Here is a 144,179-nt window from a genome sequence, read left to right on the forward strand (position 1 = left end):
CCATAGTTGGTGCCGTGGCAGCAGCACTGGGACATGTCCCATAAGATGAGCCATCGTCGAGATCTGTCAGCCAGTGTTGTAGCTGATAAAAGCCCAACACTGTCATATACATATTAGAGAGTAAGTGACCAGAAGACCATGGCTTGCTTTTCTGTAGATCTAGAAACTTCACTCACTGTACATTTACTCAGCAATTAAACCATCTTGGGCTTCCCTTGTGGCTCAGCTGGTAAAGAATCTACCTGCAATGCGGGAGATCTGGGTTTAATCTCTGGGTTGGGAAGATTCCCTGGAGAAGGGAAAGGCTACCTACTCCAGTATTCTGGCCTGGAGAATTCCACGGACTGTAGTCCATGGAGTTGCAAAGAGTTGGACATGACTGAGCAACTTTCACTTTAAAACATCTTAGGCACTGTGGAAAGTGCTTTGAGAGATATGAATATTTTTTGAAGGACACATTAAACACCTTTGTCCTGCATACATTCTTTTATGGAGAAAGATGAGCAATACCTGTGTTAAGTATAATCGACCATTTGTTAAAATATAGTTATTGATTTTACAAACAAGTCAAACACTAGGCATTTATAGAAAATCTGTTACAGGCTAAGCCTTGGAGATGCAAAGAAGTTTTACAATCCTCAAGAAGCATACATGGAAGGGAAACTAACAAAATACCCAGGCCAGCAGAATTGTGAAGGGCTCAGTGCTATTGATAATGGAAGTTCAGAAGAGAGAGAGATCATTTCCAACTGGATGGTCAAGAGGGACTTCCTGAAGAGAAAGGGGACTTTAAATAGCATCATTAGAATGGGTATGACTTAGAGAAATGGGGAAAGGAGGTGTATCTCTGGGCTAGATGCTAGAGAGGGAAACTTCCAGAGGGAGTTGACATTTTTGAGGTCTCCTCCATGGCAGGCACTTTCACAAACATTGCCTTCATTTAATCACCTCAAAAAATGTGGCGGACAGTGATGGCAATGAGGTCTCTGCTCTCAAGGGTACACGTTTTATGCTTAAAACAATTAAAAAACAATAGAAGCTAGTAGAGAAGAAAATACTAGACTGAATATAATCAAGTGTAGTTCAGCTCTTGTTAATGGATTTCTGGGATAGATTGAGGCTTCTCTGATGGCTCAGATGGTGAAGAATCTGCCTGCAATGCAGGAGACTCGGGTTCAATCCCTGGATCAGGAAGATTCCTGGAGAAGGGAATGGCTACCCACTCTGGTATTCTTGCCTGAAGAATTCCATGGACAGAGGAGCCTGCTGGACTACAGTCCATGGGGTCCCAAAGAGTTGGACATGAGTAACTAACACTAACACTTTTCTGGTTTTAGTAACTGAGTCCAGAAGCCGGCCTGATTGAGATCAGGTCAGTTACCTGAGAACTGGGGAAGGTCAGGCTGTTGGAGGTATGCTCTATTGGAGGTCCAGGTTGACCAGCTGAGAGCCCTTTGTCATCCTGCACCTTGTGTATCTGGTATTATTCTGAGAACTATTTAGGGAACTTTCAGTCTGATTTTATTCAACACACCTCTGGCTTGTCCTACTGATTGCTGAACACTGTGGTGGCCTTGGCAGCACAGAAATATTGCAAATTGGAGACAAATTCACAGGGGGTAGAAGTCAAGGAACTAGGCATTCAGAGAGAGTTCTTTTGAGAGGGTCAAAGGCCTGGAGTTTGATATCCATGGCAGCCATAGTACACTGTAGCCAGTCTCTTCCTTTGCCCTTTCTTCCTGCTGACCATGCCTGGGTAGATAAGAGTTTCTTATCTGTTATGCTTCAGGGATTGTACCTCTTCCTGGGAAGATGGACTGAACTTTATTTTCTGCTGAAGAAAAAAGCAAAAAAGATTTAAGTAATCCTAGATGATTCTAAGGGCTTCCCTGATGGCTCCGTGGTAAAGAATCTGCCTGCCAAGCAGGAAACATGGGTTCTATCCCTGGCTCAGGAAGATCCCTTAGAAAAGGAAATAGTAACCTGCTCCAGCATTCTTGTCTGGGAAGTTCCATGGACAGAGGAGCCTGGCGGGCTATGGTTCACGGGGTTGCAAAGAGTCAAACACGACTGAGCAACTAAACAGCCGCAGCAGCACTTACTAATAAGGCAATGCTTTCCTGAGGACCCAATCAATGAATATGTTGGATATCTAATAGGTATAAAGTACTCTGCTATGTGCTGGTGGGAAGGGATACAGAGTTTGACAAGGTGCGGTCCCTCGTCTCATGGAGCTCATAGTCTAGCCGGGAAAACAAAACATATACATTATATTATATAATTATACAAAATATTATAACTAATGAAGTGTATTGCTGTGCAATAGAACTTTCCATGTGGATGGAAAGGTTCTACAATGTGCATTGTCTAATAAAGTAGACAGTCACATGCAGCTGTTGAGCATCTGAAATGTAGATAGGGCAACTAAACTGAATTTTTAACTTACTTAATCTTTTAAAATTAAATTAAATTAAATTAAGTTATTTTATTTTTAGTTGCACTGGGTCTTCATTGCTGTGTGCAGGCTTTCTCTAGCTGCAGTGAGAAGGTTCTCTTGCCAAGCACGGACTCCAGGCGAGAGGACTCAGTAGTTGCTGCTCATGGGCTCTACAGCATGGGCTCAGTAGTTGTGATGCACAGGCTTAGTTGCTCTGTGGCATGAGGAATCTTCCTGGATCAGGGATTGAACCCTCCCTGTATTGGCAGGCAAATTCTCATCTACTGTGCCACCTGGGTGGTTCAGCTGGAAAAGAATCTGCCTTCCAGGCAGGAGACCCTGGTTTGATTCCTAGGCTGGGAAGTTTCCCTGGAGAAGGGATAGGCTACCCACTCCAGTACTCTTGGGCTTCCCTGTATAGCTAAGATGGCAAAGAATCCTCCTGCAATGTGGGAGATCTGGGTTTGATCCCTGGGTTGAGAAGATCCCCTGGAGAAGGGCTTGTCAACCCACTCCAATATTCTTGCCTGGAAAATCCCCATGGACAGAGGGGCCTGGCAGGCTACAGCCCATGTGGTTGGGCACAACCAAGCAACTAAGCACAACACAGCACAGCGCCACCAGGGAAGTCCTAGCTTACCTTTTTTTTGAAGTATATTTATTTATTTATTTGGCTGCGCTGGGTCTTAGCGGCATAATCCTTGATCTTTGTTGGTGTGTACAGCATCTGTAGTTGTGGCATGTGGGATTTAGTTCCCCGAGCAGAGATTGAACCTGGGTCCTCCTGCGTTGGGAGCACAGAGTCTTAGATACTCGATCAACAAGGAAGTTCCAACGTACTTTTAATTATTTTAAATAACCATACCTGGATCATGTCTTCTGAATTGTACAGCTTTGTAAGAGGCATCATGAAAGCACTAAAAAAAGGAGCTGAGGTAAACAAGAGGGCAAAGGTTAACCCCCTTTAGGTTGATGTGGACAGGAAAGGCTGCCAGGAGGGGTGCGGTTATAGTTGGGTCCTAGGAATATATAGAATTCCAATACGAGAATAAGAAGTTATTAGGTTGGTGCAAAAGTAATTGTGATTTTTGCATTGTTGAAATTAGCTATTTGATATTGTGTTACATTCTTAAATAAATGTGGTTACATCATTTTAATATGCATTTTTTACTTTATCTTTTTTGCTAATGATGTATTACTTTCTGTTTATTGTATATATATATTTTTCACTGTGGAAATGCTAGACAAAAAACAAATACGAGTGATTTTTTTTTATTTGAGTTGAAAATGGGTTGTAAAGCAGTGGCAATAACTCGCAACATCAACAACACATTTGGCCCAGGAACTGCTAATGAATAGTCAGTGCAAAGGAGACAAGAGTCTTGAAGATGAGAGGCAAAGTAGCCGGCCATCGGAAGGTGACAACCAATTGAGAGTAATCACTGAAGCTGACCCTCTTACAGCAACAGAAGGGAGAAGTTGCTGAAGAACTCAAGTTCGACCATTCTGCGGCCATTTGGCATTTGAAGCAAATTGGAAAGGTGAAAAAACTCATTAAGTAGATACCTCATAAGCTGATCGCAAATTAAGAAAAAAAATCATCATTTTGAAGTGTCATCTTCTTTTATTCTACACAATAACAATGAACCATTTCTTGATTGGATTGTGACATGCAATGAAAAGTGGATTTTCCACAATAGCCAGTGATGACCAGCTAAGTGGTTGGACTGAAAAAAAGCTCCAGAGCACTTTCCAAAGCCAAACTTACACCAAAAAGGTCATGGTCACTGTTTGGTGGTCTGCTGCCCATCAGACAAGGACACTGGAGTGGGCAGCCAGTCCCTTCTCCAGGGAATCTTCCTGATCCAGGGCTTGAACCTGTGTCTCCTGCATTGCCAGCAGATTCTTTACTATCTGCTGTGTGTGTGTGTGCTTTTCAAAAGGGGGACAACTCCTGGCAGTACTAGTACTTCCACACCAGGGCAGCTTTAACTCTGACCTCAAATCATACAGCACTGCCTGTCTTCCTCCTTCTCTACACTACTCCAAGCCCCTCTTCCCCTGTTCTGTGACTTGGCTGGGACCTTGTTCCCAAGCTGTCAGTTAAACTGGATATCTCTGGACCACTTTAAGCCCCTCATGTCCCTTCACACCTTCAGATTCTATCTTCTCCTCTCTGAAATTGCCCCTCCCTTCCGTCTTATAGAACATACCATCTCTCTCTTTTAAAAATTTATTTAATTGAAATATAGTTGATTTACAATGCTGTGTTAATTTCTGCTGTATAGCAAAATTCAGATATACAATGATTCAGATATATACATATATATCTTTTACATTCTTTCCCATGGCGGTTTGTTATAGGATAGTGAATATAAGTTCCCTGTGCTATATGGTAGGACTATTCTATATATGATAGTTTGCATCTGCTAATCCCAAGTCCCCAAATCCATCCTCCCCTACACCCCACCCTTGTTGGCAACCACAAGTCTGTATGTCTGAGTCTGTTTCTGTTGTAAAGAACACAACATCTCTTGCCTAAATGAATCTACCTTTTAACTAATCTCCCTACTTCCAGTCTCCATGGAACTCCAGAGTGCTCCCTTTAGAATACTGAGGTAGTCTCCTTACCTTCCTTCTTGGAAACTTTCTCGGTTCTCCACTGTCTAGCGTAGAAGGTTGAAACTCTTTAGCAGTTATTTGGAGCACCCCACCTAAATATTAATCTAAATATTGCCCACCTCATCTCCCATGGAACCTGTGACTACCACTCCCTAAACACATGGGTGTCTTCACATTTCTAGGCTTATGCTCACTTTCTTTTGTCATTCTGGTATAAATGGCTCCCTCACCCCGTCTCTGCCTGATTAAAATTTTATTCTTTTTTCAAGACTTAATTCAAATATCACCTCCTTCATGAAAGCATCCCCAATAGTTTGAGTTGAAATTATTTCCCTCCTCTGTACTTCCATCCCATATCATTTTTGAAGGTCAGGTTCGTAGTCCAGGTATAATTTATACACTATCAAATTCACCCCTTTTAGGTGTATAGTTCTACGAGTTTTGATAAGGCATATATAGTTGAGTAACTAACCATTACCACAATGAAGCAATAGAGTCTTTCCATCAAACCCCAAAGTTCCCTTGTGTCTCCTTGTGAACAATTCCCTTATCCCATTCCCAGTTTCTGGCAGTCACTGATCTGATTTCTGTCCCTATACACATTGTATCATTTAAATTTATTTTTGCATTTTCCCCTCTAAGCCTTGTTCTATACACATCTTTCTCTCAATAGGTTATCTCACAGACAGAGAACTGTAATCATTCACTTTTGTATTCCTTATAGTTCCGAGCATATTTATTACAAGGCAGGTCATAAATATTTAATAAAAGGAAAAGAAAGGAAGGAAGGAAAAAGGAAGAAAGAAAAGAACGAGCCAAATAGCAAATGGACATACAGCCCTAGGAGAGTTAACAATAGGGCAACCAAAAGGGCTCATGCTAGTTTAATGAATTATTGAGTTATTAATCTGAACTATAAAAGTAGCTACTCTTAAGCACCTCATATAAAATATATTGGGACTCCCCTGGTGGTCCAGTGGCTAAGAATCAGCCTTGCAATGCAGGGGACGTGGGTTCAATACCCAGTTGGGGAACTAAGATCCCATGTGCCACAGGGTAACTAAGACCAGTGCTGCAACTACTGAGCGCACATGCTCTGGAGCCTACGTGTCACAGCTAGAGAAGCCTGCATGCCGCGGATAAGATCCAATGCAGCCAAAAATAAACCAATCAGCTATTAAAATATATTAAGGTTTGAATCAGGAAAACTGACACTTTTGGGGGAAGGAAGTCAATGTAAATGAGATACAAGGTGTGGTATGGGTTTCTCTTGTAGCTCAGTTGGTAAAGAACCTGCCTACAATGAAGGAGATCCAGGTTTGATTCCTGGTTCTTTCTCCTGGAAGATCCTCTGGAGGAGGAAATGGCAACCCGCTTCAGTATTCTTGCCTGGAGAATCCCATGGACAGAGAAGCCTGGCAGGCTATCGTCCATGGGGTTGCAAGAGTTGGACTCGACTTAGCAAGTAAACCACCACCATGGGGTGGGAAACATCTACGCACAACTGCCTCTAAGCTCCTTGCATTCTATTAATACATCACAACTAGGATATAAAGCATTCTGTCTTTGGTATACAGCAGGTATATTTAAAACATTCAGGGAGAAAGGTAGTTACTATTTACCAAGTATCCTCAAAGTCACTGTACTATATGCTTTATAATGTTTTAATTCTCACAACTACTCTCTCACTTAGGTTAAAAGTGATTGGTTATTTGTTGGGAAAGGAAATAAATAATTAAAGGAAGTATAGCCAGGTGGCTCAGGGGTAAAGAATCAGGAGATGTGGGTTTGACCCCTGGGTCTGGAGGATCGCCTGGTATAGAAATAGGCAACCCACTCCAGTATTCTTGCCTGTGAAATCCCATGAACAGAGGAGCTTGGTGGGTTCCACAGGGTCACAAAGAGCCAGACATGACTTAGAGACTAAATAACAACAGTATTATGGGGATAACTTCAAGGACAGGAACAGGTTAAATTTTTTATCTTTGGCTCAAGATGAATTCTTCAGAGATTTTCTGAGTTTTTCTTCTGTGCAATGACAATAAGCAGGAAGAGATGAGAGTCTAGGACAAAATACACTCTGTGGTGACTATCATTTATCAGGGTATTTTCCTGATGTGTTGATCACATTCATTTCAGAAGCCAAGATGATAAAGAGGAATTCTAGCGTACAGTTCGATGATGTGGTCAACTAAAGCACATGTGTTGTATTTGTGTGCTAAAGGGGTACAGTGGGTAAACAAGTAGAAACAAAAACTGCTTTCCTTCCTTCCATATTTTGATGTTATGGGAATTTAAAGTGATCTTGCAATGTCTTTGGAGATAATTTTCTTGGTTCTAAGAACAAGTTGGAAGATAAACTTTGACCAGTGTATTATACCATGCCCTTTGTAATTAAGTAACTCAAGATAAAATGTTAAAGTTCAGTGGAGATTTAAATTCCTGAGCTGATTAAAAAGAGCTGTTAATACGGTTTTTTAAAAAATGTGTTCATGTTACTTCTGGAGTTTCCAGGCATTATACAGTAATGATCTGCACTACCGCTTATACTTTCCAATCTTGTAGAATGGCTCAGAATTAAACAGCAACTAAAAATAAGTACATTTCAACCCGAAGGCTGGAACCAGGGCAGGAAGACTACTAATTTTTGTTTGGCTCAGGGTTGTGTCCTGTCCACGCAATGCGGAGGCACTGAAAGGTGTGGGGTTAGAGATGGAAATGTTTCAGGAAGATAAATCTGGATGTGAGTGCAAATGGCTTGGGGCAGAGTAGAGGCAGAGGCAGACAGTCCACTCGGAGACTGCTGCAATATCCAGGCTGAGGTGCTCAGAGCAGGGCTGGAAAGGGAACAGTAAGAAATCAAAAAATAAAATGGTCGTGCCAACACTGGTGGATAACCAGCCCAGTGGCGTTGGTTGAGTGAGGCGGAGAATGGAAAAGAAAGGCTTCGTGTTTTCCAGAGACCCAAAGTTTTCCGCAGAGGCCCCTCGAGTCTTCTTCCATCTTTAGAGCGGACATCCTGGGACCAGCGGGGAAGCTCAAGCCTGAAGCAGGTCAGACCAGCAAAAGGCACACAGGAGCCGAGACCCCCTAGTTCCCTTTTCCTCCACCTAGGCTCTCAGGCGGTCCCTCGGCTTCCGACCCCTCTCTCCCCAGCCCGCAGGGTCCCGGGATCCCCACCCCCTTCTTCCGCCAGCTGCCGGCACCGCCCTCTGTCCCTCCCCTCCCCTTCCCCTCCCCCTCCGCCGTGGGGCGCTGACTCGCCCGGCTGCCACGTCTCACTGATGACATCACCAGGGCCGCTCGGCCTTAGCCAATCCGCTAGGGGGAGTCCGAGCGAAGTCCTAGCCAGCGAGTCAGCGGGGAGGGGAGCAGGGAGGGGCGGAGCGAGGGGGGGTTGAGAGAAGGGGGAATGGGGCGAGCGACAGCCCCTCAAGTACGCGTGCGCCATAAGCGCGGAGCTTGGCGGGAAGCTGAGTCCAGGTCTTGGCCCTGCACGTGGTTCCCTAGCGTCCGCAGCCGCGCTCGCAACTCTCTTTCCCGGCATGCCACGCGGTGCGGCCGCCCTTTGGGCTGTGTAAAGGCCCCTCGGTCTAAGGCTTTCCTATTTCCTGGTTCGCCGGCGGCCATTTTGGGTGGAAGCGATAGCTGAGTGGTGGCGGCTGCTGATTGTGTTCTAAGGGGACGGAGTGGGGTAAAGACGTTTGCTCTCCTGGAACAGCCTATCTCATTCCTCTCCTTCGACTACCCGTGGCGCGGAGAGTCAGGGCGGCGGCTGCAGCAGCAAGGGCGGCGGTGGCGGCGGCGGCAGCTGCAGTGACATGTCCAGCATGAATCCCGAATAGTGAGTGCAGGAGAGCACCGGTCGGCTGGGTCCGTGGGCCACCTTGGGAAGGCTTAGAGGGGGCGAGGAGGGCGGAGAAAGGGGCCTCGGCCTCGGTGAGGTAAGGGTGATGGGTCAGGAGAGGTTGGCGGCTGGGAGTCGGGCCCCATTGTCTGACGGAGGAGGGGCGGCCGAGGGGAGGGGAGGGGTCGGGCCGGAGGGGTGAGCCGCCTGGGCCTGGACCCGGTTTGGTTGTAGTACTGGCCTGAGTGCCGGGCCGGTGTGTAGGGACAGTCCGCGAAGAGGGTTGGGGCGTCTGGGAGTCGGTGGTGGAGCCGTGGGAAGGGGTAGCTTTTTTTGGAGGCAGTGACTTTTCAAGGAGGGCCAGTTTTTTAAGGGGTGGGGATGAGGTGAGACAACTCTCTTAGAGGGCATTGTCAGACCCTACGCCCGCGCTCTGCGGAGCTGTCAGAACCTTCGGGGTGGAAACCAGCTTTACTTGTAAATCTTGAGCTTGTTGGCTGTTTCTTCCACCCTCCTCTCCAGGTTGCAGGTAATATGGATGCTTTTCAGGGCAGCGTGGGATTACGGGGAATGAATAGATGGTGAGAATCGATTTAAAAATTTTATTTCTGTTTTTTTAGTTATTTCCTGGAGTTCTTTACGAACTCAGCGAGCCCATTGCCTTCCTGAAAAACCTGGGCGTTCGTGAGAATTTTTTTTTTTTTAAGAGGACACCGAAGTCCTTTTGCCTTGTGTAGGTCAAGGGAAAAACAAAACAAAACACTAGCACTAAACCTAGGGACATCTTTGTGGTATTACCAAATACAAGCAAGACTTTGCTGTAAAGTTGCGAGAAAAACGAATGGGCCCTTTGATAGATCTGTAGGTTTTGAATTACCTACTTGAAGGCTTGCAGATAGGGAATGAGGTTTCGTGACGTGTCATGAAAAGTTAATGCATTTCTTTTTCTTGCTTCCTCAAGAAGTCACCACAGCAGATGTGACACACCTGTCACCTTCCTGGGACCCGGTGTTTCTTTCCTTAGGAAGACTTCGTTGGGTTCTCCTTAATGGCCCTTAAAACAGTTTGCATTTTGAAATTAGTGAATAATTGAAGGAGATTTAATTGGTATTCCTGGGTGTCAGAAGGATTTGGGGGGAGATGGGGAATTTTTTAAAGCAGAGATCAATCTTTGACCTAAATGTTGAGTTTATTTGCTGTTTTGGTCAATTACTGCTAAATATTTCCCCTAAAAGGTACACCCATGGGTTTAGCTGACTGTCATGTGTGTGTCACATGGCTCTTGCAAAATGCATTCTGACTTCAACTTTTTTAATACTGTGGTTTGACGCAGAAATGTCCCTTTCTGTTCTGAACAGAAGCTGTAGTACTTTATTAAAATTTTATATACTTTAAGAAGTTGAAGATAGTGTTCTAATAGTGTCCTGTTGGTTATGCTGGCAGTTTTTTATCAAGAGCTCCAAGGACAAAGTTGGTTTTGCATAGTTGGACAGAGTTGAACTTGAGGCCTCTAATTTAGAAGTTGTCCTGGCAACAGTAAAGTACATGGATTTTCCATTTTATGGAGATTTGTCTTCTGTTCAGGGAGTTTCTTAAATTTGCTACATGTATAGACTCTGAATTTATTTCTCCTTTTGTAAAATTAGGACAACAGTGTTTATTCCTATTGGGGATATGTATATGTAAAAGAATTTGGTAAACTTGTAAGAGCAGGGTACATCATTGTATAAGGCTTTCCAGTCATAGTAAAATTTAGGAATATAACCCTTATCCTCAAGGAATTGATAATGGAATATAAAAAAATAGATATTATATATGTTAAATACCAGTAGATACGGCAAGTTCCAGATGTGTGACATGGATTGGAGCCACAAGATTTTAAAAGAAGTTGTGGGGTTGTGGTTGGCTGGTACCGTTCAGGAAGACCTTGTAGAGAATAAACCAGTAAGGGCATTATTAGCATTTGATTTGGAGAAGCAGAGGGAGTGAGAACGATTGTTCAGGAGGGAAGAAGAAAGAAGAATGGTTAATAAATGACAGGGATAGTAATTCTTAAGTAGAGTGTCAAACCATCCTTTGTTTTGACGGTTCTAGATTAATGACCTCAACAGAATCAATCCCAGAAATCATTTTTATATTTTTATGGCATGGAGTGTGCCAGTACCTGGGCTACTGTATTTATATTCTAGGCTGTCTCATAAGTAAAATAACCTAGTAGCTTGGAAAAACCTTTGGAAAAGCACTAATGAAAAGTACTTAAGGTGAGAAGAGGTGGTATTTTATTATGAAAGGTCACAAGGGCAACCAGTAAGCAGATTTTTAGAATCTGACTTGAGCAATTTCTTGTCTTTAATCAAGTTTATTAGCATCATTAAAGTAATTAGAGAAAAATTGGGAACTAGAGAAAAGAAGGAAATTCTTGGAATTTAATCATGCAGACACAAGCCCATTTGCTTTAAAACCGTGTTCTAAACTTTAAAATCCAAGGTTTTTTTTTTTTAAGTTAAAACTTTTAATGGATGAGTACCTTTTATGATTCTACAGTGTTACCCTAATAGCTAACATTTATGGCCACTTATTATATGCCAGGTACAATATAGTGCATTATATAATACACATGTATTATAGTGTACACTTTATATGCTAATTTGAAACAATAGTATACAAGGGAATATTTACAGGTGCACCCCAGATGTTCCTTGTTTTGGTTTGTCATGTTCTTAGAGAAACTTTAAAAATCTGCTGTATGGGTGCTGCTGAATTTGGTAATAAAATGTGTTCTTGACAAAAGTTTGGTTCTCTCAGAATGAACAAGATTTTAGATTTGTGTAGGTTGATACGATTACCTGTTGGTAGCTTTATTACTGAATGCTTTTATTTTATAATCTTTAAGTTGTAAGTTTTTGGTTTGGGAGTGAGAATAAGAAATATGTCCATTAATGATTAAATTTGAAGCTTTTTCTTTGACTACTTTCCATGTTATTTGGCTGATTTGGGAGAAATGGTCCTGGGTTATCTTTATTAGCAGAAATTAAGGGTAATGACTGACTCATTTGAACTTTGAATACTACAAACAAAAACAAAATGCAACCAGAGTGGAGTCTGAGCAGTGGAAAAAGTAGATGGAAAGCGTCAAAGCTCTTTTCTTTTTCTTCCGGAGATTTGAAGAAAGATTTTAATTTTCCTAAGCTAGGAGGTGAAGCAGGCAGTGATTATTTCAGCACACTGGTTAAGAAATGCTTAACATTATTCTCATACCAGAAGCATTTTTCCTAATCCACTAGCTTCTGTTGGATTTTTTTTTTTTAGTGTCAAAATCATTTTGGCTGCTTCATCTATAAGGAGTATGTTAAGAATGAAATACGTGTACCTATCTCAACCAGTTAACTCCAGTCAGAAGACCTATATGTAGTAGTGTCTTTGGATTGGCTAGTTTTTTTTTTTTTAAAGATCACATTTTTTTGGACATGTATATACTTCTTTATTTATATATTTTGGCTGCTCTTAGTCTTTGTTGCTGCACGAGAGCTTTCTCTAGTTGCAGCGAGTGGTGGCTGCTCTAGTTTGGGTGCCCTTGCTTCTCATTGTGGTGGCTTCTCTTGTTGTAGAGTTGTGGCACAGGGACTCATTCGTTGTGGCTCATGGGCCCTAGAGCGTGCAGGCTTCAGTCCAGAGGGCTCAGTTGCTCCACCATATGTGGAATCTTCCTGGAGCAGGGATGGAACCCATGTGTCCTGCATTGGCAGGTGGATTCTTACCCACTGCGCCACCAGGGTAGTCCCTGGATCAACTAGTTCATTGCAGAAAAATTTGTAAAAGAAAAAAATTTTTTAAACCTTGTTTTTTTATGTTTTAACATAAGTATGGCATATATTTTAATCAGTCTCCTAAACTTTGTTTTGTGTCATGGTAGATTCAAGGAACATTTGACTTTTTTTTTTTTTTTTGGACCAGTGCTCTGCTTTGAATAAGTCTATCTTTTAATTTAAGGATTTGAAAGTAAAAACAAGTTAATCAGTTCTATTATCTGGCTAACAGTGTAATTTCATTGATAAATACATCATTACTGCCTTTTACATAATTTTTAGTTAATTTTTTTTTATTAGAAAAGAAGCAGAAAACAACTAAAAATAGGTTTTATTTTTGTTGGTTGCTTTGATGACTTTTTGATGGTGTTAGTAGTGATTTGGGAAATTCAAAAAAGTTTAAAGAAGTATTCTCACTGTCCAAAATATGACTAATGTCTGTAGAGAATCAGTGTATGTAATTTCTCTGCATAGTGTAAGTTCCCAGTAGCTATGTAGACTTTACACAAAATGCATCTTACGAGTTTGGCGTGAGTGGATGATCTTGTAGGATCATTTAAAGAAACTGAAATTTTACATTTAAAATTTCTTCTCCTTTTCATCATGAATAGGTTAAAGTATAGGATGTTGACAGTGTCTTACATATTGAAAGTTTTTTTTTTTTTAAAGGTAGAAGAGCTTTAGAATCAGGTGTTCTCTTGCCAACTGTTGACTTTTAAAGAGAATTTTGCTTTGTGAGTAATTTTATTTCTTTAGTATTTCAATTTTTGTTCTAGAAGCAATAAGTGATTTTTCTAAGTGATGTAACAAGTGCTTAACGTCTTGTTATGTTCATATCCTGTCAGCAGTCCTTTGGCTGTGTATGTGTTTTTTGCTCTCCTTGGCAACTTCTGACTACAAATATGATGGTTTTACCACTTGTAGTTGTAATAGTTAAGTTTCCTTTTTGATAGTTAAGAGCTTACTTTTGCTGTTACCTATTGTCTCTTTCCTAATGTATGAAAATGGGGTTAAATAAAATGCTTTTTAAGATTCTGAGATTTTTTTTTTTTATTTGCAAAATAAAAAGATGAAGAGAAACTAAAAATGGGTGTAGGATGCCAGTGCCTGGGATATCTTAGATGTGTTGACTTTCCTGCTTTTTACCACTGTTCATCTGAACTGCATTTTGAAGTTTTAGTAAGAGTTAGACAAAATGACCACCTCCCTGCCCTGCTCTGGGAGAGGAGAACAGTCAGGCTTTTCCACTGTTTTCTTGTAGAAGGTGGGGCTGAGGAGAGATTGCTTCTTTGATATCAGGAATAGAATTCAGGGAAGAAAACCGAGGACTTGGCTTTTCTTTGGACCCACCCTGTGATGTTTCAAATTATAAAAGGGTAGTATAAAGGGAAAGTAATCCTGAGGCTTTAGAGAGCCAGAGAATAAATGTTTGTTGGTTTGTTTATTTACTTAAATATGTGAAGAAATAGGGTACAAAGGAGAAGTAGGAAATGAAATTTTCCTTGGTACTTTTTTGACTGATGGGTCAGTTTATTAAATCCAAGGTTGCTGATATAGGTTCCAGTTAAGTTCGCTCTGTTCCATGTTTATAGATTTTGACAGGTAGTATTACTTTTGCTCATAAGAACCACTCTTTGGGAACATTAATTTTGATAATAATAGCTACTAATTGACAAGTACTTACTCTCTGTGCCAGCTACTTGGCTAGGGTCTTCACATAGGGCATTTCATGCACTCTGTACCTCAGACTAGTGAGCTTTACAAATGAGATTGACTGAATTATATAATTGAAGTTTTCCAGGACAGTGATGAATTTAACGTGTCTGACTGTATTTTCTTTGAATAACAATAGTACTTAAATGGAATTACTACTTGTACTTGCTGCTCTGCCCGTTTAGGGCAGTTATTTTTAACCGATTTATGGTCATGTACCCTTGGGAATATTTGATAAACACTATGGATCTATTGCCTATGTATATACATACTCATAGCATTCTGCATAAAGTTGCAAGCTGTTCACATTCCCTGAGCGTATTCGTGAACCTCAAGTTATAAATGCCTGATGTAGAAGATTGAAAACAGAAAAGAGAATTTTCACTGCCATTCTTTTGAAATGTAGAAACCCAAGGGGGACAGATTTTAGCTTTAAATCTGGGATCTTGAACTAATTTCAAAATGGGAGATTTGTTTGGGTATGGCTTATTTTGATGACCTAGTCTGTGCTTTTCTTTTCTAAATCTCCTTTTATTAAAATGTTTACCTGTTTGTTTCTCATTAAGTTACTGATAGATGAAGTGTTTCCAACATTCTTGAAACAAAGACACACTAAGTTCAAACAGCATTAGTGTTCACATGAACAACAATGTCATCTCTGCAGTTATCTTTATTGCTATAAAATTCATATGGATGTAATTAGAGTAAATGCCTAGATCAGAGTAATATGTAATATAGTCTTAATTGAATTATATGGGATTTATAAAAATAGTTAAATTTATAGAAGGATAGTTTAAGCAACTTTGTCAAATTATTTAGTGCTTAATTTATAGGTTGGTGGGTGGCATTTGTCCTCATAAAGAGCAATTGGGTTCATCACTTACTAAAGCTAATGAAGTCAGAACTCTAAAATTTACCATGCTGTTTTGAGCTGAGCTTACTCTCTACTAAAACAAATGTTCTAAGTTAATTTAAGCAGTAAGTTACACTTTATATGTGTTCAGGTTCTGTGTGCTAGTTCATAGATGTCTTGATTCATTCTGATAGGTTTTATATATAAAGTAGGACTTATATACTGACTTTATTATCATCTGAGAGTGTAAAATATATCAAGGGAATTGGTGAGAAATGGGCGAAAAAAAAAACTAACCCAGCATTTTGAGTTGAAAACCATAGGTTTAAGTTCAGAATACCACTTACTTCATACAGTCCATTTATGCCTTTTGAGCTTGTTAAATTTTTCTAACACATTTAATCATCAAACATGGATTACTGACCTATTTGAAAAAATTTTTCAATACAGATATTTAAAATCTTTCAGTGAGCATACACATGCACACGCATGTAGGTAGACACACGCAAAAATCTAATTTCCTTGGAGAAAAAGCTTGATAAAACAGCCAGCCTTTTGTCATTACACTATGCTAGGAGTTGAGGGGTTTTAATTTTTGATTATACAACTCCCAGATGCTTACCAGTTAGTTAAGATGACTCAAACTTAAGCAAGTATAATCAATTTAACAGTATTAGCGCAAATTAAAGCTTATGATTTTTTTTTTTTTTTTGTAGAGACTAGGATGGCATAATAGTGCAAAAAAATTGGAGAAGGGGCCTAGGATTTCAATTGTTGACAGAAAGTTTCAGTTATGTTGATTTAGCTGAAGAAGAACACAGCACTGAGGAGGACGCTCCAGAAGCCCTGGTGCTAGTCTTGAGTTAAGATCAATAGGAAACAACCTGAGTTCCCGCCTCTAGTCAGAAATTTTACATACGTCCATTATTTCCCCTAATCCAATGAAGAAATAGGGTCCTAATTTTACAGGAGTTGGAGGCAGAGAAGAGTTAAATGCAGTAGAGTTGGAATTTTAACTCAAGGGCCTGTGATTTTACAGTCCAGGTATGCTGGTTCCAGTTTACTGTGTGTGGTTAACTTCTAGGAATTTGAAATTAAGCCAGTTAATTAGGCAACTAGCATTTTTGTGGCCAATTATGTCTAAAATTCTTGATTGGAGAGGTCTGTTAAAAATGTTAAGAAAGTATACATACATCCTCTCCTTTCTATGGCTGATTCATGTTGAGTTTTGACAGAAAACAACAAAATTCTGTAAACCAGTTATCCTTCAATTAAAAAAAAAAGGGTTTGTGAGGTATGTATTGTTAATAGGCCTTTGACTTTCTTCACATCTTGTGTTTGGTTGATCTTTAGAGCTTCTCTGGACTTGAAGTTAATTATTGTATCCATTTTCAGTTTTTCTACCCTCATGACTATTTTTTTTTTTCCTCATGACTATTCTTGACTACTTGGTGCCTGAAAGTCATGCAGGCCTTTTCTATGAGAAAAGCAGGTAAAGCAAAATGCCTTTCTTTTACTGGAGAGGCAGGCTTATTTGCTGCAGACCAATTTACGGTTGTATGTGTTGCTAGTTTTGATCATTGTACTTATAACTGTTACCTGGTAATTTTTGCACTTTTACTTTATATAAATTAAACTGGTAATTTGTCACACGTCATCTGTACAGAAACTTCGGATAAACAAACAGCTTCAACGTTTTTGTCTGTAGCTCTTGAATTTTTTCATCAGGTTACATCCTGGATTGGAGGGAGGAAGGGACAATGATAATTGCCACTTACTGTGCTCCTGTAATGTACCAGACACTGTGCTAGCTATTTTAGAGGCAGTATTTGTACTCTTGACCAGAGCCTCATCAGGTGGTTCAGGTGTGTGCCTGTGTGCTCAGTGGGGTCCGACTCTTTGCGACCCCATATACTGTAGCCCTCCAGGCTCCTCTGTCCATGGGATTTTCCAGGCAAGAATACTGGAGTAGGTTGCCATTTCCTTGCTCCAGGGGATCCTCCCAACCCAGGGATCGAACCCTCATCTTTAGTGCCTCCTGCATTGGCAGGTGGATTCTTTATCACTGAGCCACCTGCGAAGCCCTCTAATTGGGTGGTAGTGTGCTAATGGAATCTTTTTACAGGTGAAGAAATAGAGCAACATAGTGATAGGTGAGTACCTTGCTTTAAGATTTTGTAGCTAGTATTTGATGGAGCCTGAATTCAAATACAGGTCTTTCCAGCTCTAAAACCCGTGCAGGCTTTGAAAGGTAAGGAGATAGTGGACACTTGGTGTGCTTTTCAGCAAATATTTGCCATTAAATGCATTTTAAGACCATTTACTCTCTTGTCCTCTTGTATGGCTTACTACTTCCAATCAACCAAAGTTTCTCTCATTTTCCGAATTCCAGCTTTGGGTTTTTGGAACACCTTTAAACAGAGCCTAAAATGGAACCTCGAAAATTAATCTGTTGTCTCTAAATATGTTTTATTTAATTGTGGTTTTAGTGGTCAGTTGTAGGGAGAGTTTTTTTTTAATTGCTTGGCAATTTTTTTAAATATGAAGGAAAGACTGTTGCTCTCTCAGATCTTAATTGTTTATTTCGACTAACAGGTTGCTTTCGGCTATTACTGAAGGTTTGTTTAGTTTTTATTAATTTAATCAGAAAAGTAATATGTGCTCTATAAAATTCAAACAATACAATTGAAGCATATGAAAAAGTTCTTACCTATTCTCTAGCCTAATGATCAATTTTGAATTGTGTTCTGTGGAGCATAAAGTGAGTAAAGAAGAGTTGATGTCATGCACAATTATTGCAGCTCCAAAGTTTTCTTAATCTTTTTAAACTCCAGACGCTAATAGGCTTGTGTGTAGTTTAAAGACGAATTAAAATTTGTTGGGCCCACTATATCATAATCTCATATCATGACTTTTGTTTTAAATTTGTTATATGAGCTTAGTTTTAGGCTGTTTTCAAGTATGATTTTATAAAAAGGTAAAACTACACGTTTCGTGTCATGCAAGTGAACTTGTTCTAGGTGAAAGAGAAGAAATTACAGGTTCCGTTTAACTTTGTAAAATAGCTGGTCTTTTCTAAGGTATACTTAGAGCTGACATTTTAAAATTTGTGTTTTGGGGTGTACTGTTTGGATAAAAACAATTATATAATTCTCCACTGTTTACTTTGTCTTGTCTTCCTTGGTGTATTTCCAAAGTGTATGTTGAAAGTTGTGTTAATGTCAGTCAACTTTCTTTTGTAACATTTTCATTGACAGGTGAACTGTATGTGATAATCCAAATTTTATTTCATAAAAGAAGATAAAAAATGTTTATTTTTATTTAATCCAAAAAGTTGATTCATATCTTTGTTGCTTATATTGGGAGTGTGCCAATGCTACCTGCTTCCAGCCTTGACCTACTCTGCCTACTTAGGTGTCACTTGTGTTAGGGCAGGTGTGCCAAAAGAACTCATTAGGTTGTTTAGTCACTGAATAAGCCATTGATTAAAATTTTTTCCTCTTCTCAAATAGCATTTTTTTTTTTCTGGTTAGAAAAGTAATAACAGTGTGATTGCAGACATTTTAAAAAATAGAAAGAGAAGACAAGTATAATCATACAGTTTAGAAGTGTCCCCTTCTTTCCCCAAATCTTTTATGTGTGTACAAATTGTTTTTTAACGATAATGGGTTATTCTGGACAAAGATGTTCTATAATCTTTTTACGTAATAGTATATCATGTAATAGTCTCTTGATATAATGGAATTCTGAGTAGTATTTTAGATTGAGCAACAAGCAGATTCATCTCCTTCCTCTTTTATGTATGCAGTTTGGTAACCTCATAAAAAGGAAAACATTTTATCTAAATAGAATTTTTAATAGACGTGGGTTTTAAGTAACTTTTTAAAAATACTGTTTTCATGCTCTCACAATAGTGATTTTTTTTTTTTTAAGGTACGGAAAGTGTTAATGCTTACATGCAAAAATGGCACGGGTATTGAGATTTATGTTCAGATCATAAATAATGGAAATAAAGGGTCTGCAGTATTGAAAAAGTAGACCATGAGTTGACCTAAGGAGAAACTGATAACAAAAATAATTTTTCACTTGCTGTTGCCTTTGGCATCCCACCATCCAATTGTTAAAAGGCTGAATCTGCCCCACTTCCATGCAGTCTTAATCTTTGTCAGTCTTAACTGTCTTACTTTCTCACTGAATTATCTCCACTTTGCAGTAACTTTCTGAAAAAATACTTGTGCCTCAAAAGCAAAGTTTTTATTTTACAGATTCTACCATGATTTATGATTATTGATTTAACTCAAGAAAACACAAAATATATCTCTCACATTTAAAAAATATCAGGAGCTAGCTTTTTTCAATGAGATTATACCTATTTCATTAATGTTCTCATAGTTTGTTTTTCTAAAATCTTTTTATTTTGAAGTAAATTTAGATTCACAGAAGAATTGTAAAAGCAGTACAGAGAATTCCTGTATGCCCTTTGTCCAACTTCCCCTAATGTTAGCATCTTATATACCATGGTACATTTATCAGAATTAAGAAATTAACATGGGTAAACTGAACTAAACTATAGACTTTTAGTTGTTTCTCCAGTTTTTGCAGTAATGTCGTTTTCTGTTCCAGAACCTAATCCAAGAGACCATGTTGTATTTAATTATTATATCATATTAGCCTCCTTCATCTGAGTTTCCTCAATGTAGATTTTCATTATCTTGGCAGTTTTGAAGAGCTTAGGTATTTTGTAAATTTCCCTCAATTTGCATTTGTCTGATGTTTTCTTTTGATTAGATGGGGTTATAGATTTGGGAAGAGGTGCCATAGAGGTGAGACTTCCCTGTAGCTCAAACAGTAAAGAATCTGCCTGCCATGCAGAAGACCAGGGCTCTATTCGTGAGGCTTGGGAAGGGGACTGGCAACCCACTCCAGTATTCTTGCCTGGCAAATTCCATGGATAGAGAAGCCTGGTGGGCTATAGTCCGTGGAGTCGCAAAGAGTCGGACATCACACACAGACACGCACACAGAGACACACACACACACACACAGACACACATAGTCTGTGGGGTTGCAAAGAGTCGGACATCACACACAGACACACATACAGAGACACACACACAGACACACATAGTCCATGGGGTCGCAAAGAGTCAGACATCACACACACACCCCCCCCCCCAGTCATTAAGAACCAATGCACCCTCAGGGGAAGGGAGCTAAAGAGGCCCCATCTCCTGGAGGGAGGAGTATGCATCGGATTTGTGGGCCTGTGTTAAAACCACTGCAGTAATAAACATTTGAAGTGGGGGGCGTGTTTTGAGGTCATGCAGATACCTTAACTCTCCTTGAAGTTTCACCCACTAATTTTAGCATTCAGCAGTGGATCTTGTCTGCAGCAGTGAATCTACTAGTGATTTTCTACTTCTCTTGTTCCTTCTACATGTATTATTTGGAATCCTCATGTAAGGAAGAGTTGTCCCTTCTCTCCTCTTTAGTTAATACTTATGGACTCATGGATATTTGTTTTATTTTGGGGGTTATAATCCAGTACATGATTGTTTACTCTGTGGCTCAAATTGTTGCCTTGGCCTTTGAGGTTTGCTATCTGTCCTTTTAACATGCCATGTTCCTGTAGACTTTTTTCTCTGGCATTTTGCCCAAAATGTTACTCAAGAATGACTATTCCTTAGCTGTTACTCACAATGAGAGAGACCTGATTAAAAACACAAAATTAAAATGTTCTCTGAACTCTTGATACAGTGCTTTGTTAAAGGCACAATATTATATTTTGGATGAGTAAGTCAGTTTACCATCACACAGACAGATACCTTAAACATCAGAGTGAGGAAAAACAAAACTCCAGATTACTATGGGGAGAAGGTATAAAGTATCATTGTCATTGTAAATTAGACATGAAGAAGACTAGAGGAAGTTTTGATTGAAAACAATCTAGTTTAGGAGAGTGTCGATTATAGTTGTACTGTAATCTGTAAAGATTACTTTTACAAAAATTTCTCAACTGATAGAATTCAGTTTTTCACATAAGTCAAAATGGTATTGCAGACTGAAAATTCAAATTCTTGAGAATAAAAGAAAGATATATTTTGCTAAATTATCCTTGGCTCTGTACCAGAACTGATCTTGAGCTTTCTAACTTTAGATGCGCATATTTCCTATCAACATTATTACTTGTTCTGTTTTGTAAATTATAGTTACAGAAATATCTTTAAGTGATCTCAAGTCTGAGTTATCATACTTCGTGTATATTAATAGTTTAGAAATAAGCTACTACAGGAGTAGGTAATTTAAAACGTTCCAATGCAGGTAACGTGCTGTTGATCATAGTCTCTTGGTGTGTAAATTGGATAAGGCAAGAAATTTGTTGGTTGATTTTGTTTGCCATTCTTTTCCATGTGTCTTGTCACGTTAGTGAAACTGATGGTTTGGGAGAGAAAAAAATAGGCTTCTTTAGCAAGACTCATTGCGGAGCACAGTGCTCAATTCTTTATATTATTTATAATGGCTCTGGCCTTTAAATTATCAGAAACACATAAATGATGTTTCAGAATAATGCTGTTTGTGAAATTTAAAAAAGAATGTGATAATTGAAAAAGGTAGTTTTAAAAAATTGACTGCTACTTTCTTTGAAACCATAATGTAACTTGTAACATAGTTAGGAAGCATTTATGTTTTTCTCCAGCCTCATGGTTATTCTGGCAGAGAAAAATTGATCTTTATGGTAATTAGTGACATCAGAGGTGACATCTGTAGCCCATTGCTGTCCTTTACCAGTACCACTGATTCAGGGCATGTTTATTGAGTGTTTACTGGATACCTGGCACTGTGCTCAGGAAAGTTGGTAAATTCAGGGCATTTGCTGTGTCATAATTTCTGTTAAAAACAAAGTAACTGTAGTTGTGTTGGTGCTGTGATTTTTCTTGCTAACTGAAATGTAAACTTGTAAGATACTCATTGCTAGTGTTCAGTGTTCATCATTCTTAAGAATTCATTTGGTCTAATTAAAGAGAAGGGTATCAATAGTACTGAAGCCAGTCAGCAAATGTACTGACTAATAGAAGTTGTTTGGTATTAGGTATTAATAATTTATTAAGGGTAAATTTTTATAATACCTATCCCTACTATCCCCTTTTATTCTTTAGGCTCTCAAATGGGAAAGGGTGTTACTAAGTTCATCCTGTGCTTCAATCAGCCCTTCTTAATCACTTATTTTAAAAGCTTATTACCTTTTGTGACCTTTATTTTGCCATTTACTAGGGCAGGATTTAAAAATTTTTTTTTCCTTTTTTGGTATAATTAGGGACAATAAGTGTACTACAGTAACTTGGTAAACTAGAAAGGTATGTGTTTTTTGTTTGTTTTTAAATATTTTTTAAATTTAGTTGGCTGCATTGGGTCTTAGGTGGCGGCCTGCGGGACCGTTCCTTGTGGCTCACAGTCTCTAGTTACGGTATGTGCACTTTGGTAGTTGCGGCACTCTGGCTTCGTTGCTCTGCAGCATGTGGGATCTGAGTTCCCCAACCAGGAATCGAACCCATGTCCCCCCATTGCAAGGTGGATTCTTAAATACTGGATCACCTGAGAAGTCCCAGAAATCTGAAAGTTTTAATACTTATCACTGTATAAACCTCGATGAAAGTGGAAGTGTTAGTCTCTCAGTCATGTCCCACTGTTTCGATCCCACGGACTGTAGCCTACCAGGTCCCTCTGTCAGTGGAATTCTCCAGGCAAGAAGACTGGAGTGGGTTGCTATTCCCATCTCCAGGGGATCTAAACCCAGGGATTGAACTGAGGTCTCCTGCATTGCAGGCAGATTCTTTACTAGGAAAGCCCCCCTGGTGTTATAAATCTCGGTAAACAGTTGATTAATAATCCCAGAGATAATCGTGCCCAAACATATTGCTTACATGTAAATACACTTGTAATCTACATTTCATTTGCAAGTGATATTTGGGTTTCACTTTAAGTGGATAGCATTTTATAAAAAGTAAGTCACAGGGGAGAAATTTAAGAATCCTGTATGTCTTCTGAAAAAAATCTGTAAATTCTGGATTTTCTGTCGTTTTGAAATTGCTTTAAAAGAACTTACAGAACTGGGCAGAGTTGGGAAGAGTAGAATCTCTGAGTGGTTCCTTTGACCATGGGATGACTGTTGTCTTGAGATTTATGAAAGGCTCTCTGGAGATAATTCTTGAGATAGTCTCAGTGATGGTAAATGTGCATAAACATAGCCTAGCTTTCAGTGTTTTGTTTGTTTTTTTTTTTTCCAGTGTTTTCTGAAGTATGCTTTAATACAAGCTTAGAATGTTGGCAAAGTTGTGCATTTACACGAACAGCCTCCTTGTTTTTATTATATCTCTAGTTTAAAATAAAAGAGAACTCCAGGTGGATGCTAGGGAAGGATCATTCATAAAAGCCCTTTGTTGGAGGATTGCTATGAAATAAGGATTTGAGATTTGAAGTTGAAGGAGAGATTTGTTTGTTTCACTGGCAAAAACAAATGAAACTTAACTCCCTGTATTCTAATATTGCAGAAGAGTGGGATTTTTCTAGAGAAAGTCTGTTGGACTCTTCCAAGAATGCATATCACTTATGTTTCCTTTCATTCGTTGCTTGGACGTGGAAGTTCAGTGATGTTAGAGATAAGGGTGACATTGTCTATCTTATTTATACATAATCCTGTTATGTTCAGTGATTCATCAAAAGGGCCCCAAACTGCTGTTTCTTGGAGTTTGGGCTTCTATAGGGCGTCCATGGGCTTTTCACAAGCTGTAGTCTTCCTCAGTGAGCTATTAGTCTTGGCTATATTTTTGTTGTTGTAGAACTTATAATACAGTATGCTTTTTATTAATGTGATTTTCTTTTTCTCTTTGCAGTGATTATTTATTCAAGTTACTTCTGATTGGCGACTCTGGGGTTGGAAAGTCTTGCCTTCTTCTTAGGTTTGCAGTAAGTTGAAATCAAAAATGATTTTAAAGGAATTAATGCTGTGTATATTTTCTGGGTAGACAAAAGATAAAACTGTTTTATTCAGGATATTCTTCCAGAATTTTATATGTGACGCCTCCAAATACACATTCCCAGTGATATCTAGACTCTTTAAATAGAGGAAATACTGTTGTTCCTAAAAGAAATTCAGGAAAACTGTGGATATAAAGTCAAAGTGTCTGATACTCTCCTTGGAGGTCAAACAATGTTTCATTCCAACATAAATAATGAGTAAGGGAAAAAATGGTAGGTTTGTGTTGAAAATGACTTGATGGAAGACAAATCTTCAAGTAAAACTTTAGTAGAATAAAAAGAAAAAGCAGGGCCTGGTACAGACTATTTATTTTTTTGACAGTGGCGTCGTCGTCATTTAAATTTAGACTGATAAATAACTTAATAATAACTTTCAACTTAATAAAATGCACGGACTTGTTCATAGTGTTTATGAACTGCCTTCAAATTTAACATGTTTTCCTTCTCACTATCTTGATCATTGCTTCTTAAGATGTGAACCATTGGGGATTATCAAGACCCTCCTGGAGTCCATGAGATCAAAAACTACTTCCTAATAACATGAAATCATTAGTATTTACTGAATAAATAATTACCTAGTAATTGTACTAAGACAAAAGACATTTGCCTTTTTTCACTCTGTTGATCTTTGCCCTGATGGTGCAAAAGCAAGTGCCTTATTAGTCCTATGTTGATCGCAAAGAGTTGGACACGACTGAGCGACTGAACTGGACTGAAGTAATGCTAAGCCCCAGATTATGCTCATAGTCATGGTGTTTACCTCTATTTGCTCATAGGGGAGGAAAAAAACACCATTATCACTTAAGTGTGTCTTTGATGAAACAGGAAAAAATGATTAATTTTTTTCATACTTTTAACAATTGAGGTGTAGTTGATGTTCTGTGTTGATGTTCTGTGTTCTATAGCTGTTAGATGTACAATATAGTGATTCACAATTTTTAAAGGTTATATTCCACTTATTATTATAGGATGTTGGCTATATTCCCTGTGTTGTACAACATGCCCTGGTAACTTTCTGTATTATACATAATAGTTTGTACCTCTTAATCCCTTACCCCTATTTTGCTCCTCCTTCCCCTCTCCCTGCCAAAAACCACTAATTTGCTCTCAAATCTGTGAGTCTGTTTCTTTTTTTGTTATAGTCATTAGCTTGTGTGTGTTTTTCTAGAATCCACGTGTAAGTGACACCATACAGTATCTGTCTTTCTCACTCTGACTCAGGTAGCATAATGCCCTCTCAAGTCCATCCATGTTGTCGCAAATGGCGAATTTTTATTTTTCGTGCCTGACTAGTATTCCATGGTATGTATATATGTATGTATACATCTCCTTTATCCATTCATCTGTTGATGGACACTTACTAATTTTTAAAGATTTTGATCCTTGTTGAGTGTTTTTAAATATTCTGTGTGAAAAAATGAGTACACATAAAACAGTTTTACTGAAGACTGGAATGTGTTGGTTGTCTTAAGGGAGAGAAAAGCGTTTGTATAGTTGTTTCCATTATGAGCTGAACTAGCTGCTTTTTTCATTGAACTTTTTTTTTTTAACTTGAAAGAACAACTAACAGGCTACATTTATCTAGAACTGAGTATTGGGTATACATTTTATCAGATGAACAGACTTGTCACTTCAAGGAAAATACCTGATACCATTTGTTGCCTATAATAACTTCAAGCTTTTCAAGGGAAAATTAGAATTTAAAAAAATTTAAAATCCACCACTGCAAGCTTGACAGCATCTCAATACTTAATATTACTTTTCTGATGAGATATTAATAAGTCTCATGTATATTCATTATATATAAAATAATTTGAAAATAAGACCATGTAAGTACCAGAATAAAACCTAGGTGGCTCTTTAATCATATGTAAAAGTATTTTCTAACAGGAAAAAAATCAGGAAAGAACAGACTGTTAAATTTGATTTCATTAAAATTAATGTTGACACATAATGTTAGAAAACAAAAGTCCTAGCAAAAAGTATTTGGAGGAAGAGGTGATAGGCTCAGTATATAAAGCACATTTGTACACCAATGAGGAAAGGGTATTTGTCCGAATGGAAATAAGAATGAATGCATGAGTCAGCAGTTTACAAAAGGAGAAATACAAATTGCCAGTAAATATGAAAAAATGTTCAGTTTTATTTGTAATTAAAGGGCTTAAAATTTTTTTTTTGTTTAGCTGCTCAGCTGTGTCCAACTCTTTGTGACCCCATGGACTGTAGCCCACCTGGCTCCTCTGTCCATGGAATTCTCCAGTCCAGAATACTGGAGCGGGTTGCCATTCCCTTCTCCAGAGAATCTGACCAGGGATCGAGCCCAGGTCTCCTGCATTACAGGCTGATTCCTTACTGTCAAAATTAGATAATACTTAGTATTTATTAAAGTGACAAGTATTAAAAAAATTAATTCTTAGTATTAAATCAGTGATCTGGGTAGGTGGAAAGAAGCTAGCATTTCTTGAGGGAAATGGCTGTAGCCTGAGGTATTTGCGCTTCAAAGAAAATCCTTTCCAAGTTCCTACAGACCTAAGTCACAGGTTTTCAGTATTACCTACACAGAATCAGCCAGGAAGCATTTTTAAAATACTGATTCTCAGATCCCTAAAATAGATTCAAGCTGTAAAAAGTATGATTAAGAAATGTATAATAAGCTTTGAGAGCACAGAGGGAAGAATCTCTTTAACTACTGGCCAAGGAATTGGGGAATGTTTGGACAATCACTGTTGCCTGAACTCAAATTTGAAAAACGGATAAAAATTGGCAACTTGCCCACGGGCTAGGGAGCCAGGGGGATAAAGCTTGGGAGTGGGGAGAAAGAGATACTGAAAATTTGGACAGTTGAAATGGCAAGTTCAGTGGCTCAGAGGCACGCAAGTAAGGGTTATTTAGGGGTATATAAGAATTCTGTTAATAATAGCATTTATAAGTTTTTCTAACAAAGCACCTGCCATGTTCTAGTGCTGAATGTTCTCTATCCATTTTCTATAGTACGTGATAACTTACTTGACAATTTAAATTTAAAAAATGAATATCTAATAATGATGAGTATTTTGTCAAATTGCATTCAATGCTTCAAAAATATCCTTTTACCCAGTGATTGTTTATACCGAAATGTGAATATATGTGGAGGATAAGTCAACATAGCTGTCTCTCGCCACTTGGAACTCTGATCACACTTTACAGTTGTCTTTAGCCATCTTTGTCTCAGTGTCATGTACACATCTGATTCAGCATTATCAAGACTTGCCCACACTCGTTTCATGTTGTCCTTTTTCTCCTTTTGTTGGAGTGCTACAAATAAAAATCCCAAATGTGTCATTTCCCCTTGCATACTGTTATTTAATACAGGGTTTCCCTGATCTCACTTGGTAAAGAATCTGCCTGCAGTGCAGGGGATCTGAGTTCGATCCCTAGGTTGGGAAGATCCCCTGAAGAAGGAAATGGCAACCCACTCCAGTATTCTTGCCTGGAGAATCCCGTGGACAGAGGAGTCTGGCAGGCTACAGTCCTTGGCATTGCAGAGTCAGACATGACTGAGTGACACTCATACACTATCATATAAAAAACATTTGTTGACTTACAAAATAAATGTTCTTGGTTATCTTAAGAAGTGTGGTGTTAGTTTGAATCACAATTCAAAACATGGTTCACACAGACTTATTGATGTAGGGAACAGACTTGTGGTTGCCAGCGGTGGGGAGGGGAGGATGGAGAGAGATGGGAGTGGGAGTTTGGGGTTAGCAAATGCAAACTTTTATATATAGAATGGAAAAATAAGGTCCTACTGTATAGCACAGGGAACTATTGAGTTTCCTGTGATAAACCATAATGGAAAAGAATATGAAAAAATGTCTATATATGTATAACTGAATCACTTTGCTCTATAGCAGAAATTAACAACATTGTAAAGCAACCAGACTTCAATTTTTTTAAAAACCCATGGTTCATACTTTCATTTCGTTGTTTTGCTGCTTAGTCTTTTAGAGTTTTTCCAACTTCCCACTTCCCACCTCCTCCTTTTTTATTTATGTATTTTTCATGTCACTTTCTTTTTGCAGAAACTGGGGCAGTTGTCCTATAAATTGTCCAGCATTTTAGGTTTGTCAATTTGCTTCTCTGTGGTGTCTTTAAACTTGTCTCTCCTGATTTCCTGTTTCTGTAATTGGAAGTAAGCCCCAGAGCAGTGCTTTATATATCATTATGGTAGTTACTAGGCCCTTGCGATTATTTAAATTTAAATAAAATTGAATGGAATAAAAAATTCAGTTCCTTGTTCTCACTAGCCACATGGAGCTACTGGCTACTGTATTGACAATCACAGTCTATAGAACTTTTCTGTCATCAAAGAAAGTTCTTTTTAACAGTGCTACTCTTAATAGATTTAGGCTTGATTGAGCCTAAATCCATTTTTGTTAGCAGAATACTTCCTGGGCGGTGCTTTATGCCTGATAATTGTACAATGGGGTTACATGGTGAAAGTGTGATCTCTCCATTTACATATATTTTCACTTAAAGAAAAAAAACTGAATTTTGTTTTCATTATGAGTAAAATAATTGTAATAGGTACTTAGGGAAAAAACAGGTGTAATTTTAAAAGTTTAGCCTTGGGTTAAACATTGTTCACACAAAAACTTGTACACAGATGTCCATAGCAGCACTATTGATAAAATAGCTAAAATGTAGAAACCCCCCAGATGTCCATGAACTGATAAACAAAATGTAGGATATCCATACAGTGTGCTGTTTTTCAGCCATGAAAAGGAATGAGGTACTGATTCATGCTGTAACATGGCTGGGGCTTCCCTGGTGGCTCAGTGGTAAAGAATCTGCCAGTGCAGGAGAGACAGGTTCGATCCCTGGTCCAGGAAGATCCCACATGCTGTGGAGCAACTAAGCCCGTGCGCCACAAGTACTGAGCCTGTGTTCCGCAACAAGAGAAGCCTCTGCAAAGAGAATACCCTCATGCACTTCAACTAGAGGATAGCCTCCACTCACCACAACCAGAGAAAAACCAGACCCAGCACAGCCAAAAATAAAATAAAGTGTGTGTGTGTGTGTGTGTGTGTGTAAAACAAAAAAGGCTGAACCTTGAAAAGTTTATGCTGAGTGAAAGAAGCCAAATACAGAAGGTCACATTATATGATTCCATTCATGTGAGGTGACCAAAACAGACAAATCTGTGGAAACATAAAGTAGATTAGTAGTTTCCAGAGTCTAGGGGGAGAGGAAGAAATCTGACTGCTGCTGGGTATAGGGTTTTCTTTTGGAGTGAAGAAAATGTTTTGGAATTAAAATAGTTGTGATGGTTGCACAGCTTTCTGAATATACTAAAAACCACTGAATTATGTATTTTGAAGGGGTGAATTTTATGTAAGTGAATTATATGTCAATTTTAAAAGTGATATCTAGGAAATAAAATTGACTTATGAAAGAATTTCGGGAGAGGGACATGATCATAGGTTTGTGTTGAATAAACTGAATAACCAGTGGGGGTGGAGGAACAAGAATTCTGCTGATTAGCAAATTAGAAAAATCATTTGTAATCATTCAAAATATAAAACCTTCTCTGTATGATACATATAAAGAATTTGCCAAGATATGATTGGAAAACTAAAGAATAGCTATTGGAAAAAAGCCATTTTTAAGTAGCACTTTGTCTTCAGAATGTGAACTGAGTGCAGGAACAGGATGGAGTGGCTGTTCTCAGACTGTTATGTCTTACGAATTTTATCAGCTTTCTAGATAAAAGTTAACATATTTCTTACTTACTCTATTGAACATTCATTTTAATTGTTAACTTTTTTCCCTTTAGGATGATACATATACAGAAAGCTACATCAGCACAATTGGTGTGGATTTCAAAATAAGAACTATAGAATTAGATGGGAAAACAATCAAACTTCAAATAGTAAGTAATTTTTGGACTAGAAATTTTTTGGAAATTATTTTGGTAAATTTAGAATGTCTTTGTTATTTGTAATATGTTAAAATGAAAGTATCTTAGGAATCATTCATCTGTGACAGAATGGTAGAGTAAGAATTGTTTAGATTGAAAGTGATTTAAGATTACCTCCTTCATTGAGTTTTCTGTTCATAGAGTTGAGAAATACATGTTTTAAGTCAAACCTGGTCCCAGTTCTTTTTCTTGCGCTTTTATCAGGTCTAAGGGGTCTAAGTTGATGTTTGTTTACTTCGTCTTATAGAAGAAGTATATTGAGCAGTTTTCATGTCTTTTATTGTGCTGAATACTCTGGATCCAGGAAATACCTAGGAGAGGTTCTTCATATTTGTTTTAGTTGAGTATTTATTAGATAGTATGTTCCAACTCTGTAGAAATGTAGAATTTTATTGGAAGGGAATTTAGCTTTTCTTACATATTTTACGGCTCAGAAAATGGATGCTAAGAGATTTAATGACTTGCCTACCATTACTGGCAGAACCATATGACCCATAGCTCTCTGTTTTCAGTATATTGTGTTCCTGTGCCATCCTCACTCCCTTACCCATCCTTAAAACCCCAACCCTGAATTAAAAATAGGCAGTTGTAGTAGAAACTTAATATAGGTCTGGGGACTACCAGGAGGGACATACCTTTGGTCTTTAAAAAAAAAAAAAAGAATCTCGGTTATCTTTTAGAATTGGCTCTTAGTATGAGGTAACATAGAAAACAAGTGACTGCTCTTTTTTATGGAATTGATAACACTCTGAACTGGAAGGAGTTCTGAATTGGAGTCAGAAAACTTGGGTTGGTTGTGTTCTTTCTGCTGTTTATTAGTTGGAGAGTCATGGGTTTAACTTAACTTCAGCCTTTTTCCTGAGACTCAGTTTCTTACCTCTAAAATGAGTGTGATGATAGTTGACTTACTAATAGGTAGTTGTGAGAACCAAATCTATAGTTCTGTGTATGTATGTATGTTAATCTGTGTAAAAACCCTTTGCAGTTGCCTAGTGAAGTAAATGCCACTCAGTCGTGTCCGACTCTTTGCGACTGCATGGACTGTAGCCTACCAGGTTCCTCCGTCCATGGGATTTTCCAGGCAAGAATACTGGAGTGGGGTGCCATTTCCTTCTCCAGGAGATCTTTCCAACCTAGGGATCGAACCCAGGTCTCCCGCATTGTAGGCAGACGCTTTACCACCTGAGCCACCGGGGAAGTCCTACATCTGCAGTTGCCTAATCAAAATTAACTTCTGTTGGCAGCCCGCCATTTAGATTGGTCTTATTACAACCTGTCATTCCTTCCTGGAAGCATGTTTTCAGAGCCGTTTACAATTTGGGTTACTCCTGTGTAAGTGCCACGTACTAAAATATGATTCCTGAAATCAAAGACAAGATAGTATCTAGCCAGTGTGGACTACATGGGGTAAATTCTCTATTGATTTGGTCTCTGAATTTCTATTTTTTCCTCTCAGACTTTAGGGACTCTTGCCATTTTCTCATCATTGGCCCATACAAGGACAGAAAGAAAGCCTGAGTTTACTACATTTGCTATCTCAATAACTATTTTACCTACTAGTTGGGGTCTTACGGTTTTGCTTTGTTTTTTGTTTAAGTCTTATATTTTGTGACTAGGGCGTTAAAAATCTAAATGCAAGATTTTACTTTTAACCCTGCTACATTTCACTTTGCCTGGCTTGAATTACCCATTCATGTTTTCCAGGTCTTTAAAAAAAATGATTGGGCTTATCTATATTTTAATTATTTTTTCTGCTTTTCCTGCTCAAATGTGCCATCAGGGTCTTTATCACAGTTGGTGATTACAAAATATTCAGCACTGCAGGGCATGTATGGAGTCTAGTCCCATGAAAGGCCTCCTTCTGTGACTTGATTCATTCACAAAGCTTTATGGAAATGCTCACATTACACAGGCATTCAGATACATTCAAGGTTGCAGGGAGAGATGAAACATAGCCCCATAGGAGAGAGACAGTGGGAGAGACACAGCAGGGAAAATCAGTTTACCTCGTGATTATGAGGGGTCATGTACATAAAGGGTGGTCAGTTACAGAGGGAAGGTACTGTTAGGATGTAAAGTCAGAGTTTTCAGAGTGGCAAGAAGATAGCAGAAATTTCACTCTTTGGATGCCGTTGCTTAGCTACAATTTTTTAACGTGTATTCAGAAATAGTTTCTTCCTGTTCTTGTCCTATCCTTGTGAAAGGGGTTAGTGGTGGTGAAGAGAAGGGAACTAACATTTTATTGAGTAGCTACTATAATGAGGTATTGTGCTACTGCTGCTGCTAAGTCGCCTCAGTCCTGTCCGACTCTGTGCCACCCCAGAGACAGCAGCCCACCAGGCTCCCCTGTCCCTGGGATTCTCCAGGCAAGAACACTGGAGTGGGTTGCCATTTCCTTCTGCAATGCATGAAAGTGAAAAGTGAAAGTGAAGTCACTGAGTCATGTCCGGCTCCTAGTGACCCCCTGGACTGCAGCCTACCAGGCTCCTCTGTCCTACCAGGCTCCTCCATCCATGGGATTTTCCAGGCAAGAGTACTGGAGTGGGTTGCCATTATTGTGCTAGGCATTTTGTAAATATTCTTTCATTTAAACTTAGCAGTTTTATAAAGTAGTGATATCTGGAATTTATGGATGAAGAAACTGTCATAACCAGGAACTAAATTTAATGTTTTGAAGTCAAATTGACTTTACTCCAGAGATCCTGCTTCTCCAAGGGTATCCGGAAAGACTTGAGGCTCCTTACTGATGGTTTTCTGACTCTAATAGGCTAGTACTTTGGATGAAAAAAGTAGCTTTTGCTTGTTTTAGAGGAACAATTGTTAACATATTACTTTATTACTTCATTATTATTTTTCCCCCTTGGAGTATGTTAAAGTGGTTATTGACATGATATTTCACTACAAAAATACTAATTATACATCTATTTTACTATGTAACCACCATTACCACCTCTAACAAAACTGACACTAATGCCTTTAAAAAATTCTTTTTTTAACTTTCTGTTTTGGAGTATAGCCAATTAACAGTGTTGTGGTAGTTTCAAGTGGACAGCAAAAGGAGTCAGCCATACATACATATGCACCCATTCTCTGCCAGACTCCCCTCCCATTCAGGCTGCCACATAGCACTGAGCAGAGTTCCATGTGCTATACAGTAGGTCCTTACTGGTTATCCATTTTTAATATGGCAGTGATACTAATGCCTTAATGTTATCTAATATTCAGTCTGTATTTAAATTTCCCCAAAATTGCAGCTTATTTTTAACAGCTCTGTTGGCTGGGTCTTAGAAAAGGAAGTGATTTCACTCAGTGCTCCTGAATTTTTTTTTTTTTTTTGCCATTTAGGACACTAGTGGGGATCAATGTCAAGTTCACATATATATTCCAGAACTTTTACTTCTTCCCATGAAAGGCTGTTTCATCATAATCTCCACTTGTATTAGGCTACAAGTCTGTTTTTTGTTTTTTTAATTGTTAACTATTAAGTAACTGTTCGGTTATTTCCCCATCAATCAACTATTAGTTTTAGTGTGGGGTGTGCTAAGGTGCTTCCATCTTGTCTGACTCTGTGTGACCCTACGGACTAGAGCCTGCCAGGCTTCTTTGTCCATGGGATTCTCAGGCAAGAATACTGGCGTGGGTTGACATTTCCTCCTCCAGGGGACAGGACTGAGGGATCTAGCCTGCGTCTCTTATATCTCTTTGCCACTAGTGCCAGCTGGGAAGCCCGTTAGTGGGGTAGGTAGCTTTTCTAAAACAACATTCTTCTAAAAAAAAGAAAGGTCATTATTTACTAGCAATTGAAACAAAATTCTCATTGCCCTTGTTAAAATCATGGTTTTTAAAAGGAGTTTACCTGATATTTTTCAATAGTTTTAACTGCAAACTTTAATGTGGCAGTGTATTTGTTTCCAGTGTTGGAACCTAAATGGTTGAAGTGTGGTAAATTGCTCTTAAAATGAATCTTATAAAAGTATTTGGAATCATCTTCCTTACATTGTTTTCCCTAGGATTAAAATAATTGTTCCTTAGATGGCTAAAGTGCTGTCTTGACTGGTAGTTATCTGAATTCGGTCCTTTCAGTGTTTGCCATGATGATAAAATGTGCTAGCAACAGACTTTGTCTTACGTTTGATGAGAGTTGTAATGTGTTAACAGGGGCACTAGAACAGTAGATTTGCCAGTATCAAGTCAGCCCATCTTTGCATTCATAGTGTAAGCTTGGCACAGTGCTAAAGGCTATTGAATATATGAAAAGTATGACGTAGTTGCTGATCGGCTTATAATTACAATATTGGTAGCATTAACTGCAAGCTAAATTAGACACTGCCTTCTTTTTTGAACCTTCAGATATTTGGCAGTTTCTTTGCGATTTAGTAGTGTGAACACAGAGAGCTAATGTTCCCATAGCAAATCCTGGTAATCCACAACTATGTAAACTAAACTGTTCCCCCTCCTTGCTGCCTTTTCCCCAACTCTTGTTTTAATGGAATTGCTTGGATTTCTTGATTGTTTTCTGATAGTGGGACACAGCAGGCCAAGAAAGATTTCGAACAATCACCTCCAGTTACTACAGAGGAGCCCATGGCATCATAGTTGTGTATGATGTGACAGATCAGGTAAGCTCCGGAGAAGACTGCGCTACACTGACAGTGCAGCGAGTTAGTGTCTGAGTAAATGTCACTCTGGTTACTCTGCACACAAGCAATGAGCATTATTTATGTAGCAGACTTTATCCACCCCGAATGAAGTGAACGATACAAAGACACACGTCAAACCAGTTATCTTTTAAGAACAGGTACAGTGTTATATTTTCTCCCCTACATCATTTGAATAAACTGGTCAACCAAAATTTCCTATTTTCCTTTAGTAGACAGAAAACTTAGTAATTGGATTTACATTTGTTTTCAAGGGACCCAAATTATATTTATTATCAGTTAACTCATTTTGTCAAGGGTTTGTAGGGAACTGGGATTGTTTGGCTCCTATTGTGTCCTTGGTGATAGGTGTTAACAGAAATTTGCCCGGTAATTAGACCTGTTGGACTTGCCAGGAGTAAGATTAAGGGTCTCTGCCTGTGGCGTGTGTGATTCAGAAATAGGGATGAGCTTTGAGGAACATTCTAAGACGACAGTGAAAATCTAAAGATAAGCTTGTTGAAAGAAGGTAGGGGGATGTGAAGAATAGTGTAAGAATGGTTCAAAGGCAGTAATTGTTTTTTTGATCAGAAAGTTAGAAAATTCAGGGTCCTTTTGCCTGCCAAGGATTGAAAGATGAACTTTGAAAATTACAGTGTGTAATTCTTGTAGTAAATGTTCAATCTCCAGTCAAATATGAAATCAGAGCTAATTAGGAGATAACTAGAATTATAAACTTTAGATTCAGCACCATTAGGAGTACTGTTTGATAAAACATGAAGAAATCATTGCTAGTTAATAAATCTCAAGTCATTTCCTTGTAATATTTAAAGTGGAAAATTTCCTCCCTTAAATATGACTGTGGAAAACAAGTATCTTTACACTGGACCCATTTATAACATTGGACATCTCTAGTAGTTAACAGTTAGGCTACCTTATTCATAAGCCAGAATTTTGACACATTTCAAAAACTACGTTTTGTTGTGCATATAAATAGCATATTCCAAAACAATGGGATTTGCCTGAGCTATAGTTTGAGCTGTATTTCCTTCTCAAATAAGGCATTATCATCCTCAAGCTTTCAAATTCTGTATTCTTATTCATATAAGTATGTATCGAAATGTCAGTTCACATCTTTCCCAGCATTAAGAGTTCTTTTTTAATAGCTATTATCGTCTCACTAGCTCTTCTTAGGGCAGACACTTCTGTTTATCACTTGCTTCATTAGAATAGTTATGTTCAGAACTATATTATCACTCTTTAAATTGTCTTTTTAGGAGTCCTTCAATAATGTTAAACAGTGGCTGCAGGAAATAGATCGTTATGCCAGTGAAAATGTCAACAAGTTGTTGGTAGGGAACAAATGTGATCTGACCACAAAGAAAGTAGTAGACTACACCACAGCAAAGGTATGTTTAAAGTTTGACTTTCAGACTGAATTGGAAGGTGCTGAATTTGAATTATATATGGGTATGGAGTCACACAGTGGCTGCAACCACCTTAGCTTTTATTGTTAGTTTCCCAACAAAGGATTGAACCCATGCCCCCATATATTGGAAGCACGGAGTCTTCACCACTGGACTGCCAGGGAAGTCCCACCTTAACTTCTAAAATACATGCACTAGAAACTTTGACAGTGATAATTCGTGCATTGTCTTTTATCTGAGTTCAGTAAACTTAGTCATTCATCATTCCTTATTTCAGATGGTGAAAAAGATTTTTCAATTAATTTTGCCTTACATATTCTCTTAGGAATTTGCTGATTCCCTTGGAATTCCATTTTTGGAAACCAGTGCTAAGAATGCAACGAATGTAGAACAGTCTTTCATGACGATGGCAGCTGAGATTAAAAAGCGAATGGGTCCTGGAGCAACAGCTGGTGGTGCCGAGAAGTCCAATGTTAAAATTCAGAGCACTCCGGTCAAGCAGTCAGGTGGAGGTTGCTGCTAAAATTTGCCTCCGTCCTTTTCTCACAGCAATGAATTTGCAATCTGAACCCAAGTGAAAAAAACAAAATTGCCTGAATTGTACTGTATGTAGCTGCACTACAACAGATTCTTACCGTCTCCACAAAGGTCAGAGATTGTAAATGGTCAATACTGACTTTTTTTTTATTCCCTTGACTCAAGACAGCTAACTTCATTTTCAGAACTGTTTTAAACCTTTGTGTGCTGGTTTATAAAATAATGTGTGTAATCCTTGTTGCTTTCCTGATATCAGACTGTTTCCCGTGGTTGGTTAGAATATATTTTGTTTTGATGTTTATATTGGCATGTTTAGATGTCAGGTTTAGTCTTCTGAAGATGAAGTTCAGCCATTTTGTATCAAACAGCACAACCAGTGTCTGTCACTTTCCATGCATAAAGTTTAGTGAGATGTTATATGTAAGATCTGATTTGCTAGTTCTTCCTTGTAGAGTTATAAACGGAAAGATTACACTATCTGATTAATAGTTTCTTCATACTCTGCATATAATTTGTGGCTGCAGAATATTGTAATTTGTTGCACACTATGTAACAAAACAACTGAAGATATGTTTAATAAATATTGTACTTATTGGAAGTAATATCAAACTGTATGGTGATAAGTATTGTTTCAATTCTTATGGCTAAAGGGAAATAGAGCCTTGCATTATACTCAAAACAGCCATTTGTGTGTGCAACCAGGGCATTGTAGACCTATCTTAGAGCAGCATCCAATATGCTTTCCAGATAATATACCCAGTAAATGACCTAGGGAGGCTTGTGTGCTGCACAGGGATTTAACCAAGCTTAGTGGTTCAGGGAGATTAAACTGTATGAAAATAAGTTTTAGAATGTATGCTCCCTAGCCTATTATCTCTGATCCTTCTCTAGAACCATTTGAAATGGCTTCATTGATCAACATTTGATTCTTCTGTGGTAGAGGTGGAAAACACCTTTCCTTAATTGGCAGACTAACACGTGTGCTTATATTGTTTCTTCCATGTTTGGAGTCAGATGTCAGCTGTTTTATTCTCCGCAATTGTATACCTTAGGTTGGAAATGAGTTAAAACATTGAAGTAGGAAGCAGGAAATTTACTATTTGCCCTAATTTTAGAAAATATGTCCCTTAAAATTAGCTGAAAACATGAATGCTGGGTGGGAGTAGTAAATGAGAAATATTTATTTCAGTTGAATTTTGCACATGTGAAAAATTTGTTAACTTGGTTAAAGATCCTAGGGTTTGTTTTTATTGTGGGGGAACAAAAATCTTTTGCCAGCTCTGGCATTTCACGGTGGTAGAAGTCAAAGATTGTTTCCTTCGGGTTGAAATAGTAACCAAAATATTCTTTACTTAGGGGCGTGGGATGTGGCTGTTGGCTACACATTTTATGGTGGGGTCTTTAATTCAGTGATAAAATTTAAACTAAAAACAAGCCAAAAATTATAGGTTTCTTTATTTTCACTAAACAGGCAATTGAAATACATGGTACAAAAATAAGTGGTAAGATTATTGTAAAATGAAATGGACAGAATAAATATTCAATTTAATTTTCCATCTATGAGAATTTCACAATAAAATCACAGTTTACTTTGTATTATAGATGTGCTTGTTGGGTCTATTCATCTTCACATAAGGCAACTGAAAAACTCCTCAAGCTACCAATAGTCGATTTGGGTGAATTTTTTTAAATGCTTCAAAAGGTTTTTTTTTGCCTTATCAATACAGTACAAACAAATAATTTAGAAACATTTTTAAAGTAGATGATACAAATTTCAGACAATGTAATGCTCTCTTGTTTTACACAAGCAAGTTGTTCAAACTGTCAGCTTTTTCTTGGTGAGTCAGCAAAAAAATTATGTGAATTTGAGGTGTAAGCATATTTACATATTTATTTTTGAAAATTCTAGTGTTCTTTTCCATGTGGTAGTCAAGACTGGGACAAGATGTTTCAGCATGCTTCACTACTCGCTTAATAAATGCAGTTTGGGGGGAAAATACTCCCATTCCTACCCCCATTTTCAAGTACAAATATTTCAAGCTACATTATGGGCTTTTAATAATCCATTCACTCAGTAAAGGGAATTATTGCTTGCTGTATTTCGTAAGTGGTTGCTATGAATTAGCTCCCATGTTCTAAACCTATGCAGTCAGTCTCTGGAAATCCTTGCAGAATGATGGCCATTCTGGCCTAAGCAATGACTTTTTTTGACTTTGGACCAAAATTACCTTTAGCGTGTGTGTTGTCACTGCAGCATGTTTCACATCTGCCCTTGTGTTCCCATTTCAGCTTCAAAATAGCATTGTACTGACACGGTCTATTTGCAGATGAGCTTAAGCCATGGAGCTGCAACGAGAACCCAGGTTTTGAAACTGCCAGTCTAGCTCCCAGTACTGCCACTTTCCTGTGGACTTAAGTTCTACTACTTTAAGGGGACTACTAGGGAATTATACTACAGGTAAACTTGGGGTTTTGTAACTACATGATGAGTCACTGTGAGCCACTGCTGTCCTTAAGGCTTATGTGTACCACAGAGCACTGGCCAGCTGGGCCGCTAGAAGCAAACCTGGCCGTGTTTGCTCACGAAATGCTGCTGGCAGCATCTGCCTAGTCAGAAACGATTTCCGCTTGAGTTTTAAGGGAGGTCTTAAACCTATAGCACTGCCGAAGATACCATTAATAGCTGTGCTGATACTCTTCAGTGACATTCATGAGTAGGTCCAGAGTAGGCAAAGGAAGTGAACAAAAATATCTTTAGATCATTGCTTTGTAAAAGGAATAGTTTACAAAATAGGGTACTCTGAAATAAAATAGTCTGAAAATTTCCGTCGGCTGAAGCTAATTATTAGATCGAATGGCACTTCCAGCATTCAACTACTGTAAAATGCCATTGGTCACTTTGAAGATGACAACCCTATAGAAACAGTTTTTTTGCTAACTAGTTAAGGCATTTTCATGCCTAGCAAAATGTCAGTAAATAAATGGGTTTAACTCCCAAGGGCTTATCCTGTAATACACTCATTGGAAAGGCATGTACCAATTTATAGTCACATCAAGAGAAGGTGAAATAAGAACAGAGGCTTTTAGATATGCCTTCTTTGCCAATTAAGGCCTTTAAGACTATTTTACATATATAATAATCTGCTAGGAAGGTGTTTTGTCTTTTTAAATCTATGTCCAGAACCAAGACTAAAACTGAGACAGCAGAATCAAAATTATGCCTTTAAGCATTTTGATAAATACTAGAATGGCAGAGGCATTTGAAATACTCCACTTTATATAACTGTTACTGAATTTTATAGTTTCCCTTTAGAATTAAAATCTTTAAACATTAAAACTTATTAACAGCTTATTTTCCAGTTTAAACTCTTGAGGATTTTGGTTCAGAGATGGATGAGATGGTGTTAAGTTGCTCAGCTTTAAGTTCTAAACTTCTCTTAAAGAGGATAATTTTCTATTTAGTATTTTATTCTGAGGGATATCAGAAGACTGCTTTATGAGAGTAACTGTTCCAATGTTACCTGCTCTGGGTTCAGGTGATTTGTCCATTTCTTTATAAATGAAAGTTATCTTCCTTTCTTAAGCACCCTCCATCAAGTGAGAACCTAGAGTTTGAGAAAGGATTTTGACTTTCCTGAAGTGTTTACCACATATTTGAGTGCGGAGAACCCTTTCCTCAGGTCGTAGCTTACTGGAATACAAGTAAACAGGGAAAGTGCTTTCCTCCTTCCGTGTACATTCACAGCCCAATAAAACATTTTTAAAGCACTTGTTTTTTGCAGAATGTGTGGTTACCAGCAATGGCCAATCATTTTACTTTAAAAAGCTACAGAGCTGGCTTTAAATGGTTGCTCCTTGGCCCCCCCGCCCAAGGTATTCACATGTCAGCTCCCAAAGCAACAAAGAAATCCCTTTGCCCCTCACCATGAACAGCCTTCACTTCTATAGCTATTTAACCAGGCTGTGTGAGCCTATCCATGCCCTTCTGACTCTTCACAGGGAGGAGTGGAGGATGCCTCCTCCTGGAGGTACCCTGAAGGCAGGTCATTAGTGGGCTCAATGGCAGCTTCTTAAGCCCCTATCACATTCTCCTTTAAAATGTTAGGCAGGCAGATGGAGCCCTGAGCACTTAAGATGATAAAAGGTATCTTAGCAGCTCAAAATAATTTGCAGAGGTTCTATTTGTTCAAAACTTTCTATTAATTTGGAGAGTTTGAGTGGCTTCTACATTCTTCAAAGAGTGATTTATAAGCTTAGTCATGTCTCTTGGATCCTCTTGTATGTCTGAGAATACCAAGTACTGGGTACCTTCTTTCTCATACCAGCTTTCTTTAAATGATCTCCGTACATGGACTAGTTTAGGAGTTCCATCTCCTCTTTTTAACTGGACGGAGGGAGAGGAAATCCTGTAAGCCTCATTCGCATTATTTTATCAACAACTGCAAAGCTACATGCTCTTTGTAGAGAAGCACCAAAGGAAAACCTTAACTGGAAAGAACTCATTTAAATAAAAACAGTAACTCAACAGCCCTTACTTTCAGGGAAGAGAAAGGCATTTTAAAGCTAGCACAATAGAGTCACATTTCCCCCTTGGTTTCAATATTAAATGGCTCTCACAAGGACTTCCGAAAGTTTCCCAATAGCCACATTTTGACTGACAGATTATTACATCTCATCCAGAGAAGATGCCTAAAGAGAAAGAGAAGCATGTTACAGGCAGAATGCTGCGGAGGAAGTGACATGGCAATCATCTGCATTCATTTTAGAATTAAAATGACTATCTAGATTTATTTAATGCAAATACAGGGACTCCCTGGCTCCTGACATACCTAGATTTACCCCTTACCTTCGTTTATCTACAGTGAATTCTCTCCCAGGAAATCTGAGTTAAACGCCAGATTTCGGCTGTAGAAGTTTCAGAAGAAGCGTGCTCGTTGTGGCGGCATATGGTAGCCCCACCGTGGGCAGCAGTCCCTCTTTGCTCCCAGCTTCTGTTGCTATCTGTGACATCTCCAAGGCCTGGTGCTCCCATCTATCCATCCCCTGGCCCTTTCTTGGAGCGGAATGGTGTGTGACGCTTACAGAGAGCGTTTTCAGGAAAAGAAGGTGTGGGGAGTTGTAACTCAGGATCCCTGTGGCTACGTGGCACTGTCAGGAGCTGCTTACAGATGGAGCACCACACGAGCTGGGTGGGAAGACCCTACAGGATAGAGGCAGCCTGTACCAGAGAAGTACATGTGCAGACATAAGAAAGTTGGTACAGGTAAATTCCAGTCGTTTCCATGGGTGGGGAGGGGTGGCACGTCGGCCATTTAAGATGGAAGCACAGAGCACCCTGGTCCTCAGCAGGCACAAGGCTGAAAGTGAGCAATGGAACGTGCTGCTTTCATCATCACAGAAAGTGTCCCCCGCCCCACTTCCTGGCAATGGCAGCTCAGTTCCAGGGGCTTCTCCCAGCCTCTCATTTGTTTCAGTAGCTTTTCTAGTTGAAGCAGCTTCTAAGAAACAGCCAACTATTACAGCAGAAACTCTGTTCCAGAATCAGGCACTGGGGTCTGAGGACAAATTTTCTCCTCTGGGGTTGCTCTACTTACCAGGCTAATCCCCTTCACACCGGCGCTCCTGTGTGCCGTTGGCGTGCTGTCAGGGGTGAGGCTGCAGCCGGCCAGTGTGTCTAGGGAGGCCAAGATGGTGTCGTACAGGTGATCCGCGTGCCTCTCCAGCGCGCTGGGCTGCCTAGAGATCCTGCCCAGGACATCCTTTAACACTAACAAATGAGTTTTAAAGCAGTAAGGCCAAAGAGACAACACAAGTGTACCTTCAAGGAACATACCAGGGTGTAGCAGAAAGCAGGAACATGGCCAGTTTCACAATGTCCACTTAGAAAAAAATACTCCCCTGGACTGAACTGCACTGCAGACTGAATTGCAGTGCGGAATCTATGTTAACTTGTGATTGATGCTGAATTGTTTCACTGGCTCCACTCTGTGGAGTTACACAATTCACAAAAATGCACGAGACATGGTTGTCTGATGACTGGTATTATCTGACTTTTAGAGATAAGACCCCTGGCTCACACCCAGATCCTGTGGGGCTGAAGCCTGAAATAAAAACAGCAGGCCACCATGAGGACTCTGGGTCCTGCTGCCAGATCCTGTCAGCTTCTGTTGGCTGTGGGACTGTCATTTAGCACATATATGGGTGATATGGTAACGTAACATGGGATCGCTTGTGAACCCTTTTTGGTGGGTCCTAAATAGACTTCAAGAGAAAATTACCTCAAAGTAGGCTAACACAAGATGGTTCATGAGGCCAAGATTCTAACCTCTATAGCCCAAGTATTTGAGGGAGGGAGGGGCCAGGTTCAGAGTGCATCACACACAGCAGGCTTTTCTTTTAAAAACTTCAACTTCCTTTGTTAAACACACAGGCTGCTTTTGCTTCCTGTGCCTTTTATCAGCTGTGTTCACCCTCTCCCTAATTTCCTGCCACAGCTGCAACATCTGTGAGCAGAGGAAGGGAAAGGGGAAGCTGTGTTCTCTGCAGAGGATGCTGACGGATGGGTGGAAGGAGGAACAGGCTGTGGAGGTCAGCCCCTAGGGAAGCGACAGCGGTGCAGCAGCATCAGGGCGAAGTGCCGACCGACACCTGAGAACGGCCAGCAGGGCAGGCTGAGGAGCGCAGCCAGGGCACGGCACAGCTCACCTGCAAGGGCGAGGGGTGGTTCTCTCCTCCAAGTTCACCAGTCATGTGAACAGTCCTGTGTGGGGTCAGTGGAATTCAGGGGGCCTTTGTTTTTTGAACTTTTATTTTAAAATGTTAGAACATTTGGTTGGGGCCAAACAAAAGGAGAGCTGGAACAGTGATGAAATTCTCTTTCCCAGTTGAGACTTCGATGTTTTCATTGAATACATGCATACAGGGGCCTGGTTCAGCTCGATGTCAATAGGTTCTAGTCGTCTGATCTAGGATAATGAGGAGTTAGGGCGTAAGGCAGGACTGTTACTTCATGCACCAAGGTGACCAGGTCAAAATGTAGTGAAAACTTGCCAGATGACCAAAGGAAAACCCGTTAGCTGGAGGCTGAGATGAACACATTTGGAAGGAATTAACTTGATTGACCTGTCCCTCAGGTTTTGCCTGTGGCTGAGGATGAAAGCGGGCTCTGAGGAAGTTTGTGGGGACTGGGGTGTCTATGCTCGGGCTCCACTGACTCTGACAGTGTGATCTGGAGGGAAGAGTTGTGCCCCTAGCTGAAGACCCTGTGGATGTCTAGGGGAACCTGTGGTTTTCACAGATTAGTCCAAACAGAGAACTGGGAGGGGCATGGTGTCCATCTGAATGAGTCTGGATACAGATCTGAAAACCACAGAATATCCCAAAGCATCTTTTTTTTTTTTTTTTTTTTTTTTGGCCATGCACAGCTTGTGGGGTATTAGTTCTTCAATCAGAGATTGAACCTGGGCACACAGCAGTGAGCGCGCCAGCTCTTCCCCTCTGGACCACCAGAGAGTTCCCTAAAAAAAAGTCTCTTATTTAGGCAGTAAAATACCTCTAGACTCCTTTGGAGAGAAGAGCAAAGTGGGACATCATTACCGATTAAGTACTGAGAAGTACTACTGAGTCGATTTTTAAATGAAGGTCCAAGAACAACTCGTAGCTTTTAAGAAGCCCACTGTTAACATGTGGCCTCCAGGAAACTTCCTGGCACTGAGGTCTTTATGCTGCTGTGTGTGTGTGGAGGTGCAGGAGCCTGAGTCGGGAATTAGCACACAGGGACTGGAGCCCAGCGGCCCCATGCAGATCCACCGCTCTGTGAAGTGAGTATCAACTATCCACCTCATGGGGCTGTGATTAAATGGAAAAAATGTCAACGGCTCTGGCATGGTGTCTGGCACATAGTACTCAAGACAGTGCTGGTATAACAAGTGGCAAAAGAGCTTGGCATACCAAATTTCTGCCCCAATAAAAATTTTAAAACTCTTAATGCCAAGAGCACAGTGGATGAGCCAAAGCAAAGGTGTCCCAAGGGCAAGGGACTGCTGTGGGCTCACGTGACTGACAATGGGTAAGTCATGCCTGCTGAAACCCTTCAGTGGCTCCCCCCAGCAAAACCCCTCTGCCACGCTCAGTTTTCAGTCCTGGTTGTTTCTTCCTTCCCAGGGGATATCTGGCAGTGTCTGGAGATGTCTGGGGTTGTCAAAACTGAGGAGGTTTACTACTGGCGTTTAATGGGCAGAGGACAGGGATGCTGATAAACATGGTGCAGCAACAGGACAGCTGTCCTCACGGCAAAGCGTCACACGGCCCAGCGAGTCAGCGGTGCTCAGGCTGGGACACTGCGCCACCTCCCTACCACACACCACCCACCACTGCTGGTCAGAAGAGCGCCACCTCTTCCCTTCTCAGGCCAGTGGATCCTGCCCACTTTTGTTTACACTGTTTTGCTTCCAGTGGAAATCCCACTTCACTCCAAAACTGAGGCAAAACACAGATGGGCTTTTTCAGCACTTGCTTGCTCAGTCTTAAAGAAACATAGGGACTGCTTTGAGGGGCCCCTCAATTCCTTGCTTCACCTTAGCATTCCCCTGTCATATTCATCCTATCATACCTGCCCCCAGCAAGGGCAAGGCCAGCTGTAAACACCTGCACCCTGAGATGCACTCTTGAGTCTGATTTTCACACCTTTCTAATCTGGGAATCCATCCTGCGAAAGGGGCTCAAGCTTCGTTTGTGTACCACCGTCCACCTGTCCCCTTCTCATCAGTTCACTTCTTCCGTCAGTCTCTTCCCAAAGAACAGATCGACTGCTCTCAGGTCCTGGAACAAATCCTCCCCCAAAGCAGATAACCAGAGAGGGGTTCAGCCTGCAGGGCAAAAGGAAGGGAGCCCTGCAGGCTCCCCACTGTGTTCTTGGCTCCCCTAAGCTAAGGGGAGCTGGTCTAAAGCCAGCATGCCCCCCAAGGACTCCACCAAGGAGAGGCAGAAGCTTAAAGAGCACTGTTCTTGGGACTTCGGTGGTCCAGTGGCTGGGACTCTGTGCTCTCAATACAGGGGCCTTGGCTTGATCCCTGTCAGGGGACTAGATCCCACATGCAGCAGCAAGGTTCGCACGCTGCAGCTAAAGCTCCTGCATGCTGCTAAGACTGAGCACAGCCAAACACATATTAAAGAAAAACAAGTGCATCTTTCTTGCAGGCTCAGTGCCTGACTTCTCACACCCGCAGGGCTGTGACTGCCTCATCACGTGTTTGTGGGGCCTTGAAGATGCGAGAAGCTGGCAGTCGACTGTGGTAATCAAAGGCAATGGGTGTGGACACGAGGGATTCTTGTACTACAGGCTCCGCCTGGTGACATAGTGGGTCCCAGACTTGCACTGAGAGGTATTAAGCACCGGCTAAATTCAAAACCCAAGCATCTCACCTGGGGTATTATCCAGCAGGCTCTGAAGCAGGATTTCCCCTTTCTGTAAGACACTCTCCGTCAGGGACTGGTGTTCATCTATATCTTTCTTAAATTGCTTAGAGCATAATAGAAAAAAACAGGAAAAAGCTTCATTACCATTTCACGAAAGTCATTAACAAGGATCTTTTGTTTGGTAGTTGGACTCCCCTTTAACCCACCCAGTCTTCAGGATTCCCCAGGTAAACTGCAGTAGTTTAACCTCATCTTCTTTGAGCCCAAGGCAAACCCAGAGTCAATCCTTTTTTTCTGTTTACAATTTGACAAAAGCAGAGTTTTCTTTTCCCTGGCAGAACCTGGCTCCTGAACAGCCTGGAGGCAGGGATTCCTGTGTGGGCTACACCTCACAGGGTCCCCTTTAAGCTCACGGGCCTGTTGAGACGGTCTTCCATTCTAGTGGGCCCGCAGAGCCAAAGAGGTGCCTTCAGCGTGGCCACAGGCAGCTGCAGCCTGCCCCACGTCCTCCCTGTCCCGCTCTCTGTGGACTTGAGGCCGTGGGACGGCGTCAGGGAAGCTGTGAGTCTCTTGAACAGCTGATTTCTTTTCCCCTTATAGTACCAAGCCTTGTAGCCGTTTCTGGTTTTTCCTTCAGCTGCTAAGATGTAAAGTCACATCCATGACCAGCTTCAGCACAGGGTGCAGTTCACATTCTGAAGCTGCAGTTTTACTTTTGGATTTACTATATCCCTGTCTTGTTTTTGTTTGCCCTAATTACCTGTACTTATGATTTTCTTCTTTAGTACTCTGCAGTTTATATGCTGCCACAAACCCACTGTGTTAAGACAAAATACACAAGACAGGGTCACAAGTGAAACGTGTGAACCAACGTACACGTGCTTATGTCTGGTATCTAAGTAGGCTCCAGGTAGCTCACATGTGGGCGTGAGCCAGGCACCATTCTGTGTGCAGCAGTGCTGAGAGTGAGGCCCCACTTGGTGACACAGCTGTGTGGACGACACAAGCGGGCTAGGCTTCGCTAACCGGCAGTGACTCCCAGCTCAGCTCTCAGCTCTACCCACAAAGCAAGACAGGTGCATGTGACCGGCCTGGCAGCAGAGACACGCAGAGGACAGGAGGAGGGATAAAGTGGTGGAACAGAGCTGCTGTGAGACACCTGTTATGAGGGGAGTGGGGCGGGGACCCTCTGGAACGGCCACCCCAGTAGGTCCAAACTCTAAGCAGTGCCCTCTCTCTACGGTGGTGCTGCCCTGGGCCTCTTGGGGGCGGGCCATCACGCTCAGCCTTCCTCTCCTCTCTCAAGTGTGCTCTGGGAAAGGAACTCTGGCAACCACCCTCCACTCAGCAGGAAGCAGCATTCCCACGAGGGTAGAGCAGCTGGCCCACCCAGGCAAGGCTTTGCCCCTCAATTTTAGTTGGCTCCAAGTTGGAAAACAAAGGGTCCCCCCTTGCCTGGGTGTGGAAGGAGCTCTGAGTTGGGTGGTGTGGCCCTGGCTTGGTCACAAGTAAATCACACTCCTATTCAAAGAACTGTCCCAGAAAACTGGACTAAAGCACAAGTTCAGGCCACAAACACTACCCCTGCTCCTCCGGAAGAGGCGACAGAAAGACTTGGTCAACCAGACAGATGTGCTGTAAGCCAGCAGGGGGCTCAGTTGATGTGACTATCAGTATCGACTGATACTTTATCATCCAATTCAGAACACTTCTGAGAATGAAGAGGGCCTACTGATAATTATGCCAGAACAGCACAAAATGTCACAAAATACACCCATTACAAAGTTAACCAAGACCCACAAAAAGATCGTTAAAATAACAAAATCTAAAAAGAGGTAACCCCTACACCCCCCTCCCCCGAATACCTTGAGAAGCAAACTGGGTCATATTTTGGTTTAAATACCATCAAAATGCCTTGTGTGTATTCTGGAGTCAGTGCAATTCAGCTCAAGCCCTAAAAATACCAGTCAGGGCTGTCCAACAGTCTTCTGTGATGATGGAAATGTTCTAAAGGCTCTATTCAATATGGTAGCCACCAGACAAATGTGATGACCAAACATTTGGAATGTGGCCAGAACTGAAAAACTTAAACCTTTTAATTTTACTTAATTTCAATAGTCTTGTGATTTCCTAACAATGAAGATCTCTGCTTATCAATCCCTGAGAATTTGGAAAGTGAGTCAGTTGTGTCCAACTCTTTGTGACCCCATGGACTGTAGTTCATGAAATTCTCCAGGTCAGAATACTAGAGTGGGTAGCCTTTCCCTTCTCCAGGGGATCTTCCCAACCCAGGGATCAAACCCAGGTCTTCCACATTGCTGGTGGATTCTTTACCAGCTGAGCCGCAAGGGAAGTCCAAGAATACTGGAGTGGGTAGCCTAGCCCTTCTCCAAGGAATCTCCCCAACCCAGGAACTGAACCAGAGTCTCCTACATTGCAGGCAGATTCTTTAACAACTGAGCTATCAGGGAAACCTGACACATTTGGAAAATCACACTGCAAACAATCCTGAAGTATTCTGGATTGAAGACAGATAAAATGCACTTTCCTCAAGCTCTACTTGGTCTGGGAAGTAACTCACACGTTAGTTTTCAGCATTGAGGATTTGAAAAGAATTCGGTTTCCAGGAGGCTCTCCGATTAGATTTCAGGAAAAAGTCAATGGATCATGACATACTGTGCATCAGTCATTTGAACTTTTACCTTCTAATCAAGTAACTTACTACCACTCTAGTGAGTGAACAGTCAGAAACCAGGACCACTTATTACCCGGTAAAGCTGCAGAGAAGACTTGAGGCCTGTAAGGCTGGATCTGGGTGCAGTGAGGTGGTCAGTAGTGTCTGCAACGTTATACAGCCAGTGGATCAGCTCTTCCAGCTGACAACAAAATGTCTGTGTAGACAAATAAATCGTGTGTCACCCGTGGAACCGCAGGCTACATTTTCACAGGCTAAAAATATCTGGGGGATCCCAGGCTACAGGCTGCACCTTTCCAGAGCATTCCCCACCAAGGCGTTGTCTCCTCTCTGTTCCCGGTCTGTCCCCACCCCATGACTCCAGATTTCTGCCAGGAGTACATGGAGGGCTCACCTTGGCTGTGTCCGCTCAGTCTGGGAAGGGCCAGGCCTGTGTGCAGGGACAGAGGAGGGCACGCGAAGGGAGAGGGTGGCGGGGAAAGAGCAGCCCAAAAGGGACCTGCCTGACACAGAGATCAGTTCCTCGCTCAGCACTGTACTGACTATAGAACTGCTCCTGGGGAAGATGTGGACATAGGATATGGGACCGTGACCAAGACTGACCTGATCCTACACCTGAGAACAACTGAACTGAAGCTGCTTGTCCCTGTGCGGCTCCTACGCGCCCAGGGAGCCGGGCCCCAGACTCCTGCCAGCCGCTCACCAGGGGCTGTGAGCCCAGGCCTGTAGCCCAGTTTCGCTCTTCCACATGCTAACACCTGTACCACCTGCTCCACGGTACAAATAAAGTCCACACGACACCACGGGGCAGGTTAAAGCCCTCCTTGAGAGCTAGAAAATGTCTGTGATGTCACTCCTGGGGACACAGCCCTCGACTGGCTGCCCTGCTGCCCTGTGGACACATTTCTGGGCGCTCAGGCAGGAGGCAGGCCCTGGGCTCTGCCAGTGAGTGGACAGCTGCACACCTGAACATCCTTATGTGAGGGACTGTGCAAGGTCCGTGACATGGAATATTTCATTTAACCCACACAAAGACCAAAGAGGCAAAGCTCCACATCCTACCAACAAGCAAACTAAAGAGATGGAGCCAGGAGAGTTGACACTGACAGCCCTATTCCATGCAGTATTAGCTCCACCTCCTGACATTCTCACACGGTCCACGAGTCTAACAAGTCTAGGCAATAGTGTACCGGACACTCTCAAATCTGCAGGTACAGGCTTTTGTCAAATTAAAGCTCTGGGAAATCTTTTGGCCAAGAAAACACTTTTATTGAGCCTCTACTTCCTTAAGGCATCTGAGCACAGGGCCCTCTTGTGCAGAGGGCCTCTTGATCCTCAAGGTCAAGCAGCCTGGGGACTGATTAGCAGCACAGGCTCTACTCTCACTGACCGTGAAGGCGCAGGTTACCTAACATCTCATTGCCTTTTCCTCCAGCAGTGACAAGAGCACGCCAGTAGTCATCAGGACGGGACAGAAGGCGCAGTACAGTGCCTGGCACCTAAGTGCTCAGTGTTACCAAGCTTCACTACGAGGTCAGTGGACAGGGGAAGAAGGCAACACTGCCGAAGACACCGAGTTTACCTGCACGCACTGCACGAGGGACTCTCTTCCCTGCTCTCCGCCCTTCCTGGGAGGCTGCCCTTCAGCATCTGGATCCAACACTGCCGACCAGGAGGCGCGGGTTCTCACTGGTCCAGAGGAGACTCCCAGGGCCTGGCCGCTCACCAGGCTGCCCTCCCCGGCAGAGCGCCTTGCATGGATGAGGGAGCGCAGCAAACAGTGCTTCTGGTCCTCAGCGCTCCAGGACCCTCTGAGGGTAGCCCCGGAGGGAAGCTGGCTTTGGCTGGAGTCTGACGGGAGGGAAGCTGGCCCATCACTGTCCGACACGTCCAGGGAGCTCTGCCCTTCGGCAGCATCCGTGGACAGGGGCACCAAGGTGGGAATGGAGCCCAGATATGAAACCAAGCTAGAAACCTGTGTCAGCCGAGAGGGTAGGGCCAGATACTCGTCGTCACTTTCCACCTCCTCTTGGGGTTTCCATCCAGACTCCGTGCAGGTGAGGCGCCCGAGGCCCTGGCTGGCCCCCTTCTCCCTCTCCAGCCTGGGTGAGGACCACCCTCTGTCCCTTGTCCTCAGGTGTGGAGAACCCAGCTCAAGGTGCCTGCCCACAGGTGGCCAGTCCCTCAGGTTCCTCCGGGCTGGCTCTCTGCTCACCCAAGGAGTGGTCCTACCACCTGGAGCTCTGGGGGTAGAGGCAAAGGGGCTGCAAGATGCTAACCCCACACCACCCTGCTTCTGGGGTACTCCAGAGGGCCCCCGCTTAAGGTTTGGCTCTCTGGGCCCAGAGAACGGCAGGGCAGCAGCCTCGGCTGGTGGGCAACTGTGGGAGACGTTAGTGGGTGACTTGAGGGTGCTTGCCGGGGAGACAGAGAAGCTATCCAGGTCTATGCCCGAGTCCTGCAGGACGGGCTCAGCCACGAGCTGCTTCGGGAGCCGGGGCCCGGGCCTGAGGGGATAGGTGTAGTCCAGCAGGTCTTCGTACTCTTTGTTCGGGTTCCAGAGCGGGGAGCGGCGGTCTGGGGAGGGAGGCAGGGAATCGGGCAGCACACAGGCCCAGTACTCGGCCTGGAAGGAGAGGCGTCTCCTGCCCAGCCCGGGGGCATCCCCCGCTGAGGACACAGGCTGGGGCAACCACTGGAGCTGAGGCCCAGGGCCTACCACCGAGGGCGCTGATGGCGGGACAGGCAGCTCCAGGGAGGAGGAGACTTTGGCGAGGCAGCCACTCTGAGGCTCTGCCTTTTCCTGGTGATCCTGGAGACTGCTGCCTGGGGAGGAGGCGGACACGCTGCAACTGGAAGACGGTGGCGCGGGCGTCCCTGGGCTCACGGCCGACCTCCTCCTCGACGGGCACGGGAAGCCTGAGATGGGAGACTGTGGGCAGAGGTCTGGCACCTGCGGGGACTCCACAGGGGACGGGTCATCTTCGGTGTCAGCATCGTGTCCCGAGTAAACAGCAGCAGCTCTGGGAATGGCACGAGCCCGAGGCAGCGCCTCCGGGACAGGAAGCCTGGTCTCCTCCATCTACAGTGACAGGAGGGAAGGAAAAGGTCAAACAGGTGAGCCAGACTTTTCTCTTTGGGGACAACTCTGGGGAGGTTTTGGGGACCCAGATGACCCGGAGGAAAAGTTCTTGAAAAGAGCCTGCTACCTGTGCGAGAGTCAGACACAGCGAGGGTGCGGCTAGAGATGGAGACGAGGGGGGCAGACAGTCCTTCCGGAGCTGATCCCCCTAACCCCTACCACCGTTCTTCCCCAGTTCTTCCTGCACAGATGCCTCCTTCGGGAGCGAGCAGAACTCAAATAGCTCTGTCGTGCTGAAGCTGGAACACACTGCCTAACCTCTGAGAAGCGTGCTCTGGGCAAGCAGGACCTCAGTAATTCTGCTGCTGACAGGACACACACCCGAACCTGGCAGTCAGGCAGCCCACCAGGCCCCACCCGGCTCGGCTCACACCCAGCGGTGACTCAACAGTGGCAAAATGAGTCATTCACCCCAGCCTCCTCACTCAGACTTTTAATCAGCTCCGTGAAGAGACCACCCTCAGGGAGGCAGGATGGCACTAGAGGTTAGGGTGTGGGCTTTGGAACCAGACAGCCCTGAGGCCACCCGCTAGCTGCCAGCTCCCAGACTCACTTCTCTCACTTCTGAGCCTCACTTCCCTCACCTGCAAAGCGGGCTTGGTGACCGCCTCCTCAGGCTATGCGGATTAAACGAGCTCCAGGGTGAACAATGACAGCTCAACAAACAGCAGCGCCGCAGCAAGCAGCAGACTGAGACTCACAAACAGCCCATCTCTGTTCGCTCCCTTGCCGCCCACCTCACCGAGTTTGACTCAGGTGCCCTGAGCCTCACCGTGCCCCGGCCCCCAGCAGGTGGGCCTAGCCTCTGTCTTCTCCCAGGCAGTCATGCTTACAACCTCCTCATGTCACAGGGCTCCGGGCAGCAGCACGTGGCAGCCAGTGCCACGATGACACGGCACAGATCAGAGCCGCCACCGTGAAAGGTCTTGGCAGGCAGACCACCACAGGCTGTCGGAGCTGGGAGGGACAGGTCGATCAGGCAACCTCCCCAACTGTCCTGAGGGCCTGCCAGATCCAGTGGTTCGCCCGAGGTCAGAGACAGGCAGGGCTCCTGCTCCACATGACACCCTCTAAGTGAGGCTGCCTGTATTCAGGAGGCCCCTGAAATCCTCTTTGCCCAGAGACAGTGCTGCCAGGCGCCCAAGGGCCTAGTGGGGTACAGCCCCCAGGAGCCCATGTTCCTGGACCCTTCTTCCCATCTCCCCAAGGGCCCCGGAAAGCCTCCACGTCACCAAGTTGAACACAGGACACGGCTCCCCCACTGGGGCTCCCCTGCCTGCCCTCTGGGCAGGATGTCTTGGTCACAGCATCCCTAATCCTCAAAAGGTCACCAGTCACACTCCTGAGGAAGAGGAGATGCTGTGGACAGAGCTATCTGCTGAGCCCACCTGTCTGTGAACCTGCAGAACAGAAATCAGCACATCCAAGCTACCTGAGCTCTCCTACCTCCCTGCCTCACATGGGCGCTGGGGAAGCTGTAAGATGGTGAGACAGTGCTGGAGTGGACTCTCAAAGGACAGCCCCACTACCCTGGTGCCTACCTGTTTTCCCGCAGAGGGCAGATCACCAGTCTCCAGGCCAGCAGGAGAAGGCATGCAACCAAAAGTAGGCTTAGACCCACCAGCTGCTGGCTCCCTGCTGGCCCCGCTCGCTGGTGGCTGGCAGGCTCTGGAGGGGCCAGGGCCAACCCCACCATAGCAGGCAGGGCCAGGGAGCCCCTCGGTGCCCGCAACAGGAGAGGCGGGTCCTCCCTCAGCTTCCAGGCGTGGCGGCTGCTCCCCGAGCACAGGCCCTGCGGGACTCAGCTCTTGCTCCCCGCGGCTCCAGCTCCCACAGGAAGGGGCCTTCGTGTCTGAGGATGCCTCCCCCTCTGCCTTTTCTGCTCCCAGGGCCATTGAGATGTCCCTGGGTCAGGGCTCTGCTGAAGCTTCAGCTCCTACAAGATGGGAACGGGAGAGAGAAAGATAAACTTCCTGCTTCCATGACCAGGAAACCTTTCATTTCTTAATGGTTAAGACAAATTTTTTTTGGCCAAAAGAACAAATGATGGCTACTTCTTCAAAGAAAAACAGAGGTCTGGCTTTTCCTCAGCTCCAGACCCTTCCAAAGGGGATGCAGGAGCTGTTATCCTGTCCTCTGCTGTTATGTGGCCAGAGCCCATCCTATCAAACCTGCCCCCAGCAAGGGGCTAGGCCAACTGTAAACACCTGCACCCCGGGATGCACCCTGAGACCCAACAGATGCCCAGGAGGGTCAACCCAGGTCCAAACCAGAGTCAAGCTTTGTGCTGTGTGCTAAGTCGCTTCAGTTGTGTCTGACTCTTTTCAACCCCCTACACCATAGTCCACCAGGCTCCTCTAGTCCATGGGATTCTCAAGGCAAGAATACTGAGGTGGGTTGCCATCCCCTCCTCCAGGGGATCTTCCCCACCCAGGAATCGAACCCACGTCTATTATGTCTACCTGCACTGGCAGGTGGGTTCTTTACCACGAACACTGGGAAGCCTGAGTCAAGGTTTGGTCCTGCCTAAAGTCACCCTTGCTGTCTGAGCCATAATATTAAAAAAACCTAAGAGCATGGCATCCAGTCCCATCACTTCCTGGCAAACAGAAGGGGAAAATGTGGAAGCAGGGACAGATTTTCTCTTCTTGGGCTCTAAAATCAGTGCAGATGGTGACTGTAGCCATGAAACTAGAAGACAACTGCTTTTTGGCAGGAAAGCTGTGACAAACCTAGATGGCGTGTAGAAAGGCAAAGACATCACTTTGCTGACGAAGGTCCACATAGTCAAGGCTACAGTCTTTCCAGCAGTCATGTATGGAATGTGAGAGCTGGACCATAAAGAAGGCAGAGCACTGAGGAATTGATGCTTCTGAACTATGGTGCTGGAGAAGACTCTTTGAGAGTCCCTTGGAGAGCAAGGAGATCAAACTAGTTAATCCTAAAGGAAATCAACCCTGACTATTCACTGGAAGGACTGATGCTGAAGCTCCAATACTTTGGGCAGCTGATGCGAACAGCCGACTCACTGGAGAACACCACGATGCTGGGAAAGACTGAAGGCCGAAGAACAGGGTGACAGAGGATGAGATGGCTAGATGGCTTCACTGATTCAATAGATATGAACTTGGGCCAACTCCAAGAGATGGGGAGGGGCAGGGAGGCCTGGTGTGCTGCAGTCCTTGGGGTTGCAAAGAGTCAGACATGACTGGGTGACTGAACACACAGCCACCTGTCCCTCTGGCCCAGCCGCACGGGACCAGGGGCCTGGCTGGGGCCCTCCCTGCGCCAGCGCTGCAGCAGCTGCCGTCACCACAGCCCAGCAGCAGGCAAGCGGCTCCAGCCTGGCTCTGACTGCTCTACTTGAGGCTGTGGCTGAGCGCAGGGCTCCCACAGTGCCTGCTCTGCCGGAAAAGGAGAGGCAGTCGGGAAGCCACACCCTGGGCTGTAGAGCAGGTGGGCACTTCTCATTCCAAGGATGGCCAGGGCTACGGCACCAACTGTCCTCCCGCTGACCTGGGCTGCAATTAACGGGTAACCGAGGGAAGCCGTGGAAGTCCGGGTGGATGACAATGGCAGTGGTCACAAGGCATACACGCATGTGACAACAACAGAGAAGTACACAGGCAGCAGCGAGGGGAGAACCAGGGTGAGCCCTCGGGGCGAGGGAAGGAACGACCTGGGAGCTGGATCTGAGAACAGAGCCACTGCAACAGGAGCTTCAGGGACCACAGAGGGGGACCCTGAGCATGAGTGCACAGGTGAGGGCTCTGCTGGGAGCCAGGGCTGGAGGAGGCTGGGATAAGGCGGGCAGGAGACCTCCAGGAGGACTGAACAGGGAGGCAAGGGAGCGCAAGCGCCCAGGATCTGGGCAGCTGCCTGGAATGCACTGCCAACCTCAAAGCTAAAACCTGGCCAGAAACAGCCTCGTTTCCTCAGAGACAAGAAAGCACTGATGGCAACAGGAGGTGCTGGGGCAGCAGGGAGGCCTGAGCAGGTGGAGGCGGCCACGGAGGGGGCTCATCCTGCTCGGCCCTCACACCGGAAACACCACTGGTGGGGACAGCGCGCCCGGTAAACAAGAGTGTCCTGCCCGGCCTGGCCGACTGGCAAGGCTCCAGTCAGCAGCAAGCCAAGAGCAGAACACAGGTCATGTGCACACTTACCACCGTCTCATGGCCATGGCGTGCACAGGGACTCATCAGAAGAACGACTGCCTTGAACCGGCTACATGTGGTTCAGACACAGAATACGCTGCACATGCAAGTCTCCCTCCCCTCCCCCCAGAGGACACAGGGCTCGTGCACAGCGCCTGCGCACACGGGTGGGGCGGGGCGGGGGCGCCGCGAGGAGACTCAGCTAGTGAAGCAAGGCACCTTACAAGGAGCAAAGGAGTCCAACAGAGGAAGACGAAGCCGCCAATTTTTCATATAAATCAAGCAAAAATATTTACCACTAGATACTCCCACAAAAAAACAGGTAGGCCTAATTAATGCTGTGTGCGTTTCTCATCTCTTGATGTATACGTAGACAAACACAAAAATTTATTTCATCTTCCCCCACTGCCCCCTTTAACACGGAAGTAGTTAACCACACAGGACGCGCTGTTCGGAATCTTGCGTCTTTTTTCAAATGAAATACCTGGGAGGTCTTTCCTTAGCAGTGCACGGCGAGCGCCTCCTGTTTTCTGCCCCCACCCAGCACTGTACTCCACTGTAAGGATGCACGCTAGCTTATTCCACCTACTGGTGGATATTTCTGTGATTTCCAACCTTTTGCTACTAATGCTGAGATGAACAAGCACGCACACACACACGTGCGCGCACACACACACCACTGCACACGTACTAGCACACCCACAGTATCAAGAGTCAGAGGAAACTGCTGAGGTGAAGGGGACTCACGGGTACTTGGGGAATCTGGTACACTCCCACCTGTGGCCTGAAAGCATGCTAGTTTCCCACAGGAGGTGGGTCTTCTTATCCTAATTTCAGAGCTGGGAAACCTTTCAGAGTCAAATCCAGGCCTGAGTGACTCCAGAACCCAAGCTCTTTATGAACCAACTGGGGAACAAGGAACAAAACAGACACACAAAGCAGAAGAGGGTTGGAGAGACTAGTGAGGGACCAAGTCTCACAGGGAAAGACCTTCACGGAGCCACGTCCTCACCTAGTGGCTACTTAAGAAACGGCACATGAAGACGACGACCAGCAAACTGTTTTCACAATTATAGGAACAAGCTGAGCCCACCAGCTGGAAAAATTAGGGTGAAGGCTGAACCTAATCAGAGGCCCCATGTTCTTGCTCCGTTTCTAGACATTCTCTCAATGGCCAGAGTCAGGCCATGATGGGTGGCTAACCCATATTTACTCTCCTGGTCCCCCTTGACTAAAGCATGTGGTCTTAATGACAGGGGACTGGAATAAGATGATGCTGGGGCAACAGAGGGGTACAAAGAAATGATCTCTGTCTTTTTTTAACAATGTGTTTTTTATCTGTCTTGCCTGGATTTCACTATTCAAAAAGAAGGTATCTCTTCATCCTGGGGATGAGTGGTGGGCTAGAATTAAAAGCCCCTCTGGAGATATCGCTAGGTAACTTTCAAGTATAGATACAAACCTGAACTAAGTGAACAGTGTCGCCAGAAGTCCTTCAGCAACCAGGAGAGGTCTGAAATTCAGTGATTTTCATAGAAATGGTACTTCTGAAAAGACAGATTATAAGTGGTTATTTTCTCAGTCTGGATACATAGTCTGTTCATAATCTCACTTATTAATCTGCCTAACAAATCAAGGTGTATTTTCCCTGTGCCACAAAGCTTTTTTTTTTTTTTAATGAGAATTAAAGCAGATTTATGTGAAACGAAAAAAGTCTACCATGGGTGTTCAATCCAAATTGTACATAAGTATTACAGAAAACAAAAAAGGGAGAAATCAACTGGGATGGGGAAAACTCCTTGAAGGAATGACTGCTGAAAACATCAATCATCAGCCAAGCAAATGGATAAAGGGCTCAACTCTGTGGGGAAAGTGCCAGGTGGGCATCTTAACACTGCATGACAGTCCAGCTCTCATTTCCACACAGATTCTGGATTTTACACATCCCCGTTTCTTCTCACCCCTCTGAGGGTGAGGGTGGAGAAGGGGATTCTGCTTGATTCCTTCCAGTGAGACAAGCTTCCTCCTTTCCAGAACACCAAATGGACTGCTCAGATGAAAATGTGCAATGCTGTCAGTAGCGTTAAACAATCTGCTACTCTTTGTGGGTCGTCCCTGCTCTCTGATCACACACTGTATTTACAGTGTTTTGGGAGGTCAGCAGCTCCTAGGTGGGCAGAGGCCCCAGTCAGCCGCCTTTCTAACAAGAAAGTGACAAGAAATTGCACTGAGTGACTGGAGGGCTCTGAGCACAGACAATGAAACAATGAATTCAAGCCTCCCATCTGAGAAAGATCCGCACACACCAGTTCAGCCCTGTGCTTGGCCAAGTCAAGAGACAAGCCACTTGAGCTGCAGGATGAGAGAGCAAATCGCTAACATTCAGTAGATCATGGAGAGAGCAAAGGAATTCCAGGAAAACATCTACTTCCACTTCACTGACTACAAAAAAGCCTTTGACTGTGTGGATCACAACGAACTGTGGAAAATTCTTTAAGAGATGGGAATACTAGACCACTTACCTGCCGCCTGAGATACCTGTATGCAGGTCAAGAAACAAGTTACCATCAGACATGGAACATGTCTGATTTTCCCTTTCAAAATTGGGAAAGGAGTATGACAAGGCTGTAGATTGTCACCCTGTTTATTTAACTTATATGCAGAGTACATCATGTGAAATGCCAGGCTGGATAAATCACAGACTGGAATCAAGATTGCCGGGAGAAATATCAATAACTTCAGATATGCAGACGACTATGCAGACTACAATGGCAGAAAGTGAAGAGGAATAAAGAGCCTCTTGATGAAAGTCAAAGAAGACAGTGAAAAAGCTGGTTTAAAACTCAACATTCAAAAAACTAAGATCATGGCATCCAGTCCCATCACTTCATGGCAAATAGAAGGGGAAAAAGTAGAAGCAGTGACAGACTATATTTCCTTGGGCTCCGAAATCACTGTGGACAGTGACTGCGTTCATTAAATTAAAAGATGCTTGCTCCTTGGAAGGAAAGCTAAGACAAACCTAGACAGCATATTAAACATCAGAGACATCACTCTGCCAGCAAAGCTCTATATAAGCAAAGCTGATGGTTTCCAGGAGTCATGTATGGATGTGATAGACCATAAAGAAGGCTGAGCACCAAAGAATTGATGCTTTCCAACTGTGGTGTTGAAAGGCTCTTGAGAGTCCTGTGGACTGCAGGGAGATCAAATCAGTCATCCTAAAGGAAATCAACCCTCAATATTTATTGGAAGGACTAATGCTGAAGCTCCAATACTTTGGCCACCTGATGTGAGGAGCTGACTCTTTGGAAAAGACTCTGATGCTGGGAAAGACTGAAAGCAAAAGGAGAAGCAGGTGGCAGAGGATGAGATAGTTAGATGGCATCAACTAACTCAAAGGACATGAGTTTGGGCAAACTCCAGGAAAGGGACCACTTGGAGTTTGGTATTAGAATTCTGTCAGTTTCCAGGACCCGCAGAGACTGTATGACCTACCAGAAGAAATTAGGAATGATGGAGGCTTGGCTTACTCTTGCCCTACAGCGAAGATATGCTCATATATCATGTATGGGGTCACACTAACTGGTTAAGTCTGGACATCTGACCCTTTCTGGTACTGGCCGCACACTCCTTGTGCAGGCCTGTTACAGTTGCTAGGACTTCCTTCCACTCACTCCTGTCCAGGATGGAGAACAGAGAACTTGGAAGTCTGTATGTGGGTGGAAAGGGGGGGAGGTTGAAGGGGGCTGGCTATGTTCTTCTTTTAACTAAACCATTCAAATGTACAAATGCTCAACTTAAGGGGCAATCCTCCTCTGATTAGGAATTTCTAAATCACAAGCTCACAAACCATCTGATTTACAGCAACTCTGCCCAGGAAGCCAGGTTCTGCGTGGGACCCATCTCTGTACCTGGGTGCGCAGAGGGTACCTGTGCCAGCCATGGAGGCCAGGTGCTGCCTGAGCCAGCCCTACCAGTTCAGGGGCTGAAGCCCTCAAGCTCCGAGCTGTTTTCGTAGGAGGCCATAGGTGTAAGTGGCCAATGAATGCCATGCACACACAGCGGCAGAATCAGGCCGGACAGGCAGACAGAGGCTCTCCGTGCTGCCCTTTCTCCAGCAACATGAACCTCCACACGAGGAAGAAAGGGGGCGCTGGGGTGGGCCCAGCACTGCCAGTTTTGCTGGAAGGCTTCTGGGGGAACTAGATGGATGGCAGAAAGGGGCTCAAAGGCAGAAGCCAGTCCAGGCATGGGAGGCAGTATGAAAGCAGGTGACGACGTATGTGGGGAGGCCAACAAGAGGGGCAGTCACAAGAGGCCCAGGCCGGCCTCAGAGTGGGGTGGCTGCCAGGAACGCTGTGCGGGAGGGTTGAGACTGGGAGGCCCATGGCTCAAAGCCACCCCCTTCCACCTGCTCCTTCCCCGGCTGCGCAAGCCCTGCAGCCCCTTCGGGGGCCTGAGCTCCTATGACTGTGTGACTGTGCGTGAAGCACATCTTACTACTGCACTATTTTTGTTGCTTTTGTTCATGACAAGAACTGGTAACATGAGAATATACAATGTCTTTTATGCAACCAGCTTAATAAAGAAGTTAAAAAAAAAAAATCAAAACTGTGTTCTCTGTGACTGGGGCCACAGAGAACCTCACAGCAAGGCCAATCTTTTAACTTGTCACGAGAGGTCTTCAGATGGCTTTTAAGGAGATGCACTGCCACATCTACAAGGATCGTAACTGAGCTTCCAGCCACCCCTCCCCCCACCCCAAGCTCTCTGGCCTCCTTGGCAGTAGATTATTGCCAACCAACGAAGCTCAGAGTATGAGGATGATGGGGACTGAACATGTCCATTAAGTGGACCCTCTGTTCCCACCTAGGTCTTCCCTGTAGCTCAAACAGTAAAGAATCTGCCTGCAACGCCAGAGACCTGGGTTCGTTCCCTGGGTCAGGAAGATCCTGTGGAGAAGGGAATGGTGACCCACTAGAGTATTCTTACCAGGAGAATCCCATGGACAGAGGAGCCTGGTGGATATAGTCCATGGGGTTTGCAAAGAGTTGGACATCAATGAGTAACTAACACTACTCTGTTCCCACCAAAGAGCAAGGTCAAAAAAAACATCTGCCCCATAACACAAATCATTTCTACTGTCTAAAGAAGCTGGCCCTGGACCACATCGCTGCAGTTCCACAGGCCACTGCTTTTACTGTACTGACAGTTTTCTGTAAGTCCATCAGGCCACATGATGTGAAGACTGATAAGAACCTTGCTGATATTCGGGAGGTGCCATTAAGAACATTTCTTTTTGGAGAATTCTCAGGTCTCTGTAACAGACACTGCGATTTCACTGAGTAGCCAGTTTACTCTTTTCTTTATACAGGTACTGGCAAAACTCATTTTTAAAAAATTCTCCTCTTTGCTCTTGCTGCTTGGAAGCTCAGAACCGAATCAGTAGTCTCACGCAAGTAAAATGCAGAGGCCAGAGAGGCATTCACCTTTGGTATTTTTCACCTGATCTGTCTCAATCACTTTTATTAAAAATCTTGTTACACTGAAATGATTTTGGAAAGGTTACTCAAACAATTTTTGGAACAAAATAGAGGAAGTGTTAAAAACAGAATTTTTTTTTAAAAAAGCTCTAAATCCAACATTTCATCAAATGCCAGAAAAAAACAAAGCCTGTTTACCAGTACGTCTAAAAATCAAATGTAGATCCTTATGTTAGTATCTTTCTACTCAAAGTGTTGTCCACAGAAAAGCAGCACCTGCATCACCTCAGGGTTGCTGGGAATGCAGATTCTCAGGCACCAGCCCAGAGCTCTGGGGTCACAATTTGCATCTTAGCAAGCTCTCCAGGTGGTTGGTAGGCAGAGTAATGTTTCAGAACCACCAAGTTAGTAAGCCTGTTTCAGCATCCTGAAAGGGAAATACAATGGCTTTCCTACCATTCATCAAGTACCCACCTTACGCAAGGCAGACAAAAGTAGGAAATTTATGGTCCTTGTCCTGAAGGTCCGGAGAAGACAATGGCACCCCACTCCAGTACTCTTGCCTGGAAAATCCCATGGACAGAGAAGCCTGGTAGGCTGCAGTCCATGCAGTCGCTAAGAGTCGGACACAACTGAGGGACTTCACTTTCACTTTTCACTTTCATGTATTGGAGAAGGAAATGGCAACCCACTCCTGTTCTTGCCTGGAGAATCCCAGGGACGGAGGAGCCTTGGTGGTCCACGGGGTCGCATAGAGTCAGACACGACCAAAGTGACTTAGCAGCAGCAGCAGCAGCAGCAGCAGTCCTTAAGGTCCTTCCAACAGGACACTAGGAAAAGCTCACACCTTGTGGCAGGTTTCTTAATGGTTAATGACAGGATGTCACAACTGGAGGGCATCTTCAGAAAGAACAGTGTTTCCTTAAAAGGATTCCAGATTCATATAGCTACACTAAAAGCACAATCAGAGACCAGAATTCTCCTGTGACAGTTACAAGTGAGAGGAGACAGGGTCTTTGATTTGGAGATTCTGAGTAATTTAAGAAAAACTGACATGCCAAGGGGACCTACAGCTGGCAGGAAACAGACTACTTAACCTGTTTCCTGTGACCAGAAAGTGGTACAAGAAAACCTGGAAGTGAGGCAACCTCCCCCTAGAGGGTGCATCTGCCACCTCACGGTCTAGCAAATAGATTCAGAGCTACCAGAAGACTTCTTCCAGTGTTCACAATGTTTGTGAACTTTAAAGACAGGAGGCAGTTTTTTCACGAAAACAGATTTAAGTTAAAAGGAGAGACAACATCTCAAGTCCACTTCCATCTGAACCAACTTTTTTGTCAGCCACATCAGCTTCCCTCTCCTCTGCTTTTACATGACCATTTTCAGTAACAGACCACATGAAGAGTGCATCAAATAGTACTGCAATACTTGGCCAAATTGTTATTTGGCACTCCATCAATCTCCAGTGGGTGACGGTACTTTAAATGCATAAACAGGTAATCTTCCATGGAAATACGTTTACAGTGGGAGGAAAAATCTGGAATGGCTAAAGGAATGTTTTTAAAATCAAGGAACAGGTAAGGACCAAAAGGCAGACAGAACCTGAGGGTTAAATACTATACAGATGTTCAGTATTAGTGAATCTGCTCAAATATGTTTATTTTTATCCTAACAAGTGTTAACAGCTAAGGAACATTTTCCCTGTGCCACGGAACTATGCCAAGCACTTTATGTCAATATTTTATTTATTCCTCAGAAATCATGAAGTAGGTACTACTGTCACTCCCATTTTACTGAGGAAACTGAGGCACGAAGAAGTTACCTTAACTTATCCAAAGGTAGTAACAAGGTTGAGCTAAGGGATTTGACTTGAGAGCCACACAGCTCAATTGCTTTCCTCACCTGTACGAATAACTGGCCCAACATGTCAATGGAATTAAAGGGTTTTGTCGACTTTTGGCTACACTACTGATTTTTTGCTTTCTTTTGGCTTCCTGCAACCACTGAGTGTCTTCTGTGCTCCAAGCGCTGTCCTAGGGGCTGGGGAAACCACAATAAAGTGTGATGTATAAAGACAGAGGCTACAAAAGGCAGACCAGAGTAAGGAGTGATTATCAGTTGAGGGGTAGGGAAAGACCTTTAAAAAGCTTTCCAGAAGAGGTGAAACCTGAGTTATTTGCTCTTTTCTGTAGCAGGAGACCCAGAACTGACTGACCCAGGTGGTGGAAGGAACAATAATGAGAAGGGATGACCTCTACCTTTTTTTTTTCCTTTTATTGAAGGATAATTGCTTTACAGAATTTTGTTACCTCAACCTCTTTTAATCAAGCCTTGTACCGTTGATTTCTTGACCCAAAACACTATCATGCATTTTAACAACAACCTTCACATCCTAGGTCTAGGAACGTAAGGGTTTTTATGAATGTCAACTATCTTCGGGTGCGCCCTCCCCACCCCCCTCCAGTAAACTCCCAGTGAGGTCCAAATCTGCTGTGGCACTGGCTGGTTTCCGTTCATTTTCATTACAAACAATATACCGAACCCAACCCAATAATTATAAAGGGCCTGAAACAGGTTTTGGACTTGTGCCCCTGGGCTGAGAACCATTCTAGTGATGACAGTTGGAAAGGGTGGCCTTTCCAGGCAAAACATGTGAGACGAATTGCATTTTCTCCTCGGCAGCGGGGGCCGCCGCATTCAAAGCGACCAGAAGGCATCGTTCGTCTCCATCTTAATAGCCGGAATGACCCTGAGCGGGTGAGAGAGGGTCTCTAAGGCAGCCCAGATCCAGGAGCAGCTCGAGCCCCTAACTCCCGGAGCACCTGGGCAGGGCGAGCGCGCAGGGTAATAAACAAGACACGCCCGAGGCGAGGCCGCAAAGGAGAGAGTTCTCTGAAACCCGGGCAGCAACGCGGCGCAGCTGCTTGGACAGGATGCCCGGACACGCTCGCTCCCGCGGCCAGATTTCGCCGCGCTCAGGCTTTTCCAACGACGGCCTCCCGCCTCCGCGCCCCGACTCCCGGCCGCTACCCTCATCCGCCGTTCCGCCTGCAAAATGGAGGCTCAGGCACGAGGCGCCCCCTGCCCCTTAAAGCCTCGGCGCCCTTAGAGGAAGGGGACGCAAGGCCCCGCGGCCCGCCCCCGCAGGGCGAGGGGGCCGGGCCGCAGCCCCCCGAACTCCGCGCCTGTGCACCAGCCGGTCGCTACCTACCGCGTCCGGAACCCTTCGGACTCCCCGAACGAGCTGGCGGCGTCAGCAGTCGCATGCGGCAGCTCCGAAGACGGAGTCCCAGGTGGTCACCGAGGCCCTCCCGCCGGAGTCCTGAACGCCTGGGGCGGGACCGACCGCCGGTCACGCCCTCCGTTGCCCCGCCTCCGCGCCAGGGCGCCTTCGGAGAGGCGCGACCAATCCCAGCCCTCAGGCCGGAGGGTCGACCAATGCACTACCCGCTCCTGCAAGAACAGCCCACCCCTGGTACCACCTTGGCCTATAGGAAGCCGGCGCTTCTTCGGTCGGCCGTCCTTCCTCGCCTTCCGCGCTGGCGGCTCACGTTCTAGTGTCCTGGATGAAAGGGGTAGTGAGAGGGCGCGTAGTCCCTGGCTGCGAGGAACGGTGGGTGCCATCGGGCTCTCTGTTTTAGGTAGTCGGCCGCAGCCCAAGTCATGCACCCGTTCATTTCCATTCATTTTGGGCAAAGCGCCTGGCAGTGTTCCTGGCACGCTTCTGCCAGAGAGGCGGACCCAGTCTTCGTGCGTCTGTTTACATTCGCATCTTAACAATTAGGCGTGTGACCGAGGCCTGAACAGGTGCCACAGCGCTCTAGCGCCGGAAGATGGCGAGGTCCCTCCGGCCTGATGGTTGGGGACAGCTTTAGGTGGAACCTTAGGCAGGCTCGGAAAGGATGGGAGGCTTGTGAATAAATGAACCAGGAGCTGCTTAGCGGCTCTCCGAGCAGCCCGTTCCGATGGGAAATCGGTGATGGAATTTGAGGGGAAGTGGGATCCAGCTCGTGGGAGGCCACGATGCACATCCTCTTCTGCCACCTCCTCCTCTCCTCCAGCTAGCATGAGGCCTGGGAGCTTAAATGCACAGTTTGTACTGCTGAGCGAATCCTGGGATATAAAAGAACTACCACCGGCCTGGAGTGGGGAAGGGATCACCTGGTAATCTGTGTCAGGCCCGTCCTGCGTTCTGATAGGTTTACCCAGCAGCACTTGAGCAATCTGGCTTACCTTGAATGTCTCTCACCAGTTCGTCAAACAGATCTGTAAATGTCTGAACCCCCGCTGTGGGCAACCTGAATTCCAGAGCACACATTCTTTACCATTAAGCTCTTTGGCCTCAGAGAGGTTACCAGATAAAAACCTGTTGGGTCTTCCGGAACCTGCAATGATAGCGGGGGGTTCTGTCTAATCCAAGAGTCATAAACTTTGACAGAGAAGAAATTAGCCCACATGGTTTCTTGGTTTTACTTGGGCAACACATTGATTTTATTTGCTTTTGCTTTTTAGGCAAGAAATTTAAATCCCATAAGCACCACCTCTGTGTTAAGTAACAGCCAGCCTGACACTGGAAGATGTTTTTGTTTGTGGCCCTTGGTCTTCTCTGAATACACAGAAGACCTCGGGTTGTCATCCAGTCACACTGGTTGAGACTTGGGGCTTTCCTAGCCAAGACAACCAGCTGGACAGAGAATGAACCAAGTCAAACAGGTAACCAGGTCGAGGATAGAATCAGGGTACCAAATACAAGTGAAGGGAATTTGAAAACAAAATCAAGGGGAAATAAGTAAGCTCTCAAAAAGCCAAGGAAGTTATGGGAGGTGGAGTTTGAAATAAGCAGACTATGAGCGCAAAAGTAATTCTGAAGTTGGCAAAACAGCCCAGTACCCCTGTTGTATGTCAGGTCCCAGATCAAATCCCACCTTGATCTCCTCAACCTGATGCGCCCTCTTCCTCCTTTCAGCTCTGCAGCACTGTGTGTACCTTGTGCCTAGCCTTTATAATTTTCAACCCTGTACGGTTTCCTTGTCTGTAAGAGGGCGTAGGATGGATGACTCCTGAGGTTCCTTTTAGCAATGTTCACATCCATGCTCAGTCACTCAGTTGTGTCCGACTCTTTGCAACCCCATGGACTGTAACCAGCCAGGGTCCTCAGATTTTCCAGGCAAGCATCCTGGAGTGGGTTGCCATTTCCTTCTCCAGAGGATCTTCCCCTTCTAGGGATGTATCTCCTATATCTCCTGCACTGGCAGGTGTATTCTTTACCACTGTGCCACCTTTTAGCTATGACTTCCTGTAATTGTGTGTTGTGAGCATCTTTTGCTTTTGCCTGAGAAGTGATCTTTCCTTTGAGGAATTGTCTGAAATCCCTTGGATCAGATGAATCTTTAGGGGCATCACATTTCTCACCTCCCAAGGCAGGAAGGATAGAGAACAAGAAGGCATGGAGCCCAGGGCAGGCCAACTATAATCTCCTTCCTCTTCTCCACAAAGGTGTGACCCAACCTGAAATGGCCTGAATCCCTGTCTGGGATTTTAAAGAATGAGGCTGAGAGAGAGTTTCTTACCTATGGTGCCTCTAAGCTTAAGCAAAATAAATCTAGAAATGTATATGGTTATATTTCTTATATCAGAAAAGCTGGGAGACCAGGTCTGGAAATGGTAAAAATCCAGTAAGACTGGGGAGCAAGATTCTCAGCCCAAGCCACACTGCTCCAGCCGCTCTGGTTAGGATTTATGTCTGCACTTTCAGTGCCACCGTGAAGTATTTTCCAACTCTTCTGTGATGTTAGGTATTCATTCAAGATTCAAGTTTTGGGCAGGACTGAAGGCAATGGCACCCAACTCCAGTACTCTTGCCTGGAAAATCCCATGGACGGAGGAGCCTGGTGGGCTGCTGTCTATGGGGTCACACAGAGTCAGACACGACTGAAGCCACTTAGCAGCAGCAGCAGCAGCATTGACTTGTCTAACTGTAGGTCATATTCCTGTGTTCTAACTACCATTAGGCAAGGAGAGTTCTGGTTTCTGTCGTGGTTTGTGCTGGATCAGTTGGCTTCTAGTGTGGGAGAGGGGCCCAACCTCAATCTAAGACTCAGAGTAGGGGGGCTCACTCCAAATCAGAAGGATATTCAGGTCCTGGTGGCTAAAAGGACCTCCACTATAGTCCATTTCTGAGGCTGCACAATGCAACCATGTCTCCTACAGCAACAAAATATGTCCTCATGCCTGCCCCAAAGGAGAAGAGTTCGAAGGCTCAGCGGTCATTGTATCTGGTCCCGGGGCCAAGTATGCAGGTGATGGTCCATTTGAGACAGGCTGGGACCTGGGACCCTTTACTGCAGTGCTTGCACCTGGACATCTCCTCTAGCAACAAAATACAAAGAAACTATAAGAGACTAAAAATAACTGCATGTGTGAGCAGGTGGCACAAACTATGAACAAAAAAATACAAAAAGGCCAAAACCCAACTGCCACTTCTGAGGTTCCGGGAGCAAAAGCAGGGTGCCATGCATGATGCCTGCACATAGCACCACAAAGGGGTGGGCAGACCACTCAAACCCCTTCTGGCCCCCACAGATCCACCCCTCCCCTCACCCCACTTAAGGAACCAGCTGCCCCCTTCGGGGAGTGGGAGTGAAAGTGAAAGTGAAGTCGCTCAGTCGTGTCCGACTCTTTGCCACCCGTGGACTGTAGCCCACCAGGCTCCTCTGTCCATGGGATTCCCCAGGCAAGAATACTGGAGTGGGTTGCCATTTCCTTCTCCAAGGGAACTTTTTACTTGACTTTACTCCCTCATGCTACAGCACTAGTCCCCGTAGAGCCTTGCCTGAACTCCTCCTCTGTCCTCTTATCAGGGTCTATTGATTAAAGTCCGGGTTGGTAACACATTCATCTTCTAAATCTTCATCAGTACCCTATCTCAATGTAATATGTAGACTAAATTTTGGAGTTAACCATCACTGATATACTTTAAATGCAATAATGAAGAGAAAGAGGATGAAAATCGCTTAAAAATCACTGAAAACTTTACATTTGTAAATACAGCAAGAAGGGAGTCTACACTCCTCATTTTTTAAACTGGTATATGCTTGCTTGTGTGCATGCTCAGTTGTGTCCGACTCTTTGAACCCCACGGACTATGGCCCACTAGGCTCCTCTGTCCATAGGATTTCCCAGGCAAGCTTACTGGAGGGGTTGCCATTCCCTTTCCAGGGAATCTTCCTGACCCAGGAATGGAACCCCTATCTCCTACATTTCAGGCAGATTCTTAGCCACTGGGGAAGCCTGCACAATGTGAGAAATTTGAGTTCAGTTTTATTTAGGGCAAAATGAGGACGAAAGCCTGGGAAACAGCCTCTCAGAGAGCTCTGAGGCACTGCTCTGAAGAGGTCGGGGAGGAAGTCAGGACATATGGGAGCTTAGTGAAGGGGTCACTTGCACTTAAGCACACATTTTGGCAGAAGGTTGCTTCAGTCATGAGGGACAGATGTCTCTGGTAACAATTTTAGTGCTTTTCTAGGTAGTGGAGGAGCCTGGGGGGCTGCAGTCCATGGGGTCACTAAGAGTCGGACATGACTGAGCGACTTCACTCTCACTCTTCACTTTCATGCATTGGAGAAGGAAATGGCACCCCACTCCAATGTTCTTGCCTGGAGAAACCCAGGGACAGGGGAGCCTGATGGGCTGCCGTCTATGAGGTCGCACAGAGATGGACATGACTGAAGCGACTTAGCAGCAACAGCAGCAGGTATGAGGTATCAGAAATTGGGCTCATGAAAACTCCTCCTGAAAACATCTAACTAACTGAAGGCCTGTCCTGCCAATTTTTCCCAGAGCACAGAGTGCCTCATTCCTAAGGTCCACCCTGAACCTGAAGGATGTGCTGAAAGTCAGAGAGTGCAGTGGCCAAAGACTTCATTCTTGTAGAACCAGAGGATGACTGCCAATTTTTATTTGGTGGTAACAGACCATTCATTAGCCTCTGAAGTGGTACCAGATGGAAAAACTTCTACAAAAGAGCTGCTAAACTGGGGGTGCCAGCAGGCATCTTGAGGCTTCTAGGCGGGTGTAGCGTCAGGGAAGGAACTTCACTTGGCCTGTATACTCCACCTCGCTGACAGGAAGAAGACATGCACAGAGAAAGTTGACTTGGGAGTAATGGTTAACTTTGGACATAAAGTGAAAGTGAGATGTCTAGTGGTGCTGATTTGCGGTTAGTTGGAGGCATATAGAGCTGAAGTTCAGAAGTCAGAGCTGGAGGTGAAAATGAGGTAGAGATATGTTAAGATTATTAAGCAGAAACCTCAAGTAAATAGAGTTTAGAGACCAGAATGGGGGCTCACTCATGCCCTGCAACCATAGCAGAGCCCAACAGAAAGAAGAACTGACACCTCTTCTTTCCTGGCAAGGAAAAGTCAAGGACACTGTTTACTACAGCACTCTCCCATGCCTTTGCCCCTCTGAAAAAGCAGTCTCCTTCCCTTAAGGTGGGGAACTTGCACGACAGAGTTGAAGACCCCCGCCTTGCGAATTTCAGTTGATCCCAAATAAACCCATCTTTATTGGAGAAATATCTGGCAGTCTCTTTTTAAAGATGTTTTGAAAAAAATGTGGACTGTTTTGAAAAATCTTGATTTAATTTGTTACAATATTGTTTCTTTTTATGTTTTGGTTTTATGGCCAGGAGGCATGTGGGCTCTTAGCTCCCCTAGCAGGGATTGAACACATACACCCTGCCTTGGAAGGCAAAGTCCTAAGCACTAGACTGGAGTGCCAAGGAAGTCCCAGTCTATTTGTGTTAGATCACAAATGTGAAATAACAAAAGCTACAGACAGGAAAGAGATGTCCACAGGCATGGAAGAGACTGGAAAAGCAGAAGGTTACTGCTGTAATATATCTATTTTTTCAACCATTTCCCCCTCTTCCCCTTCCTCAAGCAGGTAGCAGGCCTTGTGTTTACTTTCCTCAGGGGAGGTTTGTGGTGACATGAAAGAAGAAGCTGAAAAACATTCCCTTCCTGGCTTTGTTTTCAAAGTCTACCCCACTGAGGTGACTGAGTGTACAGTGGGGAGAAGAGACAGGAAATGGCTCTGAGGGAAACCTGAGCAGAGGCACTTGTGGATTTTCTCCAAAATAAAAGATGTCCTCTGGCCAGGGGAAGGGTCCAGGCTCCTGTGACAGCCAGCACCTACACTCTCCTCCCTGACAACTCCCCACCCCCTCCTGGCAGGTGCTGGTCAGACCTCAGAGGGAACAGTGAGGTGTCTCCAACCTCACCAAACTTCCACATGCCCTGAGGGTGACATGGAAGCTAGTGACTGTTAGACCTGAAGAACTAAAGAGCCTCTTGATGAGGGTGAAAGAGGAGAGTGAAAAAGCGGGCTTAAAACTCAACACTCAAAAACCTAAGATCACGGCATCCAGTCCCATCACTTCATGGCTAATAGATGGGGGAAAAGTGGAGACAGTGACAGACTTTATTTTCTTGGGCTTGAAAGTCACTGAGGACAGTGACTGTGAAATTAAAAGAAAGATGCTTCCTCCTTGAAAGAAAAGCTATGACAAACCTAGACATATTAAAAAACAGAGATGTCATTTTGCTGACAAAGGTCCAGATTGTCAAAAGCTATGGTTTTTCCAGTAGTCATGTACAGATGTGATAGTTACACCATATAAAGAAAGCTGAGCGCCAAAGAATTGATGCTTCTGAACTGGGGTGCTGGAGAAGACTCTTGAGAGTCCCTTGGACTGCAAGGAGATAAAACCAGTCAATCCTAAAGGAAATCAATGCTGAATATTCCTTGGAAGGACTGATGCTGAAGCTCTAGTACTTTGGCCACCTGATGAGAAGAGCCAACTCATTGGGAAAGATCCTGATGCTGGGAAAGACTGAGAGCAGGAGGAGAAAGGGGTGTCAGAGGTTGAGACGGTTGGATGGCACCATCCACTCAACGGACATGAGTTTGAGCAAACCCTGGGAGATGGTGAAGGACAGGGAAGCCTGGCAGGCTGTAGTCCATGGGGTCACAAAGAGTTGGACACAATGAGAGACTTAACAAACAACAACAAACCTGAGAGAACCAGGTAAATGGAGACTGGGGGCAACCAGGGAGGACTCATAACCACAGTCTTCCAAGGACCTCCCAAAGATGGCAGGAGACAGATTTTCTTATTGTTGGGAGTTGAAAGTAACTTGATATAACTTGATATATAACTTGATAATTTATTCCATAATGAGAGTTTTTAAAAACTTGAAGGGGATGAATGTACTACATCAGTAATACTGCCCTGATCATCTTTGTGAACTTAAGCTTTCTCCACCCACGGGATTCTTTATGAAAGGTAGATTCACAGAAGTAGAAGAATTACTGATTGAAAGGGTACAGTCACTTTGAAGACTCTTGGTATATATGGCTTAAATGTCCTCTGGATGGTCTGTGACTTTTCAGATTTAGAGTTTAAAACTAGGACCAGGACTTCCCTGACAATCCGGTGGCTAAAACTGCGCATTCCCAGCGCAGGGGTTAGTTAGTGTTAGTTGCTCAGTCGAGTCCGACTCTTTTGCAAACCCAAGGACTATAGCCTGCCAGGCTCCTCTGTCCATGGAATTCTCCAGCCAAGAATACTAGAGTGGGTAGCCATTCCCTTCTCCAGGGGATCTTCCTGACCCTGGGTCTCCTGCACTGCAGGCAGATTCTTTATCATCTGAGCCACAGCGGCGCAGGTTCAATTCCTGGTCAGGAAACTAGACCCAAATGTTGCAACTAAGAGTTCACATGCCATAACGAAGACGCAGGGAAGCCAAAACCAAACAAACAAACAAACAAACAACTAGGACCTTTCCTCAGTGGGCTGGGATGGAGGGGCAGGGAATGGAAACTTGTTAGGAGGCTATTGCAGTATTTTACGTGAGATGTGAGGAAGGGCCAAAGTAAGATTATAGCAGTGGGGAAAGAGGAAGAGACACATTCTAGTGTCATTTAGGAGGTGATATCAGTAAACCTTCTCTCCCTATCTGTGAAGGAGAGATAGAGTAACCAAGAGCACCTTACTGTTTTCCAATTTCAAAACATGAGTAGATGAAAATCCTATTAATCAGGGGGCAGTGAGGTTTGCTGGAAAGTCTGGATTACGTATTTAATTGACCTAGTTCAAATTCCACCCCCACCACATCCCTAATTAGCTGTGTGGCCTTGGGCAAGTTACTGAAACTCTGAGCCCACATACTTAGATTTCCTCACTTGTGAAATGGTCAGAGTAATATACATCAGTCTCTCGGACTACTGAAAGGATTAAACGTGAAAGTGTTTTTAAAGCACCTGTCCTACTGTGGCTTTGAAGAAATTAAAGAAAACCAATTATATAGAGAGAAGAAGATGTAGAGACTTAGAGAATAAAGAATATATGTGGTTTGAGAGGAACTGTGTTTAAGCCGTCTGCATGGGATTCCATACAGTAGACTGGGCGTACTTTTGGGGGAGGTGGAGGAGGAGCTGTGCAGAATATAGGATCTTAGTTCCCTGACCAGAGATGGGGCCCGAGTCCCCTGCGGTGGAAGCACACACAATCTTATCCACTGGACTGCCAGAGAAGTCCCTGTCTTGGTGTACTTTTTAAAGTGAAGTCGCTCAGTCGTGTCTGACTCTTTGTGACCCCATGGACTGTAGCCTACCAGGCTCCTCCACCCATGGGATTTTTAAAGAGACCTAGAAATATGTGAGGGCTTCCCTGATGGCTCATCAGTAAACAATCTGCCGGCAATGTAGATGCGGGTTCAATCCCTGAGTTGGAAAGATACTCTAGACAAGGAAATGGCAACCCACCTCCGGTTTTCTTGCCTGGGAAATCCCACGGACAGAGGAGCTTCACAGCTGCAGTCCATGGGGTCACAAAAGGGTCAGACAGGACTCAGCGACTAAACAACATCAAGAGGTACGCTGCTGCTGCTACTGCTGCTGCTGCGTCGCTTCAGTCGTGTCCAACTCTGTGCGACCCCATAGACGGCAGCCCACCAGGCTCCCCCGGCCCTGGGATTCTCCAGGCAAGAACACTGGAGTGGGTTGCCATTTCCTTCTCCGATGCATGAAAGTGAAAAGTGAAAGTGAAGTCGCTCAGTCGTGTCCGACTCTTAGCGACCCCAAGAGGTATGGAGAACTACAAAAGAAGGGGTGATGATTCTGCTGCCCTTGGGCAGTGGTGCAGTTCTCAAATATGGCCACAAGGTGGAGTCTGTTCAGTGCAAAAAGGTTCCCAAGTGAGTGAAGTTTCTCAGTAGTGTGGGACTCTTTTGCTACCCCATGGACCGTAGCCCGCCAGGCTCTTCTGTCCATGGGATTTTCCAGGCAAGAATACTGGAGTGGGTTGCCATTTCCTTCTCCAGGGGATCTTCCCAACTCAGGGCTCGAACCCACATCTCCTACATTAAAGGTGGATTCTTTACCACTGAGCCACCAGGGAAGCCCATGTTAATGGGGTGGGAGTATAGTACTGATCTGCCAAACATCTATGGAGCATCTTCCCTGTACTGGACTCTGTCTTTTAGAAGCATCCTGACTTGTATAACGGGGGATTCAGCTTGGTGGGAGGATACAGGGGTACCATTGTAGGGGTTTAGGCTTTGACTTAATCAAGGGAAGTTTTTCTTCCAGGATGGTGACTGATATATCTGACCAGGTGCAGAGTCAGCTGCAAAACTCAGTTCCCTAAGGGCTTGAGGTACTTTTTGTTTCTGAAAATGCACTTATAAAACAGAGAACATTTAACAGAACTCAAGAAATTTCCTGGAGTTTTCTACCAAAGCTCTTCCCTACCTTTCATTTCTTAAAACAAAACAAATAAACAAAACCAAAACCAAAAAAATGAGAACACTGACTCATTTGAAAAGGGCAAATCTGACTGAAGGCACAAATCTTCCCTATAAAGTGTTGATGAACAGTAAACCTCTATTATCTGGAGAAAAGAAAATGCCTTATTAACAGGAAGTAAACTGTTATCGTGTCAGACTTTATTTTTTTTGGCTCCCAAATCACTGCAGATGGTGACTGCAGCCATGAAATTAAAAGACGCTTACTCCTTGGAAGGAAAGTTATGACCAACCTAGACAGCATATTAAAAAGCAGAGACATTACTTTGCCAACAAAGGTCCATCTAGTCATGGCTATGGTTTTCCCAGTAGTTGTGTATGGATGTGAGAGTTGGACTGTGAAGAAAGCTGAGCGCCGAAGAATTGATGCTTTTGAACTGTGGTGTTGGAGAAGACTCTTGAGAGTCCCTTGGACTGCAAGGAGATCCAACCAGTCCATTCTAAAGAAGATCAGTCCTGGGTATTCTTTGGAAGGAATGATGCTAAAGCTGAAACTCCAGTACTTTGGCCACCTGATGTGAAGCGTTGACTCCCTGGAAAACAGTCTGATGCTGGGAGGGATTGAGGGCAGGAGGAGAAGGGGACGACAGAGGTTGAGATAGCTGGATGGCATCACCGACTAGATGGACATGGGTTTGGGCAAACTCCGGGAGATGCTGATGGACAGGGAGGCCTGGCGTGCTGCAATTCATGGGGTCGCAGAGTCAGACATGACTGAGCAACTGAACTGAACTGAAACTGTTATCAGCGTTATTAATCTAACTGTAAGTTGAAAAAAGATGGATTTATGAGTTATAATCCAAACAGCAACTTTAGTTTTAAATCCCATTATCCCTTTCAAAAGTGGTTGTTAAGTTGTGTCTGACTTTTTGAGACCCTATGGACTGTAGCCCGCCTGGCTCCCTGGTCCAAGGGATTTCCCAGACAAGAACAGTGGAGTGGGTTAACACTTTCATTTCCAGGGGATCTTCCTGACCCAGCGATCAAACTCAAGTCTCCTGCATCAGCAGGCAGATTCTTTACCACTGAGCCAGGGAGACAATTAAATACACAAATAAAAAATAAATAAACATTATGCTATGTGCCAGAAAAGAGACATATGAGGTGTTGAGAGAAGAAAAATGCTGATGGCCTACTTCAGATTGTGTGGTCAAGGAAAGCTCCTCGGAGAAGGAGACATTAGGTGAGGCTAGAGAGATGAGGGGCCAACAAGGACAGGGAGAACATGAGCTCCAGGCATCCAGATGGGCACAGGCTGTGAGTGGGTAAGTGCCAGGTGCATGGGGAACCTATACGAGGCCCGTGGCTGGAGTGAGGTGGGCAAGGGGCACAGCCGCAGGGATGAGGCAGGAGAGGTGGCGAGGGTTCCTGGATAAGGGTGTGGATTCTGTTCTGGGTGCAGAGAGGAGCCACTGAAGGACTTTAAGCAGAAGTGAGCATTACTCCAATTCACATCTGAAGATCACGCAAGAGAAAGGACACATGAATCTGGAACCTGCTGCAACTGTCCAGGTGAGAGATGGCAGAGAGATAGGTGCCAACAGTGGGGTGGAGGAACCAAGTGAATCTGAGATCTAGTTTAGAGCTAAACTCAGCAGGAGTGACTTACTAATGGGTGGGTAGGAGGTGAAAGAAGAAAGTAGAGGAACTCCTCAGCGGCTGGCCTGAACAGAGTTGTGCTGCTGGAGGTGGGAATCTGGAGTATCCAGCAGAGGCCTCAACACATCTCAGGTCCTAACTGCAAATTCCAACAAGAGTAACTGGCTTCCTTTGGGTCAAGTGCCCGCCCTAATCCACTAGCTATGCAGAGATGGGGGAAGGTATACAGAAGTGAGTGTATGAGGGCCTGCCTAAACATCCCAACTATCTTTTAAGGTGGGAATAACCATACAAATAACTAGGAGACAAAGCATCACAAGGCCCGGGACATATACCATTTGGCGGTGTCTTCTCAGCCCCACCAGCCATTCGCTGCCCCCTTTCTCTGCAGTTGGCCCACCTGCCCTGGGGTGGGGGCCAGCTACAGCTGATGGCAGAAAGAGACTCTCCTATGAGAAAACAAAGAACAACAACAATTCAGTGGAGAACAAGGTGGAGCATGTCCGTAAACACACCTCGCATTTTGTGTCTGAAGATCTGACAATTCCACAATGACTTTTGTCTACTTTGATCTCTCATTGATTCCAAGTTACCTCATTTATATACATAATTAATCTATCCAATAGATTGGTCATTTTTTTTCACATGCCAGAAAAGATTTAAAAATGGTTTTCAAGTTACTTTATGGATCTATGTTGATCTAAATTGCCTGCCTGATAGGCCCTCTGAATCCACGGAAACTTCTTCATGAATTCTTGTTTACAAGTCATTCAGGACCTCTGAGTATTTTGGTGTACTGATGTCTACAAATTCACTGTATAAATGGCCTCTCTATCTTTATGTCTAACTTCTCTATCTTTATATCTAACTAGAGAGAAAGACAGGCTTCCCTGGTGGCTCAGACAGTAAAGAAGCTGCCCGCAATGCAGGAAACCTGGGTTCGATCCCTGGATTGGAAAGATCCCCTGGAGGAGAATATGGCAATCCACCCCAGTATTCTTGCCTGGAGAATCCCCATGGGCAGGGGAGCCTGGTGGGCTACAGTCCATGGGGTCACAAAGAGTAAAACGTGACTGAGTGACTAAGCACAAGAGAGAAAGAAATACATGGATAATGTTGGCCTAAAGTTTACCCATTTCTGGTTTCTATCCTAAAAAACTATTCTTGGCTGGGTGACCAATCTCTTAACCTTTAATTTCTCATTTGTAAAATGGCAATTGTAATAGTGCCAGCCTCACTGGGTTGTTCTGAGGATTAAATGGAATAATCTGTGTAAGCCACTCAGCACAGTGCCTGGCACATGGTAAACCAAATACTCAATTACAGTTGGCAGCTATCCACCTGAAAGAAATAAAGAATATGTCTAAATGCTACCATGGTGTGGTCTCCAGCATGTATAGTGAAGTGAGAAAAAGCAAGGTAGAGAAAGGTGTACAACCATAAAAAATGCATAAAATATTAAATACATTAATGTATAGATTACATGTATATATACACATACACACACACATATTTAAAAGCCAAGTGATGGAAAAATTACCAATAAAATTTAAAAATGGTTACCTATGGGGATGGGGCTTCCCAGTGGCTTAGAAGTAAAGAATCCGTCTGCTGATGCAGGAGCTATGGGTTCGATCCCTGGGTTGGGAAGATCCCATGGAGGAAGGCATGTAACCCGGTCCAGTATTTTTGCCCATGGACAAAGGAGCCTGGTGGGCTCCATGAGGTCTCAAAGAGTCAGACATGACGGTGACTGAGCATGCATGCACCTATGGGACAGAGGGAACAGGGTCCTCTGGGAGGAGGAAGACAGACAGCAAAGTCGAACTCTGAACATAACTTCATATCTAGATTTGACTTTGGAGCCATGTGAATAATATGCGTAATTATGAAGTGTGTGTGTGTGTGTGTGTGTGTGTGTGTGTGTTTTAGTTGCTCAGTCGTGTCCGATTCTTTGCAATCCCAAAGAATCCAAAATTTTAAAGTCAACCATAAAATAAAAAATGCAGTAAAACAGATCAGTTTTGGGGATAACTCAAACTGGATAACTCCCCAGAGGAGGAACTTTTCTAAATGACTGAAAAACAGTAATTTAAGGGTACATTCCTGATTGGATATATTCTCAGGACAAAAAAGAATGGCCAAAATAAAATTAGTAAGCTGTGTGGACTTTCCCGGTAGTCCAGTGGATGAGAATCCACTTGCCAATGCAGGGGACATGGATTTGACCCCTGGTCTGGGGAGATTTCACATGCCGTGGAGCAACTGAGCCCGTGCACCACAGTTACTAAGCCCATGCTAGGCACCAAGTCACCGCAGTGAGAAGCAAGCCCATGCCCCGCAACTAGACAGTATCCCCCACTCGCCACAACTAGAGAAACCCTGCGTGCAACAGCAAAGACCTAGTGGAGCCAAACATAAATAAATATTAAGCTGTATGATCGTATTTATGCTAGCAGAAGTGTTATTCTGAGATTGCTGTACATTTGTTGTAGTATAATAAACCAATAAATATGTGAAATTGGAATTCTGTCACTCCCAGTGTAAATGGGAGACAGATGTCTCAGTGTTGGAGAAAGAGGATATGGGTATAAGACAGAAGGGGTCAAGTAAAATCCCTAAGGTCCTGATTTTGAACAGGAACTATTGGGATGAATTCAGAATGTGTGTCTTAGCTCTGTCCGTGGAAAAGACCTAGAAATAATGACCAACCCTGTACCAGTAATGAGCATTCCTAGCCTCCAGATTGTGGCCTTGTGTTAAAACATACCCATAGGATATAAATTTATGGAGGTAACTGAGTGATGACACAGAGAGGTGATGCCATTACAAGAATTTATTGCTCACATTTTCCAAGAGCAGGGCATGCCACACCATGCTGGGCCACATGGGGAAACACCAGGTTTCGCCAGAAGGCATAAGGAGTGAGGAGAGAGAGTGGTTCAGAGCCTTTGTTGTGTTTTCTGTGGGAAAGGCAAGGCAGAGAAGGATAAACAGTTTAGGATTGAATAGTCCGAACAATGTTGGTGGTCTCTGGGTTCTAAGATGGTCTCTAGTTGTCTGGTTCTGGCCCTGGGTTGACTTTGGGCAGGGGAAATACTGGCCAGGTGTGTGACAGTTAGATAACGGAGGTGGTTGGGGCTTTGGACTTAGGATTGCTTGGTCTGCATGTGAAAGGTACACTTACAGGACAATTGTCTGTTATTTTTGAATTAGCTAGCCCTGGGAGAGGCAGTCTTCTCCCAGTCACCAAGGGTCCCCAAGACTTCAAAATATCATAAAATTCAAGCATGATTAGTACACCTTAAAATACCATTTCCTACTAAAAGGAACCAGTAGTCCTAGGAGAAATTGTTGGCTCTGGGAAATACAAGAAGGGCTTGGAAGGTCTTATCATACCAGGGAGTAAAGTGAAAGTGTTAGTTGCTTAGTCATGTCTGACTCTTTGCGACCCCATGGACTGTAGCCCACCAGGCTCCTCTGTCCATAGAATTCTCCAGGGAGTAAGGAGATTTTTCAAAGATGACTTGGGTCATCCCCAAAGGACCCAAGAGCCAACCTGAGAAGCCTCTCTCTGGCAAAAGATGGGATGATTTCAGCATCAATAAAGATAAAAACTGCAATGGATTAAAATACATTTAGTGACAGGTTATTATACTATGCCAAAGCCTTTGACTGTGTGGGTCACAAGAAACTGTGGAAAATTCTGAAAAAGACGGGAATACCAGACCACCTGACCTGCCTCTTGAGAAACCTATATGCAGGTCAGGAAGCAACAGTTAGAACTGGACATGGAACAACAGACTGGTTCCAAATAGGAAAAGGAGTACGTCAAGGCTGTATATTGTCACCCTGCTTATTTAACTTCTATGCAGAGTACATCATGAGAAACGCTGGACTGGAAGAAGCACAAGCTGGAATCAAGATTGCCAGGAGAAATATCAATAACCTCAGATACGCAGATGACACCACCCTTACGGCAGAAAGTGAAGAAGAACTCAAAAGCTTCTTGATAAAAGTGAAAGTGGAGAGTAAAAAGTTGGCTTAAAGCTCAACATTCAGAAAACTAAGATCATGGCATCCGGTCCCATCACTTCATGGGAAATAGATGGGGAAACAGTGGAAACAGTGGCTGACTTTATTTTTCTGGGCTCCAAAATCACTGCAAATGGTGACTGCAGCCATGAAATTAAAAGACACTTACTCCTTGGAAGGAAAATTATGACCAACCTAGATAGCATATTAAAAAGCAGAGACATTACTTTGCCAACAAAGGTCCATCTAGTCAAGGCTATGGTTTTTCCAGTGGTCATGTATGGATGTGAGAGTTGGACTGTGAAGAAAGCTGAGTGCCGAAGAATTGATGCTTTTGAACTGTGGTGTTGGAGAAGACTCTTGAGAGTCTCTTGGACTGCAAGGAGATCCAACCAGTCCATTCTGAAGATCAGTCCTGGGTGTTCTTTGGAAGGTCTGATATTGAAGCTGAAACTCCAATACTTTGGCCACCTGATGTGAAGAGCTAACTCATTTGAAAAGACCCTGATGCTGGGAAAGATTGAGGGCAGGAGCAGAAGGGGATGACAGAGGATGAGATGGTTGGATGGCATCACCGACTCAATGGACATGGGTTTGGGTGGACTCCGGGAGTTGGTGATGGACAGGGAGGCCCTGTGTGTTGTGGTTCATGGGGTCGCAAAGAGTCGGACAGGACTGAGCAACTGAACTGAACTGATGACTCTATTATATATCAAATGTATGTTTGCAGGCACATACAAGTGTTGCTAAGCAAATTGATAAAGGAGTTCTACTTCTACTTCTAATATAAAGAATAGCCCTTGATTACCCAAGTAGGATCCCTACTTTCATTGTAAACACCAGTGTACAAAAGTATTACCTGTAATTCCAGGCTATTCGCTGAAATTAAAACACATTTTTATAAAAGAGGATGAACTATTTTAACTCCAACAAAGAATTAGGTAAATTGTGTGGAAGGAGAAACAACCCATAATCTTCATTTAATTGGTCTTTTCTACTAAAGCATTCGATCCTTTTAACTGTAAGACAAAGTATGTCTTTCAGTTCAGTCGCTCAGTTGTGTCCGACTCTTTGCAACCCCATGAATTGCAGCACGCCAGGCCTCCCTGTCCATCACCAACTCCTGGAGTTTATTCAAACCCATGTCCATCGAGTCAGTGATGCCATCCAAGCATCTCATCCTCGGTCGTCCCCCTCCCCTCCTGCCCCCAATCCCTCCCAGCATCAGAGTCTTTTCCAATGAGTCAGCTCTTCACATCAGGTGGCCAAAGTATTGGAGTTTCAGCTTTAGCATCAGTCCTTCCAAAGAACACCCAGGACTGATCTTCAGAATGGACTGGTTGGATCTCCTTGCAGTCCAAGGGACTCTCAAGAGTCTTCTTCAACACCACAGTTCAAAAGCATCAATTCTTCGGCGCTCAGCTTTCTTCGGTCTCACATCTATACATGACCATAAGAAAAACCACAGCCTTGACTAGATGGACCTTTGTTGGCAAAGTAATGTCTCTGCTTTTGAATATACTGTCTAGGTTGGTCATAACTTTTCTTCCAAGGAGTAAGCGTCTTCTAATCTCATGGCTGCAATCACCATCTGCAGTGATTTTGGAGCCTCAAAAACCAAAGTCTGACACTGTTTCCACTGTTTCCCCATCTATTTGCCATGAAGTGATGGGACCAGATGCCATGATCTTAGTTTTCTGAATGTTGAGCTTTACAAAGTGCTTATTCTGTGCTAGGCACTCTTCTAACTTCTTCTCACATATTAATGCATTTACCTCACAAATAACTCTCTGTGATAGGCACTTAATTATTTCTCAATAAATGCAGTTTTGTTCAGGCACAAAACCTCGGGGTAATCCTAGATGTTCCTTGGTCTCATCTCATATCCAATTCATCTGTAAATCCTGTTGACACTACCTTTCAAATCCATCCAGAGCCAACATCTCCACCACCACACCCCAGTCCAAGTCACCACTCTCCCTTTCCTGAGCTTTGTTTTAGCTCCTTATCTGTCTCCTCCTTCCACCACTGTCAGTTCTTTATCTGTAGCTGGAGTTACTGTTGATAAGAAGACAATCTTACCATATCTCTTCCCAGCTCTGTACTCTCCAGTGGCTCCTAGGACACACTGCATCTCCTTATGGTCTACTGTTTACACAGCCAGCCTCTGCCTGCCTCTCTGAGCTCATTCGTTTCATTCTTCCCCTTGGTTGCTCTGCTTCAATCTCGTGAACTTTCTTGCTGCTCCTTAAATATGCAATAAATCTATGTTAAATGAATGAAATACAATAGCTGCCGAATGATTGAATTAGTGAATTCTACAATAATTGCAATCAATAAAACAATTAGCTGTGACCGCTACCTACCTGGTCTAAACTGGTGGATCTCAGACATTACCTGGTAACAGAATCACCTGGGGAGCTTGTTTAAACTCAGATGGTTATACCTACCCTTAGAGTTCCAGAATCAGTAGATATAGGGTGGGTCTAAAAACCTACATTTTTAATACATTCTCAGGCGATGCTGATGATAGTGGTGCAGGCATATACTTTGGCTTAAATATTCCAGCGTGGAAGGCCAACTGAAATTCTGAACAGAATTTTGGCAAATTTTGTTCTGGTGTCCTGTCTGGTGGTCCTGTTTTTTGTATGAAAAGATTAATTGCAGAAACATGTGAGGGGAAAAAAAAAACCAACTCTGGACCTCACTTTTTGACACTTAACCACACGGTGGCCCCCTAGTTCCAGTCATGACTCCATTGGCCCCCATTTAAAATAGCTTTTGTTTTTTTGGGAAAGTTCCCAACTATTTCTTTTTAAAAAAAGTGAATTCAGCAATAGGACGAGTAGCTTGCCGTTCACAAAAGGCTGTCTCATGGGACACACTGGCGGTTTCCTTAACAATGTGAGAGTCTATGCTGTTAGAAATGACTGCTGTCCTTCACACGGAAATGATACGGGCAAGTAGGTGTGCACGTGTGAAGAAGACTCGCTATCAGAAATGGAAAGGAGATTTCGTTGCAGCCAACAAGGAAGGGAGCACGCAGAGCACAGACGTCGAGCTCTGCGTAGCCCACGGCGCCCTGGACACAGCAGACGCCACACAGGCTGACCAGCCTCTCATACGCCCTCATCACTCCCCAACCCCATCCTCACTGTGCTGCGGAGGGGACCTTCCCTTCAGCGGCTGCCTGATCTTCCATGGCGTCTTCACCTCACTCCATGCCAGCCAAGGGCCCAGGACTCGCAAGAGTCGGAGCAAAAAGGACTGAGGATTGAGAACCGGAGCTCATCGTCTTTCCAGGTGAGGCGTGGATACCTCCGCAGGGGCTGGGCTGGCACAGGATGGGCCAAAGTGTGGAACGTGCTGGGCGGGCCCGCGTGCGCAGGCTCCGCGAGTCGCACCTCCCTCTTCTCGCCTGCACACCTGATCTCTTGCTTCTTTCTCCCTGCAGACTGAGATATACATACATTTCATATATTCATGGGGTCTGGAAAATGCAGCCAAGTGATAATGTGCAAAAGTTAAAAACAGCCTTCCGCATGACAAGGTGGTTTTCATTCCCAGAAAGGTAAACAAGACGGTAAAATTGCCAAGGGTTCTTTGCTCATCAGACTTAGTCTTCAGTAATATAGTTTCAGCGATTTAAATGAGTTCTTTATGTGCGATTAGCCAGTTGATCTTTTGTCCCAGTACGGGTCTCAGTGAGACTATAGGTTGACCTCTTTGGGGACTGCTAGTAGTTTTTAGCCTTTGTTTTCATTTTTATTAAATTTATGAGAACTATGTCTCTTATCACAAATAAGTCTCATGTCTCTATTTTGTACTCCTTTGAGAGAAAAAAAGAGCAAATGGAAGTACAATTTCAAGTAGACGTAAAACAGGTATTGCTGAACAGAGATGGTGACACACAGAAACAGATCCACCGGCCAGTAGGGAACAGAACTGCAAGACAGTTTGAAGTATTTATTCATTTGGGAAAATCTGCATGTATCATAATGCAGGCATTTAGGGGGATCCAGGCCTTGTCTGGAGTAGGGGGATGTGTCCCGTAAGTGGGAGCTGTGGCGGAGCCTGCCCATTGGCCCCTCGAAGCTCGTTCTAACTCCGACAGGTGTAAAGCCCGAAAAAACAGAAACCACTTTTCCAGACTTCTTCCAAGCTCTGCCAGGCAGAGGCGCTTGTGTGAAACTTGGCGGGTGTGCCTGGGAAGGTGCAAGCGAGGAATAAAGGGTAGAGCTGTACTGGGAAGTCAGATGCAGTAGCTGGGGACGGGGTTCCGCTGCCTGGTTCCTTGTGTCCCAGGTGTGGCGTGGTGGGCAGTGCCAGCAATAGGATTTCTGTTAGAACAGTTCTTCTAGAACTCGGAACTCTCAGCCCATTGCTCCTGCCCACTGGCTTTTAGCAATGTTTCCCCTATAGTTCTCAGAAGTGCTGCTTTTACTAATACCCTGTAATCAATGCTTTTCGTATCTAGAATGGATTCTGTTGTGTGTAACTTGGAACTCTTACCAATAGGTTACTTTAATCAAAGCTATTATTAAGACTGGGCTCAAGGCGGTGTGTTGTGACAGCATTCTCTAAACCCCCTGAAGTTGTGATGAATCTGCTGCTACCCTTTCTCCTAGTTACTGCTGCTGGTTTTGATCTCTTCCTCCCGGCGCTCTGATGCTTATCAGTCAGAGGGGGCTCTAGCACTCCCTGTTCTGCCTGTTCTGCCCTGTTTCATCCAGTTTCTTGAAGGAGTTCATTTTGAAAGCCAGCTGATACTCTTCCTCGGCGCTTTTGTGGCACCTCCAGTGCTGTCATTTGGATGTTTTTTTGACAGCTTTTACCATGAGAACATAAACACCATGGAGAAGTGAATGCGTTGACTCTCGTGACTCAGAATGAGAAAACAAAGCCCAAGTGCTCGTTGGTCAGGGCTTACAGATGCCACCAGAGCTCTCAGCTGAGGGTGTTAATACTCCTTCTACTTGCTAATGGGTATTGTTAGGAAATATCTATGCTAACCCTATTCTGCTGCTGCTGCTGCTAAGTCGCTTCAGTTGTGTGCGACTCTGTGCGACCCCATAGACGGCAGCCCACCAGGCTCCCCCGTCCCTGGGATTCTCCAGGCAAGAACACTGGAGTGGGTTGCCATTTCCTTCTCCAATGCATGAAAGTGAAACGTGAAAGTGAAGTTGCTCAGTCGTGTCTGACTCTTCACGACCCCATGGACGGCAGCCCACCAGGCTCCTCCGTCCATGGGATTTGCCAGGCAAGAGTACTGGAGTAGGGTGCCATTATAATAGTGTAATTCCTCATATGAATGGCATTAACCATCTCTGCATAGAACAATGCTAAATGTAGTATACTTTTATTGTACATAAAGACACACAGCAGGAAAATTGAATATAGGGATTGAAAGCTGCCTAGAGATGTTTCATGTCAATAGCACTGACTAGACACTGAGAGAAGGCACCTGTGCTAAGAAAGAAAAGTGGCTAGCTCTGACTAACACCAGATCCCAACATGTGGGTGGGACGGAGTTGGTTTTCTCGCATGGCTAATCCATTCTTCAACACCCTCTGGGTGTCCTAAACTTCAACTCAATTTGGACACTATCCCCCAGGAGGGAGCATCAGATTCTGCAGGTTAAGACCTTGGTCCCACAAGACTGCCCCCACTTCAGATGCCAATCACAAGTCCAGGTTATCATGTGTGTTTCTGACTGATGGGCTATAAATCAGGGGCTCCCATTTTCCCCTCCTTGGTTTTGATGAATTTGCTAAGGCTCACAGAAAATATTTACCAGATTACAGGTTTATTATAACATGATATAATTCAAGAACATCCAGATAGAAGAGATGCATAGAGCAAGATACTGTAGGAAGGGGTGGGGAGCTTTGTGCTTGGAGTGTGCCCTTCTCCCCCGAGACCACCATGTGCTTCCCAATCCAGAAGCTTTCTGAACCCTGTCCTTTGGGTATTTAACGAGGCTTAATTACATAGGTATTTTTTTTTCTTTTTTAAAATATAAATTTGTGTATTTTAATCGGAGGCTAATTACAATATTGCACTGGTTTTGCCATACATCAACATGAATCCACCATAGGTGTACATGTATTCCCTATCCTGAACCCCCCTCCCACCTCCCTCTCCATACCATTCCTCTGGGTCATCCCAGTGCACCACCCCTGAGCATATGGTTGTTTAAATCATCGGCCACTGGTGATCCATTCAACCTCCAGCTCCTCTCCCTTACCCCAAGTCAGGGGGTAGGACTGAAAGTGCCAACTTCTAATCATGTGGTCGGTTCCACCGGACACCAGCTCCCATCCTTAAGTGCTTTCAAAAGTCACCTCATTAACATAAACCAAGTTGCAGTGGAAAGGGACTTCTTAGGAACAACAGAACACTCACTTCACCTTTATGGCTCTGAAGCAATTTCAGGAACTGCCCACAAGAGACCACATATTATAATCAAAGATGCTGCTGCTATTCCTAGCACTCAGGGAATTCCAAGCACATGGGGAGCTGTGGGCTAGAAACTGTGGATGAAGACCAACTGTGTATGAGAAGTATATTTTGGCCACCTGAATGACCAGATATATATTTCTTACAAATCGCTGTGCTTCCCTGGTGGCTCAGCGGTAAAGAATCCCCCTGCCAATGCAGGAGACACAGGTGTGCGGGAAGATCCCCTGAAGAAGAAAATGGCAACCCACTCCAGAATTCTTGCCTGGGAGATCCCATGGACAGAGGAGCCTGGCCGACTACAGTCCATGGTGTTGCAAAACAGTTGGCCTCGACTTAGCAACTAAACAACAACAAATCACTAGCGCAGCAGTTCTCATCCTTGGCTCACATCCTTGGCTCACCTGGGACTTAAAAAATGTAAGTTATCCAGGTCCAAACCTAGACCTATTGAATCAGACTCTCTAGGGTGGGGCTTAAGCATTTTTATATTCAGGTGATTCTAATGAGAACCACTGGGTAGGACTTTCTACTTTGCCTCATTTATTCTCATGAATGTGGCTTTACTTCTCTCTCTGGGGTGTCTGAGGATTTAAGATGAAATAACAGCATAGATTTTTCTAGTAAGTAGCATCTGTGGCTGGAGGCCAGCTTCCAGTTCAAAGACTCTTACACAGATGAGGTCTACTTGGTGTTATAGCTCCCATCTCCACGAAGGAATGAAAACTCGCAGGCCAGGATCTCTGAGGGCCATCTCAGAGTCTCCCTGAGGTATGTGCCTTAGTTTCCCTTGCCACTGATAAACTGCCAGTCAACCCACAAACTTCAGGCCATGGTCCTAGGGTTGGGCTGGCTGTGCTATCTTTCATGGGCTGAACACCACAGCCTAGTTTACTTGGCTTTCCAGTTTCCAGCAAACCATACCAGTGGCAAGTGGATCAGGAGAGATGAGACATATTTTCTTTACGGCAGGGGTTGGCAACCTTTTTCCATAAAGGGCCAGCTGGTAAGTTGGGCCATCTAGATTTTCTGGGACAAGGCCAAATTGAGGATATCATGTAGGTTCTTCTATCAATGTAACAGAAGAGAAAATTCCTGCCCCATCCTACCCCCACTTTGCCTGGGATGGGCCATTCCCAGGAGTGGACATCTTGATGCCCAGGTGCCATCAGCTTGGAGATATTTTCAGGACAGACAGCCACTGGCCTGTCTGGAGAGGGGCTTGATAGACAGTAGGTGGAGGGTTGGCTGCCAGTGTCACCTCGAGCCTGGAGCATAAGTGCAGTCATCTCAACTTGGGCCGCTGGCCACATTTGCCGAGTTGTCAACACGTGGACTGGGCTTCAACTCCCTGATCCCCCACATGTGCCAACAGCAAAGTCCCCAACATGTAGGTGGTGACAGTGTAGGCCCTGGGCAGGGATAATATGTAGCCTCCAGCCAGAGAAGCTGCTGTTGGGAATGGAGTGGGGAACAGGGACAGGGCCATGTATGACTTTCCACCACACGGGCCCCTGTATCAGATACACATATTAAAGATTACAGTTTGTAACTGTGGTCTTATAAGGACAAATGGAATTCAGGCTGAACTATATGCTTTCCTTCTGTTTTCAAAATAAAATATTTTCGTGGGCTCCTAAATGTACTGTGGACCCTCGGCCCTGTGTGTTCTGAGACTGATGGGTGAGCTGGCCCTGACCTGGGTGGATGGGGCCACCGATGCTTAGTCTCCTTGGCTGCTCTTTGTCTGTTGGTGCAGTGCCCGAGGCCATACAAAAGCAAGAAGCAGGCTGGAGGCCACGGTTAGCTGACCCGCTGCTCGAGACGGTCAGGATGCAATTAGCTGAGAGCATTTCCCATGGGCCACAGGACACCTAAGAAAAGACATGATCACCCAGAGAGACTGGGAACCACTACAGAGAGCTGGATCTCCTGCCATGTCATGCCACCAATCCTGTTATTTTTCTTAATGAAGTATTCCTGACTAATAGAAAATGTATAAAACATAATCGGTCAACTTAGTACATTATCACAAAGTAAGCACCCATTCAGATCAAGAAGCAGAACATAGCCAGCATTTCTGGAGGCCCCTCTAGTTCCCTTCCAATCATCGCCCCTCTTTCCACCTGATCATGGCTACTCAACTGACTTGTAACCCTGGTCACTTTCGTTGATGTAAATGGAATAATGCCACACAGAGCATTGCACTCTTTAATGTCTGGATGGTTTCAGTCCTGGCCATTGTTGCTCTTGTTTCTGGAAGGACTGAATGGAGTGGATAACCACTCACAAGATCCGTTTGTTGTAAGATTGCTTCTCTTACATGGACACAGCTGGAGGCGAGGGGCATCTGGGAGCAACCTAAAAAGGCAGCCCAGGGTGCTCTGTGGCCTAGAGAGATATAGGGTACATTGATGCCACAAAGTGCCTGGCAACAGACCCTGTAAAAGACACACCAACAGGAAAACTGACCTGACCAGGGAAGTTAATTAAGGCCTCTGGGACTCATTAGCCACCACTTGTTAAAAAGAAAAAAAAATTTTTTTTACAGGGCAGACATTTTCAACATGCTTTTTATTTGTTGTTGTTCAGTTTGCTCAGTTGTGTCCAACTCTTTGCCACCCCATGGACTGCAGCATGCCAGGCTTTCTTGTCCTTCACTGTCTCCTGGAGTTTGCTCAAACTCATGCCCATTGAGTCTGTGATGCCATCCAGCCATTTCATCCTCTGTCATCCCCTTCTCCTCCCTCCTTCAATCTTCCCCAGCATCAGGGTCTTTTCCAATAAGTCGGCTCTTTGCATCAGGTGGCCAAAGTATTGGATCTTCAGCTTCACCATCAGTCCTTCCAATGAATATTCAGCATTGATTTCCTTTAGAATTGACAGGTTGGATCTCTTTGCTGTCTAAGGGACAGTCTTCACCAGCAGCACAGTTCAAAAGCATCAATTCTTCCACCTTCTGAGGTCAGGGCTGCACAATACACAACTCCAGGGAGCATCGCTCACACAGAACACAGTGTGCACAGTATCAGGCATGGAACCACACGGTGCAGAGACCAGAATGTTAGCAGACTCGGTTGCCTGGATCCAGGCCACACTGTAACTTAGCGTGTGGTCTAGATACCTAAACCTTCACCAGTTACACCTGTGTGGGGAAAAGTTCTGCAAATTAGTTAAGTGTTCTGGTTATCCACTATTAACCTAGAAATTCAATCCCCTCTTCCCTGCCCCCAATAGGCTAAAATGACTGAATCTGTATCTGATGATAAAGATCTTACATGGGACGTCCCTGGTAGTCCAGTGGTTAAGAATCTGACTTGCAATGCAGGGTATGTGGGTTCAATCCCTGATTGGGGAGCCAAGATCCCACATGCTGCAGAGTAACTGAGCCTGCACACTACAACTAAGACCAACAAAGCAGCCAGATAAATAAATGTTAAAAAAAAAAAGAGAGAGAGAGAGAGAGAGAGAAAATATCTTACAGGCTCTCCTGTGGGTGTATGTGGGAAGGTGGGCAATGATTACACTTTTTTTTTCCAAAGGTAATTTTTTTTTTGCCATGCCCATCGGCATGTGAGATCTTGGTTTACAGGCTAGGGATTGAACCCACGCCCCCTGAATTGGAAGTGTGGAGACTTAATCACTGGACCACCATGAAAGTCCTAGTGATTTTAAACATCAGTTCTTTTTATCTGGGATGTATCTATAAAAGAAAATATCTATATCTACAAATACAAAATATCCAGAATAGGCAAATCCATAGAGATAGAAAATAAATTAGTAGTTGTCAGAGATTCTGGGTTTCTTTTTGAGCTGATGAAAATCTTCTGGAATCAGATTGTGGTGATGGCTGCACAACTCTCTAATGTACTAAAAACTACTAAATCTTTAAAGTGAATTTTATGGTGTGTGGATTATTAAAAAAATTTTTTTAATTCTATTTTTTTTTCCCAAAAAATGAAGAGACACTGAATCTTCATTGACCTCAGGACATTTGCTGAAACTATTATTATTATTATTATTATTTTTACAAAGAAGGACCATGTCTGAGCTTAATGCATGATTTTCTTTTCCTCCTAAAGGCAGAGCTAGGGGACAGTCAGGAAGACCACACTAAGAATCCCAAAACTAGCATCTCAGTCTTGTGTGTCACTCCAAATAATCCTAAATCTGCTAAAAATCTAGCTCAACACTCTTCTGTATATTGTTTGTAAAAAATAATGTAGGTTTGAGACTCTGATGAGAGAAAATTTAGGATACTCAGTTCCAACTCTTTGAAAAGATGGAAAACAGTGGGGATCATAGTGCTCCTTCTTCCCTTGAGATGGGAAAGTTTTCTTCCAAATGACTCAAGATTTCCCTCTTGTTATATGCTCCGTCATTCTCATTCCCTGAGAGCCTCAAGAATGGGGCCCATGGCCCAGGGCCCTACAATTGGGAGGTAGATCAGAAGCCTGCCTTTGTGTCCCCTGAACATGAGGAAAAGGGGTTGAGCTTAGGCCAGGAGAGCAACTTCCTGTGTATAGGACAGGACCCTGCTGGATGCAGCTGTCTGCATTCAGAGTTGCAACTTGGGAGGATAATAGTTGAAGGAAGGAAAGCTTGAGTTTTCTAGACGTGGGCTTCTGTTATGAATAAGGGACATTCACATGCATTCTGAAAATCATTTATAAAGCCTGATTTCTTTTAGGTAGTTATCCAAATATTTTTAGGACAAATGTTCAAAATGGGCATTTTCTCATACCACACAGGCACAGATCTGCAGAAAGGCCCACGAGTTGAACTAGATCTTCTTTTCTGTCTTTCCAAGCCAGAAAAGGAAATGCCACTCATTAGGCCCGATGCAAAGGGCCACAGGCTGGTTGGGAAGCTCTCCTGCCAGAGTGTCTGATCTGAGAGCCGGCATGACAGAGGAACTTTCCTGGGTCAGGTGCTCTTTTGAGCCTCTTAAATGTATCAACTCCTGTACTCTTCACGAGCCTATGCCACTGGCAGGATTATTATCCCCATTTTAAAGGCGAATAGGCTGAGGCACAGAGACGTTATCATGCCCAGGGTCATGCAGCAAGAAGTGGCAGAGCTGGGACTGGACACAGACAGTGCGCATCCCTCCTTGCCGCATCACTCATGCGCTCATGGTGCCACGAGATGTTCCTCTGTGCAGGCTTCAGTGACCCAGCAGATCAGCACCCTCTCTTCTCCCCTGGGAAGAGGTGGCTTATGGAACCGCCACTCTTGATTTGACAGGAAAAGCTTAATCACTGAGTACTCACCCCAGTCTCCAAATACTCCACCCAGAGAATCAAGGGAGCCACACTCCAAGGTGGGAATCTATATGTCATTAGTAACAAGCCCCATCAGGCACTTGATCTGTACAGGCTCTCCTCATCCCTTTGGGCCTTGCCCAGAAAGTAAAACTGGCTTCCATATTATGTGGAGGGCTGGATATGTCCAGGTGAGAGCAGGGTTCTCTTCCTTCTGAGGGCCCAGGGTCTGGAAACTAAGGCTGTCATTGGGAGTTGGTGGGATAATCCTATTGTAAGAAACTTTTAAATTTCCTAATAGTGCTGGGATGCAATGTCACTGAACACGTGTGCTTGGTCATTTCAGTCGTGTCTGACTCTTTGCAACCCCATGGACTGTAGCCCGCCAGTCTCCTCTGTCTATGGGATTCTTCAGGCAAGAACACTGGAATGGGTAGCCATGCCCTCCTCCGGGGATCTTCCTGACCCAGGGATTGAACCCGAGTCTTTTACATTTCCTGCGTTGGCAGCCGGGTGTGCTTTACCCCTACACCACCTGGAAAGCCCCTACTGAACATGAGATAATATGAAAGAAGGTTCTGGGTGTGTTAAGGAGGATGGTAGGCACAGGCAACTGTTTTATGAAGGGACTTTCTCAGTGATTCTACAGACTGGAGCATTCTTCCAGCTTGGCTCTGGGTTTACACTAGATGGTCAATTAATACCTGTCGACCTACTTGTCCTAACAAGGCTTGGCTTAATGGAGGTATGTGGCCAAACCACTCACTGTTTCAAGGGTTCTGCTAGTGTTGAGTGGGAGGAGCCCAGGAGCCTGGAGCTCACCACCGCAAGCCACATCAGTGACGGTTCTGCCACCTGAGTGGCCTGCCCTGCTACAGGGGGTCATGCTGGCTAAATGCAGCTAGAAAAATAACCCCTCAGTTTGTCACCCACAGGCCATCCCCCAGAAGAACTCCACCAGTCAATGCAACTTCAAAACACAAGGAAAAAAATAAAGGAACATCGGATTCTAGTAGAAATCTTGTATTCATTTTGAACACTGCTATGTTTTAAGGCAAGTGTCACATATTGAAAACAGAGATGAACAGCATTATGACATGTTAGAGCAGGGGACACATCATCAGACAGTGAGAGGGTGGCATTTTTCCCCAGCTGGCTCACTCCCAGTCTGATTCCTCTTTTGGACAGAAAAACAGGGAGAAACCAGGGAGAGGGGAGTGATCATCACAGGGGTTTTACATGGAAGCACCCTTCCCTAGGCCATGTGCTCCCCACACTGCACTCCCAGGTCCCAGAGAGAGTGTGTGCAGCCCCTGGGTCAGACTGTCCATGGTGAAATTCACCTTTAGAAACAGGAAAATCAGGATGCCAAAGCCACACAACTTGCGGTTAATTCACCTCTGCCCCAAAATTCAAACTTGTTTGGACTGGAGCTAAAATACACAAACACACATGTAGATATAGATGCTAAACACATGTACGCCCCCCACATGCTACACATATGTGTGTACACACATAGTTACACAGATGTGGAAGACGGAAAGATCAGATCTAGCGAAGGCTGAAAAGTAATGAATGTTCACTTGCAGTTTGGAATCCCGCCATGTGATTATTTCTCCTTTAAAAATAGAAGGCATCAACAACAAGCCAGAGGGTAAAGGCGTCCATGTACTGCTGAGCCCAGCTCCTGGTCACTCCTGCTTCACAGGAGTGGTTTAGCTAGTTTTAAAAGAGGGCTAGCGGGAGGAGGGCCTGCCCACTGGCTGGGTCTTTCCTGTGCCCCTTGGCTCTTCCCCACCACTTCTGCTCAGGCCCATGCCCCATAATTTTAAAACAGGGGAGCTTCACTGTCTCTGCCCCTCCCCCTATTTTAGCTGTGATGGGACATGCACCATAACGGCGTGCTCCTCTCCTGCAGGGCTTGGGTGACAGCAACAGAGAAGAGAGGGGAATGAGCAAGGCTGAAAGTTTGGGAGTTTGAATAATGGCCAGCGTGTGGTGGCAGAAACGTGCCTGGGTCTGAGAGTCACTGGGAGGCCAGGGACCCAAAAGTGGGCTGGGAGGTTAATTCACAAAAAGATGAAGGACAATAGGAAGAGGCTGCATTTGATGCTCACATGAAACTGCCAAGAGCACAAGTGACGTGATAACAGTTGCTCCTGCACACAAAACAAAGCCCTGCTCATAAAAGCCGTCATCCCCAGGAGAAGGAGCCTCCCGGAGAACTTAGGTATCGCTTAGGTAACAGTGAGGAAGGTACGGGGTTAAGTGTTAGCACTTAATAGCCAAGATGCGAAATGATCATTTTCCAGATTCATTCAGTTTGCCTCACCAGATTCCTCTGAGGTAGGTAAAAGGCAGGTGACGTCAGCCCCATTTTACTGATGGGGTAGAGTGAGGCCCCAGGACTTGCTGTAGGTCACCCCACACATACACACCAACAACTACATAGAAACAGCAGTCTTGTGCCTTTTAGATATTCCTTCCCTGCCCCTGGCAACACTGGTTCTCTCTATAAAGCCCCATCTCCAAGGTTCAACCTGAGTCAGTAGGAATCAGGTAGACCATTTGGCTGATAATTTTAAACTCTGATGTGCTGGAGGAAAGGGAAACCAAGCCTATCAAAATCAGCCAAAGCCAGGACATCTGGCTTCACCCCAGTGAAGGGTGGGTTTGTAGTTTAAAAAAAAAAAAATTTGCTTTAAGGGAGGGTCTAGTTGGATTGAAATCTATTGCTAGACCAGTCAGGGTCCTGAATGCAATGACCATATCACACCTCCCCAGAGGCAGAGGCCCCTGTGTGACTTGTTTGCCAAATCAGAGTGGAGGTGGATAAAGCTACAGTGTTGGCAGAAGTCCAGATCATGAAAGCAGAAAACTTTCTGGGGCTGGGGCCAGACTGGGGACATTAATATATGTGTGTGTGTATGTGTGTGTCCTTACCTGTCGGGCTACTTCCCTTTCCCCTGGCTGCACTCCCCCTCCTTTCTTTGACCTCAGAATGTATTGTTTACCTAATGCCGCTAACCAGAGACACCAGCAGTGCTAACACCATGGAGTATTTCTAACTTGATGGGCACGCAGTGCCTCCAGCCCAGTGACCCAGAAGCCAGCCATGCCTAGTCGGAGACTCTTAACACCTGAGTCCCAGCTCAGAGAATTCCAGCCAAGGACACGAATTTGGGAATTTTTCCAATTATTCTGGCTCACAAGGTGACAGATGACTGCCACCCGCCCAGGTCTGTCCAGGAAGTATCCGAATGCTGAACTTTCCTGGGTGCAATGAAATAACATGTGCATCTTCCAAGCTTTAACTGCCAGGTCTCTATGAGCCTGTTACTCCCCACCCTGGCAGCTCGAGGGTGTGTTTCCAGACAGAGCCAGGGTGCACACAGTTGACCTGGACATGATCGAGTGTCAAATGTCAGAGTGTCTTGGTCCTCAAGAGTCCGTTCCCACTGGGAAACCCAATGCCTGTGCCGAGAAGTAACCCTCAAACTGGTGGCTGGGCCAGTGCATTGCTCGGGAGGCAAAAAGTTGGTGAGGGCGGTGCCAGGGCCAGGTGGCCAGACTGATGGGGTGGGCACCCCCAGTGGGTGAGCTGGAAGCCCAGCCCCATCACAGAACTGACTCCTTGGACTCTGGGGTGCTGGCTGCTGGGCCGGTGGGGTTTGGGTGTGTCACCAAGGGCGACGTCTCCTCCTCCGACTTGCAGTTAGGGATGGCCTCCACTTTGACCTCGCTCAGCTCCTGCTCCCCTCTCTTCATCGCCTTCTGATTCAGGTGGTGGAGGATGCCCGCACCCAGGGCATCGCCCTCCACGTTCACCACGGTGGTGGTGCGGTCCCTGCAAGGAGAGAACAGGCAGGCGTTACAGTCAATACCGCCTGGAGCCACCAGGGGGCGGATGTCATTGAGGGCTGAGGTACCAGGAGGCTGTGACCCTGAAGGAGAGCAAGCTAAGGGCATGGGGTGCTGCTTGATGCTAAACTGATTTTCTCCAAATATTTTTCATTCTTATGAAACAGGCCCACTCATTGCAGAAAACTTGGGGAGAAGAGAAGCATAAAGGAAAAAACAAAAGTCACTCCCCCCCATCCTCTGCATCCCTGAGTGAACCAGTAGTATCATCTGGATCTGTTTCCTTCCAGAAATCTTCCTATGTGTGCACTTCATGTGTGAGACACCATCGTGTAAAAGTTATAAGTAACTGGGATGACAAGGGCTTCCTGGTGGCTCAGATGGTAAAGAATCTGCCTGCAGTGCAGAAGACCTGGATTTGATCCCTGGGTTGGGAAGATCCTCTGGAGAAGGGAATGACAATCCACTCCAGTGTTCTTGCCTGGAGAATCCCCATGGACAGAGGAGCCTGGCAACTACAGCCCACAGGGTCGCAAGGAGTCGAACATGACTGAGCGACTAAGTACCCACACACGACTGGGGTGATGGTGCAGATTCAGTCCTGGCTCCAGCTTCCCTCCCACTCACTGTAACCCTGTGGGAACCTCCCTCCCAGTCTCGCATCCACACTGCATCTCTACTGAACTGTAACCTTCATGTGCTTCCCATGGCTGTTGGCAAATACCATCTCAGAGAGAACAGCACTGCCCTTTCCAGAAGCTTTGTCTTCCCAGAGCCCAACAACCAGCACCTCTCCCTGGGGCTCAGAGGAAGTATCATGCTCATTCTGAAGAAGGAGGGAAAATAGGAACTTGCCTGAGGTGCTGGAGAAGCTGAGAGTTGTGGAATCAGAGGTTGTGGATGGTGGGGGTCTCACTTGGGCAGCCCGCTTGGTGCCTGACCTCCCTCATCCTGACCAAGCACCCCTTAAACGCCTGCCTTCCCCATGGAGGGGAGCCGGTGAGGAAGGAGGCGGGGCCTCTGACACTCTGCCCTGGTCCCTCTTACTCGTCTGAACACTGTGCATCTCCAAAGCACTTTTCATCCCCAAGGAGCTCAAGGAATTCTGAGAAGTCCCTTCAAGTTTCCAGGGCTTAAAAATAAGGTTGGAACCCAGCATTCCTAACCACTGTGGGCAGACCCACCAGCCCGGGGCCAGGGTCTAGTGGTCAGAGTATCCATACCCGGCTCTGCCCAGCCTGGCCAGGAGTGTCTTCCCCAGTGCTGACTGAATGCTCTTCCATGTGCTGCGCATGTGCTAACTCGCTTAGTCTCCACTACAACTCTGCTGTAGGGCTCTGTTCTTATCCCCTTTCCACAGACTGGCAGACTAAATCACAGACAGCTCATATCACACAACTAGTAAACGATGTGACCCCAGGCTCCAGGGCTCATTTCTTATTCATATGCTCTACCTATTGTCCAACATCAGTCCCTCACTGACCTTCCCTATGATACAGGTATTGTTTGTATCTGAGAAAAGTGTCATGGAACTCAAGGCAGCAACAATTAGGAACTGTTCTGCGTCTTTACAGGAGCCCTGGTGATGGTTACCCAGATCACAGCTTCTTTCTAACTCTGCCCCTGAGCCCAAGCCCAGGCACTTGCATTAGCAGCGCTCATCTTTTCTCCACTTACAGAAATCACTCCTTGGACATTCCAGGCCAAGGACAATCATTCCCAAAGATTCACTCCTCCAATGGTTATGACCCCTGTGCAGCCAACAGTCTCCACAGACGCTTGGGCCTCTGACTTTTCTGAATGTTCTAAGCAAGTTCTCAGTAATGGCATGTTTTAAGTTTCTCTGCATGCCCCGGGCCAGTGCCAAGCTCCTAGGGAGCTCAATACAGACTTTCTTTTATTCAGTGCCCTTAGGACTTGCTACTTACACAATCCAGTCCACAGCCAGGATCAGAGAGAGGTCATGAGTGGGCAGCCCGATGGCCTCCAGGATAATGGCGATGGTGAGGACCCCTCCAGCAGGCACGCCTGCTGCTCCAACACTGGACGCCGTGGCGGTCACTCTAGGGGATGGGACGGCAGGATCAGCCATGAGCCCAGAGCACCGAGGGGACACAGAGACATGCAGAACATGGCAGCCACGGCTTGGAACTGAAAACCACACAACCCTAGTCTGTCGGCTGCACCCTCGGGAGAGGATCCACTTTCTTCAAGTAATGAATTCATGCTGTCCTCATTTACAAATGAGACGCCTGAGTCATGGTAAGATTGTATTCATGAAGTTTTTCAAAGGAAATCGCAATAAAAAAAATCTCAAAGTTTAAACCAGGCCTAAAGATGAAGGAAAGAATATGGAACTTACAGAATGGTGAAAATCTGTCCAGCTCTCAGCTCCACGTTGTTGAGCTGGGCAATGAACACTGCGGCCACGCACTGGAAGATGGCTGCGCCATCCATGTTCACAGTGGCCCCGATGGGGAGAATGAACCGGCTGATCCTCTTGTCTACACCATTGTTTTCTTCAATGCACTTCATCATAGAGGGAAGGGTTGCTGAGCTGGGAAATGCAAACCACCAAATAAGAGAATAGTCCTTTGTGACCAGGCTAACCTATTACTCAGCTCAGACCCAGGAACAGAGCAATTAGCATCATCCTAGGTTATGGCACTCTCCCCTTGAAAGAAAAGAAAAATCAGAATTTTTGCAGAGTTTCTGTCACACATGGGGTTTTGTCAATTGCTTTCCCAAAGTGTTCAAAATTGGGCTTTCTAGACTTAGTTATTTTCCCCCTGGATACACCCATTCCAGATTTCCCAAGAACCACACATTGTCTCACAGTGCAAAGTATTCTCAAGAGAACAAAGAACTATTTCCTCTACACGTGCATCTCCTCTCTTGAACATGTTCCCCTCCAAAAAGTAAAAGGCAAACTATGTTTTTTCTTCTACGCCAAGAAGCGGAAATGGCTCTGACAGGATTTCCCTGGTGGTCTAGTGGTGAGGGCTCTGTGCTTCTACGGCAGGGGACATGAGTTCAATCCCTGGTCAGGGAAGTTCCGCATGCCTTGAGAGTGCGGCCAAAAAAAACAAGAAAAAAGAGAAAAAACATGGCTCTGAGAGTTTGGAAAGAGGACCTGTATCTCAAGATAATGAAGAATAAGACCTGCTCCCCACAGTGGGTTCTGCGGACTCCGCACATGTGGCTGGCATAGCTGAAGTAGGCTGGTTTCTGCCAAAGCCGGAGAAACTTACCTCCTTCATTCCTCCCACACCACAACCGAGTCATAGACACTGCAGGGCAGGGTGGCGGGAAGCAGGCAGCAGAGAGGCAGAAATTAAATGTGTGAGTCAAACGATGTGCCGCCATCCTTTCAAAGTTTTCTTTGTGTTTGGAAAGCCCAGTGTTTTTCTGGAAGAATATCAGCCATGACAAGGTCCATCTTTTGTGGTAAATTAGATAATCCCACAATATTGTGTGCTCCTAGAGAGCTGAGCATACACCCCTCACCAGGATGCCTTATGTCTTGGTCTTATTTCCTAATTCACCCATCCAAAGGGAGAACTGAAGAGGTATCATTCTAGAAACTCTGCTGCAATGCATTTTGAGTCAAGTGGTTGTCTTCTTTTACTCAGGCTGAGGTCCAGTTAGGGTGAGGACCCACAGCTGGGTAAAATTATGATCTAACTGACCTCTAAGAAACAAGAAGGAGAAGGGAATGAGGCAATCTCTCATTCTGGCAATCCTAAAAATCTACTTCCCTAAGAGCTATGGGGCTGGCAGTGCAAAAAAAATCAGATGAAACCAATTTAGAGTTTTCAAGAAACTAAAATTTGTCAAGATGCTAGTTGTGCATCCACCGCGGGCTCATCTGGTTCCAAGCTCAAGGGCAGCCAAGGGCACCTGCAAGCCACTCACCTGGAGCAGGTGGCAAACGCTGTGGCAAACGGTGTGAGGAGGCCCAGGAGGAACCTGAATGGGTTTTTTCTCGTGAAGACAAAATAAATAAGTGGCAGAACAATTCCTCCATGAATAAAATGGCCCAATATAGACGTGAAGATGTATTTCCCCAGGCTGGTCACCAGCATGATGATGTCCTTCATTTCTACAATCTTGCTTCCAACCAGGAACATGATGCCCACAGGTACGTACCTAGGATGTGAGCACAGGGCACAGGTAAGCAAAGGTGAGGATGCTGGGGCTGAGAGATGCAGGCCCTTCCTGACATGGGACTTGCGCACTCTCAACCAGGTTGTCTTCATCTCTCCCTGGGATGACCCTGAGAAATAGAAAAGGAAGGGGGTATGCCATGCCTATTTTACAGGCCATGAAACTGAGTAAAATTAACAGGATCACTCATCATGGGTGTGGAGTCAGGACGAGGACCCAGACTTCTTTCCCCTTGGATATTGTATGTTCTTAACAGCTGGATGCTGCCAACCACGAGGGCTCCCAGGTGGAAGGAACTCTTTGAGATTAAAGCCTCTGCGACTGTGGGCTTGATTTCCAGCTTTGCTCAGGCTTGCTCCGAGAACTCAGAAACACGAAAGACTAACACCTATTTCATTTTGCAGAATTGCTGTGATACAGAATTGAGCCAAAGCTGGGACTTTCATGAAGTTTCAAATTCCTGGTGGACTGGAAAACATGATTCCATGGGAAGAAGTCACTAACAATGACCTTCTGAGAACACTCTTGGAGCGTGAAGATTTTTTTTAATGGGCAGGTGGGAGGAAGGAAGGGAGGAAATGAACTATAGGAGCTACAAAGGACAAAAGCCTGCTGTTTTGAGCTTAACTGAGGATGAATTTTAAAAATATTAAAAAGCAGAAACATTGCTGACAAAGGTCCATCTAGTCAAAGCTACGGTTTTTCCAGTAGTCATTTGTGGATGTGAGAGCTGGACCATAAAGAAGGCTGATCACCGAAAAATTGATGCTTTTGAACTGTGGTGTTGGAGAAGACTCTTGAGAGCTCCTTGGACTACAAGGAGATCAAACCAGTCAATCCTGAAGGAAATCAGTCCTGAACATTCATTGGAGGGATGCTGAAGCTCCAATACTTTGGCCACCGGATGTGAAGAACTGACTCATTGGACTAACTGGTTTGAACTGGCTCATTGAACTGACTCCCTGATGCTGGGAAAGACTGAAGGCAGGAGAATGAGACAGAGGATGAGATGGTTGGATGGCATCACTGACTCGTTGGACATGAGTTTGAGTCAGCTCTGGGAGTTGGTGATGGACAGGGAATCATGGCATGCTGCAGTCCATGGGGTTGCGGAGTTGGACATGACTGAGCGACTGGACTGAGTGGAAGATGAATTTTATAACTATTGACTTTATTTATAAATTTTAATTATACAGATATAATGTCACACAGTTCAAGTTTCAAAGGGTACAAAAGGATGCAGTCTACCTGCCACCTCTGTCCTCCCAAGTACCAGGCTTCCTTCCAAGGAGACATTGCCAGTGTCACTGGTTTCTTAAGACTTCTTCCCAGAGGTATTCTAAGAAGTATAATTATTTTTAAATCCTATAGTAATACATGAATACATTCTCCTTTCAAAAAATTAAAACATGATAGCTAAGACCAAAATCTTTAGGCCCTATCCTCAAGCCAGCCCCCTCCTCTGGTAACCAGTCCCACTTCCTATTCTTTTAGATACATGTGTTTAAATCTGCATGTTTTTTTAAACTCCCTATTATGTCTTTGAGACCTTTTCATATCAATACATAGACATCTACCTCATTCTGGTCTTTTTTTTTTATCATGGTAAAGTATGCATAACATAAAACTGACCATATTAACCATTTTAAGTGTACAGGTTGGTGACATTAAGTATATTCAAAGTCTTGTGCACTATCACCATCTCCAGAACTTTCTCATCATCACAAACAGAAACTCTATATTCAATAAATAATAACCCCATGTTCCCCCACACTGCTGCTTTCAGAGACCACTGTTCTACTTTCAGTCTCGATGAATTTGACTATTCAAGGTGCCCTTATACATGGAATAATACAATTTTAGCCCCCTTGTGTCTGGCTCAGACAGTAAAGAATCAGCCTGCAATGCAGGAGACCCAGGTTTGATCCCTGGGTTGGAACGATCCCCTGAAGGAGAGCATGTCAACCCATTCATGTCTTTAAGGTTCCTCTATATTGTAGCACTTTTCAGAATTTCACTCCTTCTTAAGGCTGAATAATATTCCATGGTATGCATATCCCACATTTTCCTTATCCATTCAGTTTGTCAATGGACATTTGGGTTGATTCCACCTTTATCTCATTCTTTTAAAATAGCATCCTCAGAACTACACTATAGATTATTTGCATTGCCCTGCTGATGAGCATTTAAATTATTCCCAGGTTTTCATCACCACACAGAACACTGCAAACAGGCCTCTTTGTGCCCACATGCCTATGTTCTCCAGGTAGAGACACCATGAAGTGGGGCTACTGAGTCATGAGATGTGTTTTAAAGTTTAGTGAAGTCGCTCAGTCGTGTCCAACTCCTTGCGACCGATAGCCTACAAGGCTCCTCTGTCCATGGAATTTTCCAGGCAAGAGTACTGGAGTGGGTTGCCATTTCCTTCTCCAGGGGATCTTAAAGTTTAGTAGATCCTGACAAATTTTTCTCCAGTGTGGCTGTTCTAATTCATGTTCCCAATGGCTTCTAGGAGAATAATCCTTGCCCTGCACCACTGCTGCTGCTAAGTTGCTTCAGTCGTGTCCGACTCTTAGCGACCCCATGGACTGCAGCCCACCAGGCTCCTCCATCCATGGGATTTTCCAGGCAAGAGTACTGGAGTGGGGTGCCATTGCCTTCTCTCCCTGCACCACTGGTTCTCATCCAATGATGATTTTGTCCCCAGGGAACGTTAAGTAATATCTGGAGACAGTTTGGGTTGTCACAGCTTTGGCAGGGGGTGCTTCTGGCATCTAGGGGCTAGAGACCAAGGATATGCCTAAATATACTAACTACGGTGTACAAGACAGCCCCCCACAACAAAGAACATCAATAGTGCTGCTAATAAAGGTACATTATACAGCACAATAGCCAAAATACTGTAAAGATAGCCAGTATTTTATAGTAACCATACATGGAATATGGAGAAGGCAATGGCAACCCACTCCAGTACTCTTGCCAGGAGAATCCCATGGACGGAGGAGCCTGGTAGGCTACAGTCCATGGGGTCGCTAAGAGTCGGACACGACTGAGTGACTTCACTCACTCATACGTGGAATATAATCTATAAAAACTTTGAATCACCATGCTGTATACCTGAAACTAATATAACATCATAAATCAACTATTAGTGATTAAGTGAAAGTCACTCAGTCATGCCCAACTCTTTGCAACCCCATGGACTATTCTTCAGACCAGAATACTGGAGTGGGTAGCTGTTCCCTTCTCCAGGGGATCTTCCCAACCCAGGGATTAAACCCAGGTCTCTTGCATTGCAGGTGGATTCTTTACCAGCTGAGCCACCAGGGAAGCCCTAAATCAAATATATCTCAATAAAAAAGAAACAGGTTTTTATTGTTGAAAGTGGAAAATGCAGAAAAATTAAAATAAAAATTCCTCAAATTCCAAAGGAAAAAAAAAAATAGTACTGCTGTTGAGAAATCTTAACTTTACCCTTATCAGTGCCTGATAGAACCAAGCTTTTCATTTCCCTGATTTCTAATAAACTGGCCATCCCTTAAAACATTTATTGGTCATTCAGGTTTCCTCCTCTATGCATTGCCTGTTCATTTCCTGTGTTCATTTTCTAAGAGTTTATTCAGTCTTTTTTTTTCTTTTTCAGTAATCAGGGCTCTTTATATTAGTTCTTCTCAAACTATCTTTGGTGAAAGACTGGTTCATTTCTACCTAGTTGGTCATGGACCAGCATTCTTAGAAAACACACACACACACAAAATAGAACAATGATCATGGCTTGGATGCTGAAGAATATGAAACTGCTATAAAAGATTTTTAACACTTATTCTCAAGTTCTCTATTAATTTCACTACAGAAAGATGAACCTTTTGTGAACTTGTACCAGTCCTTTCAATCCCAATGCTTTGAGTGTGAGTGTGTTTGTGTGTGTGTGTGTGTATAGACTATATGTAAATATATATCACTTTTTTTTCAATAAGTATCTTGTCTTATAACTTCATCCAAGGTATCCTTTGCATGCAAATATTTTAATATTCTGGTGGAATCAAATTTAGCAGCTTTTCATGGCTTTTTCTTTCTGTATTTTGTGTAGGAGGACTTTCTCTACCCCTGTATTTTCTTCTAATACTTTCAGAGGACTCCCTTCCTTCCTTCCTCCCTGGACAGTTTAATGCATGGGTTGGCACCATGAGTCTTACTGGAATACAGCCAAGTTCATTCATTTATAAATTGTCTATGACTGTTTTTGTCTTGTGATGGCAGCATTGGCAGCTATGACAGAGACCATATGGCCTGCAAGGTTTCCTGACCATCTACTGAGAAAGCATTTCTATGAATAGTACAGGCTAGGCAGGTGCCTGATATTATAGCAGGTAATTAGCAAAGGAAAGAAAGAGCTACTACTGAAGACCCCTCCCACACATAGGGGAGATCCTTTAACCAGTTGTGCGTGTGTGCTTGTATATGTTCTAGTTAATAAGTCATGTCAGACTCTTTCGGGACCCCATGGACTGTAGCCTGCCAAGCTCCTCTGTCCATGGAATTTTCCAGGCAAGAATACCGAAGTGGGTTGCCATGGCCTCCTCCAGGGGATCTTCCCGACCCAGGGATCGAACCTGTGTCTCCTGCATGGCAGGCAGATTCTTTACCACTGAACCAACAGGGAAGCCCCTTTAATCAGTTAAGGCATTCTAAACCCCAGTTCTGTGTGGGATGCACTTTCTGGGCAACAGATATCCTACTGCAGTTAAGACTCTCAGACAGGTCTGCCTTTCCAAATGTCTGCTTGTATAACTAACACGTCATGTTGAAGGAATGACTGTAAATTGGTTTCAGATTGAAAACAAATGTTTTCACACAGGAACATCACTTTCCTGCACAGTTTCCTTTAATCCAACCTTTGGGAGGATTTCAGACTAAAAAGAATAAGCCAGGGAAAGAACCTGACAGGATGAAAATGCTTTTTCCTTTCTGGAAATATTTTTCTCCCCAGAACAACAGGAGTCATATGAAGTGGCATGTTTCTGATGCAGACTCAGACTCTGGAGTTTGGGGCTGAGCAAGAAAACTTGGTTAAGCAGGATAAACACTACTAGTGGAGGCTCTGAACTCAGCTTCCCAACCAATCTCACGCTTTCCTACCAAATTCCAGGCTTCTCTCTTCAGTCCAGCTGCCATCCCAGTATCATCTGAGAGAGAGACATCCTAGGATATTTAAGGGTTGACAATAAGGAACACGTTTTGTGCATGAAAAGATAAACTAGTTTCTCAACAACGAGCAGGTAGAAACTAAAACCCACAAAGTCTGGCTTCAGTAAAACAGCAGGAAGCATTACCACTGGAACTGGTATGATTTTTGAGAAGTTACTTTGAGAGATCTTGTCAAATTTTTCCTTGTTAGCCAGAAATCAATCTGGTGGTTTTTATTAAACAAGTACCCTTTCATTGCTATTATATAAAGAGACATTCATGTAAAAACCATTCCAAGTTTACCTGTACGTATGGGGTAAAGATGGATTTGTTCTCCATGTTGTAATACTCTAGTAAGGGGCCCTTCTGAAACTTTAATCTATTCTTTAAAGAGAAATAAGCCTTATTTTATATGGAATTCACTGCCCCACAAGATGTGGCAAGAATAATGGTGAGGCTCATCGATAAATCATCAATGACAGAACCCCCAGGGTCACTGTGGGTGACAAGCAAGTGACTAGTAACCATGGTACGTGCTTGTTTATTTCTCTGAGATCCTTCAACCCTTGTACCAAGACTGGTCGTGGTACATCATCCACAGACAGCTCTGGGCCGGGTAGCCCCACGGGGTGGCCTGAACAGCTAAGTGGGGTTCTTTCCTGGGTAGCAGGAGAAATGAGAGAGAGTGGGGGGGGCAGGGTGACACTCACCACATAATCCATGACACCAGCACCATGGTCGCCTCATTGAAGGCATTGAAAAAACGAATGAGCTCTTCTCCTTCAGAGCCGAGTTTCTTCAGGGCCACTCCTAATACCAGGGCAAAAAGGACCAATCCTAAAATGTTCATCCCTTCAATTTCGGTGCCAATGGGGATCTGTAGGATCAGAGGGGACACAGGGTCTAAGTTGACAGCAGATGAGTGAGGACTAAAGAATGCATTTGCTCAGGTCTCCATCAGATGGAAACATTGTGCCCAGAAAGAGGAAAGGCTCGTATTTCCTCTAACACTCAGCGATTTCACAGATCAAGGGGCCGGAAACTCAGAGGGAGATGGAGTCTCAGGATTTGGAAAGTCAACAAACAGGATTTTCACCTACTTGTTAACTGTGAAAGCTTTGGAAATGGGCACAGGTTGAAGCAGCAAGTACTGAGCCTCTCCTCACTGGATATGCTCAGGCAGAGGTTGGACAATCATTTTAAAGGGTTGCTTTTAAAAGACAGGGCTTCCCTTGTGGCTCAGTTGGTAAAGAATCTGCCTGCAGTGCGGGAGACCTGGCTTTGATCCCTGGGTTGGGAAGATCCCCTGGAGAAGGGAAAGGCTACCCACTCCAGTATTCTGGCCTAGAGAATCCCATGGACTGTATAGTCCATGGGGTTGCAAAGAATCAGACACGACTGAGCGACTTTCACTTCACATTAAAAGACAAGCTGATTGGTGAAAAGGTCCTTCAGCTCAAGAGTCAGTGATTGTAAGGAATTCCCTGATGATCTAGTGATTAGGATTCAGTGCTTTCACTGCTGTAGGCCCCAGTTCAATCCCTGGTCAGGGAACTAAGATCCCATAAGCCTCAAGGGTGTGGCCCCTGCCCCCCCCCCCCCCCCCCCCAAAAAAAGGCCAGTGATTCTAACTTTGGCTACTAATTCTTTGTTGCTAGGTTCTTACCATAGTCTCCTCACTGACAAATTTCAAAAAGGATGTTCAGAATCAACATGGATATTTTCAGGATATTCTTTCCTAAATCACCAACTTAAAATGTATAAATATAATGTGTTCTTTATTTTTTTCCCAGCAGTACTGAATCTCACTACTGCAAGCATTTATGTTAGACAGACATTTTATTCCATCAAACACATTATGAAATTCTGAATAGGAAACATGTCAGTGTGGTAAAAACTGAAAGAGCATGTTTACCATCATTCTAGTCTGAACCCTAGTCCCAGCTTTGATATTAAAATAACTTCTCTGAGCTTCAGGTGCTTCATCTGCAAGATGAAGTGAAAGGGACTAAACTATTTTAGCTTTCAACTTTTTTTAAAAAAAGTAGAACTTTTCCTTCAATCAAAAACAGGCTGGTAGAACTCAGAGCCACTTAGCCCTGGGGAGGTGTATAGGGGATGGGGGAAGGGCAAAGTTCCTCCTTCTTCCATGGCAGCTTCACAGCTGGACTAAATACTTGAGGTCCCTCGTCTCTTTCAGCTCCAGCATGAAGGCTAGGACTTCGCTCAGTGTCTGGTAAACAATAGGTACTCAAGGGACTTCCTTGGTGGTCTAGCAGTTACTCTGTGCTTCAGCTACAAGGGACTCAGGTTCAATCCCTGGTCAGGGAACTAAGTTCCCACATACATGCCTTGTGGTGTGTCCAAAAAAAAAAAAAACAACAACAAAACCAACACACACACAACAACAAAAGAAACAACAGGTACTCAAAACATACTTGTGAATGAATGATGGTTATAGTGAGTTAAACCCCTAAGACAAATTCTATGTGCAAGGGTAGGTTAAATCACCTATTATTTATATTTCAGAAAAACAGAAGGGATGTTACACAATTTCTTTTAAGAAAGGGAACATTAGTTTCAGTTCAATGAAATGGACATTCTAAAGATGGTAAACGGCCCAAAGAGCACACCTAAACTGTGAGATTCAAACCCCAGTCTTCAGTCCTGCTGAGAAAAAACTAAGCATCATTTACGCTCCTTGAGTTCAGAAGCATTATTTGTGTTACAGGATTTGTCATAAGTGATCTCACAAAAACCCTTACTTTTTCAACGGTCATGTTTCCAGCGCTTGTGTTGTGGGTCACTTCTCTGTAGTCAGTTGCATACTGTGAGCGAGAGAAAGAAAACCCCGTCAGTTCACAGCTGAAGACCTTTCCCAAGAGGAATCCAGAGGACTGCTGGGCCTCTTGCTACTTTGTTGTTCTTCCCTCCAGGTCTGCTGGCATTCCTCACTTGCTTGGCCGGACAAGGGCCTCTGAGGACTGTACCAAAGTCACTTAAGATCAGGGCAACATGCACTCTAGGAGACCACTGATTATTTAGGAACTCAAGGGAATGGAGAGAATTTCCTCAGTCCCCAGACCCTGGCTTGGAGAAGGTCTGTACAATTTCAAGCTGATATCTTAAACGGCTGAGAATTCATATTATTTGGAGAAACTTGGTATTCATTCCATAATATTAAAGTTCGTTTTTTTGATGTGCCATTTTATTTTCATTCATTTATTTATGCTCCACTCTGTTCCAAAACTTACTTGAGCTTGACTGCTTTTCAGCATCTAATACACCTTCAGCCCTCTACTCCTCAAAACAAAGGATATGGGGCAAGATGCTATTTTTTGGCTGAGTCTTCTGGGAGACCCACTCATCAGAGGGGAACTATCTTTCCAACTCTGGTCCTGTGGTTGACTTCATACACTTCTGCCTGACACACACAGGTGTCTCCCTGCAACAGTGTGTACTGACATTTAGTGGATTCTGTTATATGACACCCTTCCTCATCCTTCTAAGGACAGTAACTGTTAAAAAGGGGCCCGTCAGGCCCAGAGGCCTCTGCTTTGAACCTGCCTTTTAAAGAGCTCTGGTCTCTCTCAGCTTTGACTTATCAAGCTTTCAGACAGGCAGAGATGATCAGCTGTCCTGTGATAGGGGTGGCAGGGGATACAAAAGCCACCCCACACCTTCCGTGGCAGGCATTGAAAGCCACGACACTTTTCATTTTTCTCTTATCTTCTATCTCACATTATACATACAAGCCACAGTTGTATTTATACCCAGGGTTTTTTTGTTTGTTTTTTTAAAGAGCAAGACTGAGTGGAAACTGAAAAGACAGCGCATGAAAAAGGCAATCAGTTTAGTCCATCTAATCTAGACCTTTATATTCCTTCTCTGTGTGAAGCTTGGCTGTAGGAACATTACCTTCAGGATTGCTAAAGTTAGGGGAAAACTAGAAACAGCCATCCACATGGGACTGATTGAGTAAAATTATGACATGTTCATACTACAGCCAGTAACTTATGCAGAAGGATATTAACCGACATGAGAAAATGTTCACAATAAGAGCTGGTTACTGAAAAATATGTGTATACATAATAACAATGTATGTAGTATAATTATTTTAAAATCTTGTGTGCATGTGTATCTGTGTGCAGGTGCATATGTACATGTATAGAAAAAAGATACCAGAAAGATGTATAACAAAATGTTAATGGGTAGCTCTAGGTAGTGATTATGGGTGATTTTTATTTCCTTCCATTCTTTTGTACTTTAATTTTTTTTGCAAGGAGCATATATTATATTTGTAATCAGAAAAAAATATAAAAATGCATTAAAAAAAAATTCTAGGGAATTCCTCTGGCAGTCTAGTGGTTAAGATTTAGCACTTCCACTGCCATGGCCCAGGTTCAATCCCTGGTCTGGGAACTAAGATCCCACAGGCTGTGCAATGCAACCAAAAAACTTAAAAAAGATTTTAAAAAATTAAAATTCTAAAATATTTAAGAGCTCCATAAAACATGATTTGAGGGTACTAGGTGATGTGAAAAGATGCTGGAACTAGTGGGATATTTTGGACAATTTTTTGGTTTCTTGTTGTTTTGTTTGTTTTCACTCCAGGGGCCCATCTATAAAAATTTAGGCCAATGATACTAAGTGCACAAAACCCTCCTTGTTCCACCTTACCTAACTCTATAGCAGTAATTTATATGCTATAAACATATAACACCCAAAGTTTCCTATTTTTAGCAAAGCATCAAGCTTACCGTCCGGAAAGCTGCAACCACAAGATTTGAAGGAAACAGGTTTCTGTTGGAAAAGAAAGCACTTTGTCAGTATCCTTAAAATTTGTCATTCAACATGTTCACTTTAAGATGCCCACACCTGACAGCCTAACACACAGGGTTCCCTCTCTCCCCACATCCTGCAGTTATTGCCATCTTCTGCTTGATCCAAGCACTCAACTGTGCCTTGGCTGAAGAGTCACAGCACCGACTTTGAAGCACTGATCTCTATCCTCATCTCCCTCGTGGTACCCTTGATATTTAGCTGTGTCCAAGCAAACCAGAGTAACTGCATCACTTTCCTTTCCCCTGGTGGCTAGGCCCTAGGGCAGTGGTTTTCGGTGGGAAGTGGTGCTGCCAACTTGTGAAATCCAAGGGAATGCTTTGTTGTTACGATAACTGGGGGGCATTCCTGGAACTGGGGGAGTATGTTTGGGCAGAAGTGCCAGGTCCCAGCTATTTGTTCTGCTAAGTGTGGCAAAGTCCTGTGTAATAAATAGTTTCAAGGCCCTCATACTTCCCAATGTCCTGTACGACACAAAACTGTAGAGGAAAATCTTGTTCGTAAATTATTTGAGCTTAGAAACTAACTTTACAGCAAGGTATTTTCTGTGCAGTTTGAATATACACTGTATTTTCTAGGACTGAAACTCCTGTGTAAAATGTGGGATGATTTTTTTGTTTTGCTTTGTTCAGAATATTTTCAAGAGTCATTCACTTTCTGGGAAATCACATCACTAATCAAAAATTGTAGGATATGGGCCCTTAATCACACATGCTAGTAACTGAGTATCAGTCTGAATTTAAAGCTCTCTCATTAATGGTGACTCTATACTCAGAAGCAAGCACCTAACCATTTTGTTTTAGAGCATTCACATCTTGAAATACATTATTTTTACTATTAATTACTCTCCTTCAGTATTTAACTTTTAAAGACTTTACAGTACACTTTTTTATTTCTATTTTTTAAAATACGTAATAATCCCTTCTACCTATTTATCCCACCCTCCACCATCACCTCTGGCAACCACCAATCTGGTATGTTTTTTATATTACAGTTAAGTCATATTGATGTTTGAGATTATGTGTAGGGTAAGTTCTATTTATGGATTTCATTTCAGGATGAAGGAAATTATAGAATTTTGTTATAAAAGGAGAGCAATAGAACTGATCCAGTTACACTAGATTTTTGAAACCAAAACCTTGGCAGGCAAATAGTTTATATTGAGCCTCCTTTGGGTCAGATTTTGTACAGATGCTAGACTTATGTGAAGAGCTGACTCATTTGAAAAGACCCTGATGCTGCGAAAGATTGAGGGCAGGAGGAGAAGGGGACGACAGAGGATGAGATGGTTGGATGGCATCACTGACTCGATGGACGTGAGTCTGAGTGAACTCTGGGAGCTGGTGATGGACAGGGAGGCCTGGTGTGCTGCGGATCATGGGGTCACAAAGAGTCGGACACGACTGAGCAACTGAACTGAGAACTGAGTTGTGATATATGAAAATCCCACTGACAATCCATTTTTCTACTGACCTCCTATAGTAAGTCTGGAGAGCAAAAGCTCATCCTTTACAATCTGTGCCAAACATCCATTAATTCTCACTTCGGTGGATGAGTTATTCACAGTGTTAGAATCGCTAGGCAACTTAGCATGTATTCAGTTTCAGAGGTCAGCAGGTCTGACTGCAGCCCAGCTTGGCAAGCAGAGTCTAAAAGGCCTCCTGGTAGTCACATCTTTGTGTAATACCCTCCCCTTGAGTGTGTGTGTCATGGTGGGGTGTGGGGGTGGGGGCTATGACTTGCTTCTAGTCAAAAGAATGGCACTAGTAGTAAAGAACCTGCCTGTAAATGTAGGAAACGCAAGAGTTGTGGGTTCAGTCCCTGTGTGGAGAAGATCCCCTAGAGGAAGGCATGGCAACCCTCTCCAGTATTCTTGCCTGGAGAATCCCAAGGACAGAGGAATCTGGTGGGCTACAGTCCGTGGGTCGCAAAGAGTCGGACATGAATGAAGTGACTTAGCATGAATACGAGCACAAACACAATACAGTAAGGGTAATGGGATATCACTCTTGTGATATGCTACATAAACTTGTGGATGCTATCTTGCTAGAAGACACTCTTTATTGCTTTCTGGGCTTCCATATTGATGAAACAAGCCGCCATGTTAGAAAGACCCATATGACAAGACATGGAGGACGGTCTCTGGCCAATAGCCAGCTAGGAACAGAGGCTCCCAGTGTGAACCTCAAGGAACTGAATCCTGCCAGCAACCATGTGTCCTCAGAAGGGAATCCTTCCTCAGTTTAGCCTTCAGATGAAACCCCAGTTGTGGCTGACACTGATTGCAGCCTTGTAAGAGACTGAAGCAGAAAACCCAGCTAAGCCATGCTAGGATTCCTGACACTACAGATTCTCCGGGATAATAAATGTGTGACTTTAAGCTGTTAAATGGTGGCAACTTGTTGTACAAGAGATAATACACCCACCAACAGGGTTAACAAGACACAAAAATGACTTTGTTAGAACACTCAGGCTTCCAAAAGACAGCCAACAGCTAGAGATGGCAACTCAGCATTTCCTCACTTGCTTGTCTATGAAACCTGAATTGCTTTCAACGTACTTAAAGAATACCCGAAAGTACATGGCCGTATTTAAACAGACAAAATGTGATCTGTGAATTAACCATTGCAAAATGGTGATCGAAATTTGATTCCTATTACAAGCATTATTTATTTTAAAAGGAAGGTAGAAACAGACTAGGCATTGTTATTGGTTATTTGTTAATGTATAGATGAATAGCAACTTACTTTTGCCTATGATTTCCATTACAAAGCACCTTTCTCAGTCTTGTTTGGTATCTCATTTCCATTTGCTATACTAGTTAGAAGCAAAAACAGGCCCTGAGCCAAGGTTTCATCAATTCTACATCCACCACAGTAGTTCTCAGACTGAGCTTGGCCACCTGCTTCTCTCCCTAAAAGGACAGAGATGTTAAGGAGAGAGCTGGGATAGAAGCTTGCTATCTTCTCCATGGGGGATGATTTCCCCCACAAATAGTTCACATCCTTCAGAAATGAGCTGTTTCCCCACTCGGTGCAAGCACAGCCTCTCCCATCACCTTGAAACACTCTCTTCCAAGGGTCACAGAGCACTTGTTCAAACCCTACTACCTGGCCAGCCTGGTGTCTTTGGCAAAAGCAATAACCCAATACTGCCTCACCCAGAATGAATTCTAACCCACAACTTCTAGACCAATCTGTTTTCAGATAGTCTACAAAATCCAATGGGAATAGAGGGGTACATTCAATACTAGAGTCAAAGCGGCAACTCCAGCCAAAAGAATCAAATTTCTAAGAAGAACATGAGGTGTTCTGGCAGTTTCTTATAAAGTTAAACATATACTTACCATATGACCCAGCATTTCTACTCCTAGATATAAGCTATATGAATAACAGCATTATTCAAAATTGCTCGAAACGGAAATGTCCATTAACTGATGAATGGACAAATAGCATTAAGATAAATCCATACAAAGGAACTCTACTTGAAAATAAAAAGGAATCAATCACTAACACACACGCATGGAGAATCTCAATAATACTGTGCTGAGCAAAAGAAGTCAGACAAAGAAAAGTACATACTGAGTGATTCCATTGCCATGAAACTCTAGAAAAAGCAAAACTAATCCATAGTGATAGAAAGCAAAACTTTCTATCCAAAGCTGCCTAGGGCCAGGGATGAAGTGTGGGAACTGCTGAGAAGGATCATGGGAGAAACAAATGTTCACTGTTTGGATTGTGGTAGTGATTAAGTGGTTTATCTATCTGTCAAAAGTCATTGAACTGCACCCCTGAAATGGGTGCATCTTTTGTATGTAAATCATATCTCAAAATTCCTTAAAAAGTTAAGACAAAAGATACCGTGCTAACTGCAAAGGAGATCTGACAACCAAAAAACATACGCACATCCAACCGGATGACTGGACTTTTTAGATTACACAACTCAGCTCTCAGACATTAATCCCTTGGGAGGAGACGCCTGGGGGCAATGAGCTGAACCCACCGAATCGCTCTCCTTTAGTTCCCCTCATTGCCACAGGCCAGAAGCAGGAGTGCCCCCTGCCCCACCTGCCCCTCCACGGGGCAAGGGTGTGATGCTGCAGGAGTAAGATGCATTGGTTAATAGTCAGCCGCCTGTTGCTCTGGCTAAATGAGAAAGTCACCATGGGAAAAGAATAAAAGCAAAATACAGCAATACAACATAACCCAAGTAAAAGTATATTGGGTTGATCAGTTGGGATTGTCATGCCCTGCTTAGCTAAGGAAAAACACACTGTGGACTTTGGAATGCTAGGTCAGCACAAGTTCAGAACACTGCTTGTGCACACACTAAGATGTTTTCCCAAGGCATATGCGGGTCTATGACCTCCCACTAGGTGATAGCTCTTGTACAAGAAAATAACAATATAGTTTAAAGTAATCAATAAAATGGGAGATGTGACTAGGGACATAGGAGGCTGATTTCATTGTAACACAACAGATAGTTTCTGCTTGCCAAGACACTAAATAAAAGTTATGTGGCTCCAAGGAACAGGGCTCTTGATCCAAGAGGTCGAGTCCCCTGGTCCTATCTTTAAAACTTTAATTCTGTCTCTAGTTTCTTTTTCCCAAACTGTGCGTCAACCACTTTCAATCCCTACCTGCTGTGCTGGCCACAGCAATAAGACAAAACATTTTTCTCTACTCTTCATAGATTCTGCCTTTGGTGTTGTATCTAAAAAGTCATTGCCATATCAGAGGTCATCTTATGTTATCTTCCAGGAGTTTTATAGTTATGTATTTTACATTTAGATGTGTGATCCATTCTGAGCTGATTTTTGTGAATGGCACAGGGGCTATGTTTAGATTCACTTTTTTTGCATGTGGATGTCTAGTGTTCCAACACCATTTGCTGAAAAGATGGTTCTTGTGCCATTCTACTGCCTTTACTCTTTTGTTAAAGACCAGTTGATCATATTTGAAGTGAAGTGAAGTGAAGTCGCTCAGTCATGTCTGACTCTTTGCGACCCCACAGACTGCAGCCTACCAGGCTCCTCTGTCCGTGGGATTTTCCAGGCAATACTGGAGTGGACTGCCATTTCCTTCTCCAGGGGATCTTCCCAACCCAGGGATCGAACCCAGGTCTCCCGCATTGTTGACAGACGCTTTACCATCTGAGCCACCAGGTGGGTTGATTTCTGGGCTCTCTACCCTGTTTCAGTGCCAATATCACACTGTCTTGATCACTGTAGCTTTCTTTTTTTTTTTTTCACTGTAGCTTTCTTTGCAGTAAGTCTTAACAATCAGGTGTGTCAGTTCTTTGATTTTGTTCTCTCTGCACTCTTCTTTCCCCTCTTTCATTGGCTTTTAGACACAGATGCTGCAGTGAATTTGGGCTTTTTCTTACCGCTGAGCTCTCCTGTATTAAGGGATCGTCTGCTCCATCACACAAGCAGTTTTTCCCCCAGAGCTCTGTCTCCAGGCACTTTTCCCAGCTCCTCACATTGACAGAGCAACCTTGGGTGTTTTCAAAATGAGGAACAGGATCTTAAAGTAATCAATTTAACCCTTCACTGAATGTCCAGAGATAGGAATTCACTGTATCTCTCATTCACATTCCATACAGATCAGCAGCATCCAACAGGACTTTTCTATACTTATGCTGTCCAATATGCTAGTTGTGTGGTTACTGAGCACTTGAACAATGGCAAGTGCTACTTAAAGTCTGAATTTCTTATTTTATTTACATTTAAACTAGTTACCTTGAAATAGTTACTTGTGGCTGGTGAGTTGTGGACCTCACAACTCCAGTACAGATTTGATGTTGTAAGATTCACCATCTGGAAACCAGAAGGAGCAAATGCTCCTCAGGCTCACCTCTGCAGAGCACTCCGTTTCACTGGGTACTAGTATGCTTCTAAACACTGAGTTCTTCATTTTATTCAAATTCTCAAATGTGTCCTTTTTCCAGTTATTTGATTCTGAGAAATGTTCTGGAATTACATAATACCAGCTATATTTCCCAGCTCTAAGGAGCACTCTATAAAAGATGTAATACATTAGACAGAATATAAAAGAGCAGCGTGCATCAGTACTTAAAACGTGGTTTTGTGGAACTTGTGTTTCAGGTTATCTATGTGGAGGTGGGGATGAGTATATGTGCATGCTATCATCTAAAATGTATTTTCTTAGTGTGTCTAAGTCAAAAACATCTGCAAAAGTGCCAAGACTGTATTACTACATCCAGAGACCCGAGTCAGAACAAACTGGGAGCGAATGAATGGACGAGTCTTGCTAGTGCTTTAGGAACATTTGGACACATAGTTTAAAGCAAACAGAAAAACTGGCATAAGCCAAGACCGAACTGGCAAAAGCAGAACTACTGTGAGTGGTACTGAACACACTCGTGCACCTCACACCATGAAAACTTCACAAATGTTCCTTCTTTATACATCTGGTCCTGTTTGTTCTTCTGAGCCTATTGTCAAGGATGGTATGCATTTCCCGGTTCCATATGAGAAGAATGTAAAGCAATTTACTTTTGCTTAGGTATATTTTTTTTGTTCCAATAGCATTTCCTTTCATTTAACTTCAAACAGTCATTAGCGAACTTATGAACATTTCAAAGACTCTTCAGAACAGGATATGACACTGTATGTACACCTAATAAATATTTATCATCCGCAGTGTTCATTGTTACAGAGTTAGCTAACGGGGTGTGCACCTTCAGATCTTGGTACCCCCTACAAGGTCAGGAGCAGAGGGAGAGCTGGGGGTGATGGGCCCACACTATGGAGACAGTAGGGGGTAGGGGAGTAACCTATCCTCTTTTTGAGGCCCACATTCAGTTTTAGATTCCTGCTGGAAAGGCTAATGCCAGGCCCCTGGGGTGGGGGGTGTTGGAGGAAACAAGGCTAAGAGGACCACTCATTCTCTGTATCAAGCAGCCTTCAGCTGTCCCCAAGAGGTTGGGACATGCTAGAATATTAGAGAGACACTCATATACTAACTCTTTCAATCCCTGTAACAAGTCTGGGTAGTAGCTACACTATTATTAACCCCATTTTACAGATAAGGTACAGATACTGAGGTACAAACAGGCTAAATGACTGTCCATACAGCTAGTAAGTGGTAGTGAAAGTGAAGTGAAAGTATCAGTTGCTCAGTCGTGTCTGACTCTTTGAGACCCCCTGACTGTAGCCTGCTCCTCTCTGTCCGTGGGATTCTCCAGCAAGAATACTGAAGTGGGTTGCCATGCCCTTCTCCAGGGGATCTTCCCAACCCAAGGATTGAACCCAGGTCTCCCACATAGCAGGCAATTCTTTACCGTTTGAGCCACTAGGAAAGCCTATGGTGGTAAAACTGTATTCAAACTCGGGTAGCTGACCTCAGTGTCTGTACTTCATCACTATCCACACTGTCTCCCTGGATTTATGTTCTTTAGGTCTGGTGTCGAGCTAAAGAAATTAGTTTTAAATTACAAGCTGCCAGTTTCAGTGACTAGGTAGGCTGAGAAATCTCCATTAATTTGGATCCACGTTCGATTTGCTAGGAGTCTTCATCTAGCCTACAGAAGGGAGAGACGTAGGTCAGAGAACCTGCTGTGGTCAACATTTAAATAAAAGATTCATCATTTACTCCCTTGACTGTGATCTAGGGACTCATATCAGATCTCAGTCACTGACAATTTTCTTCACATCTACTGAAGAAATGCATTCTTTGCAGGCTGAGAGGGCTCATAGTCACCCAGTTCTTGGGAAAAAAAACTAAGGACCTAGAGCCTCCTTCCAGCAGGGGAAAGGCTCCTAACACAGTCCACTGTTGAGAAAATGAGTGCAAGGAAAGCAATAGAGCCTAGAAAACTAGGCAACAGGCAAAATCTCAGTTGTCTTTACCAGGCACTCAGCAGCCATGGGTAGACTTCTGCAAGACAGTGGCCCGGGGCCATTTTCCAGGCTGCCAGTGCAGACGGTGCCTTAGACCCCTGCCTCCCTGGCACATCAGTGTCTGGTTTTCCATTTGAAAACCACAAATATTAGCACTCAGAGGAAGGTTACCTCAATCCTTTCCATTGACAGGTGAAGAAACCTGAGGTCAACTTTGGAGACCAGACACATGTCATGCAGAGGAAAAAGAAAACAGATGTTGGGGAGGATATGTGAGGATTTCTGCCCCATTTCAGAATGGAAGGCTCTTCTGTGTTTAGTTTTGATTTTCTCCATTTCCCAAATGTTCCACATTGTTGATTCTGTTAGTCCAAAACACAGCCACTGATCACCAGGATTTTTCTCCAGGCTCCACATGGTTCCCAATAGACCCAAAAAGCTCTATTACCTTCAAGTCATCCTGAGCTCCCCAAACATCCTTTTCTTCCCACCCACTCTTTATTTCAGAGTATGAAAAGAGAGCCGGGCTTCACAGGTGCTAGTGGTAAAGAAAGTGCCTGCCAAGGCAGGAGACATAAGAGACATGGGTTTGATCCCAGGGTTGGGAAGATCCCCTGGAGGAGGAAATGGCAACCCACTTCAGTATCTTTGCCTGGAGAATCTCATGGACAGACAAGCCTAGAGAGCTACAGTCCATGGGATTGCACAGAGTCAGACATGACTGAGCCACTTAGCATACACATAAAAAGAGAATCATCCCCATTAACTCATGTGAACTGGAAAAACATCATCACTCATAATCTTGCTCCATTTATAACAAGAGCAAGCATTACTGGGTCAGTCCTATTCTTAGAGCTTTACAAACACAACTCATTCAACCCTCACCACAATCTCAAGATCGTGGCTAATCCCTGCAAAAAAAGACTCCTTTAAGCCCACAATCGTGCTCCCTTACTGATACACTGAAGGTAATAAGTCAAAGGCACATGAAACACTACCTACTTCCAACAAGCCATGATGAAGGCTCACTTGGCCCTTCTGTGTTTTCAGCCTGAGCCACTGAGAGTCTGCACTTACACTGACCGCTAAGCATTAGTGACCACTACTCTCAACCTCAGTAGACTTTTTCAGTACCCACCTAAAAGTTAGTCCTCAAACTGTAACAATCTCTAAAGACTCCAAATAACCAGCTACCAGACACTAGACAAAGGCTATATCTCATCAAAGTTGTAATAGGCCACCTCCACCTATCTTTTTGGTAAGAACTTCTTGGTCCCCCTTATCAGAGAGGTTATGGGTTTTGTTTTTTTTCCCCAAAGTAAATGCCTTTGACTTTTTTGTTGTTGTTATAACTTTAAATGAACACTCTCTCTTAAGTGGCAGTCATCACATTTTCCAGAAGGAGAAATGGAAACAGCAGGAAGTCAAGTCACTTTGCCCAGTGTTTGCTGTTTTTCACAGCCTCAGCAATGAGGAGCTTTGCTTCAGTGACTCAAGACAAAACATATGTCCAAGGCTCTGATTCCAGAATTATTGAAAACCTAGAGAGGGAGCCAGCCAGGCTCTCCCCACTCAACTGAACCTGGCCACATCAGTAAATGCCTCTAGGTTGCAGTTTTCCCATCTGTGAACTCTGGGCTAACGAAGAAACCAAAAGAAGCTGAGGCTTTGGCGAATCCACAAAAACTACACTACATTTCTAGGGATGAAATGCAACTTCAGAGTCCCCAAAAGCAGGCAAAGTTAACTGAAGATGCTTCTTTCAAACTCACAATACTCTACAGTGGTCCTGACTATGCAGGTGGAGAGCAACCTGTCCCAAGCCCCCCCGAGAGGCATGTTTCTGGGGAATGAGCCCTGCATAACTCACTCCAGCCTTGTTATTCTTGGGTCCACTGACAGCCCTTCAAAAAACTGCCAGCTTCTTCCCAGCCAAAGGGCTGAAACAGACGCCATAGATTACGGGGGAGAATGGCCCAACAGACAAAATTTAACCAATGCTCTCAGAAGCTTCTCTGCACCACTTGGGGAGAAAATTAGGTGAGAATATAGGGGCGTGGTTGGAATGTTTTTCCCTAGAGAGGGCAGCCAAAATGTATAAGCGAAGTACAAGTGAGACCTCTGCCTCTCTCTAGCACACTCCCATCTAACGGTAGGATGGGTCTTACTAAAAGATGGAGCCCTGGTCCTTGAAAATGCCCGGTGAGACCCGGCTGACGTTTGCACAGGTGACCAAAGTCTGTAGACGTTATTTTGACATTTAAAACTGTTAAAGGCCACCAGCAGCCAGTTAAGAATGAATATGGGGGTATATGAACTAGAGTGCATTAATGAGCTGGCGTCTCCCACTGAGGCTCAGGAAGGTGGGGTGGAGGTCGCGGGGACATTACCTGGTCAGGTCAAGGAAGGAGTCCACTGTCTCTTTGGGGACCGGTGGGGGCCCCGAATCCTCCAGACCCAAGTCGCTGGACTGAAGGGTCTGCGAGCCAGATCCAGGTTTGATGATGAACGCCAAAGCGACCGCGAGAGCCGAGGCTCCTAGCGTGGTGAGGCCGAAGTAGGCGATGGCTATGCCGCCCAGGCGCCCGAGAGAGCTGGCGTCGAGGGAGGCGGCGCCCGACACCAGGCTGCAGACCACCAGCGGCAGGATGATCATACGCAGCATGCGGAGCAGCATCTCGCCCGGAAAGGCCAGGTAGGTGACCTGTGTGCGATTCAGCTTGAGTCCACGCAACGCCGCGCCCAGGCCAGCACCCGCCACCACCCCGGACACCGTGAGCAGCACGAGCCCGTGGCGCCGCAGGAAGCCGGCGCAGCGCCCCGCGCGTCTAGCAGTGGTTCCAGGCTCGCCAGGCCCCGCTGCAGGCCCCTCCTGGGCGCTGTCTAGGTAGCCGTTGGTCTCGCTGCTTTTCTCCATGGCGCTGTCCGCGGCTTCGAGCTGGAGGAGGCGGGGGACTCGAGCTCCGGGAAAAGACTCGGCTCTCAATGAATGGATCCCCTGGAGGAGGCGAGATCCGCTAGCTATCCCTAGCGGGTTCTCGGAGTCGGCCCGCTGGGGTCCTCCGGCCTTGGCGCTGGAGCAGGTGCGGGAAGGGCCAGGACAGACGCGGGAGACCGAACTAGAGCCCCGGCCAGGGTGGATCGCGCCGCGCCCAGCCTTTCACTGCGGCCACTGGCTCAAGATGATGCAATGAGGGAGCTCGCAGAAGCCGAGAAAAACCGGAGTGCAGAGCGGCTTGGGCCCGCCCCCTTCACACCCACCGCCCCGCCCCCTGCGGCTCCGGCCAATCAGCATCCGAGAGGCGCCGCCGCGCGCCTCGCGCGGGGCTCCAGGCCACCGGCGCGGGGGGAGGGGCGGCCGCGCCTGGGCCGCCGCCTGAAGCGGCTGGGGCGCGGGGCGAGCCGGCGAGTCCCGGCGTCCACAGCCTCCGAGGCCCCGCTAACCGAGGCGGGCTCCCGGCGACCGCGGGGCAGGCCGCGGCCTGAGGGACGGCCCGGGCTTGTTGGCACCTGCCGGGGCCTCTCGGGCCGGCCGGGGTCTGGGCCCTCGCGGCCAGAGGGTCGGGGAGAACGTGGAACGCCGACGCGTTCCTTGTCCTGGGGATTGGGGGAGGGGCTGCTGGCACCGTGGTACTGTCGCTCCAGTGCCACCCGCCCCTCCTGCGAAGGGGCCTCGCGCAGTTGGGGGGATCCTGGGCGGTCCTCCCACCACATCTTACTCCTGCGTTAAGTACCCCCTCTAGTCCTGTGCGTGCGATAAAGCCTTGCCCGGGCGCAGGCCTTGACGTTGAGACAAAGGATGGATGGATGGATAGGCAAATGCAAAAGCCTTATCACCCTCCCAATAAAGGGTCTGACAAAGCTTTATTCGTAAGTGAAACGGGGTCCTTAATTGAGCCCCTACACCCCGCCACCTCGTGCACTCGCGTGCTCCTAAGCGCTTGGCCTGAGGCCACCGGGATAGGCCCTGCGTCGCCCTGCAGCTGTCTTCCCGTTATGTGAGCTGAGGACCAAAACTTGGAGAAGAAACAGAGCTCTCACCACCACTTCCAGTTGCGTTTGTTTCTACTTTGTACCTTCAGCTGAAACAAGCCACTGGCTTTTAACCTTTTCCATCCCCTGGTCCCCAGCCATCCATGAAAGTAGTGCACACAAAGATTCAGCCAGCCTGCTGAGATGTTTCCCTAAGGTTCACGTTAGATTCGTTTCCTTTTTATTTCAAGTTTTATTTAACAACTGCTCTGGTCATGGCAGATATGAGAGAAGTCTATGCAGAGGCATCTTACTGTCACATTTATTAATTAGATTTTCATATTCTCTCATTCTGCTTTTGAAAGGAAAGGAATTGTCCTTTTAAGACATCTGTGGAAGGGAAGTCTTATGTGTGGCTAATCTGAATTAAGGAGGAAGATAGATCTCTTGGTGAAAAGGAGTCATCTTTGAACACGTGAACACTGCTATCTGTGCAAATCATAATGCCTTCGTAAAGAACTTTAAGGAGTTGTCTGCATTTTGAGACAGTGAGGATTTCATTGCTTGAAGCCAGACAGCTTGTAGGGTCTTTTGAGGGAGGGGGTATAAATCAAGTGAAGAGCTTACATATTTTTATCTGGTTTTGCAGAGCAAAGTTTATTTCTCTATGTGCACTGAAGAAAGAGGAATCACTATAGACACTCTATTTTGCCAACCAGCCCCTCCCTTCATTTTGACTACCACTTTTATGCAAAGGGCTCTCAAATCAAGCTGCAGAAATGAATTTCCAATGGCCTGCTTTACATCTCCCTCTGGATATCTTGCAGGCATCTCAGCTCAATATGCTCAGGACTGAACTCCTAGTTGCCTTCCTCAAGGATGCCTCCTTATCCTGCTGATGCCCCTATTTCTGTTACCAATATCTTTGACTTCCCAGTCACCTCTGCTTGAAACCTCAGAATGACCTTTGATTCTTCCTGGTGTCTCCTCTCACCTGACCTATTGCCAAGTCCCACAGACTCTCCTTTCGCAATATTTAGCCCATCTACCTTTCCCAATCTGTTCCCAAAGCTGCCATTCTGGCTCAGTTCTTGTTTCCACACTCCTTATCTTCACTGTTGAGGTGTTCTCCTAATTAGTCTTCCCACCTCCAATGCTACTCTGTTCCAGCCATCAGGTGTTTCGTCTTGCCCCAGGCCAATCTTCCTAATAAATAATATGCATATTAGGATCGGGTTGGGCTTCCATCCAGAAGGAAAAAATAAGAAGGAGCAAAGCCTTCTCCCTCTGAAAACACTTCCTAAAAGTTGCACACACTATTTCATTTCTGTTTCGTTCACCAGAATCTAGTTACATGACCACACCTAGTTTCAAGAGAAGTTAGGAAAGCAATCTTAATTTGCACAGGCATAAACCCAGTTAAAAACTGGGGTTTCTGTTACCAAAGAAGTAGGCAAGAATGATCTTGGAGGGCAACTCCTTCAGATCACTTCTTGTTCAAAAGCTCTCAGAGCTCCCACTGAAGTAAGAAGATGCTTTCCATCCTACATTCAAAACTTACCATGATCAGGCCTCAGCTCACTCTCCAGCCTTGTGCCCTCTATGAGTGTGTGCTCAGTTGCTCAGTCATGTCCGACTCTTTGCACCCCCATGAACTGTAGCCTGCCAGGTTCCTCTGTGCATATCATTTCCCAGGCAAGAACACTGGGCGTGGTTAGCCATTTCCTTCTCCAGTGGATATTCCCAGCCCAGGGACTGAACCCATATCTCCTACATTGGCAAGCAGATTCTTTACTGCTGTGCTCTCTGTACATGCAACAAAATCAGACTGTGCTGCTTCCACATTTTCTGGCTTCTGTACCCAGTCCCAGTTCAGATACCACTTCTCCCCCAAAGCCTTTCCTAATGCCTGTTGCTCTAAGTCTGCCTGCTGCCCATAGCTTTGGGGGCTATTCCCATGCGCTTCACAGCTGTGTTAATAGTTAACCCTCCATTGGGAATGGGGAGCTCCCTGCACTGTTAGCACTTTCCTTGAGTATAGCTGTGGTGCTGAGTGAGAGCGCAGTGTTCGTGGGTGCCTTATGCGGTGCCCCATGCATCTGTCATTTAACTAGCAAAAGCTCCCTTTAAAGAGGAACTGGTCTGTTGGGACTTCCTACAAAGACTGGCTGCCTAGCAGTAGTACTGCCTACAAATGAAGTAAACCGAGAAACAGGTGTCCACTCATGTCCCCCAACAGCTGATAAAGGGTTTCTCTTTCTGCCTTCTTTTTCTCTCCTTACTTCTTTTTAAAATCCCCTCCATTTGTTCACCTATTACATTTATTTTGTCTCTTCATAGTTTTTTAAAATTTATTTTACTTATTCATTTGGCTGTGCTGGGTCTTAGTTGCAGCATGCTGAATCCTTAGTTATGGCATATGGGATCTAGTTCCCCAACCAGGGCTCGAACTTGGTTTCCCTGCATTGGGAGTGTGAAGTCTTAGCCACTGGACCAACAGGGAAGTCCCTCTTCATAATTTTTCATTCCTCCCCCTTATAGGGATTTAGTATAATAAATCAATAGAGGGATTTCCCTGGTGGTCCAGTGACTAAGACTCCACACTTCCAATGCAGGGGGCCTGGGTTCAATCCCTGGTCAGGGAACTAGATTCCAGATGCTGCAACTAAGAGTTCAGATGCTGCAACTAAAGACCCCATATTGCACGATGAAGACTGTGCGTGCCGCAGCTAAGACCTGACGCAACCAAATAAAAATAACTAATAAGTATTTTAAATAAATGAATACTTATTGTAAATCGATAGAAATTGATAAATAGAAATATTTACTTTGTATCTGATAACAGCATCATATTTTCCACATTGTTTCACTAAAATTGCTAGTGGCATCACTAGAATCACATCATCTGGCAAGAATTATTTTCTACTGGATGGAATGAAAAAGGAAAGTTGTATCCTTCATCACAGGCAAATTTGGGTTCTAGAGGGCTCCTTTTCATTTACTAAGAAACACCAGATATTTTAACAACCATATTGAAAAGGTTAAATTTCTGTGTAATTCTTTCTACGGTAGCAAAATATAGCTTTGTAGAAAATCTAATGTGATTTTCAAAAATAGAATATTTGCTTTTCGAATAGATCAGATTACCTAACAAACAGAGCAAGCAAGTTGAAAAAACAAAATAGTAAATAATTTCTTTTTCTCCCATGATGAACAACTTAGTTCAAAGTGGCATACTGGAATCAAAGTGCGGGTCACTTCTCAACCTGTAATCATTCCTCTGGGCTCCCCTCTACATGATCTCTACCCACCAAAAAGGAAAAAAAAGGGGGTCATGAGGGGAAGGGGGCCATAAAGATGTCCCTAGAACTAAAAGGTCAGGCACAGACTCAGATAAACAATTTGAGTCAACACTAAAAGGGAATTTGGTCAGAGTAGGCGTAAAAGGCAGGGAGAGCAGAAATGAGATGCTTGTTTCTATGGTTTTAGAGAAAAGCTAAGACTCTGTGAATAGAACTGGTGAAATAGGAGCATTGAAAGAGATGAGTTAAAAGATGGGGAGGTAAATTCATTTGGTGTCTGTGTTTTGTGGACAAGGGTTCTAAGAATGGAGGTTTAATTCAGCGACATAAGCAGAGGTTTAAAAGTTTCTTACCAAGAGTAAATCACTCTAAATGGCCCATACGGTGAAGCACAAAAAAGGGAGTATGGACCATCTAGGGAACTGATTAAAATGTATACTCCTGTGTCCAGAGGAAGACCTAGGAATCTGCCATGCAACAAGCCAATCCTTCCCTTCCACAGCCCTTTACTCCCATGCTAGATTATTTGATTAAAAGTACGTGTAAGGGCAATGAATTAACAGAATTTGGAATTAAAGAGAAGTCTAAGATAAAGTCTAGGGCTAGGCTTTCAAAACCTGCCACTCAAGTTGTGAGTATAATGTTAAGAGGTGAGAAACAGGTGGGATTTGAGGAGAGGGGCAATGGTTAGGGAAGAGAAGAGATGGATATCAATAGTAATGGGGTATAGTTCTCCCAACAGTTTATTACTCCTGGAACAAGAATTCACTGAAGTCTGTTTGGGAAAACAGCCACGGACAGCTGAAAAGATAATTAACCTTCCAAACAGAACTCAGTGATTCCCAAGCTTGGCTCTCATCAGTCATCCAGAGAGAATTTTCTTTTTTTTTTCTTTCAGAAAGAGTTTTTTTTTTTTTTTTTTTTTAAGATTCCTGGGATCTAACCCTGGAAATTTTGTTTCTGTAGCCTTAGGGTATGACCCAGACATCTATTTTTCATTCTTCCTGTTAACAGATTAATGATATATAACAACTAAATGCAAAAAATAAAAAACAAAAATAACTAAATGCAATGGAATCTGGATTAAAAGAAAACTAAAGCATAATTTTGATACAATTAGGCAAAATTCATGTGAATGGAATGTTGGACTTAATGTTGTGTTTCCCAGGTGTGACAACGGCATCCTCAGTAAACAGGACAATGACCTCATTCTTGGGAAAAGATGGAGAATTGTTTAGTGGTGAAGTCTCATGGTGCCTGCACACCATGCTTGAATGGCTTGGTAAAGGGGAAACGTGTAAATATAAAGAGAGCACTGTAGTATAGGAGGTAATTTTTTCAAAATTACAAAACATTAATTTGTTTTTTTTTTACAAGAGAGAATAAATGATGGAAAGGGAAGGCTCCATTCTTGATTTTCTTGTACACAGACTGAGCAACCTTAGTAGGAAGGTATGGGTTACAGGAGCTCAGGGCAGAGAAGTCACTCTGGTTCTCCACTCATTCTCTGCTACAACACATGTGAAAAATGATGCTTATACGCAATGCCCACAGCCACAGGTGCACCTAGGCTTAGAGGCAATTCCTGGCTACTGACCTGTAACACAACAGGTTTTCCTACTCAAGAAAAAATACAAGTAAGTGATATTACCATAGATATAATTTTGAATTATTCAAATTTATTTTTAAAATAATACTGTCTAACCATCTCTATTTTTGTGTGGAAGAGGTTTGAAAATTTAATAAATCACTCTGAATTACAAAAAAAATGTCAGTTATTTGCTATCTATATCTGATCTAATCTTTGTCATGGGCAGTCACAGCCCTGGGTCATTGCAGGGAGGAGAAAATGATTTCAACTCGACAATGAATGTACAGGAAATATTTTCTAGTTTAAATAACCTTGTGTGGATAATTCAGAGTCTTTTGGTAAGTACTCAGACTTCCTCTCTATCAATAAGTGGTTCTACAATGATGCGGTTATAATTTTTTAAAAACTCGATTGGTAGTTCACTAATAACGAAAATGCATGGACGTTGTGGTAGATTATTAAAAATAGTCCCATTCTTCACCTTTCCTTGAATCCCGACCCTTTGTCATGTTGCTTTTCAGGGTCCTCTGATTCCATCTGGGGTCAACTATATGATTTTCCTTAGCCAGTGGGTATAACTTATCCTTTGCTTTTGTTTTTTGTTAAATTGCTAAGTCATGTCCAACTCTTTGAGACCCTATGGACTATAGGCCACCAGGTTCTTCTGTCCATGGGATTTTCTGGGCAAGAATACTGGAATGGGTTGCTATTTCCTGCTTCAGGGCCTCTTCTTGACCCAGGGGTCAAACCCAAGTCTCCTGCATTGGGCAATAGATTCTTTACCACTGAGCCACCTGGGAAACCCATAGCTGATCCTAGGTAAGCACAAATTTGAAATAGGTTTATATGTTGGGCTTTTCCCTTGTGCTTGCGCCATTGCCATCAGAACACACTGGGCCTAGCCTACTGGAGGGTGAGAGATATGTGGAGTCCAGCTGAGTCCCCAGTCATCATAGAGGAAGTGACCCTTGATCAGCTACTGGCCAGTCAACCCTGATACAGGAACAAACCTAGCCAAGGTCAATGAGCTGTCTAGTCAGCAGCCCCCAGAAACAGGAGCCATAAACACCTAGTGTTGTGTGTCATGGAGGCTTATGGTTTTTTGTTACTATGTGACTCCAAGTCCACTAAGAAGCACATGCCAAGACAGGACAAAATGTACAAAGATTTTACTAGGGAGACATTTAGGAAAGAAAATAGAGAAGGAGCAGAAGTAGACGAGCTGTCAGAGGGTGATGAGAGTCTGACCCCAAGTGAAGGAAAGAGGGGAGCAGGTTGGATGGAAACATCCTAGCCTGTCATGCAGCCAAGAAAAGTCAGAGAAGCTCCTGGGGAACCTCAAGGTGAACTCAGCAATCAGAGGCATCTCAAGCTTTCTAGGAACAAGTTGGCCTTCATATCCCACTGTACTCAGCCATTGGCTGGAGCAACCTTTGGGATGCATGGCCTTGGCATACACTTGGCAGTGGGTTTCAGAGCACACTAGTTAGCCAATTAGATTAATAAGTCTGCAGGGTTTTTTCCTCATGCTTGCCACGGTTACACAGCTTTGTTGGTTTGGACTTAAGCGACAGAGGCAGGGAGACTACTGACTTACAGAACAGCATTTCTTAATGTGGGAGGTACTGCGTCCTAGAGGGCATTTTGGAAATGTCTGGGGGCATTGCTTGACCCGTGTCATGACTGAGGAGGTACTACTGGCATTTAGTGGGCACAGGCCAAAGAAGCTAGATGTCTCGCAATTCCCTGGACCATCCTGCATGACAAAGCATCCCACGTGTTCACTAATTTTTGATGCCCTGGGGGGGAATAATCTGTTTTAAATGATCTGAGCCAAGAACCTAATTCTGTTTTACACAGAAACATCAAGTATTAGGGGACTTCCCTGGTGGTTCGGTGGCTAAAACTCCACACTCCTGATGCAGAGGGCTCGGATTCAGTCCCGGTCAGGGAACTAGATCCCACATGCTGCATCCAAGAATTCATATGCCACAGCTAAAGATGCTGCATGCTGCAACAAAAATGGAAGATCCCACAACTAAGACCAAGAGCAGCCAAATAAAAATGTTTTTTTAAAAAAGTATATTTTGCCCAGCACAAATATGCACTGTATTTCTAAGGTTACAATTGCCATGACATTGAAAACCGACTGCTTTGCTTCAAACTTTACTGTGTTGGTTACTCACATTAGGAAGTCATGCCACCAAGCAACACTATTTGTGCTATTCAAATCACCAATACAATGCTCCTGACACATTGTACATTTGTGGCTGTGGTCACCGTGAGCAACATGCAAAAACATTTGATGATTTTGTTATGTGCCCTGTATGATTGTTCTAAGGTATTTACTCAATGGAATATTTTATTGTACTGATTTTCCTGAAACTGTACAGTAGACAGGCTAAATTGCTTATGAACTTCATTTTAGAGTGAGAGAAAGTGCTAGGTCAGACATGGTTAAGAATCACTCTTATAGAAGGAAAGTGTACAGAAGGATTATGAGACAGAAGGGAAACATGCAACTGTGTTCGCAGCAGGATTGCACACACTAGCCAAAGAGGAAGTGACCCATGTCCACTGACAAAGGAATGGATAAACAAAATGTGGTGTGTGTGTATGTATACATACATATATAACAGAATATCTAAAAGCCTTGAAAAGGAAGGACAATCTGATCTGTGCTACAACATGGATGAACACTGTAGACATTCTGCTAAGTGAAATAAGCCAGTCACGAAAGGGCAAATACTGTTATGCTTCCACCTACATGAAGTAGCTAGAGTGGCAAATCTGGAGAGACAGAAAGTAGGAGGGTGGCTGCCAGGGGCTGGGACCAGGGGAGGATTGTGAATTATTGTTTGGTGAGTAGAGTTTCGGTTTTGCAAGATGAAAAGATTTCTGGAGGTTGGTTGCACAACAGTGTGAATATACCTAACACTGTTGAAGTGTACGCTTAAAAATGGTTATGATGGTAAGTTTTATATTATGTATATTTTACCACAATAAAAGAGAAAGAGAGTAGAAGGGAATGTAATTCCAGCCTAGGTCAGACTCTGAGTAAAATATATATGGATACTAGTAAGTAATAGTGCCCATTAATGTTATATTGATATTTAAGTATATAGGTTTTTATGAATGTGGGTACATACTTATTTAATATATAAAATTGATAAGAAATGATATGACATTTGGAGAACCTAGTAACTCAGTAATTTGTTTATACCAAAACAAGATTTTTTTCTTTGAGAGGACTTAAAGAAGTTGGAGTTTATACAGACACAGAAAACAAACTTATGGTTACCAAAGGGGAAAGGAGTGAAGGGGACAGATAAATTAGGAGCTTGAAATGAACAGACACAGACTACCACTTATAAAGTCAATAAATAATAAGTTCCTACTGTATAGCACAGGGAACTATATTCAGTATCTTTTTTAAGCCATAATGGAAAAGAACATGGAGAAGAATATATCTGAATTGCTTTGCTGTATGCCAGAAACTAACACAACATTGTAGATCAACTACAATTCAATTAAGAAAAAGAATTGGAGTTTCACTGGAAGGTCTGGGTGACCTCATGAACTCTATGCTGGCTATCCTCTAGTATCACCCCCTCCAGGCCCCCCTTTCTGTGATCTTGGGGCTGAGCCATACTTCCTACTTTCCCTTGCCAGCTGGCTTCCTATGGGTCTGGAGGCCCTGGTGGAAACTGGGAGGGTGGAAGTAGGGAAAAGGAGGCTGTTTTCTTGTTTCCTTCTCCTGTCGGGAGCCCTGGACAGCTCTAGCTCAGCTTCTAACTTCTTTCTGCAGCCCCAACGCTAGCCTCCAGCAGCCCCTTGGAGGTGCCCCATCAGCGGAGCCACAGACTTCCTCATTATCCAGAGTCCCATCCTCTGAGCTTTCATCCGGAATTCAGTGCGCACAGGTGAGGACAGGTCTGGGTGTCAGGCCTGCCCAGCTTCCTCTGGAATTCTGGTTTCTAGTAATACCTCCTGCCTGGAGAATCCCAGGGATGGGGGAGCCTGGCGGGCTGCCGTCTATGGGGTTGCCCAGTCGGCCACGACTGAAGCGACTTAGCAGCAGCAGCAGCAGTAATACCTCCTCTTCGCTTCTGCTCCTCAGACCAGTGGCAGCTGTGTCCTCAGCTATTAATCTCTGGTTTACCTCAGCATTCCTTGTTTGCTTTTCCCCCAACTACCTAACACTTTTGTTATTAATTGTCTATTTTATGTCTTTCTTATTGGAAATTCCTAATGCTGGTGTGATTTCTGTTTTCTTGACTGGATCTTGACTAATGAAATCTTTTAAAGACACACATCTACCTGTCAATAGTGTCTAGTAATGATGCTATCTCCATCTGTGTTCCTAGGGAACAATCTGGTATCCATCCCTAAAGCAGCCAGTTTTTGGTCTCTATTATTACTTTCTAATAAAAGGAACCAGGGGTCCGTGGAGAGTGACTATTATTCTATGTTCAGAGCAGAGAAAGCAGAAATGTTAGAAAATCTTACTAATTTGAAAAAGCAAAAATGCTTGCAAGGATCTCTGGGACTCCCACTGGCCAGATTGTGAGAACCTGAGCACTGAAAAGGAAAAAAAAATTCTGTATAAAACATGAGTAAATAATGATACTCAAAAGGAATAAAAAGAGACTTCCCTAATGGTTCAGTGGCTAAGACTCCACGCTCCCAGTACAGGGGCCCAGATTCAATCCCTGGTCAGGGACTTAGATCCCACATGCCACAACCAAGAGTTCTCACGCCACAACTAGAAAGATCCCACACGCTGCAACTAAGACCGGATATAGCCAAATAAATAAATAAAAGTTAAAAGAAATAAAAAGACTTTGGCTTTTGCCAGGAGTAAAATGGGGGCTGCTACAGGATTTGGGATGGAATTTGAATGGTTTAATATGATCTGCTGCATTAAGAATAAGACTCTAAGGAGGTTCTTAAATAAGACATGAGACCTGTTGGGAGGCTATTGTATTTATCCCAGTGAGACATGATGGTAACTTGGGCCAACAGGGTGGCACAGGACGTGGTGAGAAATGGTTCAATTCTGAATATACTTTGAAAGTAGGGCAAAAGTATTTTCTCATGGATTGCACATAGGACGTGAGAGAAAGAGAAGAGACATGATGGCTCTGAGGTTTCTGGCCTAAGTAATTAGGATAGAATTGACATCCCACTGAGGTGGGGAAGGCTGAATGGACACAGTTGTTAGGGGGAGTTAAGAAATTCAGCTGTGGGCCTCTTGGGTTTGAAATCTCTGTCTTGACATCCCAATGCCGTTGAGTCAGTATCTGGAATCTGCACCTGGTGTTCAGGAGAAAGATGTGGGCTGATAAATATTAGAATGGGCAAAGCTAGGCTGCGGTAACAAAAACTACAAAATCTCACTGGGTTAACTCAACAAAAGTGGATATCTTCTGTGAAGGGGCCCTGTTGCTCCATCTCTGTGGATTTCTCAAGGCCAATAATGTCCAGCCCATCCCAGCTCCTCCACAACTGACACTATTCTGACTGACCTGTCCTCCATCACGATAGATGGATGACTTTTCTGATGGGCTGGAACTGAACTAATTTTCAACATTTTGAACATTGTTAGTTATTTGAGATTATGTTCATGTTCCATGCCTTTTTTTTTTTTTTTTGGTCTCAAAGTCATCACATGCTGAAATTCTATATCCTGAATCGAGATCTCCTCTAGACAGCCAGCTCTCTCAGTACCACTGAATCTGGACATGGACATGTGGGAATTTCTGGGGAATCCCCAGCACTTCTGGGGATAAGTTAACCAACAGTGAGATCCTTTTGGCCAGGACTCCACTGTATTCATCTTTCTACTCTTGGCACCTTGCAAGTTGCTGGGAGTATTGAAGACACTATTGTATGGCATATGGGCTTGCTGCGTGGGGTAGCAGTATGGTGGGTGGTTAGCTGAACACTGGAGGAGTGGTGTAGTTGTTTTTGAATAGTATAGAAATGTGGTGTAGTGATCTGATCAACTGTGTAGCAGTATGGAGTGAGAAGTCAGACTGCGTTTATAGCCTTCTTGGCCAGTTACTAGGTATGTGATCTTGGGCAAGTTACTTAACTTTTCTATGGCTCACTTTATCCTCTAGAATATGGGGCTAACAAACTCATCAAGTTGTTGAGAATTAAATGAGGTATATACCTAAAATAATTAGCACAATTCCAGATGCATTGTACAATGTGAATAAATGTTAACTGAAATAATGTTATATAACATACTTTAATTATTATTTTGTGTGATCTAATTCAGTTACTTGAACTAAGTGTGTCAGAATAAAGAGAGGGAAGAGAAACAATGTTCCAAACCCTAACTGTACCCAGTGAAAAAGAATTTGATGATATTACATACAGAAAACACTGGAGACTCCACACAAGAACTACTAGAACTGAGGAAGGAATTCAGCAAGGTAGCAGTAAACAAGATTAACATATAGAAATTGGCTGCATTTCTTTACACTAATAATGAAACATCAGAAAGGGAATGTAAGCAAATCATTCCTTTTAAAATCACATAAAAAAGTACTTAGGAATAAACGTCACCAAAGAGGTGAAAGAATTATATGCTGAGAACTACAAGACATTAGAGCTTCCCTGGTGGCTCAGATGGTAAAGAATCTGCCTGCAGTGCAGGAGACACAGGTTCAGTCTCTGGGCATGGAAGATCCCCTGGAGAAGGTAATGACTATCCACCCCAGGGTTCTTGCCTGGAGAATTCCATGGGCAGAGGAGCCTGGCAGGGGGTCACAAGGAGTCAGACATAACTGAGGGACTACACTTTCACTTTTCACAAAACATTAACAAAGGAAATTGTAGATGATTCAAAGAAGTGGAAAGATATCCCATGCTCTTGGTTTGGAAGAATTAATATAGTTAAAATGGCCATGCTACTCAAAGCAATCTACATGTAATGTGATTTATTTAATGTGATCCCTATGAAATTACCCATGACATTTTTCACAGAACTAGAACAAATAATCCTAAAATTTATATGGAACCATTAAAGACCTAGAATCACCAAAGCAATCCTGAGGAAAAAGAGCAAGGCAGGAGGTATAACTGTCCCAGACTTCAGACAATACCACAAAACTACAGTAATCAAAATAGTATAGCATTGGCACAAAAACAGACATATGGATCAACGGAACAGAATAGAGAGCCCAAAAGTAAACCCATATTGTTATGGTCAGTTCAGTTCAGTTCAGTCGCTCAGTCGTGTCCAACTCTTTGCGACCCCATGAATTGCAGCACGCCAGGCCTCCCTGTCCATCACCAACTCCTGGAGTTCACTCAGACTCACGTCCGTCGAGTCAGTGATGCATCCAGCCATCTCATCCTCTGTCGTCCCCTTCTCCTCCTGCCCCCAATCTCTCCCAACATCAGAGTCTTTTCCAATGAGTCAACTCTTCGCATGAGGTGGCTGAAGTATTGGAGTCTCAGCTTTAGCATCAGTCTTTCCAAAGAACACCCAGGACGGATCTCTTTTAGAATGGACTGGTTGGATCTCCTTGCAGTCCAAGGGACTCTCAAGAGTCTTTAGTCTTCAACAAAAGAGGCAAGAATACACAATGAAGGAAAGATAGTCTCTTCAAGCAAGTAGTGTTGGAAAAGTTAGACAGCCACATGTAAATCAATGAAGTTAAAACACACCCTCTTCCCAAACACAAAAATAAACTCAAAATGGCATAAGGATTTAAGTATAAGACATGACACAGTAAAACTCCTAGAAGAGAATGCAGGCAAATAATTCTCTGATATAAATCATACCAATGTTTTCTTAGGTCAGTCTCCTAAGGCAACATTGTTAGGGAATAAAAGCAAAGATACACAAATGGGACCCAACTGGACTTACAAGCTTTTGCATAGCAAAGGAAACCATAAACAAAAACATAGCCTATGGGCCGAAAGAAAATATTTGCAAAGGATGTGAATGACAAGGGATTAATTTCCAAAATATACAGATCATATAACTCAATAACAAAAAACCAACAACCCAATTGAAAAATGGGCAGAAGACCTAAACAGACATTTCTCCAGACAAGACATACAAATGGACAGCAGGCAAGTGAAAAGATGCTCAACATTGCTAATTATCAGAGAAATGCAAATCACACCTGCAATGAAGTACCACCTCACACTGGTCAGAATAGCTGTCATTAAAAAATATACAAATAACAAATACTGGAGAGGATGTAGAGAAAAGGGAATCATACTACTTTGTTGTAAATTGATACAGCCACTATAGAAAACGATATGGAGTTTCCTCAAAACAACTAAAAATTTTAAGAGTTGTCATGTGATCCTGCAGTCCCACTCCTAGACATACATCCAGACAAAATTATAATTTGAAAAAATACATACACCCCTATGTTCATGCAATGTTCATAGCAGTATTATTCAGAATAGCCAAGACACGGAGACAGCCTAAATGTGCATTGACAGATGTGTGGATGAAGAAGATATGGTATCTATATACAGCGGAATATTACTCAGCCATAAAAAATAATGAAAGAATGCCATTTGCAGCCACATGGATGGACCTAAACATTCTCATACTAAGCAAAGCAAGTAAGAAAGAGAAAGACAAATATCATGCAATACCACTTAAACATGGCATCTAAAATACGACACAAATGAACGTATCTATGAAGTAGAAACTGTCTCATGGACATAGAGGACAGACTTGTGTTTGCCAGGGTGGAGAGTGAGGGAAGAATCGGGAGTCTTGGATTAGCAGATGCACACTGTTATATAAAGAATAGATAAACAAGAAGATCCTACTGTGTAGCACAGGGAACTATATGCAATATTCTGTGATAAACCATAATGGGAAACAATATGAAAAATGTGTATGTGTGCATGTGTGCTCAGTAACGTCCAACTCTTTGCAACCCCATGGAATGTAGCTCACCAGGCTTCTCTGTCCGTGGAGTTTTCCAGGCAAGAATTGGAGGGGGTTGCCATTTCCTACTTCAGGGAATCTTTCTGACCCAGGGATTGAACCCACAACTCTTTTACTTCCTGCATTGGCAGGTGGATTCTTTACTGCTGTGCCACCTGGGAAGCCCCCCAAAAGAATATATATATAACTAAGTCACTTTGCTGTGCAGCAAAAATTGACACATTGTAAATCAACTATACTTCCATAAAAAAATTTTAAAGACTTTATAAAGTGAATATAAAAGAATCTGAATTCTTGTTCATATGTTTGAATGAAGTAAGGAAGAGTCCAGCAAAAACCTCACAGTGTAACAGAGGAGCAGGTTAGACTGGTGAACTTGTCAGATCTATTTTGTTCTATTCTTTTCTCTTCCCTTAGTATTCTTGCCCAGCTTTTCTGGACTCTTGCTGCCTCCAAGAGTACTGGGGAATGAGTCACCACCCACAGAAGGCATTTGCAGAAAAGACTTGAGTTGAAAATTCCAAGCTGCCCCATGAAAGGTCAGCACCCGTGGATAGGAAGAAGACTGGGCACTTGGCCCTACTTGGCTGCTGACCTTGGCCCTTGGCAAGCCTCCCAGGTGGGTTTGGCATGTTGTCAAAGTGGGCAGGTCAACCTGACTCTTCTCTACCTACCTCCCACTCTCAGGGCCAGTGTGAAGGTCACACATTTGTCTTGTGAATCATTTCAGTGTTTAGGCTGCCCAAGTCCAAGCTAACTGGGGATACTGACTGTTATGAATTGGAATCAAATCCCCGTCTGGACATGAAAGGCAGCAGGATTCCATTTAGCGGTATGTGAGGGATGATTAAGTCTAACTAGGAGCCAAGGTTAATATCAACAGTGATAAGTGATACTGATAATTCATCCCTGGTGGCTTCGATGGTAAAGAATCCACCTGCCAATGCAGGAGATGCAGGATTCTTGGGTTCCATCCCTGAGTCTGGAAGGTCTACTGGAGAACAGAACAGCTACCCACTCCAGTATTCTTGCCTGGAGAATTCCATGGACAGAGGAACCTGGCAGGCTACCGTCCATGGGGTCACAGAGTCGGACATGACTGAGCAACTAACACTTTCACTCTTTTTTCACCCTTAACATGATGGCATCACCGACTCGATGGACGTGAGTCTGAGTGAACTCCGGGAGTTGGTGATGACAGGGAGGCCTGGCGTGCTGCAATTCATGGGGTTGCAAAGAGTCGGACACGACTGAGCGACTGAACTGAACTGAACTGAACTGAACTGAACTGAACATGATGTAAAGAGGGTGGGCATTTTACTTCTATGGTTTTCCATTCAAAAACTCACTACCCTCTTTAGTCATGAAAAGAATGCCAGACAAATTCCAATAGGGGGGTAGTCTACAAAATACTGGATCTGTATTCCGCAAAACTGCTAAGGTCATCCAAAAACAAGGAGAGTCTGAGAAATCGTCACAGCTGAGAGGGACTTAAAGAAACACGATGATGAAATGTTGTGTGGTGTCCTGGATGGGATCCTGACCAGAAAAGGATATTAGAAAATCTGAATAAAGTGTCAGTATTTGTTCATTCATTGTGGTAAATGTACTATTCTATAGTAAGTTGTTAAAAACAGGGGAAAGTGGGTATGTGTATACTTAAACTCTCTGTATTAACTTCATGATTTTTCTGTAAATCTGAGGCTATTTTAAAATGAAAATTTATTTTTAAAACTTTGTGTAGGAGAGGTCTACAGAGCAACACCTTAGCCTGTTAACCACAGAAAGGGATGTTGATGCCCTGCTGTGTGCAAGGTAAGCCCAGCTGTGTGCAAGGGATTGGAGAGACAGAGGTCAATGAAACAGGCATGGCTCATCTTCCAAAGTTCTACAGTCCAGCAGGGAGGGACTTTGTGCATTCCCCCACTGTTGGAATTTCTCTCAATGGATGTGACATACCTTTGTAATCTGATTTCTTATGAATTAAAACAATACAACAAGATGCTGAATAAAAGTAATAATTAGTAGTCTCTCCTTAAGAATGTTAACCTAGATTTCCCAGGCCACGCCAACTCCTATTCTTGGACTATGATTTTTAACATTTTTTTTGGTGAGATTAGAGATCTATCAGTTTAGCATGGTGTTTCCCAAACTTACTTAACCTTGACTGAGGTATACATTAAAAATGATAGTCTACTGACAGAACACTAGCAGACATGTATTCACTACAATGAAAACTGGTTTGAAAGAAGGCAAAGGTCTCACAGGTGTATTTCCTTAAGGAAAAATGTGAAAGCAAAACATCTTTTTATTTTACATGTTCTTATAAAACTTTTAAAGTCGTTTGTACATATTACATGTCTTTTGTATATCTGTGTTTTTAAATGTTTGTGTTTTTGGTCTTTCAGATATTTATGTTTTGAATATTTTTGTCCTTTTAAAACCCCCTGTCTCTCTATTGGAAACAGTCTTGTGGCTGAGAGGTATTCACATGAGACATCAGATGCAACACTGCATTTTCATTCAGTGCTGTGTGTAGTGAAAAGTCCCACTTCCTATATACACTGGAGCAAAGAGGCAAATGATGTGAGTTATACGCTGTGTGATACTTGTGTCCTCTTAGTTTAGGCTACTCCATAGAGTGCTCACTGTTTCTTCTTGGGCAACACACATCTAGGGTTTTTGTTTTTTTGGCCATGCCACAAGGAAGCATGCAGGAGCTTAGTTACCCACCAGGAATCAAACTCATGATCCCTGCAGTGGAAGCATGGAGTCTTAAACACTGGATTGCTGGGAAAGTCCCCTAGATTTTTTTTTTTCTTTTTGAAAGTTAAAGTTCAGATTATTCATCTTCACTTTAAAGTATTCTAAATTTGTGTTGGTTCAGATATCATTTAGAACCCCAAGAACTTCTTATCATTTAAATCCTATCACTTTAGCCATAGATCTAGAGAGAACACGTTGCTGCTGCTGCTGCTGCTAAGTGGCTTCAGTCATGTCCGACTCTGTGCAACCCCATAGACGGCATCCCATCAGGCTCCACTGTCCCTGGGATTCTCCAGGCAAGAACACTGGAGTGGGTTGCCATTTCTTTCTCCAATGCGCGAAAGTGAAAAGTGAAAGTGAAGTCACTCAGTCGTGTCCAACTCTTAGTGACCCCACGGACTGCAGCCTACCAGACTCCTCTGTCCATGGGATTTTCCAGGCAAGAGTACTGGAGTGGGGTGCCATTGCCTTCTCCAGAGAGAACATGTTAGTATTGGATAATTATTTAATATTGAATGTTGTTGTGGTTCAGTCACTCAGTCATGCCAACTCTTTGTGGCCACATGGTCTGCAGCATACCAGGCTTCCCTGTCCTTTACTGTCTCCTGGAGTTGGCTCAAATTCGTGTCCATTGAGTTGATGATCCAACCCTCTCATCCTCTGTTGCCTCCTTCTTTTCTTCCCCTCAATCTTTCCCAGCATCAGTGTCTTTTCTAATGAGTCAGCTCTTCACATCAGGTGGCCAAAGTATTGGATCTTCAGCTTTAGCATCAGTCCTTCCAAGAAATATTCAAGGTTGATTTCCTTTAGGATTGAGTGGTTTGATCTCCTTGCAGTCCAAGGGATTCTCAAGAGTCTTCTCTAGCACCACAGTTGAAACCATCAATTCTTCGGTGCTCAGCTTCCTTTATGGTCGAACTCTCACATCTGTACATGACTACTGGAAAAACCATAGCTTTGACAATCCAGACTTTTGTCAGCAAAGTGGTGTCTCTGCTTTTTAATATGCTGTCTAGGTTTGTCATAGCTTTTCTTCCAAGGAACAAGCATCTTTTAATTTCATGGCTGCAGTCACAGTCTGCAGTGATTTTGGAGCCCAAGAAAAGAAACTCTGTCACTATTTCCATTTTTCCCCCATCTATTTGTCATGAAGTGATGGGACTGAATGCCATGATCTTAGTTTTTTTGAATGTTGAGTTTTAAGCCAGTTTTTCACTCTCCCGTTTCACCAAATATTGCTTAACATCATGGACATCTGCTGAAATTATGTGACTAGGTTTGGGACATTATGGCAATCAATCAAAAGATGATGCACATGGGTGTACAAACCCAGATGCATTTGGCTGCATGTAACAGGAATTATATTTGGCTATGTATAGTAGGAATCTGACAACAATGGCTTAACTAAATAGCTTTTCCCCCTTTATATCAGGGAACTTCAGTTCAGTTCAGTTCAGTCGCTCAGTCATGTCTGACTCTTTGCGACCCCATGAATCGCAGGAGTCAGTGATGCCATTCAGCTATCTCATCCTCTGTCGTCCCCTTCTCCTCCTGCCCCCAATCCCTCCCAGCATCAGAGTCTTTTCCAATGAGTCAACTCTTCGCATGAGGTGGCCAAAGTATTGGAGTTTCAGTTTTAGCATCATTCCTTCCAAAGAAATCCCAGGGCTGATCTTCAGAATGGATTGGTTGGATCTCCTTGCAATCCAAGGGACTCTCAAGAGTCTTCTCCAACACCACAGTTCAAAAGCATCAGTTCTTTAGCGCTCAGCCTTCTTCACAGTCCAGCTCTCACATCCATACATGACTACTGGAAAAACCATAGCCTTGACTAGATGGACCTTAGAGGTGAGCAATATACCTCTAAACTGTTACAGTAACTCTGTGATGTCATCAAGGACTCCAAGTTTGGCTAGCTCCTTGGGTCACTACCTTTAGCTTGTGACTTTTGTCCTCTAGGTCAAAAGTTGGCTGCTGCAGCTCCAGATGTCAAATCTGTATCTCATGCAGGGGAAAGGAGGACAAAGACAAACAGCAAAAGGTACCAGGCAGCTGAGTCTTTCCCTTTCACCCGGAAAACATCTTTCTGGAAGTCAATTTAGCAGACATCCCTTTACATCTCATGGTCACTACTAGCTGTGAAGAAGCTGAGAAAAATCAAGTCTGTACCTGGCCTTGGGCATCCTTAACAAAATCAGGTTTCTACAGGTAAGGAAGGCGAGGAGAGTGGATATCATGTAGGCACTTACGGGGCTGGCCACCAGGAGCTTGAAAGTCAGTTGGTGGTAACTGCTGCGCATACATCAAAGCACAGAGCAAATGTCCTCCAGGGACTACTCTACCTATTTCTGCTAAAGTCAGCTTACTACAGAATTAAAATAATATTTATTTAGTTGATTTTTTACATACATACTTTCATATTTTTCTTTCTTTTAAAAAAATATTTATTTTTATTTATTTATTTGGCTCTTCTGGGTCTTAGTTGGAGCACACGGGATCTTTGATCTTCATTGCAGCACGTGAACTCTTACTTTCCCTTAGTGGGATCAAATTCAGGATCGAACCCAAGCCCCCTGCATTGGGAGCGTGGAGTCTTAGCCCCTGGACCACCAGGGAAGTCCCCACACATGTTTTTCTAGAAGAAATTTTTGTAGAAAAAAATAACATCAGCATCACTTATTTTCATGGAACACATATTCTATTTCTTCAGAGCACAGTTTAGGAAATTCTGGCCTAAGTCATAGAAATAACCCATTCCAAATAACAGATACATTTTACATTAAGAAAACCCAATACTTTAAGATTTCTTTAAACCATATTTTCTCTTAGTTAAAAAAATTCTTAATGTAATTAAAATTTAAAAATTGATGTATATATATCTCAGCATAAAACATCCTATACTACCTAGGTCTACAAATTTTCATTTCCAAATTCCAAATGGATAAATAGGAACACACTGTACACTTCCTGGTTAACATTTCTAGAAACAATTATGCTCACTTGTTAATCTGAATCTGTTTAGTACCTGCTTCACTGATTTGGTCCCTACTCCCTGCCACTGTTACAAAGTCTTCTTTTGCTCTTTTTACTGACACTGGTTCACTTCCTGAGTGAAATGAATCCTTTCCTGCACTCAATTCTGAATGACTTCATTTAAAACATTTCTTTTCTTGATTGAAGTATAGTTGATTTACAATGGCATCACTTCATTTTTAAATGTAAAACATAATGCCTTTTACTATTTTTAAATAATACAAGCTCATTGCAAAAAAAAAATCACAAATATGTATGTCTTAGCTGGCACAAAGTTCCCTCTCATAGATAGCTGTTAACATTATTTATATTCTTGCAGAGTTTTTGAATGCATGTTAATTTTTAATATGTAAAAATATACAGATAGAAGATACTGTTGACTGTTTACACCACATTCACTCTTGTTGTTTGTTAAACAACTCTATTTTATTGAAAAAATTCAAGGTATTATTCAAGCCTTTCAATCAAGATGCATGGCTCAAAGCCTTGGTTCCTTTGTCTGTGAAATGGGCCAAACAAACCTATCCTCTAAAGGTGTTGGAAGGACTGGAAATGATGCCTAAAAGCACTTAGAATAACTCCTGGCACTTAGTGAGCATTGTATAAATATTTGTTATTCCATTTTTGATACAATTCCAAAATAAATTATCTGGTTTCCAAAACTGCACAAAATCATATAAAAATAGAAAATAGAAATTATGCAAGCCCTTACAGGCATATTATGGTTTTCAAGTTCCTTCTGAAAGATGGTGGGCAAACGGGCCGCATGGAAATCAAATCTATTTCACAGATGCCACAAAGAATGAGTGCTTCTGGAGTGTGATGTGGGTTGTATCATTGTTTCCCTCCACTTGGCCATCACTATATTTTCTCGTGGTTTTTTTTTTTTTAATAAGAGATTCACCTTAGGATGTTTACCATAAAATATAGAGACTGTAGTAGGCTGAATAATGGCCCCCAAATATGTCTGAATCCAAATCCTCAGAACCTGTGAATATGTTATATTACAAGACAAAGGGGAATTGTAGCAGATGGATGAGGCTGCTAATCAGATCACCTTAAAATAGGGAGATTAGCCTGGATTATCCAGGTGAAAGTGCTGGTTGCTCAGTCATGTCCGACTCTGTGTTGTCCACCAGGCTCCTCTTTCCATGGGATTCTCCAGGCAAGAATACTGGAGTGGGTAGCCCATTCCCTCATCCAGGGGATCTTCCCAACCCAGAAATTGAACCCAGGTTTCTTGAGTTGCAGGCAGATTCTTTACTGTCTGAGCCACCAGAGAATCCCTTATCCAGGTGTGCCCAGTGTAATCACAACATCCTTCCATGGGGAAGAGGGAGGCAGAAGAGTGTCAGAGTGACGTCCTGTGAGGACTTGACTGGCCATTGCTGGCTGTGAAGTTGGACAGGGATCATAAGGCAAGAAATGTAGGTGCCTCTTAGAAGCTGCAAAAGACAAACAAACGGATTCTCCCCTTAATCTTCCAGAAAGGATAATGGCCCTGCCGAAACCTTGATTTTAGTCCACAGAGATTCATTTCAGATTTCTGACCTCCGGAACTGTTGAGTAACATATTTTGTGTTTTTCACTAACTTTCTGGTAATTTGTGACATCAGCAACAGGAAACATACAGGGAAAGAATGTCATTTCAACTCAGGCAAAAAAGGACATTTGGGAGCCTCAGATACTCTTTCGAGTCAAACCTTGACAAACAAAAAGGCAAACACTAAACAGCTCACATATGTCACAGAGTTGTTATCATGAGACAGCATTCAAAATCAAATCTCACTTCTGCACCAGGGTCCAGGAGCCTATTGTGATCCCAACAATACATCTTCAGTGAAGAAGAATAAAACAAGACATTGCCATCTTCCTGAAATATGAGAATAACATGGAGTGAAAGCCAGGGTATGGGTTAAATTAGAAAATAGTAACCGGTGGGTGGCAACAAAGGAGGACACAGTAAAATGGCAAGAAGCAGAAGCAAAGGAAAAGGATGTCAGAACCATGAAATGGGGCCATTTCATGCATGGGAAATAGTTGAATAATCTCATTTCTGGTATTGATGGCACGGGCATTCAAGGTAATGCCGCATGCGCATCAATGAGAAACTGCATGAGATCTTTGTGGTGTGTTTAAGCTGGCAAGGAAATAGGCAAGATAGTCGAGGGGGAAAATTCATCCAAAATGATTATATTTTCTTTTCAAGCTTTAGGGCTTTGCAGGGAGTAAACTTGATCACCCAAATTACATCTCACATCATATCCCCTCCCCAAATGAGAGGCAAATTAGGAATGGTGGTGTTGGCAGGAGGGTTGGCTCAGCACAACAGTGAGTTCAGTCTCGTTTGGGGTTCAAGGCTTATCAAGTTTTTGCTTCAGCCCTGGTGCTCTGTACTTTGTGAGCCTTCTATATGCTTGTGTGGCTTCCTGGTTCAGGCAAATCCTTCCTGTTTTGTTTCAAATAAAGCGTTATCATGTCAGACTCTCTGATAAGGGGATGAGATTCCAAGTGGAGTGTTATGTTGACCAGGCCCTTACTTATATTTCCTTCCACTTTTGATATTTTGGTTGTTGGTCCCTGAGGAAACTCTACTGAACCATTTCTTAAATATTTTTCAACTATTATCCAGTTATTATCCATCATAATTTAAGATTTTATTA

At 43.9% G+C, this 144,179-nt stretch overlaps 3 protein-coding genes and 2 long non-coding RNA genes across 14 annotated transcripts; 2 read left to right on the forward strand and 3 right to left on the reverse strand.

Moving 5' to 3' along the window:
• The first annotated feature begins 8,687 nt into the window (after positions 1-8,687).
• Positions 8,688-38,474, forward strand: RAB1A (RAB1A, member RAS oncogene family). Of its 2 annotated transcripts, NM_001161862.1 has the most exon segments (9): positions 8,881-8,903; positions 24,169-24,241; positions 30,129-30,224; positions 34,796-34,891; positions 36,187-36,318; positions 36,662-36,814; positions 36,816-36,833; positions 36,835-36,850; positions 36,852-36,859. In NM_001161862.1, coding segments are annotated over 9 exon segments (615 nt in total).
• CEP68 (centrosomal protein 68) lies at positions 38,312-65,102 on the reverse strand. 9 transcript variants are annotated; one of them, XM_042245984.1, is made up of 8 exons: positions 64,982-65,102; positions 57,747-57,831; positions 53,669-54,063; positions 50,568-52,067; positions 49,059-49,181; positions 46,297-46,393; positions 42,468-42,640; positions 38,312-39,219 (listed from the first exon to the last, which is right to left on the reverse strand). In XM_042245984.1, exons 3-8 carry the CDS (start codon positions 54,020-54,022, stop codon positions 39,064-39,066), a joined length of 2,403 nt encoding a protein of 800 aa, XP_042101918.1. In that variant the 5' UTR covers positions 54,023-54,063; positions 57,747-57,831; positions 64,982-65,102; the 3' UTR covers positions 38,312-39,063. The 9 variants fall into 9 exon arrangements, 8 of the variants coding, with proteins under 8 accessions (XP_042101918.1, XP_014949795.2, XP_042101919.1 ...); XM_015094309.3 differs by having other exon boundaries at positions 38,312-41,562; XR_009599809.1 differs by having other exon boundaries at positions 39,110-39,219; positions 40,395-42,640.
• LOC132659389 (uncharacterized) lies at positions 52,018-60,892 on the forward strand. The gene is made up of 2 exons (XR_009599810.1): positions 52,018-52,102; positions 52,303-60,892. It is a non-coding gene; the product is annotated as an uncharacterized LOC132659389 (long non-coding RNA).
• A 4,610-nt stretch (positions 65,103-69,712) lies between the features above and the next one.
• On the reverse strand, positions 69,713-78,126 carry LOC132659390 (uncharacterized). The gene is made up of 2 exons (XR_009599811.1): positions 77,802-78,126; positions 69,713-76,687 (listed from the first exon to the last, which is right to left on the reverse strand). It is a non-coding gene; the product is annotated as an uncharacterized LOC132659390 (long non-coding RNA).
• A 14,877-nt stretch (positions 78,127-93,003) lies between these two features.
• SLC1A4 (solute carrier family 1 member 4) lies at positions 93,004-121,109 on the reverse strand. Its single transcript, XM_012168282.4, has 8 exons — positions 120,308-121,109; positions 109,972-110,014; positions 107,977-108,039; positions 105,922-106,088; positions 99,773-100,006; positions 98,220-98,414; positions 97,786-97,920; positions 93,004-95,843 (listed from the first exon to the last, which is right to left on the reverse strand). Exons 1-8 carry the CDS (start codon positions 120,832-120,834, stop codon positions 95,615-95,617), a joined length of 1,593 nt encoding a protein of 530 aa, XP_012023672.3. The 5' UTR covers positions 120,835-121,109; the 3' UTR covers positions 93,004-95,614.
• Between the last annotated feature and the right edge of the window lie 23,070 nt (positions 121,110-144,179).

The sequence above is a fragment of the Ovis aries genome, chromosome 3 (genome assembly GCF_016772045.2).
Source record: "Ovis aries strain OAR_USU_Benz2616 breed Rambouillet chromosome 3, ARS-UI_Ramb_v3.0, whole genome shotgun sequence".
NCBI classification, from domain to species: domain Eukaryota; kingdom Metazoa; phylum Chordata; class Mammalia; order Artiodactyla; family Bovidae; genus Ovis; species Ovis aries.

Bases quoted from the DNA above. Each gene is read 5' to 3' on its own strand.
- RAB1A (XM_060411581.1), top strand. From the start codon at position 8,881: ATGTCCAGCATGAATCCCGAATA. The intron at 8,904-24,168 runs GTGAGTGCAGGA...TTCTCTTTGCAG, and splicing joins TCCAGCATGAATCCCGAATA to TGATTATTTATTCAAGTTAC. The intron at 30,225-34,795 runs GTAAGTAATTTT...GTTTTCTGATAG, and splicing joins AAACAATCAAACTTCAAATA to TGGGACACAGCAGGCCAAGA.
- CEP68 (XM_042245985.1), bottom strand. From the start codon at position 54,022: ATGGCCCTGGGAGCAGAAAAGGCAGAGGGGGAGGCATCCTCAGACACG. The intron at 46,394-49,058 runs GTAATAAGTGGT...TTATGCTCTAAG, and splicing joins CTTCTCTGCAGCTTTACCGG to CAATTTAAGAAAGATATAGA. The intron at 42,641-46,296 runs GTGAGATGCTTG...CTCATTTGTTAG, and splicing joins CCTGCTGGATAATACCCCAG to TGTTAAAGGATGTCCTGGGC.
- SLC1A4 (XM_012168282.4), bottom strand. From the start codon at position 120,834: ATGGAGAAAAGCAGCGAGACCAACGGCTACCTAGACAGCGCCCAGGAG. The intron at 108,040-109,971 runs GTAAGCTTGATG...TCTCGCTCACAG, and splicing joins TGGTTGCAGCTTTCCGGACG to TATGCAACTGACTACAGAGA. The intron at 98,415-99,772 runs GTGAGTGGCTTG...TGCATTTCCCAG, and splicing joins GCGTTTGCCACCTGCTCCAG to CTCAGCAACCCTTCCCTCTA.